We start from the raw sequence: 144,179 nt of genomic DNA, 5'->3' as shown, positions 1-144,179 counted from the left end.
AGCGGGGGGCGGCGGCGTACGGGCGGCGGCGGGCGACGACGGGGACGGGCGCGAGAGGCGGCGGCGCGACGGGCGCGGCGCTCGGGGGCGACGGCGGTGACGGCGACGACGGGTGGCGGGGGCGACGGCGGTGACGGCGACGACGGGTGGCGTGGGCGACGGCTGTGAAGGCGACGACGGGCGGCGGGGGCGGCGAGGGCGGAGCGCGATGGGCGACGGGCGCAGCGAAGAAGTTGGATCGAGAAGAAGTACTGGTGGTCGATGAAATATATATAGGAGGGGTCTTTAGTACCGGTTGGAGCCACTAACCGGTACTAAAGGCCAATTTTCGCCAAGTCAAGGGGCGGGAAACGACCCCTTTAGTACCGGTTCGTGCCATGAACCGGTATTAAAGACCCCCCCTTTAGTACCGGTTGGAGCCACCAACCGGTACTAATGGTTGTGCGCTGCCACCAGCGGTGCACAAATGTTTAGTCCCACCTCGCCGAGCGAAGGGCAGCCGCACTGGTTTATAAACCCAGCCGCGCCTGCTCCTTCGAGCTTCTCTATATAGCAGGCTTCTGGGCCTAACTAGGGCACGCTGCCCTGTGAGTCTGCTGGACCTTCTGGGCCTGCATTTGCACAACCTAGGTCTGGCAGGCCCACTGGGCAGCGCCAACAAATTTTTTTATATAGTTTTATCTTTTCTGCATTATTTATTTTCTTCTATTTATTTTTGAGTAATTTTTTATATTTTTTTTCTTTTCTGCATTATTTATTTTCTTCTATTTATTTTTGAGTATTTTTTGTATAGTTTTTTTCTTTTCTGCATTATTTCTTTTCTTCTATTTCTAGTTTGTACACGAAGTGCGTCCAGTTTTTGCCGTGACCCTCTCTACTCTTTCGCACATGCTATGCGGGTGAAATGATGATACCATGCCAAGTTTCAACATTTTCAGAATTCATTTTTGTAGTGATTTTCAATTTCACGGTCATTTAGCTCTCTAAACAATTAGGTAAATGACCGAAAAACAACAAATGATGTCAGAACATGTTGAAATTGATGACGTCGCTTTGAATGCTGCATACTGAACACGAAAGAAGTCCGGAGATCAAATAAGTTTAAAAAACATTGAAGTGCCCGTGTAACAGATGAGTTCTCGTCCGAAACCCTGATACTCCGAAAGAGTTTGTCCAGTTTGTACACGATGTGCGTCCAGTTTTTGCCGTGACCCTCTCTACTCTTTGACACATGCTATGCGGGTGAAATGATGATACCATGCCAAGTTTCAACATTTTCAGAATTCATTTTGTAGTGATTTTCAATTTCACGGTCATTTAGCTCTCTAAACAATTAGGGAACTGACCGAAAAACAACACATGATGTCGGAACATGTCGGAAATTGATGACGTCGCTTTGAATGCTGCATACTGAACACAAAAGAAGTCCGGAGTACAAATAAGTTTAAAAAACATTGAAGTGCCCGTGTAACAGATGAGTTCTTGTCCGAAACCGTGATACTCCGAAAGAGTTTGTCCAGTTTGTACACGAAGTGCGTCCATTTTTTGCCGTGACCCTCTCTACTCTTTCGCACATGCTATGCGGGTGAAATGATAATACCATGCCAAGTTTCAACATTTTCAGAATTCATTTTGTAGTGATTTTTTCAATTTCACGGTCATTTAGCTCTCTAAACAATTAGGTAAATGACCGAAAAACAACAAATGATGTCAGAACATGTTGGAAATTGATGACGTCGCTTTGAATGCTGCATACTGAACACAAAAGAAGTCCGGAGTTCAAATAAGTTTAAAAAACATGAAAGTGCCCGTGTAACAGATGAGTTCTCGTCCGAAACCCTGATACTCCGAAAGAGTTTGTACAGTTCGTACACAAACTGCGTCCAGTTTTTGCCGTGACCCTCTCTACTCTTTCGCACATGCTATGCGGGTGAAATGATGATACCATGCCAAGTTTCAACATTTTCAGAATTCATTTTTAGTGATTTTCAATTTCACGGTCATTTAGTTCTCTAAACAATTAGGGAAATGACCGAAAACCAACAAATGATGTCAGAACATGTCGGAAATTGATGACGTCGCTTTGAATGCTGCATACTGAACACAAAAGAAGTCCGGAGTTCAAATAAGTTTAAAAAACATTGAAGTGCCCTTGTAACAGATGAGTTCTCGTCCGAAACCCTGATACTCCGAAAGAGTTTGTCCAGTTTGTACACGAAGTGCGTCCAGTTTTTGCCGTGACCCTCTACTCTTTCGCACATGCTATGCGGGTGAAATGATGATACCACGCCAAGTTTCAACATTTTCAGAATTCATTTTGTAGTGATTTTCAATTTCACGGTCATTTAGCTCTCTAAACAATTAGGTAAATGACCGAAAAACAACAAATGATGTCAAAACATGTTGGAAATTGATGACGTCGCTTTGAATGCTGCATACTGAACACAAAAGAAGTCCGGAGTTCAAATAAGTTTAAAAAACATGAAAGTGCCCGTGTAACATATGAGTTCTCGTCCGAAACCCTGATACTCCGAAAGAGTTTGTACAGTTTGTACACGAAGTGCGTCCAGTTTTTGCCGTGACCCTCTCTACTCTTTTGCACATGCTATGCGGGTGAAATGATGATACCATGCCAAGTTTCAACATTTTCAGAATTCATTTTGTAGTGATTTTTTCAATTTCACGGTCATTTAGCTCTCTAAACAATTAGGTAAATGACCGAAAAACAACAAATGATGTGAGAACATGTTGGAAATTGATGACGTCGCTTTGAGTGCTGCATACTGAACACAAAAGAAGTCCGGAGTTCAAATAAGTTTAGAAAACATGAAAGTGCCCGTGTAACATATGAGTTCTCGTCCGAAACCCTGATACTCCGAAAGAGTTTGTACAGTTTGTACACAAAGTGCGTCCATTTTTTGCCGTGACCCTCTCTACTCTTTCGCACATGCTATGCGGGTGAAATGATGATACCATGCCAAGTTTCAACATTTTCAGAATTCATTTTGTAGTGTTTTTCAATTTTACGGTCATTTAGCTCTCTAAACAATTAGGGAAATGACCGAAAAACAACAAATGATGTCAGAACATGTTGGAAATTGATGACGTCGCTTTGGATGCTGCATACTGAACACAAAAGAAGTCCGGAGTTCAAATAAGTTTAAAAGGCATTGAAGTGCCCGTGTAACAGATGAGTTCTCGTCCGAAACCCTGATACTCCGAAAGAGTTTGTCCAGTTTGTACACGAAGTGCGTCCAGTTTTTGCCGTGACCCTCTCTACTGTTTCGCACATGCTATGCGGGTGAAATGATGATACCATGCCAAGTTTCAACATTTTCAGAATTCATTTTGTAGTGATTTTTTCAATTTCACGGTCATTTAGCTCTCTAAACAATTAGGTAAATGACCGAAAAACAACAAATGATGTCAGAACATGTTGGAAATTGATGACTTCGCTTTGAGTGCTGCATACTGAACACAAAAGAAGTCCGGAGTTCAAATAAGTTTAAAAAACATGAAAGTGCCCGTGTAACAGATGAGTTCTCGTCCGAAACCCTGATACTCCGAAGGAGTTTGTCCAGTTTGTACACGAAGTGCGTCCAGTTTTTGCCGTGACCCTTTCTACTCTTTCGCACATGCTATTCGGGTGAAATGATGATACCATGCCAAGTTTCAACATTTTCAGAATTTATTTTGTAGTGATTTTTTCAATTTCACGGTCATTTAGCTCTCTAAACAATTAGGTAAATGACCGAAAAACAACAAATGATGTGAGAACATGTTGGAAATTGATGACGTCGCTTTGAATGCTGCATACTGAACACAAAAGAAGTCCGGAGTTCCAATAAGTTTAAAAAACATGAAAGTGCCCTTGTAACTGATGAGTTCTCGTCCGAAACCTTGATACTCCGAAAGAGTTTGTACAGTTTGTACACAAAGTGCGTCTAGTTTTTGCCGTGACCCTCTCTACTCTTTCGCAGATGCTATGCGGGTGAAATGATGATACCATGCCAAGTTTCAACATTTTCAGAATTCATTTTTAGTGATTTTCAATTTCACGGTCATTTAGCTCTCTAAACAATTAGGGAAATGACCGAAAAACAACAAATGATGTCAGAACATGTTGGAAATTGATGACGTCGCTTTGAATGCTGCATACTGAACACAAAAGAAGTCCGGAGTTCAAATAAATTTAAAAAACATTGAAGTGCCCTTGTAACAGATGAGTTCTCGTCCGAAACCCTGATACTCCGAAAGAGTTTGTCTAGTTTGTACACGAAGTGCGTCCAGTTTTTGCCGTGACCCTCTACTCTTTCGCATATGCTATGCGGGTGAAATGATGATACCACGCCAAGTTTCAACATTTTCAGAATTCATTTTGTAGTGATTTTCAATTTCACGGTCATTTAGCTCTCTAAACAATTAGGTAAATGACCGAAAAACAACAAATGATGTCAAAACATGTTTGAAATTGATGACGTCGCTTTGAATGCTGCATACTGAACACAAAAGAAGGCCGGAGTTCAAATAAGTTTAAAAGGCATTGAAGTGCCCGTGTAACAGATGAGTTCTCGTCCGAAACCCTGATACTCCGAAAGAGTTTGTCTAGTTTGTACACGAAGTGCGTCCAGTTTTTGCCGTGAACCTCTCTACTGTTTCGCACATGCTATGCGGGTGAAATGATGATACCATGCCAAGTTTCAACATTTTCAGAATTCATTTTGTTGTGATTTTTCAATTTCACGGTCATTTAGCTCTCTAAACAATTAGGTAAATGACCGAAAAACAACAAATGATGTCAGAACATGTTGGAAATTGATGACATCGCTTTGAGTGCTGCATACTGAACACAAAAGAAGTCCGGAGTTCAAATAAGTTTAAAAAACATGAAAGTGCCCGTGTAACAGATGAGTTCTCGTCCGAAACCCTGATACTCCGAAAGAGTTTGTACAGTTTGTACACAAAGTGCGTCCAGTTTTTGCCGTGACCCTCTCTACTCTTTCGCACATGCTATTCGGGTGAAATGATCATACCATGCCAAGTATCAACATTTTTAGAATTCATTTTGTAGTGATTTTCAATTTCACGGTCATTTAGCTCTCTAAACAATTAGGAAATGACCGAAAAACAACAAATGATGTCAGAACATGTTGGAAATTGATGACGTCGCTTTGACTGCTGCATACTGAACACAAAAAAAGTCCGGAGTTCAAATAAGTTTAAAAAACATTGAAGTGCCCGTGTAACAGATGAGTTCTCGTCCAAAACCCTGATACTCCGAAAGAGTTTGTCCAGTTTGTACACGAAGTGCGTCCAGTTTTTGCCGTGACCCTCTCTACTCTTTCGCACATGCTATGCGGGTGATATGATGATACCATGCCAAGTTTCAACATTTTCAGAATTCATTTTGTAGTGATTTTTTCAATTTCACGGTCATTTAGCTCTCTAAACAATTAGGTAAATGACCGAAAAACAACAAATGATGTGAGAACATGTTGGAAATTGATGACGTCGCTTTGAATGCTGTATACTGAACACAAAAGAAGTCCGGAGTTCAAATAAGTTTAAAAAACATGAAAGTGCCCGTGTAACAGATGAGTTCTCGTCCGAAACCCTGATACTCCGAAAGAGTTTGTACAGTTTGTACACAAAGTGCGTCCAGTTTTTGCCGTGACCCTCTCTACTCTTTCGCACATGCTATGCGGGTGAAATGATGATACCATGCCAAGTTTCAACATTTTCAGAATTCATTTTATTGATTTTCAGTTTCACGGTCATTTAGCTCTCTAAACAATTAGGGAAATGACTAAAACACAACAAATGATGTGAGAACATGTTGGAAATTGATGACGTTGCTTTGAATGCTGCATACTGAACACAAAAGAAGTCCGGAGTTCAAATAAGTTTAAAAAACATTGAAGTGCCCGTGTAACAGATGAGTTCTCGTCCGAAACCCTGATACTCCGAAAGAGTTTGTCCAGTTTGTACACGAAGTGCGTCCAGTTTTTGCCGTGACCCTCTACTCTTTCGCACATGCTATGCGGGTGAAATGATGATACCACGCCAAGTTTCAACATTTTCAGAATTCATTTTGTAGTGATTTTCAATTTCACGGTCATTTAGCTCTCTAAACAATTAGGTAAATGACCGAAAAACAACAAATGAGGTCAAAACATGTTGGAAATTGATGACGTCGCTTTGAATGTTGCATACTGAACACAAAAGAAGTCCGGAGTTCAAATAAGTTTAAAAGGCATTGAAGTGCCCGTGTAACAGATGAGTTCTCGTCCGGAACCGTGATACTCCGAAAGAGTTTGTCCAGTTTGTACACGAAGCGCGTCCAGTTTTTGCCGTGACCCTCTCTACTCTTTCGCACATGCTATGCGGGTGAAATGATGATACCATGCCAAGTTTCAACATTTCAGAATTCATTTTGTAGTGATTTTCAATTTCACGGTCATTTAGTTCTCTAAACAATTAGGTAAATGACCGAAAAACAACAAATGATGTCAGAAAATGTTTGAAATTGATGACGTCGCTTTGAATGCTGCATACTGAACACAAAAGATGTCCGGAGTTCAAATAAGTTTAAAAAACATTGAAGTGCCCGTGTAACAGATGAGTTCTCGTCCGAAACCCTGATACTCCGAAAGAGTTTGTCCAGTTTGTACACGAAGTGCGTCCAGTTTTTGCCGTGACCCTGTACTCTTTCGCACATGCTATGCAGGTGAAATGATGATACCATGCCAAGTTTCAACATTTTCAGAATTCATTTTGTAGTGATTTTTAATTTCACGGTCATTTAGCTCTCTAAACAATTAGGTGAATAACCGAAAAACAACAAATGATGTCAGAACATGTTGGAAATTGATGACATCGCTTTGAGTGCTGCATACTGAACACAAAAGAAGTCCGGAGTTCAAATAAGTTTAAAAAACATGAAAGTGCCGTGTAACAGATGAGTTCTCGTCCGAAACCCTGATACTCCGAAAGAGTTTGTACAGTTTGTACACAAAGTGCGTCCAGTTTTTCCGTGACCCTCTCTACTCTTTCGCACATGCTATTCGGGTGAAATGATCATACCATGCCAAGTATCAACATTTTTAGAATTCATTTTGTAGTGATTTTCAATTTCACGGTCATTTAGCTCTCTAAACAATTAGGAAATGACCGAAAAACAACAAATGATGTCAGAACATGTTGGAAATTGATGACGTCGCTTTGACTGCTGCATACTGAACACAAAAAAAGTCCGGAGTTCAAATAAGTTTAAAAAACATTGAAGTGCCCGTGTAACAGATGAGTTCTCGTCCAAAACCCTGATACTCCGAAAGAGTTTGTCCAGTTTGTACACGAAGTGCGTCCAGTTTTTGCCGTGACCCTCTCTACTCTTTCGCACATGCTATGCGGGTGAAATGATGATACCATGCCAAGTTTCAACATTTTTAGAATTCATTTTGTAGTGATTTTCAATTTCACGGTCATTTAGCTCTCTAAACAATTAGGAAATGACCGAAAAACAACAAATGATGTCAGAACATGTTGGAAATTGATGACGTCGCTTTGACTGCTGCATACTGAACACAAAAAAAGTCCGGAGTTCAAATAAGTTTAAAAAACATTCAAGTGCCCGTGTAACAGATGAGTTCTTGTCCAAAACCCTGATACTCCGAAAGAGTTTGTACAGTTTGTACACGAAGTGCGTCCAGTTTTTGCCGTGACCCTCTCTACTCTTTCGCACATGCTATGCGGGTGAAATGATGATACCATGCCAAGTTTCAACATTTTCAGAATTCATTTTGTAGTGATTTTTTCAATTTCACGGTCATTTAGCTCTCTAAACAATTAGGTAAATGACCGAAAAACAACAAATGATGTCAGAACATGTTGGAAATTGATGGCGTCGCTTTGAATGCTGTATACTGAACACAAAAGAAGTCCGGAGTTCAAATAAGTTTAAAAGGCATTGAAGTGCCCGTGTAACAGATGAGTTCTCGTCCGAAACCCTGATACTCCGAAAGAGTTTGTACAGTTTGTACACAAAGTGCGTCCAGTTTTTGCCATGACCCTCTCTACTCTTTCGCACATGCTATCCGGGTGAAATGATGATACCATGCCAAGTTTCAACATTTTCAGAATTCATTTTATTGATTTTCAGTTTCACGGTCATTTAGCTCTCTAAACAATTAGGGAAATGACTAAAACACAACAAATGATGTCAGAACATGTTGGAAATTGATGACGTTGCTTTGAATGCTGCATACTGAACACAAAAGAAGTCCGGAGTTCAAATAAGTTTAAAAAACATTGAAGTGCCCGTGTAACAGATGAGTTCTCGTCCGAAACCCTGATACTCCGAAAGAGTTTGTCCAGTTTGTACACGAAGTGCGTCCAGTTTTTGCCGTGACCCTCTACTCTTTCGCACATGCTATGCGGGTGAAATGATGATACCACGCCAAGTTTCAACATTTTCAGAATTCATTTTGTAGTGATTTTCAATTTCACGGTCATTTAGCTCTCTAAACAATTAGGTAAATGACCGAAAAACAACAAATGATGTCAAAACATGTTGGAAATTGATGACGTCGCTTTGAATGCTGCATACTGAACACAAAAGAAGTCCGGAGTTCAAATAAGTTTAAAAGGCATTGAAGTGCCCGTGTAACAGATGAGTTCTCGTCCGGAACCGTGATACTCCGAAAGAGTTTGTCCAGTTTGTACACGAAGTGCGTCCAGTTTTTGCCGTGACCCTCTCTACTCTTTCGCACATGCTATGCGGGTGAAATGATGATACCATGCCAAGTTTCAACATTTCAGAATTCATTTTGTAGTGATTTTCAATTTCACGGTCATTTAGTTCTCTAAACAATTAGGTAAATGACCGAAAAACAACAAATGATGTCAGAAAATGTTTGAAATTGATGACGTCGCTTTGAATGCTGCATACTGAACACAAAAGATGTCCAGAGTTCAAATAAGTTTAAAAAACATTGAAGTGCCCGTGTAACAGATGAGTTCTCGTCCGAAACCCTGATACTCCGAAAGAGTTTGTCCAGTTTGTACACGAAGTGCGTCCAGTTTTTGCCGTGACCCTGTACTCTTTCGCACATGCTATGCAGGTGAAATGATGATACCATGCCAAGTTTCAACATTTTCAGAATTCATTTTGTAGTGATTTTTAATTTCACGGTCATTTAGCTCTCTAAACAATTAGGTAAATGACCGAAAAACAACAAATGATGTCAGAACATGTTGGAAATTGATGACATCGCTTTGAGTGCTGCATACTGAACACAAAAGAAGTCCGGAGTTCAAATAAGTTTAAAAAACATGAAAGTGCCCGTGTAACAGATGAGTTCTCGTCCGAAACCCTGATACTCCGAAAGAGTTTGTACAGTTTGTACACAAAGTGCGTCCAGTTTTTGCCGTGACCCTCTCTACTCTTTCGCACATGCTATTCGGGTGAAATGATCATACCATGCCAAGTATCAACATTTTTAGAATTCATTTTGTAGTGATTTTCAATTTCACGGTCATTTAGCTCTCTAAACAATTAGGAAATGACCGAAAAACAACAAATGATGTCAGAACATGTTGGAAATTGATGACGTCGCTTTGACTGCTGCATACTGAACACAAAAAAAGTCCGGAGTTCAAATAAGTTTAAAAAACATTGAAGTGCCCGTGTAACAGATGAGTTCTCGTCCAAAACCCTGATACTCCGAAAGAGTTTGTCCAGTTTGTACACGAAGTGCGTCCAGTTTTTGCCGTGACCCTCTCTACTCTTTCGCACATGCTATGCGGGTGATATGATGATACCATGCCAAGTTTCAACATTTTCAGAATTCATTTTGTAGTGATTTTTTCAATTTCACGGTCATTTAGCTCTCTAAACAATTAGGTAAATGACCGAAAAACAACAAATGATGTCAGAACATGTTGGAAATTGATGACGTCGCATTAAATGCTGAATACTGAACACAAAGGAAGTCCGGAGTTCAAATAAGTTTAAAAAACATTGAAGTGCCCGTGTAACAGATGAGTTCTCGTCCGAAACCCTGATACTCCGAAAGAGTTTGTCCAGTTTGTACACGAAGTGCGTCCATTTTTTGCCGTGACCCTCTCTACTCTTTCACACATGCTATGCGGGTGAAATGATGATACCATGCCGAGTTTCAACATTTTTAGAATTCATTTTGTAGTGATTTTCAATTTCACGGTCATTTAGCTCTCTAAACAATTAGGTAAATGACCGAAAAACAACAAATGATGTCAGAACATGTTGGAAATTGATGACGTCGCTTTGAATGCTGAATACTGAACACAAAGGAAGTCCGAAGTTCAAATAAGTTTAAAAAACATTGAAGTGCCCGTGTAACAGATGAGTTCTCGTCCGAAACCCTGATACTCCGAAAGAGTTTGTCCAATTTGTACACGAAGTGCGTCCAGTTTTTGCTGTGACCCTCTCTACTCTTTCACACATGCTATGCGGGTGAAATGATGATACCATGCCAAGTTTCAACATTTTTAGAATTCATTTTGTAGTGATTTTCAATTTCACGGTCATTTAGCTCTCTAAACAATTAGGTAAATGACCGAAAAACAACAAATGATGTCAGAACACGTTGGAAATTGATGACGTCGCTTTTAATGCTGCATACTGAACACAACAGAAGTCTGGAGTTCAAATAAGTTACTAAAAATAAAAAAGAGGTGCAATGCTGGTTAATTTGCTTCAAGCCATTCGAAATAGTGTAGACTTTACTGCACAAAGCTCAGTGCAATCTATGCTATTCCGCAAGGCTTGAAGCTAATCAACATGCAGGTGAGCATTGCAACTCTTTGTCATTGTCTGTGCACTCACGACTTATAAACCGCTCATACTGCCTCTCTCTTGGCGAGGTGGGACTAAAAATCAGCTTACCAAGAAACTCTAGTACCGGTTCAGGGCATGAACCGGTACTAAAGACTTCGTGGGGGGCCCAGCCTGACCATAGCCTGACACAGCCTCATTAGTACCGGTTCGTGGCATGAACCGGTTCTAAAGGTTGCCCACGAACTGGTACTAATGATGCCCGCCCGCCTAGCTGTTGGAACCGGCACTAATGGTCACATTAGTGCCGGCTCAAATTCAAACCGGCACTAATGTACTTCACATTTGACCCTTTTTCTACTAGTGTGATATCTTCCCGTGAGTCCGTGATCTTGATCATACACATTTGCGTGTATGATTAGTGTACGATTGAATCGGGGGTGTCACAAGTTGGTATCAGAGCCGACTGCCTGTAGGAATCCCCCTTCCACGCCCCTTGGCTGAAGTTGAGTCTAGACATTACAAAAACTTTTACTAACATGGCTGTGTGCCTTACGGGCCCACGTAGCCATCTGGGTGGTATTAGGATCTTTTACTCCTCGATCCTTACTCTGGGACTCTGAACTCTCTCCTACTCGGGTTAAACGATTTTACTAACTTTAACATTAGGATCCCGTGACCACGTTCACCCCAAAGTTGGATAAGCCCTAGCTATTCATTAGAGTAGTATATTGAATTATCCACACTGTCAGTTGACTCCTTTGAAACATCTTTGTTTTCAGATGGAACCCACGAGACAGGTCGTGCGCCACACGACGGGCATTGGTGCCTCAGGATCACCTGCTGTGTTGGTTGAGATGATGACCTATCTGGGTTATTGCTGGCACCCTGAGTACACCGTCTATGAGGAGTATCAGGACTTCAATCAGGAGCAGTACCGTGCCATCGTCCACCTCTACTCTCGGGAGTATGACTCCACTACCGTGTTGCACACTGTTCATGGTGTTGGAGTGACTATCTACATGGCGGTCCACGATGCCGCTTATGCTGCTCTGACACGTCTTCATGGAGAGTATTAGGAGTTGGATACCTCCCCCTTCAGGCACATTGCTATCGCATCCGATGTTGGTGCGGAGGGATACTACACTGCTGCCTACTCCACTGTCACCCGAGAGCCCTTCTACCATCAGAACCTGTTTCTGCATGCTAATGGGCTGGATAGAGCTAACCAAGCTCTTCGCCACAAGCTGTACACCACCCGTCAGCACCTGTATCGTGCTCTGACGCTGTTGCACCCCTCTGTCCGCTCTGGTGATCTGTCGCGTTCTGCGATCTACCCTGCCAGGACCGTGATGCCCAGGGCGTCGGCTGGCCAGAGGTGGGAGGCTACTCTCTTGCACTTGGTCCTCTCCTGCCACCCGCGTATCGAGTTCTGCACGAGAGTATCCGCGGACCCCAGGCTACTCGCGTGGAGGTCTTCCCTTCGCGTTACTACCAGTTGTCAGGCTACACCTACCTCCACAGTTCCTCCTGGGACTGATGTAGGCTTGCTTGTTAGTGTTAGATGCATTCGTTGTGAGCCTACGTGCCGCCTATGATGTATTATTCTATGTACTGAACTCTGTGTACCGAACTCTATGCATGATCCCTTTTGTAAGATATGCCGACTACTATGTAGTATCTATCGAGCTGCTTTCATTGTGCATGTTTCATCATGAATGATTCTTGTCTTTGCAAATTTCTCGATGCTGAACTACCCCTGTTATATATTAGTAGGATGGTTAGACCAGGTGGTCGTGGACGTGGTGGCAACCTCCCACCACCGCCTGAGTACATGGCTGGTATGATCCAACAACTTGAGATGAATCGCCAGTTCATGGAGAATATGATGGCTCAGTTTCCTCGCCCCAATATGAACCAGCAGCCAACCCCAGTAACTCTGCAGGATTTCATGCGCCTGAACCCAACTGTGTACCGCAGCTCAACTCAGCCTTTGGATGCTGATGACTGGCTCCGTGACATCACCTATGAGATGGAGTCTGCTGATGTAGCACCTGTTAGCTATGTCACCTTTGCTTCCTTCTTCCTGAAGGGACCCGCAACTCAATGGTGGGACAGCCACAGGCGTACTCTGCCAGTTGGAACAATCATCACCTGGCCAGACTTCCAAGCTGCCTTCCGTGCTCGCTTCATTCCTCAGGGAGTCATGGACCGTAAGAAGCGCGAGTTTCGCAACCTCACCCAAGGCAAAAAGATTGTTGAAGCTTATCAGCGGGAGTTTCTTGACTTGTCCCGCTATGCTGAAGAAGACATTGCAACTGATGCACGCAGACAGGAGAAGTTCTATGATGGCCTTCAAGCTGACATCAAGCTCGCACTTCTAGTGCACGACTTTACTGATTTTGCCACCTTGGTGAACAAGGCCATCAAGGTCGAAACTAGTCTGTAGGAATACCAGAGCTCTCACAGGCGCAACCGTGACATGGGCTCATCTTCGGGCCCGTCCTCGCAGAAGCGCATGATATGGATTCCCAACAGCATGTACCAGCCGAATGCACCTGCCCCAAGGCAGACCTATGCTGCACCTCGTCTGCCTGCTCCTCCAACCAGGCAGCCAAGACTTCCAGCTCCACCACCACAAGCTCCTCTTCCCACTCCCAATAATGGGTTGTGCTTCAGGTGTGGACAACCAGGGCACCGTGCTAGGGAATGCAACCAGAACCAGAATCAACTGGCCCTTCCAGCAACTGGCCGTGGAAGCAACCAGCCCCGTAGCAACAATGCCAAGTCTTATGGTCGTGTTCATGCCAACCACGTTGATCTGAACGAAGCTCAAGACCAGCCTACTACTATGATGGGTACACTCCTCAAAAATTCAGTACCAGCATCTGTTTTATTTGATACAGGTGCATCGCATTCATTCATGTCAGAAGATTTTGCATGCTTGCACGACATTAAATGTGAGGACATGAATGCTTCACTATTAGTACACACCCCTGCGGGCCAATGTCGAACCTCCATGATTTGCAACGACGTCCCTGTAGAAATCGAAGGACTGGAATTCCTTGTCTCTCCCATCGTACTGAAGTCCTGTAGCATTGATCTCATTCTGGGAATGAATTGGTTAAAAGCGCATACTGCTTCTATAGTTTGCGCCACTAAGATCGTCCATCTGCTACACCCTTCAGACGAAATAGTTACTTACCAAGCTCATCTGGTGCAAAACGCCGAGGCACGGCTTTATGCCTTGAATGCGTTGAACGCTGCACCACTCGAGGGCATTGAAAACATTCCCGTCGTTCGTGAATTCCAAGATGTCTTCCCAGAAGAACTTCCAGGGATTCCCCCTGCTAGAGTTGTCGAATTCATCATCGACTTGAAACCAGGCACCACCCCTATAGCTAAACGACCCTACAAGATGCTGCCGCATGAACTCATTGAGCTTAAGGAGGAAATCGACAAATCTCTTGTCAAAGGTTTCATTCGCCCAAGTTGCCCTCCTTGGGGAGCACCTTCTCTCTTTGTTAAGAAGAAGGATGGGACAAACCGATTAGTCCAAGACTACCGTCCTATAAACCAAGCTACCATTCAAAATAAATATCCTCTTCCTCGGATCAATGATCTTTATGATCAACTGGCTGGCTCATCAGTGTTCTCCAAACTCGACTTGAGGTTGGGTTACCACCAGATCCGTGTTTGTGAAGAGGATATCCCAAAAACGGCCTTCGTGACTTGGTATGGATCATACGAGTACACCTTCATGTCATTCGGCTTAACGAATGCCCCCGCCACCATCTCTCGTCTGATGAACTATATATTCATGGATTACCTCGACAAGTTTGTCGTGGTTTATCTGGACGATATCCTTGTATTTTCCAAGAACGAAGAAGAACATGCTGAACATCTTCGTCTTGTGCTGGAAAAGCTTCGAGAGCATCAACTATATGCTAAGTATTCCAAGTCTGAATTCTGGCTCCTCGAAGTAACCTATCTTGGGCATGTCATTTCCAAGGATGGTATTGCCATCAACCCTGAACGAGTTCAGGCTATTCTCGATTGGACTCCTCCGAAGAATGTGAAGCAAGTCCGAAGTTTTCTCGGTCTCGCCAGCTATTGCCGTCGATTCGTCGAGAACTTCTCCAAGATTGCCAGACCTCTGACTAATCATAAGGGTGTCAAGTTCAACTGTACATACAAGTGTCAGGAAAGTTTCCAGGCACTCAAAGACAAGTTGACTTCTGCCCCAGTGCTTGCTCCACCTGATACTAAGAAGGACTTCGTCATTTACTGCGACGCGTCAAGGGTTAGGCTGTGTCCTAATGCAAGAGCGCAGAGTGATTGCTTATGCCTCTCGTCAACTGCGCCCTCACGAAGAAAACTACCCAGTTCACGACCTCGAGCTTGCTGTTGTCATTCATGCATTGAAGCAGTGGCGACATTACCTTCTCGGTAATCGTTGCGAAATCTTCACCGACCACCAAAGTCTGAAGTATCTGTTTACTCAGCCAGATCTGAACCTCCGTCAGCAGAGATGGATGGAGACTGTTGCAGACTTTGACGTGGGTATATCCTATACCCCCAACAAGGCTAATGTAATGGCTGATGCCTTGAGCCGCAAGTCTTATGGCAACCACCTCCAGGTTCACAAAGTTTAGCCCTCACTTGTCGAAGAATTTAGAAAGCTGAACCTTCATATTGTTCCTCCTGGAGCACTCGCCCCCCTCCCCCGGAGTTCCGCAAGATGAATCTTCTTGTTGTCACTAAGGGTTCTCTAAATACCCTGGCTGTCGTACCAGATCTCGTAGCTGGTATAAAGACTATTCAAGGTTATGACTCTGAAGTCCATAAGATTAAACGCCATCTAGCAAAAGGAAAGCCCTCATTCTTCACTATCGCCGACGATGGCGCCTTGTACTTCAAAGGCCTCCTAGTGGTACCATGTTCGAAGAAAAACCTGGATAAGACTAAAAGGGTTATGCAAGAAGCTCATGATACGCCTCTGTCCATCCATCCTGGTAGTACAAAGATGTACCAGGATATTTGTTAAAGATTCTGGTGGTCTAATATGAAGCAGGACATTGCTCGTTATGTTGCTGAGTGTGACATTTGCCGCCGTATCAAAGCAGAGCATCAAAGGCCTGCTGGAACTCTGCAACCTTTCTCTATTCCTGAATGGAAATGGGACCATGTTGAAATGGACTTCGTCACTGGATTTCCCAAATCGCAGAAAGGTAATGATGCTATTCTTGTCGTCATTGAGCGGCTTTCTAAAGTTGCACATTTTCTAGTGGTCAAAGAGACAATCACTGCTAGTCAGCTTGCTACTCTCTACATGTACAGAATTGTTTCACTTCATGGTATTCCACTGGTTATCAGTTCATACCGTGGCAGTTTATTCACTTCAAGATTTTGGGCAAGTTTCCAAGAAGCTGTGGGAACGCACCTGTCGTTCAGTACTACGTTTCATCCTCAGTCGCAAGGACAGGTTGAACGTGTCAACCAAGTTCTCGAAGACATGCTTCGAGCTTGTGTAATTTCCTTCGGCAAGAAATGAGAGGAATCCCTTCCATATGCCGAGTTTTCTTATAATAATAGCTATCAAGCTAGTCTGAAGATGTCCCCCTTCCAAGTGCTATATGGACGAAAGTGTCGAACCCCTCTGAACTGGTCAGAAACTGGGGAACGTCCACTCTTCGGTCCGGATATTATCCAATAGGCCGAAGAACAAGTTCGCATTATTCGCGAGAATCTCAAGACTGCTCAGTCATGTCAGAAAAGTCAGTATGACCGTCATCACCAAGACATGGTCTATCAACCTGGCGAAAAGGCTTATCTTCGAGTTACACCAATGAAGGTTGCTCACCGCTTCAGGATCAAAGGAAAGCTAGCTCCCCGCTATATTGGTCCTTTCACTATTCTCAAAAGGCGTGGAAAAGTGGCATATCAACTGGAGCTTCCGTCGAACCTTTCTCAGGTTCACGATGTGTTTCATGTGTCACAACTCTGCCGTTGCTTCAAGGATCCAATCCGAGCAATGGATCATGAAGTGCTCGAATTGCAATAGGACCTCTCCTATAAAGAGCATCCGATTCACATTCCTGACCAAGCTGAACGCCGCACACGTCAGAAGGCGATCAAGTTCCTCAAAGTCCAGTGGTCGAATCACTCTGAAGACGAAGCCACTTGGGAACGCGAGGACCGCCTGCGTGATGAATACCCCACATTGTTTCCTTCTACCTCCTAAATCTCGGGACGAGATTTCTTGTAGTGGAGGAGATTTGTAACGCCCGGATAATTAGGCTACAGTAAAACTCTCCTAATGATGCCATGTCATCGGTGATTACTATTGCTAAACTTTCGTTAGTTCAAACCGATTCAAAAATCTATTCAGAAAAATGGCAAACAACAAAAGTTTTTAAAAGTTGAAACAAAAATGTTCGGTGGGTGCCAAATATTGCACTGGTAATTATGGTGTAGAGGACACAATTTTACAAAATACCTAAATGCCCTAAACTAAATAAAACAGAAAAGGAAAATAAAAAAAAAGAAAAGAAAAACTAAGACTAAAACTAGAAAAGGGGGGACAAAGCCCCCCGGCCCCTTGGGCTTCGGCCCACCAGGCCGCAACCCATCGGCCCAGCTGCGGCCACCCCAACTCCCCTTATCCCCAAACCACCGAAACCCTAACCTACCCCCACTCCCCACTCGCACCACTCTCCCCCCCCCCCCCCCGCTGGATCTGGATCGGGGTAAACCCCGATCCCATCGCCCGTCGCCGCGACAACCTCGCCGCCCGGAGCCCGCGCCATCTCGCCGGCCTGCCTGCTCTACCTCGCCGGCCTGCCTCCTCTTCCTCGCCGGCACCCTTCCCCACCGGCCTGCAACCGCTCCGCCGAAGTCGTCTCTGTCCTCCCCCCCGACACTCGCTGCCCTAGACCCTACGTCACCGGTGAGGCCACGGCCTCCGCGCCCCTCCTCTCTCTCCCCCTCGCTCGCTCACCGCGCGTGCACGCGCCCAGACCGCGCCCTGCTTCTCCCACGGCCGCCCGTGCCCTGGCCACGCACCGCGCCTGCACGCCGCGCGCTACACGCGCCCGAAGTGGTGCCAACGTGTGTTCGCGCCCGCACCCGAAACTTGCTGCTACTGCACCGGTCGCCGACCCGCCGAGCTCCCCGTGTCGACCTCCTCCCCCCCTGCGCTGCCGCGCCCACCTGCAGCTCGCCTCGCGCGGCCCGTCACTCCCTCGCCTCACACGCGCGTGCGCCGGCGCGCACCACGGCGCCCTGCGCGCCTTCCCACTGTTTATGGCTCCTGCCGAGCCACCCCGACTTCGCCCGTCGGCAGCCCTACTCGCCGCAACCGCCACGCTGCTTGCTACTGCCGCCACTCGCCCTCGGATCCCGTCGCTGCTGCTCTGCACAGCCGCAGCCGCCGCCCCCTTCCCCCTTGCTTGCCTCGCCATCGCCCTGCCTGGCCTGTGCCCGCCTACCAGGATGCTGCTCCCTGCGCTGCTCCCCACGCCAGGCCCGCGCCTTCCCGGTCCGGCGCCGTGGCGCCCGCCGGCCACGCCCTCCATGGCCCGACCACCTCTCGTCGTTGTCTCATCGGCGGTTTGCGTGCGCCCAGGTGAACGCTTGCTGGGCACCCGTTGCGCCCGCTGCCTGTAACCCGCCAGCGCCCATTAACCCCCCTGTACCAATGACAAGTGGGCCCCGCCCCTAAAATGTGTTAAAAAAAGAGAAATTAAATAAATAAATAATAAAAATATAATTAATTAATTAGTTAACTAAATTAATTAACACAATTAATCCTAATTAGAGTAACCTAATCACTGTTTAAACTAATTAATCTGTTTTAGATAAACTCAGTCAATGATAGTGGGACCCACGTGTCTGCTTGCCCGGTCAACGGTCAGAGTTGACTACTGATGACATGCTGACGTCATAAATGCAATTTTGAATTAAAATAATCTGTTAATCCTAGAAAATGATTTAAAACTTTAAAAATTAATATAAAATAATCCGTAGCTCGGATGGAAAAACTTTGTACATGAAAGTTGCTCAGAACGACGAGACGAACCCGGATACGCAACCCGTTAGTCCGCCACGCCTACCTAGCATATCGAACACGCAACTTTCCCCCTCCGGTTCATCTATCCGAAAACGCGAAACACCGGGAATACTTTCCCGGATGTTTTTCCCCCTTCACCGGTACCACCTCATACCGCGTTAGGGCACACCTAGCATCACGCTTTGTCATGTCATGCATCGTCATGCATTTGTTCGCATTATATTTATTGTTTCTTCCCCCTCTTCTCTCGCTAGACATCGAGACCGACGCCGCTGCTACCCAGTACGACTACGGTGTTGACGACCCCTCTCTCTTGCTAGAACAACCAGGCAAGCCCCCCCCCTTGATCACCAGATATTGCCTACTCTCCTCTATAGTGCTTGCATTAGAGTAGTGTAGCATGTTACTGCTTTCCGTTAATCCTATCCTGATGCATAGCCTGTCATTGTTGCTACAACTGTTGTAACCTTTACCTGCAATCCTAATGCTTAGTATAGGATGCTAGTTTATCATCAGTGGCCCTTCATTCTTATCCGTCTGCCATGCTATACTATCGGGCCGTGATCACTCGGGAGGTGATCACGGGTATATACTATATACTTTATATATGATACTTGTGGTGACTAAAGATGGGTCGGCTCGTAGGAGTACCCGCGAGTGATCCATGGATTGGGTCCGAAAGGACGTTTGTCCCGACGGCCCTCTGAGTGGATCTTTGTGGCGAAGCGACGGGGCAGGTTGAGACCACCTAGGAGAGAGGTGGGCCTGGCCGTGGTCGGCATTCGCGGTTATTTCAAAATAACACGTTTAACGAGATCTTGGTATTTGATCTGAGTCTGGCTACTGGCCTATACGCACTAACCATCTACGCGGGGACAATTACGGGCACTTGATGTCGTGGTATCAGCCGAAGCCTTCGTGACGTCAGCAAATGAGCGGCGCGCGCCGGATTGGACTGGAACGCCTGCTAGGCTAGGTCTGCTTCCGGCCGCCCACGCAACGTGCAGGTGTGCTAAGGGCGATGGGCCCAGACCCCTGGGCGCTTAGGTTTAGACCGGCGTGCGGATCTCTCTGTTGGTCTAGGTGGGGTTGCGACGTGTTGATCTTCCGAGGCCGGGCATGACCCAGGAAAGTGTGTCCGGCCAAATGGGATTGAGCGTGTTGGGTTATGTGGTGCACCCCTACAGGGAAGTTAATCTACTCGAATAGCCGTGATCTTCGGTAACAGGACGACTTGGAGTTGTACCTTGACCTTATGACAACTAGAACCGGATACTTAATAAAACACACCCTTCCAAGTGCCAGATACAACCGGTGATCGCTCTCTCACAGGGCGACGAGGGGAGGATCATCGGTTAGGATTATGCTATCCGATGTTACTTGGTGAACTTACCATCTACTCTCTTCTCCTGCTACAAGATTAAGGTTACCAGAAGCGTAGTCTTCGAAAGGACTAGCTATCCCCCTCTTATTCCGGCATATGATAGCCTTATTCCAGTTGATACCAATGCATACATATGTAGTGTAGCTCCTTGCTTGCGAGTACTTTGGATGAGTACTCACGGTTGCTTTCTCCCTCTTTTCCCCTTTCCCTTCTATCCGATTGCTGCTTCCAGACGTTGGAGTCTAGGAGCCAGAGGCCACCGTCGACGACGACTACTACTACTCGGGAGGTGCCTACTACTATGTGCAGCCCGCTGATGGCGACCGGGAGTAGTTAGGAGGATCCCAGGCAGGAGGCATGCGCCTCTTTCGATCTGTATCCCTGTTTGTGCTAGCCTTTTTAAGGCAAACTTGTTTAACTTATGTCTGTACTCATATATTGTTGCTTCCGCTGACTTGTCTATGATCGAGCGCTTATATTCGAGCCCTCGAGGCCCCTGGCTTGTAATATGATGCTTGTATGACTTATTTTATCTGTAGAGTTGTGTTGTGATATCTTCCCATGAGTCCCTGATCTTAATCGTACACATTTGCGTGTATGATTAGTGTACGATTGAATCGGGGGCGTCACACATATAAAACATTCTACCTATGTAGATCATTCTCTTCTTCCTAGTCCTCGTCCTCCTCCGGATCTTGGGACCCGACATCCCATGCCTCGGCATGCTATATATAGTCCTCGCCCTTCTTTCTAGTTCTTCTCCTCTTCCTTCTGCTAGTTGCACGAAGGCATGGTCCAAAATGCAATGAATTTTCATTGCAAACGGTGATGGCCGGCTGATAACCATGGTTCTATGTACAAACAAACTGTAGGTGAGTTTTGCTTTGTATGTGCCAAGAGTATTTGTAATCTCTGGTAGATTTCACGAATGGACATTCCAAGATTTTGCCAACTTCGGTTGTAGCCAGATATGATGGATTGACTTCATGTTTGCAGTGTCAATGTACATACTTTACTTGCACAAATGACTTTTCATGTCTGTTCTGTCACTGTAGACTTTAATCACACTACTATACTGTATCTTTACTTCAGCACATATTTAGTTATTTACCCATTGTTCTTACGTGTGGTGCTCACTTCCTGAATATCTTGTGAGAGACGAAGAAGCCAAGCGAGAAAGCAGTGATGGCGATGGCGACCACCTCCTTGTTGTTCCTTGCCTTTTCCACCACGCTGTCCACCCACTTCATGTCCGTCAGCTGCTCCAGCCCCCCTGCCACGCGCTGCTTCCAGCCGCTGCACGCCGTGGCCTTCTTCTCCAGCACCGCTTTGGCCTCCATGGCAGCGGCCGCAGCCTTGGCTTTCTCTTCCTCGATGCGCCGTCTCACTCCCGCCGTCAGGCTCTCCTGGTCAACCACCGCTTTGGCGTTCTCCGCGTTGGCAACCTCTGGCTTCGGTGCCGGCTTCTCGGGTGTGGCCGGAGCTGCCGCCTGGGGAGCCATAGGCTTCACTTCTGGTTCTTTCTTCACCGTTGGTGCAAGCTCTTGCTCCTCCTCCTTGTGTCTGCTGGGTTCCTCCGGTTGCTTCTGCTGCTGAGCATTCTTCGTGGCCTCGTCCATGGCCTTGTTGGACGCATTCGCCTCCTTGGCGATCTCTTCCTTGGGCTTCATGCTGTCGTCGCCGCAGGCCGCCTTCTTCCCCTCGCTGGCGACGTCTTTGCTTGGCGGCGGCCTGACGGTGGTGGTGGTCGCACCATCATCCTTGGCCACACCAGGTTTATCCCTCTTAATCTCCTCGATGCTCGTCGGCGCCGGGACACCAGAGTACGGGCGCTTGGGCACGGTGACCGTGAGCACGCTCGCCTCGAAGCGGCCGGCGATGTCATCGAGGCTGGCGTTGGAGGGCAGCTGGAAGACCTTGTGCAAGGATCCCGGGGTGGAGCCCGTCCTCGCCCCGCTCACGGTGAGCCTGCCGGCGCCGTCCACCTGCACCCTGAAGTCACCCTTCTTGAACCCCTGGAGACTGAGGCGCAGCACGTAGCTGCCGGCCTTGTCCGCCCATTCGAACTTGGGGTCCACAACCACCGGCACTCCTCCGGCGGCCGCCGGCTGCTGCTGCTTCTGCTTGGTGTTGGTGGCTGCCGCCATGAGGAAACGTAGGCAGGGAATCGTGGTGGACGTTGTGATGGATGGATGGATTGGCTGGTTGATGGTGGTTGTGAATTGTGACAGGGAGAGATCGATGAGATGAGATGGGAAGGTTGGCACGATGTGTCGTGTATATATGTACACTTATTATGTAGGTCGTGTTGGTATGGCATGGTTGATTCGAAACTTGTAAGAGAAGGAAATCGTTGGACGGAATTAACACGGCGTACGTCCTGCATGCATTCATGTACTGTGAGAAGAAGAGGCGTAGCCATAGCATACTCGTGGAGTCATGTGTGAAGAAAGGTTAAGGGATCTCCGTGCGGTAGGGTAAATGGACTTGGAGGGAAGCTAGCCATGGAGCGAGGCGAAGAAAGGAGGAAAGAATGATTGCTGTGCTGTGCATGGTAATCGTGGCAGCCAAGCTAACTCGGTCGATCGATCGCCGGCTGCACACAGCACCACCTCTTGTTCACATACTGTTCACATCGATCGCCATCTTACTTTTATCTCACCTCAAATATGCTGTACTAGCTTGTGAAAAATGGCACAACGTGAGAAAGTGCCGGATCAAGCATCCAACACATCAGTACACAGTATGCATGGCCGGTCCTGAGATTTTGGAGGCCCGGGGCAAAACCAAAACTCGGGGCCCTTAGTATAACCAATATTGTAATAATAATGACTATGCTTGTATATAAAATGATACCAATAAATGCTTAAATGCATGCAAAACAATATACATATAAAATAATTATACATGTTACCTTTTAAAACTTCTGTCATTCCTCAATGCAAAGTCACTTATGAAGGGGTCGGCTTCAATCTCTTTCAGTAAATTCGTGTTGATGCATAATGTTGGCAAACCATTTAAATTCTCTTGAGTCATTGTTGATCTCAAATTGTTCTCCAATAATTTTAACTTTGAAAAGCTTTCTTTCAACCGATGCGATAGTTACATGCACTATAAATAAGATGATAATTAAGCTATAGACTATAGAGGCATTAGGATAAAAATTGAATTCCCTCACGTGCTCAAAAATCAAAATAGTATACATCACACTATCTGAGAAAGCAAGTTTCATAATCTTTAGTTAAAAGAACGCAAAACAGGATGTTCATCTACACTAGCAGATTGTGTATGTGCACCTGCTGAAATAACTGTAATCCCAGGACAACTTACATTTTTATCACTGGTATTGATGTCAACATTTCCTCTTGTTCTGGTTCATCATCCCATCAATTTGTTCCTCTTCCTCCACAACAACTATCGTAATTCACCATCTAAGTTCAATCAGGCACCAGTATTACTCTTGAAAATTTTATCAAGAGCGCATCTCTGAATGTATCAAGTCATCCACACGCTACCTTTTTTCACTGTGTTGGAAATAAATAAATAATGGGAGCAAAGGTTGATCAGTGCCGGCTATGCATCATATATGCGAAGGATAAATTACGTAATAGTAAGTACTAAACATATAGGGAGTAGAGATTGGGGAGTACTACCTTGGATGGATCCATTCGGCTTTGGTTGTAGGGCCTTCAGCGATGAGCCGATGACGCGATGTGGACTCGCATCTGGCTGCAGCACTCGGCGAATCGGCGATGTGTGTCTCTGCATGTTCAGTGCTCGAAGGCGAGAGAGCAAAGCGGCTTCCCGTACAGAACCGGCCCCGGGAACAGAAATCGGCATCGGCGAGACGGCGGACTGGCGATCAGAATTACGAATGATATTACGAGAAAAGGAACATGATGCTGTTGCCATGTTTATTATCGCAAAAAAAAAAAGGAACGGCGTAGGATCTGGGATTGATTCGTCAAGGAATAGGAAGAATGGCTATGTTTGCCGAGAGGTCCTAACCGGCGCTCTCAGCGCCGGTTCCGCTTACTGGCGCCCGCATGCGATGGTACTGCGCCGGCCCAGCAAATTTCAATAGATCGCAGGTATCCTCGTGGGCATCGCGAAAATATCGGCAAAAACGAACAAGCTCCCTCACAAACACGTCTACGAAAGGCAAACCACCTGACCTAGGTACGTGCTAGTGACCAAGTACAGGGAGAACTGTTTAAGGACATTAATAGACGCACAATTTATTAGTACACATCTACCATTCACTGTAGCGTTTGATTTTTCAACTATTTGAAAACATTTCGAAAGAAAGTTCGTGAATTACAAAAAAAAATCATTGATTTTGAAAAAAAGTTCATCAATTTTGAAAAAAAGTTCACGGTTTTGAGAAAAAGTTCATCAATTTTCAAAAATAGTTCACAAAAAATGAGAAAAAAGTTCATCAATTTTCAGAAATAGTTCACAAAAATTGAGAAAAAAGTTCATGGATTTAAAAAAAGTTCATCAAATTTTAAAAAAGGTTCATCGATTTTGAAAAAAGTTCACCGATTTTGAAAAAGGTTCATCACCATTGAAAAAAGGTCACGCTTTTTGAAAAAAAGTTCATCGAATTAGGAAAAAAGTTCATTAAATTCGAAAAAACTTCATCGAAATTGATAAAAGTTCATCCAATTTCATTGATTTTGAAAAAAAGGTTTGTACAGTTGAAAAAACTTCATCAATTTTGAACAAGTTCATCGATGAAAAAAGTTCATGAATTTTGAAAACTTAACAGAAAAAGAAAAGGAAAAAAGACAGAAGAATCCCGGCCAAAACAAATAAAATATGGTAAAACACAACACAGTTTAGTTAAAGAAACGTAAAGGAAGACAATTAGCACCAAGGGGAATCACGGTCAGTTGGTTACTGCGCTGTGTTTTTGGGAGTTTTTACAGAAAAGGAAACATAACACTGGCCGGCCCAGCGCGGATCTGTAGTGTGCGTCTGTTTGCTGGAATCGAATAAACGGGCGCTAAAGGCGCCGTTTAGGAAATGCCATGTTTGCCATAGACTGCGTCCCACGCTTGGTTACTTCCCTGGGCCATGGCCCATAGTTTCCTTAGTACTAACCTGTAGGCTATTGCACACTTGGGGAGGGCCCCCTGAACTTTGGGGGCCCGGGGCGGCCGCCCCCCTGCCCCCCCTTAGGGCCGGGCCTGATAGTATGAACAAGTTACCAAGTCATGCTGGGGGCACAACAAAACAAAGCCCCAAAGAAAGCTAAAAAAGAACTAATCCGGCTCGGGGGGTGGCGGAGGTGGAGCGAAAGCCGATGCCACGGAACGAAGACCTGCCATGATGTTGTCGATGACGCCATGATTGCACTGCTTGCTAAGCGGTCTCCAGAGCTGTAAGAAGCCACACATTTTATAGATTACATCAGTCACATGGCACGGAATGACACTCTCGATGACTAGTTTATTGCGGGTACACCAAAGGGTCCAAGCAAGGGTACCCAAAGCCACCCAAATTGGGCGGCCGCTACGACCGGGGAGCCTAAGGACCTCCCCAAATAGGTCCGGGAGGTTGTTGTGGCACCAATTGCCGCCAACCACCTCCCGGAAGCAGCTCCATATGAACTACGCTACAGGGCATCAGAAGAAGATGTGGTTACAGTTTTTCAGGACCAAACAAATGGGACAGAGGCCATCCCTAGGGCCGTCACGTTTTCTGTCCTCCGTTCCCGGAGGGAGACGGCCTCGGACCCATTGCCAGAGAAAGATGCGTATCTTCAAGGGCAGTTTGATCTCCCAGAGCACCGATAGTTCCGTCGGGCCAGTGGTGGGAACAATCGCCTCTTAAAGGGATCTGGTCGAGAATCTGCCATTTGGCTCCAGGTGCCAAGATAGCGAGTCGGGCTCAAGGGAAGGGGGGTGGAGGGCAATACTCTCAATCATTTCGTCCCATTGCTCGAGCTCCACCGTCCCGAAGGTACGGCGGAAGGCAATGGCGCCCAAGTCAGCTAAAGCCACAGCTACAGAGAGCTGTGGGCGGGCACAGATCGAGAATAACGCGTAGAAGCGTTCCGAAAATGGGCGAGACCCTGCCCACCTATCAAGCCAGAATAATGTGCCGGACCCGGAACCCACTTTAATAGACGTTCCTATGCGCAAGACTGGCATCAGACAGATCACCGATTGCCAGAATTGGGATCCTCCAGATCTGGGAGCGAAGGCCAGTGGCTGACCGCGAAGATACTTCGCGCGGATAATCTCGAGCCACAGGCCTCCCACATCAGTCTGAATACGCCAGAGCCATTTGGAGAGTAGGGCAATATTCATCCGCTTGGACGAGATGACTCCCAGGCTGCCTTGGTCCTTAGGCTTGCAGATCTTGGACCATTCACCATGTGGTACTTCTGTTTATTATTTTCTCCCGCACAGAAGAATCTGGACAGGAGTTTGGTGACCTCATGATGGAGGGATTCATGTAAACTATATAATCCCATTATGTACATCAAAAGGCTAATAAGGGAGGAGTTTATCAAAATGACTCGAGTGGCTTTAGATGGCCATCTCCCCTGCCAAGGTTCCATCCTAGGTTGGAGCTTGGCGATTATTGGGCGGAAGTCCTTCTCCAGTAGACGCGTGTCACTAATTGGCATTCCAAGGTAAGTAGTCGGGAAGGATCCCAATCGATAATTCAAGCGATTGGCGATTCGCCGAGCTTCCGACTGGGAGTATCCCAGGACCATCACCTCACTCTTAGCGAAAATGATAGTGAGACCCGAGATCTCCTGAAAGCAGAGGAGGAGGAACTTGAGGTTCCGAATATCCTCGTCCGATCCTTCCACCATCATAATGGTATCATCCGCATGTTGGAGGTGGGTTAGACCTCCATTGGCCTCAAGATGGGGGCAAATCCCCCGGATGTGGCCGGCTCGTTTAGCCAAATCTAGGATCGAGGCCAGAGCATCAACCACAAGATTGAAAAGAAACGGGGAGATCGGATCCCCTTGCCGTACACCTTGGCCAGTCATGAAGTAACGCCTGATCTTCCCATTGATGTTCACAGCCATACGTCCACTCGTCACTAACTGCATTACCCTCGCAACCCAGTGGGGGTCAAATCCATGCTTGAGCAACACCTCCCGAAGGAAGGACCAACGGATGGTGTCGTATGCTTTATGGAAGTCAATCTTGAAGAACACCGCACGAAGGTGCTTGCTCTTGACCTCATGGATGACCTCGTGGAGAATGAGAATCCCATCCAGAATATACCTACCTTTCGTGAAGGCTGACTGGTTCGGGTGGTGGATCCGAGGGGCTATTAGGGCCGCCCTAGTGGCATACCCCTTGGCCAAAATCCAGAATATCACATTGAGGACTGTGATAGGCCAGAATTGCCTTATGTCAGCGGCACCCGGAACCTTGGGAATGAAAGAAATGATCCCGTAGTTAAGCCGGGACATATCTAATGTTCCCCTAGAGAAATCTCGGAACAAGTCAAGGATGATCGCCTTAACCGTCGGCCAGAATGCCTGGAAAAAGCGAACCGGAAGTCCATACGGGCCCGGGGCCGAGGCTGGGTTCATGGCTTTGACAAAAGTCTCTACTTCCGCGGCATCAAAAGGAGCGAGCGAGGTCGCGTTCTCATTCGGGGAGACTTGTTGGTCAGGAGACCAAATATGGTCGGCCAGGGCGATACCACCCCGAGGACGCCCCGCAAATAACAACTTTTAGAAGTCTGATACGTCCATTTTGCATCATGCTTTTATATCAATATTTATTGCATTATGGGATGTTATTACACATTTTGTCACAATACTTATGCCTATTCTCTCTTATTTTACAAGGTTTACATGAAGAGGGGGAATGCCAGCAGCTGGAATTCTAGGCTGGAAAAGGAGCAAATATTAGAGACCTATTCTGCACATCTCCAAAAGTCCTGAAACTTCACGGGGGCATGTTTCAGAATATATAAAAAATATTGGGCGAAAGAAGTACCAGAGGAGGGCCACCCACCGTCCATGAGGGTGGGGGCGCGCCCTACCCCACTGGGCGCGCACCCCTACCTCATGGGCCCCCTGGTGGCCCTCCGATGCCCATCTTTGGCTATATGGAGTCTTTCGTCGAGAAAAAAATCATAAGCAAGCTTTCGGGAAGAAACTCCGCTGCCACGAGGCGGAACCTTGGCGGAACCAATCTAGGGCTCCGGCAGAGCTGTTCTGCCGGGGAAACTTCCCTTCGGGAGGGGAAATCATCATCATCGTCATCACCAACGAGCCTCTCATCGGGAGGGGATCAATCTCCATCGACATCTTCACCAGCACCATCTCATCTCAAAGCCTAGTTCATCTCTTGTATCCAATCTTTGTATCCAAACCTCAGATTGGTACCTGTGGGTTGCTAGTACTGTTGATTACTCCTTGTAGTTGATGCTAGTTGGTTTACTTGGTGGAAGATCATATGTTCAGATCCATTATGCACATTAATACCCCTCTGATTATGAACATTAATATGCTTTGTGAGTAGTTTCGTTTGTTCCTGAGGACATGGGAGAAGTCTTGCTATAAGTAGTCATGTGAATTTGGTATTCGTTCGATATTTTGATAAGATGTATGTTGTCATCCCTCTAGTGGTGTCATGTGAACGTCGACTACATGGCACTTCACCATTGTTTGGGCCTAGAGGGAGGCATTGGGAAGTAATAAGTAGATGATGGGTTGCTAGAGTGACAGAAGCTTAAACCCTAGTTTACGCGTGATACGTCTCCAACGTATCTATAATTTTTGATTGTTCCATGCTATTATATTATATGTTTTGGATGTTAATGGGCTTTATTTTACACTTTTATATTATTTTTGGGACTAACCTATTAACCGGAGGCCCAACCCAAATTGTTGTTTTTTGCCTATTTCAGTGTTTCATAGAAAAGGAATATCAAACGGAGTCCAAACAGAATGAAACTTTCAGGAACATGATTTTTGGAAAAAACGTGATCCATAGGATTTAGAGTGGACGTCAAGCAATCAACGAGGCGGCCACGAGGCAGGGGGGCGCGCCTACCCCCCTAGGCGCGCCCTCCCCCCTCATGGGCCCCTCGTTGCTCCACCGACCTACTTCTTCCTCCTATATATATCCATATACCCCGCAAACATTCAGGAGCACCATGAAACCCTATTTCCACCGTCGGAACCTTCTGTACACAAGAGATCCCATCTTGGGGCCTTTTCTGGAGCTCCGCTAGAGGGGGCATTGATCACGGATGGCCTCTACATCAACTCCATGGCCCCTCTGATGATGTGTGAGTAGTTTACCTCAGACCTTCGGGTCCATAGCTAGTAGCTAGATGGCTTCTTCTCTCTCTCTTTGGATCTCAGTACAAAGTTCTCCTCGATTCTCTTGGAGATATATTTGATGCAATCTTCTTTTGCGGTGTGTTTGTCGAGATCCGATGAATTGTGGGTTTATGATCAAGTGTATCTATGAACAATATTTGAATCTTCTCTGAATTCTTTTATGTATGATTGGTTTATCTTTGCAACTCTCTTCAAATTATCAGTTTGGTTTGGCCTACTAGATTGATCTTTCTTGCAATGAGAGAAGTGCTTAGCTTTGGGTTCAATATTGCGATGCTCGGTCCCAGTGACAGAAAGGGAAATGAAACGTATTGTATTGTTGCTATGGAGGATAAAAAGATGGGGTTTACATCATATTGCATGAGTTTATCCCTCTACATCATGTCATTTTGCTTAAGGCATTACTCTGTTCTTATGAACTTAATACTCTAGATGCATGCTGGGTAGCGGTCGATGTGTGGAGTAATAGTAGTAGATGCAGAATCATTTTGGTCTACTTGTCACGGACGTGATGCCTATATACATGATCATGCCTAGATATTCTCATAATTATTCGCTTTTCTATCAATTGCTCGACAGTAATTTGTGCACCCACCGTAATAGTTATGCTATCTTGAGAGAAGCCACTAGTGAAACCTATGGACCCCGGGTCTATTTTCCATCATACAAGTTTCCAATCTATTTTATTTTGCAATCTTTACTTTCAATCTATATCATAAAAATACCAAAAATATTTGTCTTCTTATTATCATCTCTATCAGATCTCACTCTTGCAAGTGGCCGTGAAGGGATTGACAACCCCTTTATCGCGTTGGTTGCGAGGTTCTTATTTGTTTGTGTAGGTACGAGGTGACTCGTGCGTGGTCTCCTACTGGATTGATACCTTGGTTCTCAAAAACTGAGAGAAATACTTACACTGCTTTACTGCATCACCCTTTCCTCTTCAAGGGAAAACCAACACAGTGCTCAAGAGGTAGCAAGAAGGATTTCTTGCGCCGTTGCCGGGGAGATCTACGCCAAGTCAAGACATACCAGGTACCCATCACAACTCTTATCCTTCGCATTACATTATTTGCCATTTGCCTCTCGTTTTCCTCTCCCCCACTTCACCCTTGCCGTTTTAATCGCCCTCTTTTTCCGTTCGCCTCTTTTTCGCTTGCCTCGTCGTTATGGCTAGTCCTTTATCTACTCCTCTGTCTCCCAATTTTGAAGTTCTCCACTTCAAACAAAGAAAAGGAGAAAACTTAAAATATGCTTGGTATAGGATGATAAAATCGTATCATGATTGCACTATAGAGACAGACTCTAAGATTTTAATTTGTAATTTTTATATTGGGCTCACCATACCCCATAGGCAACTCCTTGATTTTGCCGCCAAGGGAAATTTTATTGATATTGATCCTAGTGTTGCTTATGAAATTATAGAAGGGATAGTAGGAATACTTCCCCCAAAAAAGGGACCATCTCCCGAGGGGACCCAAATCTTAGAGAAATTATGCGAATTGCAAAAATCTATTGAACCTCTTAAAAATGTTGGAGGGAACCTTCACCGCATGAATACATTGATTACACTTTGCAATAAGCGGTTGGATGCTCTAGATCTAAAAATCTCCGAGTATGAAGGGAAACGTAAGGAACCTCCTGGATTCGAGCATAACTCCATTAAAAAGATAAATACCAAAGATGATAATACCTAGATCTATCCTTGCTTTTATGCCTAGCTAGGGGCATTAAACGATAGCGCTTGATGGGAGGCAACCGAATTTTATTTTTATTCCTTGCTTTTTGCTCCTGTTTAGTAATAAATAATTTATCTATCCTCTGTTTTGGTTGTGTTTTTTGTGTTTAATTAGTCTTTGTGCCAAGTAGAACCGTTGGGAAGACTTGGGGAAAGTCTTTTTGATCCTGCTGTAAAAAACAGAAACTTTAGCGCTCACGAGAATTGCTACCATTTTTTATTGGAGAGTGATATTTAGTTAATTATTTTTGAAGATGATTAATAGATAAATTACTCACGTCCATAAATTTATTTTAGAATTTTTGGGGTTCCATAAGTGGTCGAAACCTACAGATTACTACAGAATGTTCTGTTTTTGACAGATTCTGTTTTTCGTGTGTTGTTTGCTTATTTTGATGAATCTATAGCTAGTAATAGAGTTTATGAACCATAGAAAAGTTGGAATACAGTAGGTTTAACACCAATATAAATTAATAATGACTTCATTACAGTACCTTGAAGTTGTGGTTTGTTTTCTTTTACTAACGGAGCTTACGAAGATTTTCTTTTAAGTTTTGTGTTGTGAAGTTTTCAAGTTTTGGGTAAGGATTTGATGGATTATGGAACAAGGAGTGGCAAGAGCCTAAGCTTGGGGATGACCAAGTCACCCCAAGGTAAAATCCAAGGACACCAAAAAGCCTAAGCTTGGGGATGCCCCGGAAGGCATCCCCTCTTTCCTCTTCGTCTATCGGTAACTTTACTTGGAGTTATATTTTTATTCACCACATGATATGTGTTTTGCTTGGAGCGTCTTGTATGCTTTGAGTCTTTGCTTTTTAGTTTACCACAATCATCCTTGTTGTACACACCTTTTGGGAGAGACACACATGAATTGGAATATATTAGAATACTCTATGTGCTTCACTTATATCTTTTGAGCTATATAGTTTTTTTTGCTCTAGTGCTTCGCTTACATCTTTTAGAGCACGACGGTGGTTCTATTTTATAGAAATAATTGTTCTCTCATGCTTCACTTATATCAATTTGAGAGTCCTTAGAACAGCATGGTAATTCACTTTGGTTATAAATTTTAAATGCTAAGAGAAGTTGGATGCTTGATAGATGGTTTTGAGATATAAAGGTGGTAATATTAGAAGTGTGCTAGTTGAGTAATTGTGAAATTGATGAATACTTGTGTTGAAGTTGGCAAGTCCCGTAGCATGCACGTATGGTGAACGTTATGTGACAAATTTGAAGCATGGGGTGTTCTTTGATTGCTTTCCTTATGAGTGGCGATCGGGGACGAGCGATGGTCTTTTACTACCAATCTATCCCCCTAGGAGCATGCGCGTAGTGCTTGGTTTTGATGACTTGTAGATGTTTGCAATAAGTATGTGGGTTCTTTATGACTAATGTTGAGTCCATGGATTATACGCACTCTCACCCTTCCATCATTGCTAGCCTCTTCAGTACCGTGCATTTCCCTTTCTCACCTCGAGAGTTGGTGCAAACTTCGCTGGTGCATCCGAACCCCGTGATATGATACGCTCTATCACACATAAGCCTCCTTATATCTTCCTCAAAACAGCCACCTTACCTACCTGTTATGGCATTTCCATAGCCATTCCGAGATATATTTCCATGCAACTTTCCACCGTTCCATTTATTATGACACGCATCATCATTGTCATATTGCTTTGCATGATTATGTAGTTGACATCGTATTTGTGGCAAAGCCACCGTTCATAATTTTTTTTCATACATGTCACTCTTGATTCATCGCAATCCCAGTACCCCACCGGAGGCATTCACATAGAGATTCATATTTTGTTCTAAGTATCGAGTTGTAATTCTTGAGTTGGAAGAAAATAAAAGTGTGATGATCATCATTAGAGAATTGTCCCATGTGAGGAAAGGATGATGGAGGATATGATTCCCCCACAAGTCGGGATGAGACTCCGGACGAAAAAAAAGAAAAAAAGGAAAGAAAAGAGGCCAAAAGAAAAAAAAGGAAAAGAAGGCCCAAATAAAAAAATGAGAGAAAAAGAGAGAAGGGACAATGTTACTATCCTTTTTCCACACTTATGCTTCAAAGTAGCACCATGATCTTCATGAGAGAGAGTCTCTTATTTTGTCACTTTCTTATACTAGTGGGAATTTTTCATTATAGAACTTGGCTTGTATATTCCAATGATGGGCTTCCTCAAATGCCCTAGGTCTTCGTGAGCAAACGAGTTGGATGCACACCCACTTAGTTTCTTTGATGTGCTTTCATATATTTATAGCTCTAGTGCATCCGTTGCATGGCAATCCCTACTCCTTGCATTGACATCAATCGGTGGGCATCTCCATAGCTCATTGATTATCCGCATCAATGTGAGACTTTCTCCCTTTTTGTCTTCTCATGCAACCTCAATCATCATATTCTATTCCACCCATAGTGCTATGTCCATGGATCGCGTTCATATATTGCGTAGAAGTTGAAAGAGTTTGAAAAAGCTAAGTATGAAACAATTGCTTGGCTTGTCATCGGGGTTGTGCATGATGAGAGCATTTTGTGTGACGAAAATGAAGCATGGCCAAACTATATGACTTTGTAGGGATAAGTTTTCTTTGGCTATGGTATTTTTATAAGACATAATTGCTTGATTAGCATACTTGGAGTATTACTATTTTTATGTCAACAATAAACTTTTATCTTGAATCTTTCGAATCTGAACATTCATGCCACAATAGAGAAATACATTGAAGAATATTCTAGAAAGCATTCCACATCAAAAATTCCATTTTTATCATTTACCTACTCGAGGACGAGCAGGCATTAAGCTTGGGGATGCTGATACGTCTCCAACGTATCTATAATTTTTTATTGTTCCATGCTATTATATTATCTGTTTTAGATGTTAATGGGCTTTATTTTATAATTTTATATTATTTTTGGGACTAACCTATTAACCGGAGGCCCAGCCCAAATTGCTGTTTTTGCCTATTTTAGTGTTTCGTAGAAAAGGAATATCAAATGGAGTCCAAACGGAATGAAACCTTCGGGAATGTGATTTTTGGAACAAACATGATCCAGAGGATTTGGAGTGGACGTCAAGCAATCAACGAGGCGGCCACGAGGCAGGGGGGCGCGCCTACCCCCTAGGCGCGCCCTCCCTCCTTGTGGGCCCCTTGTTGCTCCACCAACCTACTTCTTCATCATATATATACCCATATACCCTGCAAACATCTAGGAGCACCGCGAAACCCTATTTCCACTGCCGCAACCTTCTGTACCCAAGAGATCCCATCTTGGGGCCTTTTCCGGAGCTCCGTCGGAGGGGCATTGATCACGGAGGGCCTCCGATGATGTGTGAGTAGTTTACCTCAGATCTTCGGGTCCATAGCTAGTAGCTAGATGGATTCTTCTCTCTCTTTGGATCTCAATACAAAGTTCTCCTCGATTCTCTTGGAGATCTATTTGATGTAATCTTCTTTTGTGGTGTGTTTGTTGAGATTCGATGAATTGTGGGTTTATGATCAAGTTTATCTATGAACAATATTTGAATCTTATCTGAATTCTTTTATGTATGATTGGTTTATCTTTGCAACTCTCTTTGAATTATCAGTTTGGTTTGGCCTACTAGATTGATCTTTCTTGCAATGGGAGAAGTGCTTAGCTTTGGGTTCAATCTTGCAGTGCTCGATCCTAGTGACAGAAAGGGAAACGACACGTATTGTATTGTTGCCATCGAGGATAAAAAGATGGGGTTTCCATCATATTGCATGAGTTTATCCCTCTACATCATGTCATCTTCCTTAAGGCGTTACTCTGTTCTTATGAACTTAATACTCTAGATGCATGTTGGATAGCGGTCGATGTGTGGAGTAATAGTAGTAGATGCCGAATCGTTTCGGTCTATTTGTCACGGACGTGATGCCTATATACATGATCATGCCTAGATATTCTCATAATTATTCGCTTTTCTATCAATTGCTTGATAGTAATTTGTTCACCTACCATAATACTTATGCTATCTTGAGAGAAGCCACTAGTGAGACCTATGGCCCCCGGGTCTATTTTCCATCATACAAGTTTCCAATCTATTTTATTTTGCAATCTTTACTTTCAATCTATATCATAAAAATACCAAAAATATTTATCTTATTATTATCATTTCTATCAGATCTCACTATTGCAAGTGGCCGTGAAGGGATTGACAACCCCTTTATCGCGTTGGTTACGAGGTTCTTATTTGTTTGTGTAGGTACGAGGTGACTCGCGCGTGGTCTCCTACTGGATTGATACCTTGGTTCTCAAAAACTAAGGGAAATACTTACGCTGCTTTACTACATCACCCTTTCCTCTTCAAGGGAAAACCAATGCAGTGCTCAAGAGGTAGCAATGCGTTGCTTCGTAAGGGGCTGATTTAGATCCATATGTTTCATGCTATGGTTAGGTTTACCTTAATACTTCTGTTGTAGTTCCGGATGCTTGCAATGGGGGTTAATCATAAGTGGGATGCTTGTCCAAGTAAGGACAGTACCCAAGCACCGGTCCACCCACATATCAAATTATCAAAGTACCCAACGCGAATCATATGAACATGATGAAAACTAGCTTGACGATAATTCCCATTGTCCTCGGGAGCGCTTTACTTCATATAAGAGTTTTTCCAGGCTTGTCCTTTGCTACAAAAAGGATTGGGCCATCTTGCTGCACCTTATTTACTTTTATTACTTGTTACTCGTTACAAATTACCTTATCACAAAACTATCTGTTACCGATAATTTCAGTGCTTGCTTATCATTTCCTTCTGCTCCTCGTTGGGTTCGACACTCTTACTTATCAAAAAGGATACGATAGATCCCCTACACTTGTGGGTCATCAAGACTCTTTTCTGGCGCCGTTGCCGGGGAGTGAAGTGCCTTTGGTAGGTGGAATTTGGTAAGGAAAAATTTATATAGTGTGCTGAAATTTACTGTCACTTGTTACTATGGAACATAATCCTTTGAGGGGCTTGTTCGGGGTATCTTCACCCCGACCAGTAGAGAAAAGAGTTGCTCCTCAACCTACTGAACCTACTGAAAATGTTTACTTTGAAATTCCTTCGGATATGATAAAGAAACTGCTAGCTAATCCTTTCACAGGTGATGGAACATTGCATCCCGATTTACACTTAATCTACGCGGATGAAGTTTGTGGATTATTTAAGCTTGGAGGTATGCCCGATGATGTTATCAAGAAGGTCTTCCCTTTATCTTTGAAGGGAGAGGCATTGACATGGTATAGGCTATGTGATGATATGGGATCATGGGACTACAAGCGATTGAAATTGGAATTTCATTAGAAGTTTTATCCTATGCATCTTGTTCATCGTGATCGTAATTTTATATATATATATATAAGGAGAAAGCATCGCTCAAGCTTGGGGGAGGCTTAAGTCAATGTTATATTCATGCCCCAATCATGAGCTCTCAAAAGAAATGATTATTCAAAAAATTTATGCTCAGCTTTGTCTCAGTAATCGCTCCATGCTCGATACTTCTTGTACGGGATCTTTTATGATGAAGACTATTGAATTCGAATGGGATTTATTGTAAAGAATTAAACGCAACTATGAAGATTGGGACCTCGACGAAGGTAAGGAGTAAGGTATAGCAGCTAATTTTGATTGTGTTAAAACCTTTTATGGATACTGATGCTTTCCATGAATTTAGCACTAAATATGGACTTGATTCTGAGATAGTAGCTTCTTTCTGTGAATCCTTTGCTACTCATGTTGATCTCCCTAAGGAGAAGTGGTTTAAATATAATCCTCCCATTGAAGTAAAAGTAGTTGCACCTATTAAAGTTGAAGAAAAGACTATCACTTATAATGATCCTGTTGTTCCTACTGCTTATATTGAGAAACCACCTTTCCCTGTTAGAATAAAGGATCATGCTAAAACTTCAACTGTGGTTAACAAAACTAATATTAAGACACCTAAACCCCCTGAGAAAATTAAAGTTGAACCTAGTATTGCTATGGTTAAAGATCTCTTGGCCGATAATATTGTTGGGCATGTTATTTACTTCTGCAATGAAGCTGCTAGAATTGCTACAACTGATGCTAAAAATAAACATAGACCTGTTGTAGGCATGCCTGTTATTTCTGTTAAAACATGAGATCATTGTTATCATAACTTATGTGATGTGGGTGCTAGTGCAAGTGCAATACCTCATTCCTTATACCAAGAAATTATGCATGATATTGCACCTGCTGAGATAGAAGAAATTGATGTTGCAATTAAGCTTGCTAATAGAGATACTATTTCACCAGTTGGGATTGTTAGAGATGTTGAAGTCTTGTGCGGGAAAGTTAAATACCCTGCTGATTTTCTTGTTCTCGGTTCTCCACAAGATGACTTTTGTCCCATTATATTTGGTAGACCCTTCCTGAATATTGTTAATGCTAAGATAAACTGCAATAAGGATATTGTTTCTGTTGGTTTCGGGGATATGTCTCATGAGTTTAATTTTGCTAAATTTTGTAGAAAACCCCATGATAAAGAATTTCCTAGTAAAGATGAAATTATTGGTCTTGCCTCTATTGCTGTGCCTCCTACTGACCTTTAGAACAATATTTGCTAGACCATGAAAACGATATGTTTATGAATGAAAAAGGGAAATAGATGAAGTATTCCTTAAACATGGACCTATTCTGAAACACAACTTGCCTGTTGAAATCCTAGGGCATCCTCCTCCACCTAAGGGTGATCCCTTGTTTGAGCTTAAACCATTGCCTGATACTCTTAAATATGCTTATCTTCATGAAAAGAAGATATATCCTGTTATTATTAGTGCTAACCTTTCAGAGCATGAAGAAGAGAGATTGCTGAAAACTCTGAAGAAGCACCGTGCTGCTATTGGATATACTCTGGATGATCTTAAGGGCATTAGTCCCACTCCATGTCAACACAAAATAAATTTGGAGAAAGACGCCAAACCAGTTATTGATCACCAATGATGGCTAAATCCTAAGATGAAACATGTGGTAAGAAAGGAAATATTAAAGCTCCTTGAAGCAGTTATAATTGATCTCGTTGATGTCTACTGCACAACCTTCTTCTTGTAGACATTGTTGGGCCTCCAAGTGTAGAGGTTTGTAGGACAGTAGCAAATTTCCCTCAAGTGGATGACCTAAGGTTTATCAGTCTGTGGGAGGCATAGGATGAAGATGTTCTCTCTCAAACAACCCTGCAACCAAATAAGAGTCTCTTGTGTCCCCAACACACCCAATACAATGGTAAATTGTATAGGTGCACTAGTTCGGCGAAGAGATGGTGATACAAGTGCAATATAGATAGTAGATATAGGTTTTTGTAATCTGAAATTATAAAAACAGCAAGGTAACTAATGATAAAAGTGAGCACAAACGGTATTGCAATGTGTTGAAACAAGGCCTTGGGTTCATACTTTTACTAGTGCAAGTTCTCTCAACAATAGTAACATAATTGGATCATATAACTATCCCTCAACACGCAACAAAGAGTCACTCCAAAGTCACTAATAGCGGAGAACAAATGAACAGATTATGGTAGGGTACGAAACCACCTCAAAGTTATCCTTTCTGATCGATCTATTCAAGAGTCTGTAGTAAAATAACATGAAGCTATTCTTTCTGTTCAATCTATCATAGAGTTCGTACTAGAATAACACCTTAAGACACAAATCAACCAAAACCCTAATGTCACCTAGATACTCCAATGTCACCTCAAGTATCCGTGGGTATGATTATACGATATGCATCACACAATCTCAGATTCATCTATTCAACCAATACAAAGAACTTCAAAGAGTGCCCCAAAGTTTCTACCGGAGAGTCAAGACGAAAACGTGTGCCAACCCCTATGCATAAGTTCACGTGGTCACGGAACTCGCAAGTTGATCACTAAAACATACATCAAGTGGATCACATGATATCCCATTGTCACCATAGATAAGCACGTGCAAGACATACATCAAGTGTTCTCAAATCCTTAAAGACTCAATCCGATAAGACAACTTCAAAGGGAAAACTCAATTCATCACAAGAGAGTAGAGAGGGAGAAATATCATAACATCCAACTATAATAGCAAAGCTCGCTATCGGTGTCAAAACCGGCGGATCTCGGGTAGGGGGTCCCGAACTGTGCGTCTAGGATCGATGGTAACAGGAGGCAGGGGACACGATGTTTTACCCAGGTTCGGGCCCTCTTGATGGAGGTAAAACCCTACGTCCTGCTTGATTATTCTTGATAATATGAGTATTACAAGAGTTGATCTACCACAAGATCGTAGAGGCTAAACCCTAGAAGCTAGCCTATGGTATGATTGTTGTATATGTTGTCTATCGACTAGCCTGGCCTCGGTTTATATAATGCACCAAAGGCCTAGGATAACAAGAGTCCTAGCCGAATACGCCGGCGGGGAGGAGTCTTTGTCTTGATCACCAAGTCTTGTGGAATCTTCCATGTATGCGGCAGTTGTCCGAACTGGCCCTCGAGTATGCGACCATGGGGGTCCTCGGCCCAATCTAACAGATTGAGAGATGACGTGTTGAGTACCCCCCTAGTCCAGGACACCGTCAGTAGCCCCCTGAACCGGTCTTCAAGTTAGGGACACTCCTCGATTCTTCCGAACTGTTCTTCATCTTCGGTTGTCGGTGTTGAAAACTGGTTCAACAAATCTTCTCATCTTTGATCTTGAGGATCGCCAAAATGCATTCGACGACTTTATATGTCGGGTATCAGTCTAAAACCCGAGATGCACCTGAAGGATGACGTAAGACCGCTGATCCCATTAGCCGCTGAGACTGAGCTTGATTTGGAAAATCGGCCTGAGGATCAAGTCCTAGCTCTGCAGAATACTTCGGGACACTAAAAGCGACGTGCTCAGTCCTCTAGACTCAGGTTGGGTGCGGCCGACCAACCTGAGAATCAAAATCTCCTCGGAAACTATATTGCACTTAAATTTTTTGCACTGGATTGCCAATGCAGTAGCCCCCGAGACACTGGTCGGGTGGCAACACTAGATCAGGGGATCGATACACCCCTTTAATATTAGTAAATGATAAGCCCGAAGCCTAGTATCCCCCGAGCCTTAATGCGGGCACGGGTGGCCGAATTAAGGATCGATATCCAGAGTAAAATCACAAATTATGTGTAATGATTCTATGTATCCAAGTACTTTACATCATTAATGGTCGGATCCGCATTGTACAAAACTTTGTTGACCGACCATCGGCTTCCACCTCCTCGGCCAGTAGCCAAGGAGTGTTTGTCCTACTTTATAAAGCCTTTATGAGGGTAAAGCTTTACGACAAACAAGGCAATCTGGCCATACGGTTTTATAAACGAAGGTACGCAGAGAGATATGTTATATTACTGTTTGACATAATAAGTGTCTTCCAAAGAAAATAGTCCCGCTATCGGTTCCTTTCTTTGGGTTGTCATGCTAAGCATGATCATGAAACCTCAGCTCTAATGTAAGAGCAAAATATTGAGGATTTTGTTTGGGAGGCCAGTTACTAGCCCTCGGTAGTGTTCGGTGACAGTCGAGGTCACACTGGTAGGAAAAGGGCCTATAGTCCCGGTTCGTAAGGGCCTTTAGTCCCGGTTCCTGAACCAGGACTAAAGTGTCGGTACTAATGCCCTGTACCTTTAGTCCCGGTTCAATCCAGAACTGGGACTGATGGGCCTCCACGTGGGCAGTGCGCAGAGCCCAGGCAGGAGACCCTTTGGTCCCGGTTGGTGGCACCAACCGGGACCAATAGGCATCCACGCGTCAGCATTTCTGTGGCTGGGGTTTTTGTTTTTTTTAAAGGTGGGGGTTGGGGGTTTTGGGGGGTTAATTTAGGTGTTTCATATATTGTGTTAGCTAGCTATAATTAATAGAGAGAAGTGTCCTCTCTTACGTCCATGCTTGGTCGAAGCTATGTACTATATATACGTATAGAGAGGACTAGACACGCTAGTTAGCTAGTAAGCAAATGAAGGAAACAAAAGATCGTCATGAACATATATGCATACAGAGAGAAGTGATATCGACCACCTCTCCTTCTCTGAGAGATTGGTCGAACAACAAGTTCTCGTATATCTATCCGACACTACCGGCTACATATATACAATAATTATCTCTTACAAATATAATCATACGGACTCATGGTCCACATAGTATTCTCCGTCTTCAGCGATCACTTGGTTAAGAAAGAATGCCGCCAATTCGTCTTGAATTGCTCGCATGCGAGCTGGTGCTAGGAGTTCATCCCGCTTCCGAAACATCTAATTTGAAGAAGGGGGTCAATACATATATATATGAATGAATGAAAATCAATACAAATGATGGTAATAAAATAAAATTGTGAATGTTGTTATTTACGTACTTCATATTGTTCGTCAGAGTACCCACCCCGCTCACAGGTCGTGTGGCGGATGGACTCGCAGACGTAGTATCCACAGAAATCATTCCCTTTTTCCTGCCACAACCACTTTACAAGAAATAGAGGTCAATCAAACTGATAAGCAAGAATGCTAAATGGTATTGATGAAACTAGCGCTTGAATCACTAGGAGATGCGCGGAACATGCTACTATAGTACTTACTTTCGGGTGTCGAAATTCCAGCTCCTTCGGCAGTCCCGGAACTGTTTTGGTGAATTTTCTCCAAACCCTGCTGGACAAAGAAAACAATAACTTGATATGAGGAAATGAACAAAGTTGCTGATATGGTGGATAATGATCGATTTAACTTACTTCGTGAGGATTTCAGTCATGTCCGCATACTCCTGGGGATCTTTTCGTTTAGAGTCCAAGACGGTTACTACTCCCGTCAATTACATTACTATCACCTGGACTAATATATAAGGGAAACCGAATATGCACAAGACAGTAACACTCACTTGAAGTTGTAAGGAAAGAGTATTATATCTTTGTTTTCATTTTTTTGAATGATCGTAGCAAGTTGGCCTCGGTATCTCCGGGACGATGTTGGACCTCAGTTGCATCTATGAGATATGTGTTAATGAACCCAATATCACCGATTTGTCTTTTCTTCAATTCGGCGATCTTCATTCTACATAATATAGTGAGGATAATTATAAATACATGCAATGAAAGAGATGAGCTATATAGAGAGACTTAATGACAGAAGTAGTAGTACTTACAGACAGTAGCAGGTGATCGTTGTTTTATCAAGGGCCAATTGATTGAAAAACTGACAGAACTCCTCAAATGGAATAGGCAACAGTTCAATTCCAACGAGGTCATGCTCCGGTTTAACTCTCGCATACAAAGTACTCCTCCCCCAGACTCTCTGCAGATTTTCAAGTACCAATCATGTAATCTTCGCATCATCGTTGTTAAAGATTTTTCATCTTTGACGAGAGGCTTCCCGTACTCGTATCTGTGTATCTGCACCTCCATGGTATCATAATGTACATCGTCGGGCAGGTAATCGTCAACATTGCCATAACCGGGCACCATCCTCGGATCGACGATGTCGCTAGGCACCTTGAGGGGGGGGGCACGATTGCTTCGCTTGTTCGCCGAGCTGGGCAATTTGTTTCCCAGCTGCTCGTCGTTCTTTCAGCCTTTGATCACTGACTGTACTTCCTGACCGCTCCGCTTCGGCCCATGTCTTTGGAAGAATGCGCTCATAGTTGCCTTTCGGCGGAGACTTGGGTGCTTTTGCCAGGGCAGCCAGAGTGCGCTTCACTTTCACCGAATCTACCTACTCCTCCGGAGGTGGATGTCTCTTTGCTCTCAACCATTGAAACCAGTCATCCACTTCGGTTCGCGCGATCTCGGCGTTCTCCTCCGGGGTCCTCTCATATGGTAACTTCTCTGGAGTCTTCAGAGAAGGACCGAATCTGTATGTCCCCCCGCCTCTGGTTGTACTGCTAGACGCCGACCGAGCAGACGGAGCGGTTGTCTTCTTTACTTGCTTACGAGGCGGAGGAGAAGGACTACGACACACCAGAGCAGCTGGAGCGGCGGCAGGTCTCTTCCGCCCTTGCTGACAAGGCGAAGAAGGAGGAGGCTGGCTGCTAGGGCGCGTCGGCGCAGGCGGAGAAGGAGGCAGAGTGCCGCCACGCGCCAGAGAAGGAGCCGGCCGAGGACCCTGATCGTCACTCGCCAGAGGAGGAGGCAGTGGAGGAGGCGGAGTGCCCAGACTCGCCGGAGGAGGAGGAGGAGGCGGAGGCGTCCAGTTCGGAAGGTTGATGAGCTCCTTCCGCCATAGGCATGGAGTCTTCAGAGCAGACCCCAGCCGAGTCTCCCCTTCACCGGTAGGGTGGTCAGGCTGGAGGTCCTCAAATCCCTCCGTTATTTCATCCACCATCACCCTAGCATATCCTTCTGGAATCGGCCGGCAGTGAAAAGTTGCGCCGGGTTCAGTAGGATAAACAGAGCCAACAGCCGCCTTGACCTTCAAATTCATCCATTGCGTCATAAGGTGGCAATTTTGAGACTCCGTGATAGCATCCACGGGATAGCTGGCAGGAGCCATCAAGGCAAGATCCGGCTGAAGCAGCTCGGTGGAAGCCATGCTGCTTCTGCGCTGAGATGGCGGGGTAGCTTTGGGGGAGGCTTCGGCAGTACATTTGCTGTGATTTGCTTCTCGTTCCTCTATCGCGTCTACCCTTGCTTGCAGCGCCTGCATTTGGGTCTGCTGCACTTTTTTCCTCCTCTCATGGAATTTGTAACCGCCTGCGTCCGAAAACCCAACCTTCCACGGAATGGAGCCTGGCGTGCCTCGTGTCCGTCCATGGTGCTCAGGATTCCTGAGGGCCATTGTGAGCTCGTCGTTCTCTCTGTCTGGAAAGAACTTCCCTTGCTGCGCTGCTTTGATATACTGCTTAAGCTTCCTGACTGGTATGTCCATTTGATCGTTCGTCCAAATGCACTTCCCTATTACAGGGTCCAAGGTTCCGCCAGCCCCGAAGAACCAAGTCCGGCAACGGTCTGGCCAGCTAATTGTCTCTGGTTCGATCCCTTTATCAACCAGATCATTCTCAGTCTTGGCCCACTTAGGTCGGGCTATGAGGTAGCCACCTGACCCCGTGCGATGGTGAAGCATCTTCTTCGCAGAATTTTGCTTGTTTGTCGCTGACATCTTCTTACTCTTTTCCGATGTCTTGTGGGCCACAAATGCGGGCCAGTGATCTGTGATCTTCTCATATCTACCCTTGAATTCTAGTGTCTCATTATTTTCGACAAACTTATTCAGCTCTTTCTTCCACCTCCTAAATAGTTCTGCCATCCTCTAAAGAGCAAAAGACTTGATTAATTTCTCTTTAACTGGGTTCTCTGGATTATCCTCTGGCGGTAGGGTGAAATTTGACTTCAGCTCAGTCCAAAGATCATTTTTCTGCATATAATTGACATAAGACACCTCAGGGTCTTCTGTAGCCGGCTTAAACCATTGCTGGATGCTTATCGGGATCTTGTCCCTAACCAGAACCCTGCACTGAGCAACAAATGCGCTCTTTGTCCGGAGGGGTTCAATCGGTTGGCCGTCGGGCGCGATTGCTATGATCTCAAACTTTTCATCCGAGCTCAACTTTTACTTCGGGCCTCGTCTCTTTACCGAAGTTGTGCTCGATCCGGAGGGCTAGAAAAAAGAACAAATACTTAATTAATATGTGTACATACCAAAACAATGAATGCATCAATCAGCTAGTCAGCACAGGCTTAACTAATATATATACCTAGCCGGACTCGGTTCGGTCACCGGAGCCGTCATCACGGTCTCCTTCTTGCACCGCCATTGGGTCACCGGAGCCATCCTCATGTTCTTCTTCTTGCACCGGCATTAGGTCACCGTAGCCAGCTTTTTCACCCTCTCCTTCCAGACCATCGATTTCATTGAGAAACAACGAGACGGCATCACTTCCTTCTGCGATTATGTCCCTCAACAACGCTTCTTTTTCTTCGTCTAGGGCGGTGTCCATAGTTTCTACAAATATTTACAACATGGCAATTATTATTCAAACATGACAGATGGATATATTAGTGCCAAACGTAGAACTAGCTACCTAATCATAGTAAGCTATTGGGAGGGGGTATATATCGACAACGACGACACTACATCTATGTCCCTCGACGACCCTCGTTCCCGATAAAAAAAAGAGGAAGAAGAAGAAAAAAAAGAGGAGAAGAAAGAATAGAGGAGAAGAACTCCTCTATTCTTTCTTCTCTTTTTTTTCTTCTTCCTCTTCTTTTTTTATCCTCTTCTTCCTCTCATGCCTAGTGTCAAAGGATTCAACAAAACCATGTCTTCATCATAAGGCGAAAGTAACATGTGCATGATGGTACAAAGCTCTCCAAAGTTATTTTGGAATGGAGTCCTAGATAGGATAATTCGCTTTTTGATACAAAGTTCAGCAAGAACCTTCCAAATATCATTATTTGGAAGGCCTTTGCTGAAATTCATACAAGAAGGCAAATTATCCTATCCGGGACACCATTCCAAAATAATTTTGGAGGACTTCGTCATGCCCTGGTTACTTCCGGCTAATGATGAAGCCATGGATTTCTTCAATACTTTGACACTAGGAAACCTCTTTCGACCCCTCGGCGATCCTATACCCCTCGAACCCTCGACGACCCTGGAACCCTCGACCCCTCGGCGGTCCTCTTCTTCCTCTCATGTTCGAGAGGATTGCCGAGGGGTCGGCAGGTTGCGTAGTGTCAAAGGATTCAACAAACCCATGTCTTCATCATTAGGCGAAAGTAACATGTGCATGATGGTACGAAGCTCTCCAAAGTTATTTTGGAACGGAGTCCTAGATAGGATAATTCGCTTTTTGATACAAAGTTCAGCAAGAAGCTTCCAAATATCGTTATTTGGAAGGCCTTTTCTGAAATTCATACAAAAAGGCAAATTATCCTATCCGGGACACCATTCCAAAATAATTTTGGAGGACTTCGTCATGCGCTGGTTACTTCCGGCTAATGATGAAGCCATGGATTTCTTCAATACTTTGACACTAGGAAACCTCTCTCGACCCCTCGGCGATCCTCGACCCCTCGAACCCTCGACGACCCTGGAACCCTCGACCCCTAGAAGACCTAGGAACCCTCGACCCTCGACCTTATAGAACCCTCGAACCCTCGACCCTGAAACCCTCGACCCTTGACCCCTTAACGACCCTCGACCCTCTACCCTAGTTCCCGACCCTCGACCCCTCGGCGATCCTCGACACCCTCGTTCTCGATAAAAATTAAGAAGAAGAAGAAAAAAAGAGGAGAAAAAAAGGAGAAGAAGCTCCTCTATTCCTTCTTCTTCTCCTCTTTTTTTCTTCTTCTTGCTCTTCTTCCTCTTCTCGTCTTCTCCTTCTTCTTCTCCTTCTTTCTCTACTTATTTTCCTTTTCCTTATTTTACTTTTTCCTCTCCACTAACATGAAAAAAAAACATCATCATATCATCAACAGAAAAAAATAGTATTTTTTCTAAAAATCTATCTTTTGCATATATACATCAACATATATATACACTAACCTAAAATGCACAAAAAGGCTATCGGAGAGGGGGTATATCGACCCCCCTCATGTATCCACATACATACATCTATACATACATACATTTCTCATATATACATACATACATTTCTCATATATAAGTTTTTCTTCTTCTTCCTTTCTTCCTTCTTCCTAGCTAGATATATAAATTTTTGCATATATAAAATACATATATACTTTCATATATGTATAAATTTTTGCATATATAAAGTTTTTCTAAAATCTAACTTTTGCATATATGAACATATATACACAGAGAACATATACATATATGCACATTTTTATAATAATGAAAAAAATAAGAGGAAAGGGCGCCGGCGGCCGGACCGAATGTGGCGGCGTGTGGTCGGGGCGACGGCGACGGGGTTGGGGAAGGGGCGGCGCGCGCGGCGATGGCGACGGGGTCGGGGAAGGGGCAGCGCACGCGGCGATGACGACGGGGTCGGGGAACGGGTGGCGCGCGCGGCAACGATGACGGGGTCGGGGCAAGGGCGGCGCGCGCGGCGACGGCGATGGTGTCGGGGCCGGCAGGGGCGGCGGGCGCGGCGACGGTGTCGGGGCAGTGGCTCGGCGGGCGGCGACGGCAAGGTGGACCAGCCTGACGGCGTCGGGGCAGGGCTCGGCGGCGACGGCGACGAGGAGCAGAAGGCGTCGGGCGAGAAGAAACCGATGGATTTTGGCGAAAACTGCAAAGTGCTGTATATATAGCAAGAGCATTGGTCCCGGTTGGTGCTACGACCCGGGACTAATGCCCCCCTTTAGTCCCGGTTGGTGCCACCTACCGGGACCAAAGGCCTCTTTTCAGCAGCCCAAAGGGCGGGAAGCGGCGGCCTTTGGTCCCGGTTGGTGGCACCAACCGGGACTAAAGGGGGGCATTAGTCCCGGGTCGTAGCACCAACCGGGACCAAAGGCCCCCCTTTAGTCCCGGTTGGTGCCACCAACCGAGACCAAAGGCCTGTGCTGCCCCGAACCCAAATATTTAGTCCCACCTCGCTAGTTGAGAGGGAGGTGCACCGGTTTATAAGGTGCGGTGCGCCTTCCCTCTCGAGCTCCTCTCTAAAGCAGGCTTTCGGGCCTAACACTGCAATCTGTGCCTGTGGGCCTACTGGGCCTCCCGCGGGCCTAAATCCTGGCCCATGGTAGGGTATCTAGTCGTATTCAGGCCATGGGGGCCCAGTAGGTGGCATTTTTTTTTGTTTTTTTGTTTCTACTTAGAACTAAATACTTATAGTTTTGTAGTGATTTCTTTTTTATTTTAGGTCACAAAAATTATAAACTTTCTGTTAGTGCCATTAATTTTAAAATTTGAATAGTTTAAATTTGAGTTTTTTTAAATTTGTGTGAATCACTAGTTTAGGAATAACTTTACTATAAAAATTGATTTTTGAGTCAATCTTTTTCTTGGTATTTAATATTACTGTGTTTTATCATTATACTCAATTTGGTAATTTTAGTTAGTTGTATCAAATATTATAGGGGTGAGCCCTATTTTTTTCCAGTTTTTTTGTTTTGTTTTCTGCATTATTTATTTCCTTTTGTTTTTTGCTTTATTTTTTAATTCTTTTTGCTTTTAGTTTTAGAAAAATTATAAACTTTCTGTTAGTGCCATTAGTTTTCAAATTTGAAAACACTTTTTTAGTTTTTTTGTTTTCTTTGTTGCTTTATTTATTTTATTTTGTTTCTACTTACAACAAAATACTTATTGTTGCTATTTTTATTTTTTCTAGTTTTTTTGTTTTGTTTTCTGTATTATTTATTTTCTTTTGTTTTTTGCTTTATTTTTTAATTCTTTTTGCTTTTAGGTCAGCAAAATTATAAACTTTCTGTTAGTGCCATTAGTTTTAGAAAAAATATAAACTTTCTATTAGTGCCATTAGTTTTCAAATTTGAATAGTTAAAATTTGAACATAGATGCACCTATAGAGAAAATTCGACCTAAATTCACAGTTTTCAAATGAACTCTGAAAAAGTTGGCATAGCATACTCGTCTGTTACAAATTTGGCATGGTATCATCATAATAGTTGCGGGAGGCATGGTATCATCATAATAGTTGCGGGAGAAAGTCTTCACTTTTTCTTCGCTTGTGTCATTTGCTTATTGCGCCGTAACCATGGATAATCTTCATTGTTTATCAGGATGCTTGGGTTAGCCTTGACATTGAAGGGAGGAATTTCATGAAACTTTTCATAATCTTCAGACATGTCTGTCTTGCCGTCCACTCCCAGGATGTCCCTTTTTCCTGAAAGAACTATGTGGCGCTTTGGCTCATCGTATGATGTATTCGCTTCCTTATCTTTTCTTTTTCTCGGTTTGGTAGACATGTCCTTCACACAAATAACCTGTGCCACATCATTGGCTAGGACGAACGGTTCGTCAGTGTACCCAAGATTTTTCAGATCCACTGTTGTCATTCTGTACTGTGGGTCTACCTGTACCCCGCCGCCTAACAGATTGACCCATTTGCACTTAAACAAAGGGACCTTAAAATTAGGTCCGTAGTCAAGTTCCCATATGTCCACTATGTAACCATAATATGTATCATTTCCGCTCTCGGTTGCTGCATCAAAGCGGACACCGCTGTTTTGGTTGGTGCTCTTTTGATCTTGGGCGATCGTATAAAATGTATTCCCATTTATCTCGTATCCTTTGTAACTCAATATAGTCAAAGATGGTCCCATGGACAACAAGTACAACTCATCACAAACAGTGTTGTCACCTCTGAGACATGTTTCCAACCAACTGCTGAAAGTCCTGATGTGTTCACATGTAATCCAGTCGTCGCACTGCTCCGGGTGTTTGGAGCGTAGACTGTTCTTGTGTTCATCGACATACGGGGTCACCAAGGTAGAGTTCTGTAGAACTGTCTAGTGTGCTTGAGACCAAGAATATTCGTCCCTACATATTATTGAGTCTCTTCCAAGAGTACCTTTTCCAGTCAGTCTTCCCTCATACCGCGATTTAGGGAGACCTATCTTGTTAAGGCCAGGAATGAAGTCAACACAAAACCGATAACATCCTCTATTTGATAACCCGATAACCGGATAACATGTCCTGCATATTATAGGAGCATACCACATCACCTTCGCAGGAACTCTCTTCCTGGGGGGCTCGCTGTCAACATCACCAGGGTCATCTCGTCTGATCTTATACCGCAATGCACCGCATACCGGGCATTCGTTCAGATCCTTGTATGCACCGCGGTAGAGGATGCAGTCATTAGGGCATGCATGTATCTTCTCCACCTCCAATCCTAGAGGGCATACGACCTTCTTTGCTGCGTATGTACTGTCGGGCAATTCGTTATCCTTTGGAAGCTTCTTCTTCAATATTTTCAGTAGCTTCTCAAATCCTTTGTCAGCCACAGCATTCTCTGCCTTCCACTTCAGCAATTCCAGTACGGTACCGAGCTTTGTGTTGCCATCTTCGCAATTGGGGTATAACCCTTTTTTGTGATCCTCTAACATGCGATCGAACTTCAGCTTCTTCTTTTGACTAATGCATTGCGTCCTTGCATCGACAATGACCCGGCGGAGATCATCATCATCGGGGACATCGTCTGGTTCCTCTTGATCTTCAGCAGCTTCACCCGTTGCAGCATCATTGGGCACATCGTCTGGTTCCTCTTGATCTTCACCAGCTCCCCCCATTGCAGCATCACCGTATTCAGGGGGCACATAGTTGTCATCGTAGTCTTCTTCGCCGTCTTCCATCATTCGATAGACCTGTGTATAGGAACAAACCAGAGTAATAATTTCTTGGGAAAAATAAACTTCAACAAGCAAAAATTACTAGGATTAATAGCACCTGGTTTATTTGTTGTAGCAATTCGAAGAAAGGTGACTCCCAAAATTGGAACTCGATCCGTACACCCATTGCTTGATGGGCGATAAAGCGACGGCATGGCGATGCTGGCAAAGGTTGGCTTGCGGAGGCAAAGCCCTCGGTCCAGCTAACGTGACGAAGCTGGTCGGCTAGTGACGCTGAAGTCTCCGGAGTAGGTTGATGTATAGATGGCGAAGCCCCCGGTCCATCCGAGATGTCGAAACCTCGATGTCAGCCGATGAGTCGAAGTAGGTCGGCATGATGGACATCGGCTTTGAAGAAACAATAGTGCGGGCCTGCCGATGCCGGTCGTGATGTGGTCGATGCCGGCTTGATGAAGTGACCGTGCGGCGATGCCGGTGTGCCCGCTCTATGTAATCTGTGGGGCGGCGATGTTGGTGATGATTTATCCTTCGCGATGCCGGACTCTTGTTTGGCTTGCCGAGATGATGATCCGAAGAAGTTGAGCTCGGCTCAACAAAGTGACGACGTGTCTAGCGTAGGTCGGCAACCTTGGAGCAATATTGCCGGACTGATGACCTCAGGGGAGGCTTAAAAATTTACGGACACGTGTTTAAAAGCAACGCACAATACCCTAGAAGAGAATTCCTCTAAAAATGTTGTCCAATATCACGTTAATAAAGAAACATGAATTCGGGCCGGATCCGTATTTACGCAGAAAACGAATCCAAAAATTGGTCCACTCATCGGAAGGTTCCCGGAGTTTGAACTGTCGGATCGAGCTGAAATTTGGAGGGGTGATAGATATGGGAATTCCGCAGTAGATGAACGGTTGGATCTTCCAAAGGACCTCAGAGCTGGGCTCTGGAGACCACGCCCTAAACTCATCCAAATTCCCTTCCAGATTTGACAGGGCTCCGGTATATCGTAGATTGTCGAAAATTCCTCCATCGGAACTCGACGAAATTTTGCACGGATGTTGTAGACTCAATTCCGCACAATTCCACCAAAGGGATCGTCAAAGCGATGCTCTAAGAGGTGGTGGCAGTGGATACAAGTTTGCTGTTCAGAAAAACAACACGGTCGCCCGGGGGCAATGTTGACGTTGAGCCCCCGAGCTCCATGGATGATTCCTCCATGATCTTGATAGAGATCAGAGTTGATGTTGATGAAGGATCTCGTCCGGACATGACGATCGGAGATGGAGCATGGTCCTCGGTCGAGCCAAGATGACCAGTCGAGCCGGCGACGAAGATGCCGGCATCACAGTTGATCTGCAGACGAGCCATCGATCCTTTTGCCGATCACACAGCAGAACTCTAAATGAAAGCACCAATGTCGGTATCAAAACCGGCGGATCTCGGTAGGGGGTCCCGAACTGTGCGTCTAGGATCGATGGTAACAGGAGGCAGGGGACACGATGTTTTACCCAGTTGCAGGCCCTCTTGATGGAGGTAAAACCCAACGTCCTGCTTGATTATTCTTGATAATATGAGTATTACAAGAGTTGATCTACCACGAGATCGTAGAGGCTAAACCCTAGAATCTAGCCTATGGTATGATTGTTGTATATGTTGTCTATCGACTAGCCTGGCCTCGGTTTATATAATGCACCAAAGGCCTAGGATAACAAGAGTTCTAGCCGAATACGCCGGTGGGGAGGAGTCCTTGTCTTGATCACCAAGTCTTGTGGAATCTTCCATGTATGCGGCAACTGTCCGAACTGGCCCACCAGTATACGGCCATGGGGGTCCTCGGCCCAATCTAACAGATCGGGAGATGACGTGTTGAGTACCCCCCTAGTCCGGGACACCGTCAGTAGCCCCCTGAACCGGTCTTCAAGTTAGGTATGCTCCTCGATTCTTCCAAACTGTTCTTCATCTTCGGTTGTCGGTCTTGAAAACTGGTTCAACAAATCTTCTCATCTTCGATCTTGAGGATCGCCGAAATGCATTCGATGAGTTTATACGTCGGGTATCCGAGGACCCCCTTTAAGTTTCCAGCCTTTATCAATGCCTTGTTATTTTTATGCCACACCTCGGGTTTGAAGTTGTTCCCGGGAGACAGTGTCCTCTTGCGTCCGAGCTCCAACGCCGGACTGCATTCGAGGTATCTTTTGCAGACGAGCACCAACGTCGGACCGCTTCCGAGCATCAACGCCGGACCACTTCCAAGCTCCAACGCCGGAATGTATCTGAGCTCCAACGCCGGACTATGTCCAAGCTCCAACGCCAGACTGTCATAAATCACCTTGGTTCAAAAAAGTTGAAGGAGTTTAGCCGAGCTTAACGCTGGAAATGCCCTCTATGGAGCCAGCCACTAGCGCCCGAGCTTTATGCCGGACTTCTTCCGAGGTGGTGCACCACCCCGACTGTGGGCCGATTTTTTGTCAATATTTTTGATTGGTGCAATTTATTCTCTGCCGAGATATATAGTCAGTAGCCGTCAAGGTGTGTATCGGTCTAAAACCCGAGATGCACCTGAAGGATGACGTAAGACCGCTGACCCCAGTAGCCACTGAGACTGAGGTTGATTTGCAAAATCGGCCTGAGGATCAAGTCCTAGCTCGGCAGAATACTTCAGGACACTAAAAGCGGCATGCTCAGTCCTCGAGACTCAGGTTGGGTGCTGTCGACCAACCTGAGGATCAAAATCTCCTCGGAAACTATATTGCACTTAAATTTTCTGCACTGGATTGCCAATGCAGTAGCCCCCGAGACACTGGTCGGGTGGCAACACCAGATCAGGGGATCGATACGCCCCTTTAATATTAGTAAATGATAAGCCCGAAGCCTAGTAGCCCCCGAGCCTTAATGCAGGCACGGGTGACCGAATTAAGGATCGATATCCAGAGTAAAATCACAAATTATGTGTAATGATTCTATGTATCCAAGTACTTTACATCATTAATGCCCGGATCCGCATTGTACAAAACTTTGTTGACCGACCATCGGCTTCCACCTCCTCGGCCAGTAGCCGAGGAGTGTTTGTCCTACTTTATAAAGCCTTTATGAGGGCAAAGATTTACGACAAACAAGGCAATCTAGTCCAGGACACCGTCACTCGCGATACATCAAGATCGTATCACCTTAAGAACACGAGAGAGAGAGAGATCAAACACATAGCTACTAGTACATACCCTCAGCCCCGAGGGAGAACTACTCCCTCCTCGTCACGGAGAGCACCGGGATGATGAAGATGGCCACCGGAGAGGGATTACCCCTCCGACAGGGTGCTGGAACGGGTCTAGATTGGTTTTCGGTGGCTACGGAGGCTTCTGGCAATGGAACTCCCGATCTATTCTGCTCCCCGATGTTTTAGGGTATATGGATACATAGGCGAAAGAAGTCGGTCAGGGGAGCCACGAGAGGCCCACGAGGGTGGGGGGCGCGCCTCCCTGCCTCGTGGCCACCTCGAAGCTTCCTTGACTTCAACTCCAGGTCTCCTGGATCACGTTCGTTCCAAAAATCATGCTCCCGAGGTCATTTCGTTTGGACTCCGTTTGATATTCCTTTTTGCGAAACACTAAAACAAGGGAAAAAACAGAAAATGGCACTGGGCTCTGGGTTAATAGGTTAGTCCCAAAAATAATATAAAAGTGTTTAATAAAGCCCATAAACATTCAAAACTGATAATATAATAGCATGGAACAATAAAAAATTATAGATACTAGTCGCCAACCCGTGCATTCGCGCGGCCTAGTTCATTGTTACTGCATTTGAACCATATTATTAATTAACATATGGCAATCCATTTTGTACAATTACATTTGGACGTGCTATCTATTGAAACCTAAAGACACTGCAGAATAGGGATTCATAGGAGATTGTATTTTCACAAATGACACTACAAGAATCTTGTTAATCCATGACGGATACAGTCTGTCATGGAACAGTGCAAAACCGTCAAGGAGGGTTGTCCGTGACGGATTTATAATCCGTCATGTATATCGCGTCATAATTTGACAACTGTACCACCATGACGGATCCTGGCCGTCACCAATCAGTCCCTAGGCCCGCCCAGGCCCGGTCCTCTATGACAGACTAGTCCGTCATGGATTTGGAGACGCTGTACAAAAATGGGCTTGACGTGGCATCTACATGGCACCAGCGTGAATGTGACGTGGCATCCACTTTTTTTGTTGTGGTAGTTTAGACCATTTATTTTAGTCTGGCATGATTTCCATCCAACCAGTTACAGCGCCACCCATTACACATAATCAAACAAGCTTTCACAACACAATTAATTCTATTGAACAGGCCCATAATTTAAAGCATTTCACAAATTTCTATTCAATTATTTCACTGAGTAAAGCCCTTTTAAAACGTGGCCAATAAAACATCCAACATCAGATAACAGACCCTTAGTAATAATTACACCAGATTACATCAACAAATATACAAGATTGTACAGACCCTCTTAATCATCAAGTTCATGCCTACACCTCGAACTTCCTTTTTGGCTCTGACCACCAAGTAAACTTGTAACAGACAATATGCTTCTGCTACAAAATGGCAACTTGATTACAACAACATAAATAGTAGTTATTATCATCTGAACCATCATTTTTATTTCACGTGGTTTGAACCTCACTCATGAGGCCTATATACTTAAGAGTTATGCCAGGATTGCTTGTCTCTCATTAATCAACAATATTGTTTCATTGCAGCAACACAACATCGATGACTAATCATGAGTAATCTAGTGCCAAATAGTTCAAATCATCCTGAAGGGCATAGGAGCTTACCCATGCCAAAGCGCTGAGGAGCTCCACCTTGTTGTGTAACTGTAGGTACCTTTGAAAAATTATCATCTCAAAGATCAGAGGGGTGTTGACAAATAATAAAGGGATAGGGGAACAAGATAAGTTATCGTTTCTGGAAAACTACTTGCAACAAAACTGTACTTCTTTTTACCATAGTGCACACCTTTTTTTTTCTAAACCATGATCATGAACTAACTTGGTGTCATTTTTCTTATGTAAACAAATACACCTATCTACGTGTCAAGAACAGCCAAGTGACCTCTTTTTTACTTATAAACTTGATCAAATTCAATTATTTCGGAATTGAGGAAGCATATTATAAATAATACCTATTAATGGTAGAGAAAATAAGAATAAATGAAATGTTCAAGGTGGAGACACTTTCAAAGTTACACAACCAAAGATGGTTCACATAACATTTCAAGGAAGTATATCTAAACTATTATAAAGTAGTTATGATTGACTATGTATTGTAGTGTGAGGTCCTAAAGAATTGACACACCAAGTTCTTTTGTCTGCAGCATAGTTCTTCAACTATATTTAATTCTACCAGTGGACTGATTCAGTCATTCAGTTGTAATCATCAACCTTCGTCACTGGTCAAGTGGAGACCTGAGCCAGGAACAGTGCTTAAGATATCATAACAAGCATAATAATACTGCATTAATATATACACTTTACATTAGTAGAGAAATATGTCAGACAAGGAACACTGATTCCACAATACAGAAAGACAAAAAGGAGGCTACTGTAGAATGTAAAGCAACATCCAGTAATTCATAAAGTGGATAACTCGCTTTCCTGATATATCAACAAGCATTCTGGAAGTGATTGAACTAGTAATACACTCCCTTTTATTAGGCAGTAAGAAGAGGTTCAATTCTCCATATCTTTTTGTTCTCGAAAGATACAAAAATGTACAAAACATACAGTTTTGCACATTGCCTTTTATTAGGAGCTAGAAGAGGTTCAATTCATCTCTTTTTGTTCTGAAAAGATACAAAAATGCACAACAAATACAATTTTGCACTCTGGAGTTTACTTTCACAGAATACAGCTAAAAAAGTACACTCAAATAAAACTACAACCACCTGATTGCAACAGTCATTTTAATCAAATCAGGGAAGCAACAAACAGTTTACTGACTATGAGCCTAACTTGCTACTAGACTATAAATTCTATAACAGAGGGATTAATGTTTGTAAATATTAAATCATCAATTCTTGAGAGGAAAGATACAAAATCAAGCTAAATCAAGGAGAAGAGGGAGGTAGAGGTCGCAGTGCTCACTGGAGACCTTTGTAAGCAATGCAATGGTCGTAGTGCAGGTCAGACGCCGTCTCGCGTGACAGAGGAGGTTGCCATGGGACGCGCCGTTGCGCCGGAGACACGGAAGAGGGGGTCGGGGTCACCGCCGTCCAGCCCAACGCAGGCGAGCGCACTGAGCTAGGGGGAGGCGGAGAGGCGCGAGGGGGCGCGATGCACGACGAAGTGGTGCTGTTGGAGACGCGCCAGTGACAGACGCGCCGCCGTAGCTGAAACCCTAGACATTGGCTAGGGGTTGAGTGCGAGTGCAGGGGGCTGGGAGCGGCGGATCCAGCCGGGCTGGAGGGCGGAGGGGTCGGAGATGAGCTCGTGAGTGTGCTGCACGGTGGCGGACATCACCGGAATCGGCGGATCTTGGTGGCGGCGCGATGATTCGCGGGAGAGGGAGAGATGGGTGGCACGAGAGATGGATTGGTGGGGGTTGCGGCGGATCTAGCAGCCGCCGTAGCAGCGAGGTGAGAGGAGGGGAAGGGCTGGCGACGAGTAGTGGGAGGAGGCGATGTGGTGGTGGGTGGCGGCGATGTGTGTGAGGAGATGGGGAATCGGGAGGGGGGCTGCGACGAAGGGAGAGACGGAGAGAGGAGAGGCACTTAGGGTTTGGGTTTTATACGTGAATGGTTAGGCGGGCTTTGGCGGGCTTTAGCGGGCTTGCGGGGCTATACCGGGCCATTCATGACAGATTTCGAAAACGTCATGCGAAATCCGTCATGGATCAACATATTTCTTGTAGTGTGAGTAAGTCAGATGTAACCACATGAAATAATAAGATGACAGCAAAATATAATTTGTTCTTAGATAAGTTATCGAAGTTCAATATATGGTTTTAGTAGCCCATATATATATGACAACAGATGTTTGATATTATTTTTTTTCCCATTTCCGCAGTTTGTAAAGTCAACTAATTATTGCTTACTTGGTTACACTAATTCTTATGCGTCTAGGGTTGAAACTATTTATATGTTGCTATCTCAATAATTAACATGGTTACCAATAATATTCCTCTATGAAAATATTAAATTGTTTTACTTATGGTGTCCTTAACAAATCTTATACTTTTATTAATGATGGAAGTTTGCTACTCTTGTAAACTATCTCAATCTTGGAAACAGAAACAGAAGAAAATTATAACATATACACTTCATATATCCTTCAAATTACTTGAGAGAGGAAAAACAGTTGGTAAATAAAGAAGACGTCGATCTTGGTTTAGTGAGTTATAAAAATCAAGCAATGTTATAACAAATAAGTTTGAATTACACAAAAGAAAGAAATTTATTGATTTTGAATTTGAAAAACGCCGCAACTTCACGCTTTCCTTGAACATGATGGTCCTTAATCTTAAATGCATATATTGATTTTTTGTTAGATACGCTGTGACCACATATACGAATATATGTACAATTTAATTTTGGATCATAGATAAGCATAGATGATGGCCTCAGGTGACAAATTTACTTCCTTGTTTAGTTATAGACTACATGGATCTACTTTGCATTGGCATTAAACAAATGGCCCCAGTTGATTGGTTCGTATTTTTCCTTTTGTGTAAATTCTTCTTGGTTGCTTGGTCACAGGGGATTCTTCAAGGGGGGTTGGCCATTCACATAAAGAGTTTTGGAGCATTTCATAATAAATTTGAATAATGTTTCATCATTGGCCTTGTACATCTAATGATAGTCATAGGAATATATTTTTCAAAGACAGGTGCAAATCAGAGAAACTATTCTATTGTTTATTTAGTACAGAGACAACAAATTTATAAATAGTTGGAATTTAATTTCCCAATCTAACATTACATATATATGAACCTGACCTTATTAAGCATGGACCCTCACAAGTCACTAAGTCCTTGGCCACGACAGAGAGCAAGCACAGCCTAGTGCGGGCAGCATCATACATATTTGCGAACTTGCATTAGAAGGGGAGGAGAGAAATTAAGGAGAAATTAGAGAGACATGGATTAGCTGCACATAAGGGTTAGTTGTAATTATGAACCAATAAGAGCAAGTACTTGTATGGCTTGAATGACCACAACACATACGGCCCCTCACCTGTGAAGGCTAATGTGTCTTCATATGCATAGCATTGTGGAACATAAAACTACTAACATGTCATTACGTACCTAGAGTTCTACACATGGGTTTTGAGTATTGACCGACATACATGGTGTGCGTGTAGTTGTTTATTAATTAACGCTGGTGACTCCAGCTAGCAACCAAATAATGTAGATCGCTGGTTGATTTGTTGTAGGGCAAACCATACATACAGGAAAGAAAATATGGGAAAGATTGTATTAAGAGGAGATGTCTTTACGGAGAACACAACAGACTGAAAGTGCAGGATGATAACATATCAAAGAAGAGAGCTAGATAGCACGATATATGCTTCACGTGGGGTAAATAATGATCTAAGAAGAGTGCTAGCTAACATGATATATCCTTCACATGTTGTTGAGGACCATCAGATTGATGTGTAATCCGGCAATGTCAGCAGGTACCGGCGATATTACTTGAGACGCTAGTCTCTGTCTCCATGAAACCTCTGTTATTTGTAGGAGCCGGATGACAAAGCCTCAAAAAATTGCATCAAGTTGGTACTTCCATAATTATACCTGCAAGGGCAATAACGAAACAAAATCCAGAACTTAACTATTGAATTCTAACACATGAAGCCATCATCTCAACATGTCGCTGCTGGCTCTTTTGTCATGTGCAACGACAGCTGTAGGCTCTTGGTTTACACGTCCAGACAAAGGAGGGCCTAGTGCCCGGCAGCACCGCAGCGAAATAAGACCATTGTGCGAACCCGAGCTCGCGTGCACCGGACATCGGAAGAGAGTAGTTGTGGCTGCTAAATCGGATCTCATGCAATTGCCGTGAGGAAACACATGCTCCAATCTCGATTGAAGAAACAGGGTCATGGCTTCGACAGACAGATTGGTTTACGAAAGGAGTTTTTATTATTTGTTCTTACTTTAAACTGGTCCACGGGAGGATTTTTTAGGACGGAGCTTTCTTTTTACATAGACGTGCGGAGGTAGGATTGTTGCAGGATATAGAGATAGACTATAAGGCAGGTTTACGGAAGGACTTCTTTTTTCTTCTTTGTATGGGAGAATTTTTTTATGGAGACGTTAGGAGTTAGGATTATTGCATTATATAGAGATAGACTATAAGAGGTTAACGTGAGATCAATTGCTTGTATTTACTTCAATGATGTGAAGTTTTTTTTTGCTGGAAACGCCACGAAGCTTTAGATAGATGAGATGGGATTTTCAAAATTATGTTTTAATGATTGAGAAAAGCCTGAAAACTGTTTTTTTCTAAGAATCGTCTGATTTAATCTACACCGTAATAATTCGGTCCCACCAGATGAACGGCTCGTAAAATCTAATTAACGTAGGAATTTCTAGGAAGTCTGTAATTAGTAGAGGTATAGAGGTATAGATAGATAGATAGATAGATAGATAGATAGATAGATGTTGGAGACGTATCAAGCATCCCCAAACTTAATTCCTGCTCGTCCTCGACTAGGTAAATGATAAAAACAGAATTTTTGATGTGGAATGCTACCTGTTGGAAATATGCCCTAGAGGCAATAATAAATTAGTTATTATTATATATTTCATTGTTCATGACAATCGTTTATTATCCATGCTAGAATTGTATTGATAGGAAACTCAGATACATGTGTGGATACATAGACAACACCATGTCCCTAGTAAGCCTCTAGTTGACTAGCTTGTTGATCAATAGATGGTTACGGTTTCCTGACCATGGACATTGGATGTCGTCGATAACGGGATCACATCATTAGGAGAATGATGTGATGGACAAGACCCAATCCTAAGCCTAGCACAAAGATCGTGTAGTTCGTATGCTAAAGCTTTTCTAATGTCAAGTATCATTTCCTTAGACCATGAGATTGTGCAACTCCCGGATACCGTAGGAGTGCTTTGCGTGTGCCAAACGTCACAACGTAACTGGGTGGCTGTAAAGGTACACTACAGGTATCTCCGAAAGTATCTGTTGGGTTGGCACGAATCGAGACTGGGATTTGTCACTCCGTGTAACGGAGAGGTATCTCTGGGCCCACTTGGTAGGACATCATCATAATGTGCACAATGTGACCAAGGAGTTGATCACGGGATGATGTGTTACAGAACGAGTAAAGAGACTTGCCGGTAACGAGATTGAACAAGGTATCGGGATACCGACGATCGAATCTCGGGCAAGTATCGTACCGCTAGACAAAGGGAATTGTATACGGGATTGATTGAATCCTTGACATCGTGGTTCATCCGATGAGATCATCGTGGAACATGTGGGAGCCAACATGGGTATGCAGATCCCGCTGTTGGTTATTGGCCGGAGAGTTGTCTCGGTCATGTCTGCATGGTTCCCGAACCCGTAGGGTCTACACACTTAAGATTCGATAACGCTAGGGTTATAGGGAATAGATATACGTGGTTACCGAATGTTGTTCAGAGTCCCGGATGAGATCGCGGACGTCACGAGGAGTTCCGGAATGGTCCGGAGGTAAAGATTTATATATGGGAAGTCCTGTTTTGGTCGCCGGAAAAGTTTCGGGTTTTATCGGTAATGTACCAGGACCACCAGGAGGGTCCCGGTGGTCCACCAAGTGGGGCCACCAGCCCCGGAGGGGTGCATGGGCCATGTGTGGGAGGGGACCAGCCCCAGGTGGGCTGGTGCGCCCCCCCCACAAGGGCCCAAGGCACCTAGGGTTTGGGGATGGAGCACCTCCACCTCGCTTGGGGGGCAAGTTTCCCCTCTCACCCCCCTTGGCCGCCACCCAAGATGGGTTTGGGGCTGCCGCACCCCTTGGGGTGGAAACCCTAAAGGGGGCGCACCCCCTCCATCTCCCCTATATATACTTGAGGACTTTGGGGCTGCCAACACATGAGTTTTGACCTCTCCATGGCGCAGCCCTGCCTCTCTCCCTCCTCCTCTCCCGCGGTGCTTGGCGAAGCCCTGCAGGATTGCCACGCTCCTCCACCACCACCACGCCGTCGTGCTGCTGCTGGATGGAGTCTTCCCCAACCGCTCCTTCTCCCGTTGCTGGATCAAGACGTAGGGGACGTCACCGGGCTGCATGTGTGTTGAACGCGGAGGTGCCGTCCGTTCGGCACTAGTATCTCCGGTGATTTGAATCACGACGAGTACGACTCCATCAACCCCGTTTACTTGAACGCTTCCGCTTAGCGATCTACAAGGATATGTAGATGCACTCCCCTTTCCTTGTTGCTAGATTGCTCTAGAGATTGATCTTGGTGTTGCGTAGAAAATTTTGAATTTCTGCTACGTTCCCCAACACTACCTAACATAATCATCAATGCAATCTTCTTTATTGTGGCATGAATGTCAAGACAAAATTTCTCTTTTAATATTGACATAAAAATAATAATTCTTCAAGCATATTAACTAAGCAATCATGTCTTCTCAAAATAACATGGCCAAAGAAAGGTCACCCCTACAAAATCATATAGTTTGGTCATGCTCCATTTTCGTCACACAAGAATACTCTCATCATGCAAAACCCTGATGACAAGCCAAGAAATTGTTTCATAGTTTATTAATCTCAAACTTTTTTCTACTTTCACGCAATACATGAGCGTGAGCCATGGATCTAACACTATGGGTGGAATAGAATATAATGAGGGGGTTATGTGGAGAAGACAGAAAGGAGAAAGTATCACATCGATGCGGCTAATCAATGGGCGAGCGATATGCCCATCAATTGATGTCAATGCAAGGAGTAGGGATTGCCATACAACGGATGCACTAGAGCTATAAATGTATGAAAGCTCAACAAAAGAAACTGAGTGGGCGTGCATCCAACTTGCTTGCTCACGAAGACCTAGGGCACTTGAGGAGGCCCATTGTTGGAATATACAAGCCAAGTTCTATAATGAAAAATTCCCACTAGTATATGAAAGTGACAAAACAAGAGACTCTCTATCATAAAGATCATGGTGCTACTTTGAAGCACAAGTGTGGAAAAAGGATAGTAGCATGGCCCCCTTTTTTCTTTTCTTTTTTCTTTTTATTTTTTTATTTTTTTTGGGCCTTCCTTTTTTTACTGGCCTTTTTTTGGGACAATGCTCTATTAATGATGATCATCACACTTCTATTTATTTACAACTCAATGATTACAACTCAATACTAGAACAAGATATGACTCTATATGAATGCCTCCGGCGGAGTACCGGGATGGGCAATGAATCAAGAGTGACATGTCTGATAAATTATGCATGGTGGCTTTGCCACAAATACGATGTCAACTACATGATCATGCAAGGCAATATGACAATGATGAAGTGTGTCATAATAAACGGAACGGTGGAAAGTTGCATGGAAATATATCTCGGAATGGCTATGGAAATGCCATAATAGGTAGGTATGGTGGCTGTTTTGAGGAAGATATAAGGAGGTTTATGTGTGATAGAGCGTATCATATCACGGGGTTTGGATGCACCGGCGAAGTTTGCACCAACTCTCAAGGTGAGAAAGGGCAATGCATGGTACCGAAGAGGCTAGAAATGATGGAAGGGCGAGAGTGCGTATAATCCATGGACTCAACATCAGCCATAAAGAACTCACATACTTATTGCAAAATTCTAAAAGTCATCGAAAACCAAGCATTACGCGCATGTTCCTAGGGGGATAGATTGGTAGGAAAAGACCATCGCTCGTCGCCGACCGCCACTCATAAGGAAGACAATCAAATAACACCTCATGTTTCAAATTTTTTACACAACGGTCACCATACGTGCATGCTACGGGACTTGCAAACTTCAACACAAGTATTTATCAAATTCAAAATTAATCAACTAGCACAACTCTAATATCACTATCTTCATATCTCAAAACAATTATCAAGCATCAAACTTCTCTTAGTATTCAATGCACTTATATGAAAGTTTTTATTATACCCCTCTTGGATGCCTATCATATTAGGACTAGTTTCATAACCAAAGAAAACTACCATAATGTTTAGAGACTCTCAAAATGATATAAGTGAAGCATGAGAGTTCATCTATTTCTTCAAAATAAAACCACCCCGTGCTCTAAAAGGATATAAGTGAAGCACTAGAGCAAATGACAAACTACTCCAAAAGATATAAGTGAAGATCAATGAGTAGTTGAATAATTATGCATCTATGTGGAGACTCTATAACATTTAAGAATTTCATATCTTGGCATTTTATTCAAACAGCAAACAAAACAAAAGAAAATAAAACGACGCCCAAGCAAAACACATATCATGTGGTGAATAAAAATATAGGTCCAAGTAAAGTTACCGATGAACGAAGACGGAAGAGGGGATGCCTTCCGGGGCATCCCCAAGCTTAGGCTCTTGGTTGTCCTTGAATATTACCTTGGGGTTCCTTGGGCATACCCAAGCTTAGGCTCTTGCCACTCCTTATTCCATAGTCCATCGGATCTTCACCCAAAACTTGAAAACTTCACAACACAAAACTTAACAGAAAACTCGTAAGCTCCGTTAGTATAAGAAAATAAACCACCACTTAGGTACTGTTGTGAACTCATTCTAAATTCATATTGGTGTAATATCTACTGTATTACAACTTCTCTATGGTTCATACCCTCCGATACTACTCATAGATTTATCAAAATAAGCAAACAACACATAGAAAACAGAATCTGTCAAAAAACAGAACAGTCTGTAGTAATCTGTAGGTTCCGAGTACTTATGTAACTCCAACACTCCTGAGAAATTAGGAAATCCTAGGAAATTTGCTTATTTATCTACTACAGGTGGAATTGGTATTTTGTCGCTCTCTGGTAAAAAATGAAAATTATTCTCGTGAGCGCATACTTTCTGTGTTTTTACAGCAAGATCAAATAACAATCATCCAAGAAGATCCTAAAGGCTTTACTTGGCACAAACACTAAATAAAACATAAAACCACATCTAACCAGAGGCTATATGAATTATTTATTACTAAACAGGAGCAAAAAGCAAGGAACAAGAATAAAATTGGGTTGCCTCCCAACAAGCGCTAATGTTTAAGGCCCGTAGCTAGGCATGATGGTTTCAATGATGCTCACATAAAAGATAAGAATTGAAACATAAAGAGAGCATCAAGAAGAATATTACTAGCACATTTAAGTCTAACCCACTTCCTATGCATAGGGATTTTGTGAGCAAACAACTTGTGGGAACAAGAATCAACTTGCATAGGAAGGTAAAACAAGCATAACTTCAAAATTTTAAGCACATAGAGAGGAAACTTGATATTATTGCAATTCCTACAAGCATATATTCTTACCTCATAATAATTTTCAATAGCATCATGAATTAATTCAACAATATAACCATCACATAGATCATTCTTTTCATGATCTACAAGCATAGAAAATTACTACTCTCCACATAAGCAAAATTCTTCTCATTCGGAATAGTGGGAGTATCATAAGAGAGTTGAATACTATAAATTGTTTCCACATTAAAAGAGTAATGTTCAGAAAAGGGGTAATCATAATCATGACAGGTTTTATAAATATAATCATCACTAGTTTTTATAGCATACGTGTCATCACAATAATCATCATAAGTAGCAACTTTGTTCTCATCATAATCAATTGAAACCTCTTCCAAGATAATGGAATCATTACTAAATAAAGTCATGACCTCTCCAAATCCACTTTCATTATTATCACAATAAGTTTCAACATCCTCCAAAATAGTGGGATCATTGCTTCCTAAAGTTGACACTCTTACAAACCCACTTTCATCAATATAATCATGATAAGTAGGAGGCATGCTATCATCATAATGAACTTGCATATGAAAACTTGGGAGACTAAAAATATAATCTTCATTAAACATAGCATCCCCAAGCTTGGGACAAACATTAATTGCAGAAAATATATTTTCAAACTTGTCATTCTCATCAAACATAGCATCCCCAAGCTTGGGCCTTTTCATATCATAAGCATAATCACTCTCATCATTAATAGTATGGATAGCACCAATAGTATAGCAATTATCATCATCACAATGAGTAATAAGAGCAACATCATTTGGGAGGGATACCTTTTTACCTTTGCTTCTGCGTCTTTTCTTTTTCTTCTTCACATCATGTGTGGGTTTAACCCTCATTTTGGAGCTCCTTATTAATGAGATTGGTTGAATAGAAAGCTCTTCCTCGTTACCCGACTCATCATAAGAAATAATAGGAGGATATTGGGAAGTCTCTTCTCTTTCATTAGTATTCTCTTCATCTTCTATTTATTTTCTTTTCTTTATATACTTGGCAATATAAGGATTTTTAATGCAATTCACCGCACAATACATATAAATTTCCTCTAGATCAAAATCAAGAACCCTATCAAGGGCAAATTCTGGAATAACCTTAGTTATACGTTTCATTTCTTCGTAACCCAAGAGGAAACTAAGTTCATTATGATGTGCAAGGGAAATCAAGTCATCGCAATTTTTAGACATGATACGATCATGAAACAATTTGCATTGGGTACTGAAATGATCACGTTCACTGCAAAGTTCACAAGTACGGCTAAGAAAGTTTAAATTTTCAGCACAAACATCTAGCCTTTCTTGCAACCATTTAGTTTACAAATACTTATGCCTCTTGCAAAATCTATCTTCCCTGTTTGGTATGTACTTGCAAACTCTATGCACTCCACAAAAATCGACATGCTTATAAGAGATATTTTCATCATGACTAGTGCAATCATCATTAGTACTATGGATATTCAAAGAGTTAATACTAACAACATTGCAATCATGCTCATCATTCAAAGATTTAGTGCCAAACATTTTATAGACTTCTTCTTCTAGCATTTGAGCACAATTTTCCTTTCCATCGTTCTCACGAAAGATATTAAAAAGATGAAGCGTATGAGGCAAGCTCAATTCCATTTTTTGATAGTTTTCTTTCATAAACTAAACTAGTGATAAAACAAGAAACTAAACGATTCGATTGCAAGATCTAAAGATATACCTTCAAGTGCTAACCTCCTCGGCAACGGCGCCATAAAAGAGCTTGATGTCAACTACACAACCTTCTTCTTGTAGACGTTGTTGGGCCTCCAAGTGCAGAGGTTTGTAGGACAGTAGCAAATTTCGCTCAAGTGGATGACCTAAGGTTTATCAATCCGTGGGAGGCATAGGATGAAGATGGTCTCTCTCAAACAACCCTGCAACCAAATAACAAAGAGTCTCTTGTGTCCCCAACACACCCAATACAATGGTAAATTGTATAGGTGCACTAGTTCGGCGAAGAGATGGTGATACAAGTGCAATATGGATAGTAGATATAGGTTTTTGTAATCTGAAAGTATAAAAACAACAAGGTAACTAATGATAAAATTGAGCACAAACGGTATTGCAATGTGTTGAAACAAGTCCTAGGGTTCATACTTTCACTAGTGCAAGTTCTCTCAACAATAATAACATAATTGGATCATATAACTATCCCTCAACATGCAACAAAGAGTCACTCCAAAGTCACTAATAGCGGAGAACAAACAAAGAGATTATGGTAGGGTACGAAACCACCTCAAAGTTATCCTTTCTGATCGATCTATTCAAGAGTCCATAGTAAAATAACATGAAGCTATTCTTTCCGTTCAATCTATCATAGAGTTCGTACTAGAATAACACCTTAAGACACAAATCAACCAAAACCCTAATGTCACCTAGATACTCCAATGTCACCTCAAGTATCCGAGGGTATGATTATATGATATGCATCACACAATCTTGCTACCTCTTGAGCACTGCGTTGGATTTCCCCGAAGAGGAAGGGATGATGCAGCAAAGTAGCGTAAGTATTTCCCTCAGTTTTTGAGAACCAAGGTATCAATCCAGTAGGAGGCTACGCTCGAGTCCCTCGTACCTACACAAAAACAATAGCTCAACGCAACCAACGCGCTTAGGGGTTGTCAATCCCTTTACGGTCACTTACGAAAGTGAGATCTGATAGAGATAATAAATAATATTTTTTTGGTATTTTTGGTATAAAGATGCAAAGTAAATAAAGTAAAAGCAAAGTAAAAGCAAAGCAATAATAAAGTGATGGAGATTGATATGATGAGAAAAAGACCCGGGGCCATAGGTTTCACTAGTGGCTTCTCTCAAGAGCATAAGTATTCTATGGTGGGTGAACAAATTACTATTGAGCAATTGACAGAATTGAGCATAGTTATGAGAATATCTAGGTATGATCATGTATATAGGCATCACGTCCGAGACAAGTAGACCGAAACGATTCTGCATCTACTACTATTACTCCACTCATCGACCGCTGTCCAGCATGCATCTAGAGTATTAAGTTAAAAACAGAGTAACACCTTAAGCACGATGACATGATGTAGAGGGATAGTTTCATGCAATATGATAAAAAAACCCATCTTGTTATCCTCGATGGCAACAATACAATACGTGCCTTGCTGCCCCTTCCGTCATTGGGAAAGGACTCCGCAAGATTGAACCCAAAGCTAAGCACTTCTCCCATGGCAGGAACAACCAATCTAGTAGGCCAAACCAAACTGATAATTCGAAGAGACTTGCAAAGATAACCAATCATACATAAAAGAATCCAGAAAAGATTCAAATATTATTCATAGATAGACTTGATCATAAACCCACAATTCATCGGTCTCAACAAACACACCGCAAAAAGAAGATTACATCGAATAGATCTCCACGAGAGAGGGGGAGAACATTGTATTGAGATCCAAAAAAAGAGAAGAAGCCATCTAGCTACTAGCCATGGAGCCGTAGGTCTGAAGTAAACTACTCACACTTCATCGGAGGGGCTTGTCTGATGATGTAGAAGCCCTCCGTGATCGATGCCCCCTCCGGCGGAGCTCCGGAACAGGCCCCAAGATGGGATCTCATGGATACAGAAAGTTGCGGCGGTGGAATTAGGTTTTTCGCTCCGTTCCCAATCGTTTGGGGGTATGTGGATATATATAGGAGGAAGATGTATGTCGGTGGAGCTTCGAGGGGCCCACGAGGCAGGGGGGCGCACCCTAGGGGGGGCCTTACCCTCGTGAGCACCTCGTGGCTTTCTTGAAGGAGGGTCCAAGTCTCCTGGATCTTGTCTGATGAGAAAATCACGTTTCCGAAGGTTTCATTCCGTTTGGACTCCGTTTGATATTCCTTTTCTTCGAAACCCTAAAACAGGCAAAAAACAACAATTTTGGGCTGGGCCTCCGGTTAATAGGTTAGTCCCAAAAAATAATATAAAAGTGGAAAATAAAGCCCAATAATGTCTAAAACAGTAGATAATATAGCATGGAGCTATCAAAAATTATGGATACGTTGGAGACGTATCAAGCATCCCCAAGCTTAATTCCTGCTCGTCCTCGAGTAGGTAAATGATAAAAACAAATTTTTTGATGCGGAGTGCTAGTTGGCATAATTTTAATGTAATTCTTCTTAATTGTGGTATGAATATTCAGATCCGAAAGATTCAAGACAAAAGTTCATATTGACATAAAAATGATAATACTTCAAGCATACTAACTAAGCAATTATGTATTCTCAAAATAAGATGGCCAAAGAAAGTTCATCCCTACAAAATCATATAGTTTAGTCATGTTTCATTTTCGTCACACAAGAATGCTGTCATCATGCACAACCCCGATGACAAGCCAAGCAATTGTTTCATACTTTAGTAATCTCAAACCTATAAACTTTCACGCAATATATGAGCGCGAGCCATGGACATAGCACTATGGGTGGAATAGAATATAATGAAGGAGGGTTATGTGGAGAAGACCAAAAAGGAGAAAGTCTCACATCAACAAGGCTAATCAATGGGCTATGGAGATGCCCACCGATTGATGTTAATGCAAGGAGTAGGGATTGCCATGCAACAGATGCACTAGAGCTATAAATGTATGAAAGCTCAAAAAAAGGAACTAGTGGGTGTGCAATCCAACTTGCTTGCTCACGAAGACCTAGGGCACTTGGGGAGGCCCATTGTTGGAATATACAAGCCAAGTTTTATAATGAAAAATTCCCACTAGTATATGAAAGTAATAACATGAGAGACTCTCTACTATGAAGATCATGGTGCTACTTTGAAGCACAAGTGTGGTAAAAGGATAGTAACATTGTCCCTTCTCTCTTTTTCTCTCATTTTTTGGGGCCTTCTCTTTTTTATGGCCTTTCTCTTTTTTCGGCCTTCTCTTTTTTATGGCCTTATTTATTTATTTATTTATTTATTTATTTATTCCTCACTTGGGACAATGCTCTAATAATTATGATCATCACACTTCTATTTATTTACAACTCAATGATTACAACTCGAGACTAGAACAAAGATGACTCTATGTGAATGCCTCGGGCGGTGTACCGGGATATGCAGTGAACCAGGAGTGACATGTATGAAAGAATTATGAACGGTGGCTTTGACACAAATACTATGTCAACTACATGATCATGCTAAGCAATATAACAATGATGAATGTGTCATGATGAGCAGAATGATGGAAAGTTGCATGGCAATATATCTCGGAATGGCTATGGAAATGCCATAATAGGTAGGTATGGTAGCTATTTTGAGGAAGATATAAGGAGGTTTATGTGTGAAAGAGCGTATCATATCATGGGGTTTGGATGCACCGACGAAGTTTGCACCAACTCTGAATGTGAGAAAGGGCAATGCACGGTACCAAAGAGGCTAGCAAGGGTGGAAGGGTGAGAGTGCGTATAATCCATGGACTCAACATTAGTCATAAAGAACTCACATACTTATTGCAAAAATCTACAAGTCATCAAAAACCTCGGCACTACGTGCATGCTCCTAGGGGGATAGATTGGTAGGAAAAGACCATCGCTCGTCCCTGACCGCCACTCATAAGGAAGACAATCAAATAACACCTCATGTTTCAAATTTGTTGCATAACTTTTACCATACGTGCATGCTACAGGACTTGCAAACCTCAAAACAAGTATTTCTCAATTTCACAACTACTCAACTAGCATGACTTTGATATTATTACCTCCATATCTCAAAACAGTCATCAAGCATCAAACTTTTCTTAGTATTCAACACACTCATAAGAAAGTTTTATTATTAATCTTGCATACCAAGCATATTAGGATTTTAAGCAAATTACCATGCTATTAAGGATCTCAAAATAATCTAAGTGAAGCATGAGAGAACAATTGTTTCTATAAAACAAATCCACCACCATGCTCTAAAAGATATAAGTGAAGCACTAGAGCAAAATTATAAAGCTCAAAAGATATAAGTGAAGCACATAGAGTATTCTATCAAATTCCAAATCATGTATGGCTCTCTCAAAAGGTGTGTACAACAAGGATGATTGTGGTAAACTAATAAGCAAAGACTCAAATCATAAAAGACGCTCCAAGCAAAACACATATCATGTGGTGAATAAAAATATAGCTCCAAGTAAAGTTACCGATAGAAGTAGACGAAAAAGGGGATGCCTTCCGGGGCATCCCCAAGCTTTGGCTTTTAGGTGTCCTAAGATTATCCTGGGGGTTCCATGGGCATCCCCAAGCTTAGGCTCTTGCCAATCCTTGTTCCATAATCCATCAAATCTTTACCCAAAACTTGAAAACTTCACAACACAAAACTTAAAGTAGAAAACTCGTGAGCTCCGTTAGCGAATGAAAACAAAAGACCACTTCAAGGTACTGTAATGAACTCATTCTTTATTTATATTGGTGTTATACCTACTGTATTCCAACTTCTCTATGGATTATAAACTATTTTACTAGCCATAGATTCATCAAAAGAAGCAAACAACACACGAAAAACAGAATCTGTCAAAAACAGAACAGTCTGTAGTAATCTGTAGCTAGCGCAAGATCTGGAACCCCCAAAATTCTAAAATAACTTGAAGGACGTGAGCAATATATCTATTAATAATCTGCTAAAATAATTAACTAAATAGAACTTTCCAATTAAAAATGACAGCAGTTCTCGTGAGCGCTAAAGTTTCTATTTTTTACAGCAAGTTCAATCAAGACTTTCCCCATGTCTTCCCAACGGTTCTACTTGGCACAAACACTAGTTAAATACAAAAAACACAACCAAAACAGAGGCTAAATAATTTATTTATTGCTAAATAGTAGAAAAAAGCATGGAATAAAAATAAAATTGGGTTGCCTCCCAACAAGTGCTATCGTTTAACGCCCCTAGCTAGGCATAACAAGCAAGAATAGATCTAGGTATTGCCATCTTTGGTAGGCAATCCATAAGTGGCTCTCATGATAGATTAATATGGTAATTTTATTTTCTTTCTAGGAAAGTGTTCCATGCCCCTTTTTAATGGAAATTGAAATCTAATATTCCCTTCCTTCATATCAATAATTGCACCAACCGTTCTAAGGAAAGGTTTACCAAGAATAATAGGGCAAGAAGGATTGAAATCTATATCAAGAACGATAAAATCTACGGGCAAATAATTCCTATTTGCAAAAATAAGAACATCATTAATTCTTCCCATAGGTTTCTTAATAGTGCAATCCGCAAGATGCAAGTTTAGAGAGCAATCATCAAAATCACGGAAATCTAGTAAATCACACAAAGTTTTGGGAATAGTAGAGACACTAGCACCCAAATCACACAAAGCATAAAACTCATAATTTTTGATTTTAATCTTAATAGTTGGTTCCCACTCATCATAAAGTTTTCTAGTGATAGAAACTTCCAATCCAAGTTTTTCTTCATAAGATTGCATCAAGGCATCAACGATATGTTTAGTAAACACTTTATTTTGACTATAAGCGCGAGGAGATGTTAGCCCAGATTGCAACAAGGAAATACAATAAATTAAAGAGCAATTTTCATAGTTAAATTCCTTGAAATCCATAATAGTGGGTTTAGCAACATCTAGGGTTTTAATTTCTTCAATCCCACTTTTATCAAATTTAGCATCAAGATCAACAAATTCCGAATTCTTAGAACGCCTTCTAGGTAAAGGTGGATCATATTCAGTCCCATCATTATCAAGATTCATATTTTAAAACAAAGATTTAGTAGGGGACACATCAATAACTTTTAGATCTTCATCATTATTTTCATAGGAACTAGAAGAACACGCTTTTATAAAGGCATCTTTCTTAGCACGCATCCTAGCGATTCTTTCTTTACATTCGTCAATGGAAATTCTCATGGCTTTGAGAGACTAATTGATATCATGCTTAGGTGGAATAGATCTAAGTTTCAAAGAATCAACATCAAGAGCAATTCTATCAACGTTCCTAGCCAAATCAGCAATCTTAAGCAATTTTTCTTCAATCATAGCATTAAAATTCTTTTGCGAAGAAGTAAATTCTTTAATATTAGATTCAAAATCAGAGGGAATCTTATTATAATTTCCATAAGAATTGTTGTAGGAATTACCATAATTATTAGAGTGATTACTAGGATAAGGCCTAGGATTGAAATTTCCTCTATACGCGTTGTTACAAAAATTGTTGCTACCAACAAAATTCACATCCATAGATTCATTATTATTCTCAATAAAAGTAGACAAGGGCACATCATTAGGATCAGAAGAAACACTCTTATTAGCAAATAATTTCATAAGTTCATCCATCTTTCCACTCGAAACATTAATTTCTTCTATCGCATGCACCTTTTTAGTAGATCTTTCAATATGCCATTGAGAATAATTAACCATAATATTATCTAGGAGTTTAGTAGCTTATCCTAAAGTGATTTCCATAAAAGTGCCTCCCGCGGCCGAATCTAAAAGATTTCTAGAAGCAAAATTCAATCCAACATAAAAATTCTGAACAATCATCCATAAATTTAAACCATGAGTAGTGCAATTACGTATCATTAATTTCATTCTCTCCCAAGCTTGGCAACATGTTCATGATCAAGTTGTTTAAAATTCATAATATCGTTTCTAAGAGAGATGATCTTAGCAGGAGGAAAATACTTAGAGATAAAAGCATCTTTGCACTTGTTCCATGAATCAATACTATTTTTAGGCAAAGACAAAAACCAAGCTTTAGCACGATCTCTAAGAGAAAAAGGAAATAGCTTCAATTTAACAATATCATTATCGACATCTTTCTTCTTTTGCATGTCACACAAATCAACGAAGCTATTAAGATGGGTAGCAGCATCTTCACTAGGAAGGCCGGAGAAATAATCTTTCATGACAAGATTCAACAAAGCAGTATTAATTTCACAAGATTCAGCATCAGTAAGAGGAGCAATCGAAGTGCTAAGGAAATCATTATTATTGGTATTGGTGAAGTCACACAATTTAGTATTATCTTGAGCCATCGCGACAAACAAGCAAACTAACACACGAGCAAACAAAAAGCAAACGGGAAAAAAGGCAAACGGAGAAAGATAGGGAGGATAGAGAGAGAGGGCGAATAAAACAACAAGGGTGAATTGAGGGGAGAGTAAAACTAGAGGCAAATGGAAAATAATGTAATGCAGGAGATAGGGATTGTGATGGGTAGTTGGTATGTTGACTTTTGCGTAGACTCCCCGGCAACGGCACCAGAAATTCTTCTTGCTACCTCTTGAGCACTACGTTGGATTTCCCCGAAGAGGAAGGGATGATGCAGCAAAGTAGCGTAAGTATTTCCCTTAGTTTTTGAGAACCAAGGTATCAATCCAGTAGGAGGCCACGCTCGAGTCTCTTGTACCTACACAAAAACAATAGCTCAACGCAACCAACGCGCTTAGGGGTTGTCAATCCCTTCATGGTCACTTACGAAAGTGAGATCTTGTAGAGATGATAAATAATATTTTTTGGTATTTTTGGTATAAAGATGCAAAGTAAATAAAGTAAAAGCAAAGCAATAATAAAGTGATGGAGATTGATATGATGAGAAAGAGACCCGAGGGCCATAGGTTTCACTAGTGGCTTCTCTCAACAGCATAAGTATTCTACGGTGGGTGAACAAATTACTGTTGAGAAATTGATAGAATTGAGCATAGTTATGAGAATATCTAGGTATGATCATGTATATAGGCATCACGTCCGAGACAAGTAGACCGAAACGATTCTGCATCTGCTACTATTACTCCACTCATTGACCGCTATCCAGCATGCATCTAGAGTATTAAGTTAAAAATAGAGTAATGCCTTAAGCAAGATGACATGATGTAGAGGGATAGTTTCATGCAATATGATAAAAAAACCCATCTTGTTATCCTTGATGGCAAAAATACAATACGTGCCTTGCTGCCCCTTCTGTCACTGGGAAAGGACACCGCAAGACTGAACCCAAAGCTAAGCACTTCTCCCATGGCAAGAACAACCAATCTAGTAGGCCAAACCAAACTAATAATTCAAAGAGACTTGCAAAGATAACCAATCATACATAAAAGAATTCAGAGAAGATTCAAATATTATTCATAGATAGACTTGATCATAAACCCACAATTCATCGGTCACAACAAACACACCGCAAAAAGAAGATTGCATCGAATAGATCTCCACGAGAGAGGGGGAGAACATTGTATTGAGATCCAAAAAGAGAGAAGAAGCCATCTAGCTACTAGCTATGGACCCGTAGGTCTGAAGTAAACTACTCACACTTCATCGGAGGGGCTTGGATGATGATGTAGAAGCCCTCCGTGATCGATGCCCCCTCCGGTGGAGCTCCGGAACAGGCCCCAAGATGGGATCTCGTGGATACAGAAAGTTGCATCGGTGGAATTAGGTTTTGGCTCCGTCCCTGATCGTTTGGGGGTACGTGGATATATATAGGAGGAAGAAGTATGTCCGTGGAGCTTCGAGGGGCCCACCTCGTGAGCACCTCGTGGCTTTCTTGAAAGTGGGTCCAAGTCTCCTGGATCTTATCTGATGAGAAAATCACGTTTCCGAAGGTTTCATTCCGTTTGGACTCCGTTTGATATTCCTTTTCTTTGAAACCCTAAAACAGGCAAAAACAAAAATTCTGGGCCGGGCCTCCGGTTAATAGGTTAGTCCCAAAAAATAATGTAAAAGTGGAAAATAAATCCCAATAATGTCTAAAACAGTAGATAATATAGCATGGAGCAATAAAAATTTTTAGATACGTTGGAGACGTATCAAATCTCAGATTCATCTATTCAACCAACACAAAGAACTTCAAAGAGTGCCCCAAAGTTTCTACCGGAGAGTCAAGGCGAAAATGTGTGCCAACCCCTATGCATAAGTTCATGTGGTCACAGAACTCGCAAGTTGATCACCAAAACATACATCAAGTGGATCACATGATATCCCATTGTCACCACACATAAGCACGTGCAAGACATACATGAAGTGTTCTCAAATCCTTAAAGACTCAATCCGATAAGACAACTTCAAAGGGAAAACTCAATTCATCACAAGAGAGAAGAGGGGGAGAAACATCATAACATCCAACTATAATAGAAAAGCTCACGATACATCAAGATCGTATCACCTCAAAAACACGAGAAAGAGAGATCAAACACATAGCTACTGGTACATACCCTCAGCCCGAGGGAGAACTACTCCCTCCTCATCATGGAGAGCACCGGGATGATGAAGATGGCCACCGGAGAGGGATTACCCCTCCGGCTGGGTGCTGGAACGGGTCTAGATTGGTTTTCGGTGGCTATGGAGGCTTCTGGCGACGGAACTCCTGATCTATTCTTCTCCCCGATATTTTTAGGGTATATGGATATATATAGGCGAAAGAAGTCGGTCAGGGGAGCCACGAGGGGCCCACGAGGGTGGGGGGCGTGTCCAGGAGCGCCAGGTGCGCCTCCCTGCCTCGTGGCCACCTCGAAGCTTCCTTGACTTCAACTCCAAGTCTCTTGGATCACGTTTGTTCCAAAAATCACGCTCCCGAAGGTCATTCCGTTTGGACTCCGTTTGATATTCCTTTTTGCGAAACACTAAAACAAGGGAAAAAACAGAAACTGGCACTGGGCTCTGGGTTAATAGGTTAGTCCCAAAAATAATATGTAAGTGTTTAATAAAGCCCATAAACATCCAAAACAGATAATATAATAGCATGGAACAATAAAAAATTATAGATACGTTGGAGACGTATCACCCGTTGCTGATAGTCAGTGGGTAAGCCCTGTCCATTGTGTCCCTAAAAAGGGAGGTATTACTATCGTTCCTAATGATAAAGATGAATTGATTCCGTAAAGAATTATTACAGGTTATAGGATGGTGATTGATTTCCGCAAATTAAAAAAAGCTACTACAATAGATCATTACCCTTTGCCTTTCATTGATCAAATGCTAGAAAGATTATCCAAACATACACATTTTTGCTTTCTAGATGGTTACTCTGGTTTCTCTCAAATACCTGTGTCAGCTGATGATCAAGAAAAGACTACTTTTACTTGCCCTTTCGGTACCTTTGCTTATAGATGTATGCCTTTTGGTTTATGTAATGCACCTGCTACCTTTCAAAGATGTATGATGGTATATTCTCTGACTTTTGTGAAAGGATTTGTGAAGTTTTCATGGATGATTTCTCTATTTATGGATCCTCTTTTGATGATTGCTTGAGCAACCTTGATCGAGTTTTGCAGAGATGTGAAGAAACTAACCTTGTCTTGAATTGGGAGAAGTGCCACTTTATGGTTAATGAAGGTATTGTCTTGGGGCATAAAATTTCTGAAAGAGGTATTGAAGTTGACAAAGCTAAAGTTGATGCTATTGAAAAGATGCCGTGTCCCAAGGACATCAAAGGTATAAGAAGTTTCCAAAGGACTTCTAAAAAATTTCCCGGCCTCTGACTAACCAATTACAAAAAGATATTCCTTTTGTCCTCGATGATGATTGTGTAGAAGCATTTGAAATACTTAAGAAAGCCTTGATTTCTGCACCTATTGTTCAACCACCCGATTGGAATTTACCCTTTGAAATCATGTGTGATGCTAGTGACTATGCTGTAGGTGCTGTTCTAGGACAAAGAGTTGATAAGAAATTAAATGTTATCCAATATGCTAGTAAAACTCTAGACAATGCCCAGAGAAATTATGCTACCACTGAAAAGGAATTCTTAGCAGTTGTATTTGCTTGTGATAAGTTCAGATCTTATATTGTTGACTCTAAAGTAACTATTCACACTGATCATGCTGCTATTAAATATCTTATGGAAAAGAAAGATGCTAAACCTAGACTTTTTAGATGGGTTCTCCTGCTACAAGAATTTGATTTGCATATTATTGATAGAAAGGGAGCTGAGAATCCCGTTGCAGACAACTTGTCTAGGTTAGAGAATGTTCTTGATGACCCACTACCTATTGATGATAGCTTTCTTGATGAACAGTTAGCTGTCATAAATGCTTCTCGCACTGCTCCATGGTGTGCTGATTATGCTAATTACATTGTTGCTAAATTTATACCACCTAGTTTCACATACCAGCAAAAGAAAAAGTTCTTCTATGATTTAAGACATTACTTCTGGGAAGAACCACACGTTTATAAAGAAGGAGTAGATGGTGTTATTAGACGTTGTGTACCTGAGCATGAACATGAATAGATCCTACGTAAGTGTCACTCTGAAGCTTATGGAGGACACCATGCTAGAGATAGAATTGAACATAAGGTATTGCAATCCAGTTTTTATTAGCCTACTCTCTTCGACGATGCCCGTAAGTTTGTTTTGTCTTGTGATGAATGTAAAAGAATTGGTAATATTAGTAGACGTCAAGAAATGCCTATGAATTATTCACTTGTTATTGAACCATTTGATGTTTGGGGCTTCGATTATATGGGACCGTTTCCTTCCTCTAATGGATACACACGTATCTTAGTTGCTGTTGATTATGTTACTAAGTGGGTAGAAGCTATTCCAACTAGTAGTTCTGATCATAACACCTCTATTAGGATGCTTAAAGAAATTATTTTCCCGAGGTTTGGAGTCCCTAGATACTTGATGACTGATGGTGGTTCACATTTTATTCATGGTGCCTTTCGTAAAATGCTTGTTAAGTATGATGTTAATCATAGAATTGCATCTCCTTATCACCCACAGTCTAGTGTCCAAGTAGAATTAAGTAATAGAGAACTTAAATTAATTTTGCAAAAGACTGTCAATAGATCTAGAAAGAATTGGTCCAAGAAACTTGACGATGCATTATGGGCCTATAGAACTGCATATAAAAATCCTATGGGCATGTCTCCGTATAAAATGGTTTATGGTAAAGCATGTCACTTACCTCTCGAATTAGAATATAAGGCATATTGGGCTATTAAAGAGCTCAATTATGATTTCAAACTTGCTGGTGAGAAGAGGTTATTTGACATTAGCTCACTTGATGAATGGAGAACCCAAGCCTATGAGAATGCCAAATTGTTTAAAGAAAAAGTTAATAGATGGCATGATAAAAGGATACAAAAACGTGAGTTTAATGTAGGTGATTATGTATTGTTATACAAGTCTCGTTTAATATTTTTTGCAGGCAACCTTCTCTCTAAATGGGAAGGTCCTTACATCATCGAGGAGGTCTATCGTTCTGGTGCCATAAAAATCAACAACTTCGAAGGCACAAATCCGAAGGTGGTGAACGGTCAAAGAATCAAACATTATATCTCAGGTAATCCCATAAATGTTGAGACTAATATTATTGAAACCGTTACCCCGGAGGAATACATAAGGGATACTTTCCGGAATGTTTCAGACTCCAAAAAGGAATAGGTACGTGGTACGATAAGTAAACCGACTCCAAAACAGTTCTAATGGCAATTTTTCGCCATTTTGGAATATTTAAGAAAATAGGAAAATAAGAAGCAGAACGGAAAGGCCACGAGGCTTCCACGAGGGTGGAGGGCGTGCCCTACCCCCTGGGCGCGCCCCCTGCCTCGTTTGCACCTCGTGTGCTCTCCAGACTCCGTTTTCTTGCACGATACTTATTTTGGTCGGTAAAAATTCACTATATAATCTCCTGAAGGTTTTGATCACCGTATCACGCAAATATCTCCTGTCTTTGTTTCGAGCTGTTTTTTGGCAAATCTAGGTCGCCATGTCGTCTTGAAGTGCCCGCAAGGACAAGTTCTTCGAGAAGGTCATCAACCCCTACCTCCCGGAGGTGCTGCAACACCCTCAAACCATTGAGATGCGTGAGGGGTTGTTGCACATCCGCGATGTTGAGGGACCAAGGAGGACCGGAAGCGTGGAGACAAGGCTCGAGGCATTGGAGCAACAAGTTTTCAAGTGCCAGGAGATGGTGGAATGTGGACTCGACTCCAACCATATAATGATCATGGAGTTCACCAACAACCACAAGATGGATGACAAGAACATTGGGGAGGCCATCTTCAAGCTTCACGAGAAAATCGAGCGCCTCCAAGCCCAGATCTATGACCTGCAAAACCAAAACTGTGAGTATGAATATAGATTCAAGAGGATGAGTTTGGCTGCAGATTTGAGGATCCCGAAGACTCGACCATCCTTTTATGATGGTGAGCCTATGCGTTGGAAGAGGGACGGCAAGCCTACATCATCAACAACTCCTTCATCACCATCTCCGAGGAAGGAAGCATAAACACATGGATATGGGCACTCCCCTTGGCAACTGCCAAGCTTGGGGGAGTGCCCCGGTATCATATCACCATCACTTTTATCTTTACCGTTTTTCTTAGTTCGATCCTTTTGATAATATCTTGATCTAGTAGAATAAAGTTTTAGTATGATCTAGTTGTCAGTTTTGCTTTATGATATTCCTATGTAATCGAGTTCGTGAGCTATATATAATAAAGATTAGTTGAGTCAAGGGCTTGATTATTTTGCTATGATCTTGAGGGAACAAAATAAAAGAGAAGAAATAAAAAGAAATAAAGAGATCATATGGATCTTATGGAGAGTATTGAGCTCACATATAAAGAGTATGATGAATAAAAGTTGTTGAGAGTTGACAAACATAGTTTTGGTCATCGTTGCAATTAATAGGAAGTAATAAAGAAAGAGAGGTTTTCACATATAAATATACTATGTTGGACATCTTTTATAATTGTGAGCACTCATTAAAGTATGATATGCTAAAGAGTTGACCTTGGACAAGGAAGACAGCGTAATGGGTTATGTTTTCTTACATCTAAGATAAATTATATTGTCATGGATCATCCAACATGTTGAGCTTGCCTTTCCCTCTCTTGCTAGCCAAATTCTTTGCACCAAGTAGAGATACTACTTGTGCTTCCAAATATCCCTAAACCCAGTTTTGCCATGAGAGTCCACCATATCTACCTATGGATTGAGTAAGATCCATCAAGTAAGTTGTCATCGGTGCATGCAATAAAAATTGCCCTCTAAATATGTATGACTTATTAGTGTGGAGAAAATAAGCTTTATACGATCTTGTGATATGGAAGAAATAAAAGCGACGAACTGCATAATAAAGGTCCATATCACAAGTGGCAATATAATGTGACGTTCTTTTGCATTAAGATTTCGTGCATCCAACCATAAAAGCGCATGACAACCTCTGCTTCCCTCTGCGAAGGGCCTATCTTTTATTCTTGTCTTATACTTCATGCAAAGAGTCATGGTGATATTCACCTTTCCTTTTTACATTTTATCCTTTGGCAAGCACAATGTGTTGGAAAGATCCTGATATATATAGCTAATTGGATGTGAGTTTTCATGAACTATTATTGTTGACATTACCCTTGACGTAAAACGTTGGGAGGCAAAACTATAAGTCCTTATCTTTCTTTGTGTCCGATTAAAACATCATACCCATAAATATTGCGTGAGTGTTAGCAATTGTGAAATACTAAATGATAGTTGAGTATGTGGACTTGCTGAAAAGCTCTTATATTGAATCTTTCCTATGTTATGATAAATTGCAATTGCCTCAATGACTGAGATTAGAGTTTGTTGGTTCTCAATGAAGTTTATGATTCATAATTGAAATTGTGGTTGAATTGTTACTTTATCATAAGATTTCATATGACAATATATATATATATATATTGCTGTTCTAAGAATGATCATGATGCCCTCATGTCCGTATTTTATTTTTATCGACACCTCTATCTCCAAACAGGTGAACATATTTTTCGATTTTGGCTTTCGCTTGAGGACAAGCGAGGTATAAGCTTGGGGGAGTTGATACGTCCATTTTGCATCATGCTTTTATATCGATATTTATTGCATTATGGTCTGTTATTACACATTTTGTCACAATACTTATGCATATTCTCTCTTATTTTACAAGGTTTACATGAAGAGGGGGAATGCCGGCAGCTGGAATTCTGGGCTGGAAAAGGAGCAAATATTAGAGACCTATTTTGCACATCTCCAAAAGTCCTAAAACTTCACCGGAGCACGTTTCAGAATATATAAAAATATTGGGCAAAAGAAGTACCGGAGGGGGGCCACCCACCATCCACGATGGTGGGGGGGGCGCCCTACCCCCACGGGCAAGCCCCCCTGCCTCGTGGCCCCCCTGATGGCCCTTCGATTCCCATCTTTGGCTATATGGAGTCTTTCATCGAGAAAAAAAATCATAAGCAAGATTTCGGGAAGAAACTCCGCCGCCACGAGGCGAAACCTTGGCGGAACCAATCTAGGGCTCCGGCAGAGCTGTTCTGCCGGGGAAACTTCCCTCCGGGAGGGGGGAAAATCATCATCACCAACGATCCTCTCATCGGGAGTGGGTCAATCTCCATCAACATCTTCACCAACACCATCTCACCTCAAACCCTAATTCATCTCTTGTATCCAATCTTTGTATCAAAACCTCAGATTGGTACCTGTGGGTTGCTACTAGTGTTGATTACTCCTTGTAGTTGGTGCTAGTTGGTTTACTTGGTGGAAGATCATATGTTCAGATCCAATATGCATATTAATACGCCTCTGATTATGAACATGAATATGCTCTGTGAGTAGTTATGTTTGTTCCTGAGGACATGGGAGAAGTCTTGCTATAAGTAGTCAAGTGAATTTGGTATTTGTTCGATATTTTGATAAGATTTATGTTGTCATCCCTCTAGTGGTGTCATGTGAACGTCGACTACATGACACTTCACCATTGTTTGGTCCTAGAGGGAGGCATTGGGAAGTAATAAGTAGATGATGGGTTGCTAGAGTGACACAAGCTTAAACCCTAGTTTGTGCATTGCTTCATAAGGGGCTGATTTGGATCCATATGTTTCATGCTATGGTTAGGTTTACCTTAATACTTCTGTTGTAGTTGCGGATGCTTGCAATGGGTGTTAATCATAAGTGTGATGCTCGTCCAAGTAAGGACATTACCCAAGCACCGGTCCACCCACATATCAAATTATCAAAGTACCGAATGCGAATCATATGAACGTGATGAAAACTAGCTTGACGATAATTCCTATGTGTCCTCGGGAGCGCTTTACTTCATATAAGAGTTTGTCCAGGCTTGTCCTTTGCTACAAAAAGGATTGGGCCATCTTGCTGCACCTTATTTACTTTTATTACTGGTTACTCGTTACAAATTACCTTATCGCAAAACTATCTGTTACCGATAATTTCAGTGCTTGCAGAAAATACCTTACTAAAAACTGCTTATCATTTCCTTCTGCTCCTCGTTGGGTTCGACACTCTTACTTATCGAAAAGGCTACGATATATCCCTTACACTTGTGGGTCATCAAAGTCGTCAACCAGCGAGCGGATAGCTGTAGGGTCTTGAAATAGTTGACCCCTCTCCCATAAGAGGGGAATGGAGCATCGCAGCCTACGGCCATTAGTGATGGCCTGAAAGTAGGTAGTGTTGGCGTCACCAAACAGCACCTAATTAATAGAGCCTCGCTACTGCCAAAATTCCTCCTCCTTGGAATAGATCTCCAAGAGAGAATCTTTCAGGTTATATCTATGGGCCCATTCTTCAGTGGATATCCCCGAGATATCCGTGCGGAGGTCAAGGGCGCAGATCTCCTTGAGACGAGAGGCCTTCTGGAGACGAAGGTCCCTCCCAATATTGGCACCCCACCCTTTCATGAACTGCCTGGACCATTTGGAAAGGTGGTGCCATTCGTCCAGAAAGGACATCTTCCTATGGGGTTCGGCTAAAGCCGAGACCCAATGTGCCTGGACGGCAGCCATAAAGCCTGGTTGCCGGAGCCAGAAAGCCTCAAAATGAAACCGCGTCGGGGGCCGTGGTCTCTCATCCCTACAGGATAAGAGAAGGGGAACGTGGTCGGACCCGATGTGAGTAATCGCATGGAGAGAGGCCAAAGGGAACCGGAGCTCCCAGTCGGGGGAGACAGACAAGTGGTCGAGTACACCAAGGGTTGGGGAAACCAGTCTATTTGTCCAGGTAAATCGCATCCCGACCCTATCTAGTTCTAGGAGTCCTAGATCCGCAACCTAGTCGTTAAACTGACTCATCTCCGCATAATCAACACGAGAGTTGATCTTTTCATCGGCAGAGCGGAGTAGGTTGAAATCTCCTTCTACAACTACCGGTAGGGTCGTGGATGATACCTTGGCGTGGAGTTCGCCCAAGAAAGCGGCAGAGCGGCTATGGTCGGCAGGGCCATAGACCACGATGACCTCCCACTTGAAGTTGCTACCTCTTGAGCATTGCGTTGGTTTTCCCTTGAAGAGGAAAGGGTGATGCAGCAAAGTAGCGTAAGTATTTGCCTCAGCTTTTGAGAACCAAGGTATCAATCCAGTAGGAGGCTACGTGCGAGTCCCTCGCACCTACACAAGACAAATAAATCCTCGCAACCAATGCGATAAGGGGTTGTCAATCCCTACACGGTCACTTACGAGAGTGAGATCTGATAGATATGATAATATAATATTTTTGATATTTTTATGATAAATATGCAAACTAAAATAAAAGGTAATGAAAAAGTTAAGTATTGGAAGATTAATATGATGGAAGATAGACCCGGGGGCCATAGGATTCACTAGTGGCTTCTCTCAAGAGCATAAGTATTTTACGGTGGGTGAACAAATTACTGTTGTGTAATTGACAGAGTTGAGCATAGTTATGAGAATATCTAGGTATGATCATGTATATAGGCATCACGTCCAAAACAAGTAGACCGGCTCATGCCTGCATCTACTACTATTACTCCACAAATCGACCACTATCCAGCATGCATCTAGAGTATTAAGTTCATAAGAACAGAGTAACGCTTTAAGCAAGATGACATGATGTAGAGGGATAAATTCATGCAATATGATAAAAACCCCATCTTGTTATCCGCGACGGCGACAATACAATACGTGCCTTGCTGCCCCTACTGTCATTGGGAAAGGACACCGCAAGATTGAACCCAAAGCTAAGCACTTCTCCCATTGCAAGAAAGATCAATCTAGTAGGCCAAACCAAACTGATAATTCGAAGAGACTTGCAAAGATAACCAATCATACATAAAAGAATTCAGAGAAGATTCAAATATTGTTCATAGACAAACTTGATCATAAACCCACAATTCATCGATCTCAACAAACACACCGCAAAAGAAGATTACATCGAATAGATCTCCACAAGAGAGGGGGAGAACTTTGTATTGAGATCCAAAAAGAGAGAAGAAGCCATCTAGCTAATAACTATGGACCCGAAGGTCTGAGGTAAACTACTCACACTTCATCGGAAGGGCTATGGTGTTGATGTAGAAGCCCTGTGTGATCGATGCCCCTCTGGTGGAGCTCCAAAACAGGCCCCAAGATGGGATCTCGTGGATACAGAAAGTTACGGTGGTGGAATTAGGGTTTTGGATCCGTTTTTGATCGTTTGGGGGTACGTAGGTATATATAGGAGGAAGAAGTACGTCGGTGGAGCAATAGGGGGCCCACGAGGGTGGAGAGCGCGCCTGGGGGGGGGGGGGGGGTAGGCGCGCCCCTACCTTGTGGCTTCCCTGTTGGTTGCTTGATGTAGGGTCCAAGTCTCCTGGATCATGTTCGTTCCGAAAATCACGTTCCCGTAGGTTTCATTCCGTTTGGAGTCTGTTTGATATATTTTTTCTATGAAACTCTAAAATAGGCAAAAACAACAATTCTGGGCTGGGCCTCTGGTTAATTGGTTAGTCCCAAAAATAATATAAAAGTGAATAATAAAGCCCAATAATGTCCAAAACAGAAGATAATATAGCATGGAGCAATCAAAATTTATAGATACGTTGGAGACGTATCAAGCATCCCCAAGCTTAATTCCTGCTCGTCCTCGAGTAGGTAAATGATAAAATCAGAATTTTTGATGTGGAATGCTATTAGGTATAATTTCAATGTAATTCTTCTTAATTGTGGCATGAATATTCAGATTCGAAAGATTTAAGAAACAATTTTAATATTGACATAGAAATAATAATACTTCAATCATACTAACTAAGAAATTATGTCTTCTCAAAATAACATGGCCAAATAAACTTCATCCCTACAAAATCATATAGTTTAGTCATGCTCAATTTTGTCACACAAAAATGCTCTCATCATGCACAACCCCGATGACAAGCCAAGCAATTGTTTCATACTTTAGTAATCTCAAACTTTATAAACCTTCACGCAATACATGAGCGTGAGCCATGGATATAACACTATGGGTGGAATTGAGTATAATGATGGGGGTTATGTGGACAAGACAAAAAAGCAGAAAGTATCACATCAACGAGGCTAATCAATGAGCTATGGAGATGCCCATTGATTGATGTTAATGCAAGGAGTAGGGATTTCCATGCAATGGATGCACTAGAGCTATAAATGTATGAAAGCTCAACAAAAGAAACTAGTGGGTGTGCATCCAACTTGCTTGCTCACGAAGACCTTGGGCAGTTGAGGAGGCCCATTGTTGGAATAAACAAGCCAAGTTCTATAATGAAAAATTCCCACTAGTATATGTAAGTGACAAGAGACTCTCTATCATGAAGATCATGGTGCTACTTTGAAGCACAAGTGTGGAAAAAAAGATAGTAGCATTGTCCCTTTTCATTTCTCTTTTTTGGGCCTTTTTTATTTGGCCTTTCTCTCTTTTTAGATTGGGACAATGCTCTATTAAATGATGATCATCACACTTCTATTTATTTACAACTCAATGATTACAACTCGATACTAGAACAAGGTATGACTCTATATGAATGCCTCCGGCGGTGTACCGGGATATGCAATGAACCAAGAGTGACATGTATGAAAGAATTATGAACGGTGGCTTTGCCACAAATACTATGTCAACTACATGATCATGCTAAACAATATGACAATGATGAGCGTATCATGATAAACGGGATGGTGGAAAGTTGCATGTCAATATATCTCGGAATAGCTATGGAAATGCCATAATAGGTAGGTATGGTGGCTGTTTTGAGGAAGATATAAGGAGGTTTATGTGTGAAAGAGCGTATCATATCACGGGGTTTGGATGCACCGGCGAAGTTTGCACGAACTCTCAATGTGAGAAAGGGCAATGCACGGTACCGAAGAGGCTAGCAATGATGGAAAGGTGAGAGTGCGTATATCCATGGACTCAACATTAGTCATAAATAACTCACATACTTATTGCAAAAATTTGCAAGTCATCAGAAAACAAGCACTATGCGCATGCTCCTAGGGGGATAGATTGGTAGGAAAAGACCATCGCTCATCCCCGACCGCCACTCATAAGGAGGACAATCAATGAACACCTCATGTTTCAAATTTGTTACATAATGTTTACCATACGTGCATGCTACGGGACTTGGAAACTTTAACACAAGTATTTCTCAAATTCACAACTACTCAACTAGCACAACTTTAATATCACTGCCTCCATATCTCAAAACAATCATCAAGCATCAAACTTCTCTTAGTATTCAAAACACACCTAGCATATTAGGTTTATTTAAGCAAATTACTATGCTATTTAAAACTCTCAAAATAATCTAAGTGAATCATGAGATATCAATAGTTTCTATAAAGCAAATCCACCACCATGCTCTAAAAGATATAAGTGAAGTACTAGAGCAAAACTATATAACTCAAAAGATATAAGTGAAGCACATAGAGTATTCTAATAATTTCCGAATCATGTGTGTCTCTCCCAAAATGTGTCTACAGCAAAGATGATTGTGGTACGCTCCAAGCAAAACACATATCACGTGGTGAATAAAAATATAGCTCCAAGTAAAGTTACCGATAGAGGTAGACGAAAGAGGGGATGCCTTCCGGGGCATCCCCAAGCTTTGACTTTTTGGTGTCATTAGATTATGTTGGGGGTGCCATGGGCATCCCCAAGATTAGGCTCTTTCCACTCCTTGTTCCATAATCCATCAAATCTTTACCCAAAACTTGAAAACTTCACAACACAAAACTTAAAGTAGAAAATTTCGTGAGCTCCGATAGAGAAAGAAAACAAAAGACCACTTCAAGGTACTGTAATGAACTCATTCTTTATTTATATTGGTGTTAAACCTACTGTATTACAACTTCTCTATGGTTTATAAACTATTTTACTAGCCATAAATTTATCAAAATAAGCGAACAACACACGTAAAACAGAATCTGTCATAAACAGAACAGTATGTAGTAATCTGTAGCTAGCACAAGATCTAGACCCCAAAAATTATAAAAGAAATTTCTGGACGTGAGGAATTTATCTATTAATCATCTTCAAAAAGAATTAACTAAATAGCACTTTCGAAATAAAAATGGCAGCAGTTCTCGTGAGCGCTAAAGTTTCTGTTTTTTACAGCAAGATTAACAAGACTTTCCCCAAGTCTTCCCAACGGTTCTACTTGGCACAAACACTAATTAAACACAAAAAACACAAAAAACAGAGGCTAGATAAATTATTTATTACTAAACAGGAGCAAAAAGCAAGGAAAAATAAAATTGGGTTGCCTCCCAACAAGCGCTATCGTTTACGCCCCTAGCTAGGCATAACAAACAAGGATAGATCTATGTATTGCCATCTTTGGTAGACAGTCCATAAGTGGCTCTCATAATAGATTCATAAGGTAATTTAACTTTCTTTCTAGGAAAGTGTTCCATGCCTTTCCTTAACGGAAAGTGGAATCTAATATTTCTTTCCTTCATATCAATAATTGCACCATTCGTTCTAAGGAAAGGTCTACCAAGAATAATAGGACATGAAGGATTGCAATCAATGTCAAGAACAATAAAATCTACGGGCACATAGTTCCTATTTGCAACAATAAGAACATCATTAATTCTTCCCATAGGTTTCTTAATAGTGGAATCTGCAAGGTGCAAGTTTAGAGAGCAATCATCAAAATCACGGAAACCTAGCAAATCACACTAGCACCCAAATCACACAAAGCATAGCAGTCATGATCTTTAATTTTAATTTTAATAGTTGGTTCCCACTCATAATAAAGTTTTCTAGGCATAGAAACTTCCAACTCAAGTTTTTCTTCATAATATTTCATCAAATCATCAACGATATGTTTAGTAAAAGCTTTATTTTGACTATAAGGATGAGTAGAATTTAGCACGGATTGCAACAAGGAAATACAATCTATCAAAGAGCAGCTATCATAATTAAATTCCTTGAAATCCAAAATTGTGGGTTCATAAATATTTGAAGTTTTGACTTCTTCAATCCCACTTTTATCAAATTTAGCATCAAGATCTAAAAACCCCGAAATTTTTGAACACCTTCTAGGTAAAGGTGGATCATATTCAGTCCCATCATTATCAAGATTCATATTGCAAAAAAAGATTTAATAGGGAACACATCAATAACTTTTAGATCTTCATCTTTATTTTCAAAGTTTTCCGGCTTAACAGCCATCTTATTAACTAAGGTAGCCTGCTTATCCAAAATTTCAGCTATTAACTTCTCAAGAAAAGCAATTTGGGATCTCAAACCATCAAATTCTTTAGACATATCATTGAGGTATTTATTCATATAACTCATAAAGCTTTTTTGTTCCTTAAGCTCGTTTCTAAAGAAATTATTATGCTCTAATTGTAAGACCATAAAACTCATAGCGTTGCTTTCGATTTCTTATAACCTTTTAAGGTGAAGATCACCAAATTGGGGAAGAGCCATCATGACAAGCAAGAAATCCAACACACAAGCAAACGAGTAATGGGCAAAAAAGAGGCAAATAGAGAAAGAGAGGGAGGATAGAGAGAGAGGGCGAATAAAATGGCAAGGGTGAAGTGGGGGAGAGGAAAATGAGAGGCAAATGGCAAATAATGTAATGCGGGAGATAAGGGTTTGTGATGGGTACTTGGTATGTTGACTTTTGCGTAGACCTCCTTGGCAACGGTGCCAGGAATCCTTCTTGCTACCTGTCGGTGTCAAAACTGGTGGATCTCGGGTAGGGGGTCCCGAACTGTACGTCTAGGCCGGATGGTAACAGGAGGCAAGGGACACGAAGTTTTACCCAGGTTCGGGCCCTCTCGATGGAGGTTAAACCCTACGTCCTGCTTGATTAATATTGATGATATGGGTAGTACAAGAGTAGATCTACCACGAGATCAGAGAGGCTAAACCCTAGAAGCTAGCCTATGGTATGATTGTTGATGTGTATGTTGTTCTACGGACTAAAACCCCCTGGTTTATATAGACACCGGAGAGGGTTAGGGTTACATAGAGTCGGTTACAATGGTAGAAGATCTGAACATCCGTACTGCCAAGATTGCCTCCCATGCCAAGGAAAGTCCCTTCCGGCCATGGGACGGAGTCTTCAATCTTGTATCTTCATAGTCCAGGAGTCCGGCTGAAGGTATAGTTCGGCTATCCGAACACCCCCTAATCCAGGACTCCCTCAGTAGCCCCTGAACCAGGCTTCAATGACGACGAGTCCGCCGCGCAGATTGTCTTCGGCATTGCAAGGCGGGTTCCTCCTCCAAGTACTTTATAGAAGATTTTAAACACAAAGATAGCGTCCGGCTCTGCAAAATAAGTTTTCCACATATTGCCATAGAGAGAATAATATTTACACAAATCTAATCTGCTGACGTATTCTGTAGTGCGACACACCACGGCCAAGCTTTTATCCGAGTCGTTTCATTATCCCACCTTAGCGCTTCATGCGAGGCGGCTTCCTTGGCACGTCTTGTCAAAGCAGAGATCGTGTCCCCTTATTCCGGGATTGTCATCAATATGGGCATGGGTAACCCAACCGTTTTTAGGACTCCTAGATTATAGGCAAGTCCAAACAGACACGGAGAGGACACTTAATGTTCGCCTCTTTATAAAGGGACGAGGCTTTTTATTTTTCCCTCCCGTGCTCAATCAAATCTTTCCCCCACCTCAAGCTCAAACGCCTAAAGTTCAGGTAGGGAGCTCCGAACCTTCAGTCATGTCTGGATCTAGCCTTCAAGGCCAATGGGTGCCCTCCTCCGTTACAAAAGAAGACGTCAAAAAGTTGAGGGAGGCCAGATATCTGACCGCCGAGATTCTGCATCGGCTGCCTCCCCGGGGGCAGGCCGTCCCCTCCCCCGAACCCAACGAGAGCGTCGTGTTCGTCTCCCACTTCCTCCGAGGTCTAGGCCTTGCATTGGATCCTTTTGTCAGGGGCTTGATGTTTTACTACGGGCTAGATTTCCATGATCTAGCTTCGGACTCCTTTCTTCATATCAATATGTTTATTGTTGTGTGCGAGGCCTTCCTCTGGGTTACGCCTCACTTTGCCCTATGGCTCAAGACTTTTGAAATAAAGCTGAAGATGATCTAGGGGCAACATGCAGCGTGTGGAGGTGCCTCAATACGCAAGATGACGGGAGCTGCATGGCCCAAAGGTTCCATTCAAGAGGTGCCTGAATTGAGGCAATAGGAGTGGTTCTACATCACGGCTCCTAGAAGTGCCAAGTTGGCGGCCGCCCCCGTTTTCCGCCCGGGCCCTCCTCCACAACAGATGTCATGGATTAGCAGAGGATTGAGCTGGGGTCCGGCCAAGGACGTGCCTATACTGCAAAGCCGCATTCAAGATCTCTTTAATGGAGATTTCAGTTTGGTCGCGGTAACACAAGTTATGCTGGTTCATCAAGTCCAGCCTTGGAAACGCCGGCCTCTTCGCTTGTGGGAGTTCAATCCCGAGGGAACACGTGCCATTCGAAATTTCCTCGGCCTGGCACATGAGGAGATGTACAAGTTGTTCTTCGGACCTCAAGTGGAGTGTCCGGAAATTACCGAGGACGTGGGCCTGAGTAGCAACCGTGCCGCCAAATAGGTAAGGCATCTTCGGACCGAGCGTACTACCTCTCCTTTGATGCGAAGTTATTTCTAAGAGTTTGCTTTTTGACCAGGACTAGCTAATGAAGGCGAAGTTGATTCGGTGCTCGGCCCCCCTCCCTGAGGGTTTGGAAAATCCGATATTGGAAAAGATGCTCCAGACCGCACCTTACCCGGAGCCCTTGAAGGAAAATGCGGGTTGTCGCGGGCCCCAAACGCTGGCCGCTCTAGCCGAGGGAGTGAGCGTCTCCATGAAGGAACACGACTAGAAGAGGAAAACTATTGCGTCGGGGGATTCGGAAGCCGAAGCTTCCAAATGGGAGAAGAAGTCTCCCACAGAGGGTCCTACCCCGGGGGGTGCGGTTGCCGCACAAAGTCCGCGGGGGGATCAATTCTCCCACGAATCGTAAGTGACCCAAAATACCTTAATAGTACAGATATGTCGTCTTTTCTTCTGAGAAGATAACCACTTCATGTATCTTTGCTGTTCGGGCCTTAGCCCCTCTCTAATGAGCTCGTCTTCTGGGGATCTTCTTCCAGAGATGATTGAGAGCAAAATGCCTCCTCCGGACTCCTCCGCTCCGGAAGCGGGCGACCCTGAAGTGTCGTCGCGGACGGCCTCTCCGAGTCCGGTGAGGCCAGAAGATAATCCCGTCGGCCCCCGAAGTTCCCAGTGTCCGGCTCCTGAAGAGAGCAGACAAATGAGTCCGGTACCGCCTAGTGTGCGGTCGGATGTTCTGAGGGAGTTGGTGGGGCGAGCGGCCATCTTAGATGAACACCGTGTGCTGATGAATACGGTGATGGATAGAATCTTGTCCGCCGAAAGCGGATTGCATAAAGCTTTCATGAGTCTACTGACAGGTTTTGAGGTACGTAAAATAATGTATGATAACCCTGCACATGCTAAGTGTGCCCTGTGTAGATAGTAGCCCCTGAGACTCTGGTTGTCGTTGGGAACGACAACGATCAGAGGATCATAATCCCAGGTAGTAACCATAATGCCTCTATGAGCAGGTGATGGAAGCTCCGGTGGCTAGCCGGACTAGCGAGTTTGCCCATTTAAGACGGCAATTGGATGCGGCAGACGCCGACATCGAGCTTGTTAACAAAAGGCTTGACGAGGCGCAGGGTAAGTGTTATTATCTGGTAAACGCCGCATAGTGAGAGCAGCATGAAGCCAGTATGTTTAACATGTTCTGACTGTAGATGGAGCTGCCACTGTTGAAGCATTGCGGGCGGAACTTGCCCGAGCTAAAGAACAAGCGAAATTGGATAATGCCGAAGAGTTGCGAGCCGAGAAGGCCGCACATGGCGAGAGCCGAGATAAGATGGCCAATATGGCCATAGAATTAAAAGCCGCCGTCGACCGTTGCCGGGTTCTTGAAAAGGAAAACTAGGCGAAGGCATCGGACCTCGAGAAGGCTGCTGCAATGGGAAAAGACCTCCGCTCTGCTATGAGGGCAAAGAAGGAGGAGCTGCGGGAAGCCGGGGATATTGTAGGTGGGAAACCCTTTATGTTGCAGAGGAAGTTCGGAGATCCAAGGTATTCCCCTCTGGATCGGCTGTGGAGTTCAGAGGATGCGTGTATGGATTTGGCGGCGAGCGCTGCTGATGCGGCCAAGTACTTCAAGGGTCAGACGGACCGTGAAGTGGACAAGATGTTTTGGACACAATTCCATTCTCCCGAGCGTCCACCTTCGTTGTCTGACCAACTAGCCGAATGGGCCAAACTAAATAGGTTGTCCGGACTCGCCATGAGGTCTATTGTGGATTAGCTATGGCCGGAAAGGCTAAAACCGAACAACTATTTTGGCTTGGTGCAGCAGTTCCTTGACATGGTGCCGCGCATTAATGCGATGAAGAGGTCGGCGTGTATAGAAGGCGCACGAATGGCCTTTGCCCGTGTTAAAGCAAACTGGGCGGAGATGGATGCTACCACTGTTGCAGCGCGGGATTCAGCCATAGGTCGAAGGGCTGCTGAGCACTACTTTGAGGAAGTTCTTGAGGGTGCTCGTTTCATAGAGACCCAGTGCTCAAAAAATATTATGTTTGAGTTATATGTAATCTTATTGTAAGCGAAATGCTTTTATAAATTTTCATAAGGCTACTTTTATACTTTTGCCTGAAAGTAATATCATGCCTCCTGGGCGGCCGTTTATGTATACATGTATATAACCTGAAAGATTGTAGTCGTCGGCTTCAACCCCCACGCATATAATGCGGGGGTGTTCGCAAAGACACGCGTTCACACTTAACCCAACGTCTTGGTCCTATAAAGGAGGTGATAGCGGAGCAAGCGAGGCAACCGGACTGTAATGCTTTAACACTTTCACTTAGCCATAGGAGTTTGACAGTGGGGCTACTAGATAGCCCCTGGTGGCTCCGCACTCTCCCGATCCCGTGGTCCGTACATGCCTGGCCGGGAAACGGCCCTTCGTTAAGGCGGGGGAATTCTAACATTCCCATAGGTTGTCGAGTGGTTGACCAGTCTCACGCTATATCATGACAATCAGTTTTCGGCTTTCTCTACTGAGGTGCTCGTCTGGATGAACCAGGGCACAATCGCAGTAGTTCTCCTGGTGCTACCTTAGCCGGTAAAGCGGAACGTAAGGCACCAAAAGACAAGAGCCGGGCAAACCCAACATTTGACCAAAGACAATGATTTGGAGCTGATGCATATAGGGCCAAACTCGAGCCGCCGAACACTCCCTAAGGTATTCGGTCTTTGTGGTATAAACCGGGCCTAAAAATGGCCTTTGAAAGAAGCCCCTTGTGTCCAGGTACGTGCATTGTTCTGGCGTGGCCACATGCCAAGACGTCAGCATCCTTCTCAATGGTGGATATGTATCAACAAGAGACAGTAAAAAAGGTTTATGCAGGGTCTTAATCTAAAAAGAATCCTTGGGGTGGGTCCCTGCTGCACGTCTGCACCTGTGTCTCCGTTGTGCCGTATCCTGGACAGGTGTAGCACGATGATCGTCTGTAAAAGAGAGGAATTTGGGTGAAAAGGTGGTCGTGCAAAAAAGATAGTTTTCTAAAGAAACCATGTGTAATTCAAGAGGAGGAGAAATCACCACTTGTCTGCGTGCGTGGAGCCCCTTGTATTGAAAAATAGGGGTGTGACCGTTTATGCGGTATAAGTAGTGGCGCCGGACTCGATTAGTTGTGTCTGAGGTCTTGACAACCTATTGGATGCTTTCGTTGGTCCGGGTGCCTTTAGTGTGCGGCTGCCAAGGCAGCCTCACTCTCTTCGGCGCGCAGAGATCGCTTGATACTTCCGTGCACTGAAATGATGCCTCGTGGACCGGGCATATTGAGTGTAAGGGAGGCGTAGTGTGGTATTGCATTAAAGCGAGCGAAAGCTTCGCGTCCGAGCAGTGCTTGATAGCCACTTTGGAACGGAGCGATGTGGAAAGTTAAATGCTCGTGACGGAAGTTATCGGGGGAGCCGAATATGACTTTTAATAGGAGGGAGCCCGTGCAACGAGCCCCTGGGCCTGGCGTTACTCCGTTAAAGGTAGTGTTGCTATGGAGAATTTGTGTTGGGTCTAACCCCATCCCATGGATTGTATCCTAATATATTAGGTTTAGGCTGCTGCCGTTGTCCATCAATAATCGTGTGAAGTGATATCCGCCAATTACTGGGTTTAACACCAGGGCGGCCCATCCTGCGTGTCGGATACTTGCTGAGTAATCGCGATGGTCGAAAATGATCGGTTGAGATGACCAGTGGCAGGACTTCGCGGTGATAGGCGCTTTTGTAACTTTTCTGGGAGTGCCGCATTGCTTTTTCCCTTGATCACGTGTAACACGTTTACTGTTTTGACTTCGGGTGGATATTTCTTTTGTTCCCCCGTGTCTCGCTTGGGAGGTTCGTCCTCGTCTTCACTTGGTGTATCCTCCCCCTTGTGTACGGCGTTGAGCTTGCCGGACTGCTTGAAGACCCAACATTCTCCGTGGGTATGATTGGCAGGTTTGCCAGGGGTACTATGGATCTGACATACTTGGTCCAGAATTTTGTTGAGGCTGGACCGTTCATCCCTGGTGCCTTTAGGGGGCGGCTTTTGGCCTGGCCGAGTGACTTTGAATCCGGCGTTTACTGTCGTGCCCTTCATGCTGTCTTCTTTATTCCGGCGTTTGTTATTGTTGTTGCGCCGTGATTTCCCGTTTCCATCTCTAACTTCAGATGTGTTGGGATCGCTAGTGCTGCATCTGGCTATCCAGCTGTCCTCGCCCGCGCAAAAGCGGGTCATGAGGTTTGTTAATGCGGCCATTGTTCTCGGCTTATTTTGGCCGAGGTGTCTAGCGAGCCATTCGTCATGGACGCTATGCTTGAAAGCCGCTAAGGCTTCGGCGTCCGGACAATTGACAATCTGGTTCTTTTTAGTAAGAAACCTATTCCAAAGCTTTTAGGCTGACTCTCCGGGCTGCTGAGTTATATGACTCAGATCATTCGCATCCAGAGGTCGGACATAAGTCCCTTGAAAATTTGCTCGAAAGGCATCTTCGAGCTCTTCCCAACTTCCAATGGAGCTTTCGGGGAGGCCTTTGAGCCAGTGACGCACTGGCCCTTTGAGCTTGAGGGGTAAGTACTTGATGGCGTGGAGATCATCTCCTCGAGACATATGGATATGAAGGATATAGTCCTCAATCCAGACCCCTGGGTCTATTGTTCCGTCGTATGCCTCTATGTTTACGGGCTTGAATCCCTCTGGAAATTCATGGTCTAGCACCTCATCGGTGAAACACAAGGGATGTGCGGCACCCATGTAGCTAGGAGTGCCATGTTGTTCGGACGTTTGTTGTGTTGCATTGTATGCTGGGGCGTGCCTGCGTGGTCCATAAATGGATCTTGTTGCGCCATCCTTTGGGTGCGAGCCCTCGCATGGGTCGCGTGTTGTATTGTGAGCGGCGGTGTATGCCGTTCTGTGTTGATAGAGGGGTCGTCTATCCGACCGGGTGGCTGCTTTGATATTTAGTAGTGGGGGGTCGGAGGCCTCCTTATCGAATTCAGATAGTAGCTTCCGCTTTGGGTAGCTCTTTGAGGGGCGATTGTCGCCGTACATTGCTGCTATATTGAGTATTTTACTCCATCTGAATTGGAGTGTGTTTTGCGCGGCCTTGAGCCTTCGCTTCTGCTTTTTAAGGCTCCTCATGGTGGCAACGAGCCTTTTGCGGGCATCCTGATGCTCCGGGTGCCTGTCCGGCGTTATGTCGTCCGGGCCATTATCCTTGATAGGATTTTTTTGTTCAGTTTGAACATCCGGATTGCCGTTGTCCGACAGTGGTTCGCCCTGCTCCAGCGCTGGGTCTGTGCGATCGCTATTTCTGTCGAGGCGGGATTTGGGGCGACGCTTGCGTCGTCGTTTTGACTACTTTCCGAGGGAACAAGCCTTCGGTGCGTCCTTCCGCTCCTCATCGTCATCTTTTGGTGCGTTCATCGTGTATACATCGTATGACGAGGTGGCATTCCAGGGCCCAACAGGCGCTAGTTCTTCATCGTCTCCTTCATCGGCGTCCATACCGTCGATGTCTTCGGAGTCGACTTCGAGCATGTCGGTTAGGTCGTCGACAGTGGCTGCAAAGTGGGTGGTGGGTGGGCTTTGAATTTCTTCATCGTCCGTACCCCAACCTTGCTGACCGTAGTCCGGCCAGGGCTCTCCTGATAAAGAGAGAGACTTCAGTGACTTCAGGATATCGCCAAAAGGCGAGTGCTGAAAGACGTCCGCGGCCGTGAACTCCATGATCGGCGCCCAATCGGATTTGATCGGCAGGGGCGCGGAGAGTTCGGAGTCCGGAGAAGAATCCGGCTCCGTGGACTCACGAGTCTCGCAGAGTACGGGGCTGGTGTTCGGCTCAACCGCCGTTGGGATCACAACCCCGGAGGTGGCGTCCAACCGCCCATCCTCGATCGGCGCAGTTGGCTCCGAACTAAGGGTCGGAGCCGATGCAGGTGCGGCCTCCAGGGCACTGTTCGGCGGCAGAGCTAGATCATGCTCGTCGTGACAGTGCGGCACGCTTGGCGGTGGTTCGAATCCGCCGAAGATCAAGTCCCCGCGGATGTCAGCCGTGTAGTTTAAATTTCCGAATCTGACCTGATGGCCAGGGGCGTAGCTTTCGATCTGCTCTAGATGGCCAAGTGAATTGGCCCACAGTGTGAAGCCACCAAAGATGAAGATCTGTCCGGGGAGGAAGGTCTCACCCTGGACTGCATCGTCATTGATGATCGTAGGAGCCATCGATCCTGACGGCGACGACACAGAGGAACACTCAATGAAAGCACCAATGTCGGTGTCAAAACCGGCGGATCTCGGGTAGGGGGTCCTGAACTGTGCGTCTAGGCCGGATGGTAACAGGAGGCAAGGGACACGAAGTTTTACCCAGGTTCGGGCCCTCTCAATGGAGGTAAAACCCTATGTCCTGCTTGATTAATATTGATGATATGGGTAGTACAAGAGTAGATCTACCACGAGATCAGAGAGGCTAAACCCTAGAAGCTAGCCTATGGTATGATTGTTGATCTGTATGTTGTTGTATGGACTAAAACCCCCCTGTTTATATAGACACCGGAGAGGGTTAGGGTTACATAGAGTCGGTAACAATGGTAGGAGATCTGAACATCCGTATCGCCAAGCTTGCCTCCCATGCCAAGGAAAGTCCCTTCCGGACACGGGACGGAGTCTTCAATCTTGTATCTTCATAGTCCAGGAGTCCGGCTGAAGGTATAGTTCGGCTATCCGAACACCCCCTAATCCAGGACTCCCTCACTACCTCTTGAGCATTGCATTGGTTTTCCCTTGAAGAGGAAAGGGTGATGCAGCAAAGTAGCGTAAGTATTTCCCTCAGTTTTTGAGAACCAAGGTATCAATCCAGTAGGAGGCTACACACGAGTGCCTCGCACCTACACAAAACAAATAAATCATCGCAACCAACGCGATAAGGGGTTGTCAATCCCTACACGGTCACTTACGATAGTGAGATCTGATAGATATGATAAGATAATATTTTTGGTATTTTTATGATAAATATGCAAAGTAAAATAACAGGCAATGAAAATAGCTAAGTATTGGAAGATTAATATGATGGAAGATAGACCCGGGAGCCATAGGTTTCACTAGTGGCTTCTCTCAAGAGCATAAGTATTTTATGGTGGTGAACAAATTACTGTTGAGCAATTGACAGAATTGAGCATAGTTATGAGAATATCTAGGTATGATTATGTATATAGGCATCACATCCAAAACAAGTAGACCGACTCCTGCCTGCATCTACTACTATTACTCCACACATCGACCGCTATCCAGCATGCATCTAGAGTATTAAGTTCATAAGAACAGAGTAACACTTTAAGCAAGATGACATGATGTAGAGGGATAAATTCATGCAATATGATAAAAACCCCATCTTGTTATCCTCGATGGCAACAATACAATACGTGCCTTGCTGCCCTTACTGTCACTGGGAAAGGACAGCGCAAGATTCAACCCAAAGCTAAGCACTTCTCCCATTGCAAGAAAGATCGATCTAGTAGGCCAAACCAAACTAATAATTCGAAGAGACTTGCAAAGATAACCAATCATACATAAAAGAATTCAGAGAAGATTCAAATATTGTTCATAGATAAACTTGATCATAAACCCACAATTCATCGGTCTCATCAAACACACGCAAAAGAAGATTACATCGAATAGATCTCCACAAGAGAGGGGAAGAACTTTTTATTGAGATCCAAAAAGAGAGAAGAAGCCATCTAGCTAATAACTGTGGACCCGAAGGTCTGAGGAAAACTACTCACACTTCATTGGAAGGGCTATGGTGTTGATGTAGAAGCCCTCCGTGAATGATGCCCCTCCGGCGGAGCTCCGGAACAGGCCCCAAGATGGGATCTCGTGGCTACAGAAAGTTACGACGGTGGAATTAGGGTTTTGGCTCCGTTTTTGATCGTTTGGGGGTACGTAGGTATATATAGGAGGAAGAAGTAGGTCGGTAGAGCAACAGGGGGCCCACGAGGGTGGAGGGCGTGCCTGGGGGGGGGTAGGCGTGCCCCCTACCTCGTGGCTTGCCTGTTGGTTGCTTGACGTAGGGTCCAAGTCTGCTAGACCATGTTCGTTCCGAAAATCACGCTCCCGAAGGTTTCATTCCGTTTGGACTCCGTTTGATATTCTTTTTCTATGAAACTCTGAAATAGGCAAAAAACAACAATTCTGGGCTGGGCCTCTGGTTAATAGGTTAGTTCCAAAAATAATATAAAAGTGAATAATAAAGCCCAATAATGTCCAGAACAGAAGATAATATAGCATGGAGCAATCAAAAATTATAGATACGTTGGAGACGTATCAGAAGTTCATATCGCTTTCCCAGACCTCCATGCTGACAAAGTGGGATCCACGATCCATGGATCCCACCCCAAAGGTGGCATCCTTCACACCTAGAAGGATATCACCGGAGTGGCCCGTCACTCCACTAGATGGAAACCAGTGCCATGCGAATAGATGTTTGCTAAGGCGCTCAAGTTCTGCAAGAGAGAACTCTGTGCGCATTGTTTCCTATCTATGGACTCATCGTGCATGTACTCAATGAGCTGCCTGCGGCGGCCATCATGGTCAAAGCCCCGTAGGTTCCAAAACAAAGCGCGTACACTTAGCAAGCCCGTGCATGCATGGACGGATCCTCAAAGTTTTGAATTCTGATATAAATTGTTAAGAGTGCCTAGAACTCATTTAGACGAGATATAGTTTGGTTTCATTTACCTAACATCAGATGACATCACATGTTTGTTGTGTCAGCCTGTTTTGGATGTAGGCCAAACTTGGATTTTTTTTATTTTTGAGGGGAATGTCCTTGGACGCACTTCATTAACATCAAAAAACAGTTACATCAAAAATAATATCTTTTTTTGAGACAAACTCACAAGCTTTATTATGTCGTCACAATGTTTCCAGGGACGGAGGGAAGATCCCTGGGGTGGCCTAACCAGACACTGCGCCCCCTCCTAAAGAAAGTGCATGCTTCGCGAGGTTGTGAGCTTCAAAATTTGAGCTACTAAATTCATGGCTAAATTTACAAAAATCAAAAGAGGAAGAGTGATCTATGATTTCATGTATAATTGCTCCATAGTAGGGAGCATTCTCCTTCTGGATGTATTCAATGACAACTTTGCAATCTGATGCCACATGAATACGCCTTAGGCAGAGGTCATCGGATAGGGCTAGTGCCTCCCGCACCGCAAGAGCTTCGAGGACTTGGGGATCGGCAATGCGCAGAAAAGCTAGCACTGAGGCTCCCAGAAACCTGCCCGTTGCATCTCTGCTGATTGCTCCTACCGCACCATAACCACCATGACGAGAGACTGCAGCGTTGATGTTTATTTTCACAAAGTTGGCCGCTGGTGGCTGTCACTGCTTTGGCCTTGGCTCCCTGACTGGTGCATTCCTCGTGTTCGGTATGGGGATCTCGAGCTCAAATAACATTCTTGTGATGAAGCCGTTTATTGTCACGGGTGACTGGAAGATTTCCTCATGAATTGCTTTTCTCCGCGCACTCCAGATTGCCCAGACCGTGACAATTGTCCTCACAAAATCAGTTTTGCTCATTATTTCATGTATATGAAACAACCAATCCTTAGAACATTCGCTCAAGCATTCCTCCTGGACTAGCGCTTCGACTAGATGTTCTGGCGCCAAAGCCCAAACGCTACTAGACATCGGGCATGTAAAGAGAGCATGCCACCAAGTGTCCGTAGCCCCACACAAATTGCAAGTATCCTATGGCGACATATTTCGATGCTTCAGAAGCTCGCCAGTGGGATGGACTGTCGTGCTAACCTCCATACGAACATTCTTGTCTTGGATGGAACTTGAATGTGCCAAATGCTGCTCCATTGCTTACTCTCTTGCTGGGTGTGCGAGGACCCTTCTGATTCATGTAACCAGGCCTCCCAGTGTGTTTTGGTCCTCAAGATCATGCGGTATGCCGACCTAACACTGAAAATTCCATTGGTCTCTTCATGCCAGCCCCAAAAAGCTGCAACTTTACGCGTACATAGGGGTATTTTGAGGATCTCCTGAGCGTCAAACGGGGTGAAAACCGTATTGATCAGACCCTCATTCCAAGTAGTTGTGGTAGCGTCAATGAGGTGTTTGACAAGCATAGGCGGGTTCTGAACAAGAGAGGCGATGGGGCGCTTGAAGTTATCCCTCGGGATCCAGCTATGGTCCCATATGCTCGTTGTTTCTCCATCCCTCACCCTTCTTACTAGACCCTGAACCAAAACGTCCCGGCCTTCTAGAATGGCTCTGCATATCTGAGAAGGTTGCGAACCCAACTATGCATCAAGTAATGAGCCTTGTGGGAAATACACTGGTTTGAGGATTTTCGAACTAAGAGATGATTCATCAGTTAAGGTTCTCCAAGCCTGACATGCCAGTAACGCGAGGTTGAACATCTCCAAGTCACGGAAACCGAGGCCACCCATGTGTTTTGGCATAGTCATAATGTCCCATGCAACCCAGCTGGGTTTCCGTTTACCCCGTTTGCTCCCCGCCAAAATTGTCTGATGATCGATGTGATGCTGTCACATAGCCCCCTTGGCAGTCTGAAACAAGACATAGAAAAGACGGGAATGGCCTGCGCTACAGATTTGATCAACACCTCTTTGCCCACAGCAGATAACAACTTCTCGATCAAACCCTTTATCTTTTCCCACACCCTGTCCCTCAGATATTTGAAGGTTCCGTTCTTTGAGGGACCTACATTAGTTGGCATCCCCATGTAACGCTCTAACAAAGATTCATTATGAACATTCAAAGAATTCTTCACATCCTCTCCAACTGGTACTGGGCAACCTTTTCTGAAAAGTATTGATGACTTGTCATGATTTATCCTCTGTCTAGAAGCTTCACAGTAAGTGTTCAGTAGGTTTGACACTACAACTGAGCCCTCTACACTAGCCTTGAATAGCAACAGGCTGTCATCTTCAAATAAAAGGTGGTCAATGGATGGGGCCGAGGGGGCCACCTTAATACCTGTCAAAGACGATGACTGATAACTGGATTTCAGGAGGCACGAAAGGCCCTCTGCTGCAATCAAAAATAATATCTGATAAATTGTAACTAGCCGGATCCCCTATGGGCCAAGCATGCTCCTTTTCCCTATGGGCCAAGATGTGGATATGTCTGTCTATTTGTGGGCTTGCATCTGTTGTACAAAACAACACAGAGCAATAATAAAGTTTGCCCCCAGCACATACGTTTCTTCTAACGAAGCCAACACACTCGCGTGCGTGCACACACACAGAGACGAGAGCAACAAGTTGAGGAGCCCTCCTTCGGGAGCATCCCCAATGATCACATGGGGTGGGGTGAGAGCACGCCATTTGATGCGTTCTCAACCGCCGCCATGTGTCGTGCTCTGGGTGCTTTTTCCGGATTTTGTTTTAATTTTGATTTTTCCGCATACATTTTTGGCTTTTTATATGGTTTTTCCAAGTGTTTTTTGAATTTTTTGGTTTTCATCGGTATTTCTTAGTTTCCCGAAAAAAAATTCAAAACAAATTGCATGAAAAGACACTTTTTTCACGTGAGAGCCATGGTGTTGCTTCCGCAAGAGGCACGGTTTTACTTCCACAAGAGGCACGACCATGTCTCTTGGAAAAAACGCATTTTTTCTTTTCTTTTTCTTCCGTGAGAGGCACAATTTTGCTTCTGCGAGAGGCACGGTTTTGCTTTGGTGAGAGGTAGGGCCGTGGCTTTCGAAAATGAAAAAACACATTTTCTCTCTTCTTTTTTTCTTCCGTGAGAGGCACGGTTTTGCTTCCGCGAGAGGCACGGCCGTGCCTCTCGGAACCGGGAAAAACATGTTTTTTTCTTCCACGAGAGGCATGATTTTGCTTCCGCGGGAGGCATGGTCGTGCCTCTCGGAAATGAAAAAAACACTTCTCTTTTTTTTCTTTCTTGAGAGGCACGGCTGTGCCTCCATGCCTCTCAGAAACGGCTTCCGGAAAGGAGAAAAAAGTGCTCTCGTTTTAGTTTTTTCTTCCTTTTTTTTGTGGAAAATGTGTCACAACCCTAGAATTGCTTGTAATTTGTTGTATGTGTGAGCATCCATGAATCATGTTTAAATTCAAAGGGATTTGAAATGGGGATGACCAAACCCCAGCACCAAATGAATTCAACTAGGTTCAAATTCAAATATTCTCAATGAACCCAAAATGCCCTTAAAAAATGTTCATAATTTATGGAACAAGGTGAAAACCTAAACCAAAATGGTGGACATTTTCCAGGACATAAATGGGCTTTGAATTAATCCAATATGTATTTGAATTTGAGCTTTAAAATTCTATAAATATTTTTACTAGCTCCAATAATTTTGAAACTTGGTGAGGGCCTCTGAAATAATTTAGTAAGTGCCCATAAAAAAGTTTTAGGATTATATCAAATGGTTTAGTGCCTAAACTAAATCAAAACAAATGTCAGAAATAGAAAAACAGAAACAAAATTAGAAAAGAGAGGAAACTCACCTGGCCTCACTCACCTGGCTTACCTGGCGACCCACAGGCCGGCCCAGCCCACCACCGCCATCGTCCTCCTGGCGCTAGTCAACCAGGCGTGTGGCCGACGCGCGCGCGCGGGTAGAGCGCCACGCCACTAGCTCGCCTGCCTGTCTCCCTTGCCAGCGCGACGCCGCGTTATTTCTCCTCAGCGCCACCCTGACCCCTCTGGCCTATCCACTCCTCCTCTCCCCTCCTATGCTCCCTCGTCGCAGCGCACCCAAGCATGCTTGTCGCTGCCGCTCGCTGCTGCCACAGCCACGGTCACCGCCTCGCCTCACCATCGTGTCCCAGAGCTCTGCCGTCGTCTGCTTCATCGAGAAGACCCAGCCCCGAGCGCTCGCACGCTCTGCACTGCCTTCACCGAGCTCCTCCCCGACCGCCATCGCCGGAGATCTACTCTGCCGCCCCGTTTGCTCCGGTCCTCCTTCGTGCTCGCCGTCTGCACTGCTGAAACCGCCGTGAGCCTCTCCCTCGAACCACACTCTTTGTTTTCTCGTTTGCACACCGAAGCTACCGCTTCACCGACGACCGAAACCCGCCGCCGCCCGTGCTTGCCGCCAACGATGCTCCGGTGACCATTTGGTCCCAGGCGTACGTCCACCTTGCTCGCCGCATCAAGTAGACAGCTTAGGTGTTGCGCACACATCGCCTAGGCCATCGCAGCCGCGTTCCCGCGCATGCCCGAACGCCGACCGCCGCTGCCGAGCTCGTAGTCGTCACCTCCGGCCACCACAGGCCCGGCTAGCACTCCAACGCGCCCAACCGCGGCTCGAACCGTGCCCCGTAGCGCAATCCCGAGCCCCACCGCCGCCTCTGGCCTCGCCGACGATTAGGCGCCGACCTAATCTCGGTTTAATTAGTGATAATGACCCTACTAAACACCCCTAGAGCCACTGCCATGTGGGCCCCTGTGCATGTTTAGGTTAGACTTATTTTTTGTTTAGATTAGTGATAACCCCCACATGTCGGCTTTGACTTTGACCTAGTCAGCGCTGACTGGGCCCACCTATCTCTGACTCTAGCCAGCGCTGTGTCACTGACCTACGGGTCCCACCTGTCAGGTTTGACCCGGGGCAGTCCTATTGACTTGCTTACGTCACCCTGACGTAATGCTGATGCAGTAATCACTTTTCTGGATTTTAAATAAATCTGAAGGATTTATATATTTTCAGAAAATGTCCTAAACTTCTAAAAATCATAGAAATTCAACCATAACTCCAAATGAAATAGTTTATATATGAAAAATTATCAGAAAAATCCAATCTATGCATCCGTACCATTTTCATGCATGTTTGAGCAACTTATGCCTGCTGATAAGGTCAAATCAATTAAATGGCATTTGAATAATCACATATGGAGTTTGAATTTGAATCTTGTATTCAAACCAACTTCATTTAAATCGCTGTTAGTTGCATTAGCTCAAATCACAGCATATTTCCATGTCATGATCATGCATCATATTGTTGCATTGTATTGATTGTGTTTCCTCTCTGTTGCCGGTATTTGTTCCCCCTCAGTAGACGTGGTACCAATGATGAGATCGATGACACCGATGAAGAGCCATACTATCTTCAAAAGTGCCAAGCAAGCAGAGCCCCCTTGTTCATTCTGATACAATCCCATTCTCTTTTGCTTCTACTCTCTTTTACTGCATTAGGACAACAAAGATTCAACTATTACATGCTGTAGTTGTTGAACCCCTTTCCTCTGCATGACCTGTCATTGCCACAGTAAATAGATGAAACCCACTAGTATGAGCAGGAGTTGTTTGAGCCCTGATGTGCCTACTCATTCCTGCTTGTTGTCATGCCTGCTACTTCTTAGAGCTGAGTCAGGTTTGATTCATCGAGGATGAATTGAAATGTGGTGAACATGTCTTACTGTTGAGAGCTAAGGGTGTGAATACGATTTGGTAAAGGTTGCGGTGAGAAGCCATGTAGGAGTACATGGTGGGTTGTCTTATTGAAACCGTCCTCAGGAACTGAGTTCTGTGTTTTTGATCCATGAACAACTACGACCACACATTGGGCTCCGGGCACTCCAAGCTCTCTCGACTTATTAACCGCCTCGATCTCTGTCCAGGAGTTGCAACTAGTTTCTGGTGTTTATAGGTAGTGTTAGTTCTCTAACAAGTGGCACCCGGTACAGGTGGGCTTGGGACAGACTAGGCACCATGGCCGGGTTGTTGGGGAACATAGTAATTTCATAAAATTTCCTACGCACACGCAAGATCATGGTGATGCATAGCTATGAGAGGGGAGAGTATCGTCCACGTACCCTCGTAGACCGTAAGTGGAAGCGTTATGAGAACATGGTTGATGTAGTCGAACGTCTTCACGATCCGACTGATCCAAGTACCGAACGCACGACACCTCCGACTTTAGCACACGTTCTGTCAGGACCCCGATTCTAAGTCACACCGATCTAGCCTGTAACACCTCATATCACTTTGCGGCCTCACGCACGGTATTCCCACAGGTGTCGCCTTACCTTGGCCCAGGACCGTTTGCGCCTTTTGGCTCACGTATATGATAGTGTCGCTAGCATCCATATGATAGAGAACCCAGGGCGACATGACTAGTCGTGAACCCAAAGTGGCACTAACTTACGGGGACATGCATACATGAATCAACATCGAGCATGTCGGTCAGCAGCGTGCGAATCCGGGCTGTAGCACTGGGCTAACAGGACTCCGGGAACCCGGGCTGTAGCAGGCTAGGTAGGACTCCGGATGTCACCGCGTGACATTTCCCCGAAGGGACAGACACAGGAACAAAGTGAAACACATGCCGGTCAGTCAAGTGTTCCGGAGTAGTAGTGCGGGGCTAGCAGGATTCCGGTGAACTGGGATGTAGCGGACTACTATGGCTCATGGAAGCACTAGACTACATTTCCCCATAAGAGAGGCTACCAAGGATAAACAACTAGGTTGTCGGATCCCACACATACCAAGCATTTAAATCATACACACAATATGCTCGATATGTGTAAATACAACATGGTATCACAACAAAACTCTACGACTCAAAGTATTTATTCATTAGGCTCTGAGGAGCGAGATATTACAAACATGGGTCTCATGACCCAACATACAGAGCATACAAGCAACAAGCATATGCGGAAGCTTAACTTGTCTGAGTACAGACAACTACAAATGAAGAAGGCTCAGAAGCCTGACTATCTACAAGACCCTCCCAAGGGTACAAGATCGTAGCTGAGGTAACAAGCTAAATGTCGAAGTCCAAGCGGAACTACTAGCGAGACTGACGTCTCTCTGCAAAACATAAATTAAGCAAACGTGAGTACAAATGTACCCAGCAAGACTTACATCAGAACTAGCTACATATGCATCATTATCAACAAAAGGGGTGGTGGAGTTTAACTACAGCAAGCCAGCTTTGACTCAGTGGCTAACCTCAACTACTTCAACGTTTAGCTTGTTACCTCAGCTACGATCTTGTGCCCTCGGCAGGGTCTTGTAGATAGTCAGGCTTCTCAGCCTTTTCTTTTGTAGTTGTCTGTACTCAGACAAGTTAAGCTTCCGCACGTGCTTGTTGCTTGTATACTCTGTATGTTGGGTAATGAGACCCATCTATCTATCTATACCTATACTAATTACAGACTCCCAAGAAATTACCACGTTAATTAGTAATTAGGAGCCATAAAAAAACTAAAACTCAAACCACTCTTTCTTCTATCTATCTTCTATTAGTTGTTTTTCTTAACGCTAGAGATTTGTTTATTGTAACACTAGAGATTTTTTCAACATGGACAACAAGTCCAATAGGCTCACGTAAGGCTAGGGCAGGCCAATTATAACTGTACCTAAACAACCCATCTCCGTATGTATCTTCATATGCCTTATCCTCCCAATCCTCTTCGATCTGTCAATGTCGATCTGGCGATTGAATCTAACTATCTAATTTAGATGGCATTGCACGACAATTAGATCCACTAATTTAGTGGATCTAACTATCTAATTTGTTTATTGAATCTAACTATCTGTCAATTAGATAGTTACATCTCCGAAGTCACCAAGTTTATCCTCGGTTGTCTAGATCCACTAAATTCGGTGGATATCCTGCTTGATTTTTCTGTAGCACTAACACCAAAGATCTCTTATTTTTCTTATAGTACACCACAGTACCGCAAGCAAAGCCAAGACGCTGATTGCAAGGACGCTGGAACATAGAGGTAGCTTAACAGGTTTGATTTTTTGTTCTTAACGGAATATGTTTGCATGCTGAATTGGTTTGTTTTGGTGCTGGTAGATGATTCTCAGGTGGTGGTTTGGACAACCTGCCGGTGTAGAAGGTGTGAAGAGCTAGGATATGTTGTCTTTCCAAGTCCCAACGGCGACCCAGGCCTGTTCTGCCATGCCAAGTTGGCCGGATCAAGCTTGCCATGTCTCTCGTGTCAGCTAACCGGTTATGCGCACTGACACAACATAACGGCCATCAGCGGCAACACATGCAGATTGAAGAGGGGAAGCCGGACTTCAGGATATGGAAATTGCAAGTATGTTGTAGATGAAGGAGAGAGGGACAACGGACGGGACTACAGAATTTGCAAGCATGTTGTACATGGAGAGGGGGACAACTGATGGATGAGAACGTACAAAGCAATAGATGCTTACGCCAGTACGTGCTCTTGAGATTGGATCTTAATTAATTAATCCTATGCAACTAACATGTTGCTTCAGGCTTAATTCCTTTCACGGCTGGGACTGAATCATGCATTTGTTGCAGTTAAGCTATACGTTCATCTTTCCCAAAGGAACCAATGATTTCCTTAATATTTTTCTTACCAAACGTTTTGATTCTCTTTGAGAAGAAACAATCAGTGTTTAAACCCACTTTAGTTGCTGTTTGGTGGATGTCTTAATGTATTTTGATTATATTTTGTTTCATCTCTTATATTATATAAACATGAGTAACAATAGCTACCAACACGATGCTCTATGATTCTTGGAACAGAAACAAATAAATAAATATATTCTATTGAAAAAGGTGTGTTATGCAAAATTCAAATCTATACGATGTTTCGTTTAGAACAAACCTTTAACGTGTTTTTTGGGTCACATATTGTTTTCAAACAAAAATTCTAGAAACACGCATATATTAAGGGAACTGAAAACTACAGTTTTGAACACCTATTTTGTTTTGTATACGTAGAAATAATAATAAATATAAAATAATGTTCCACACAGTTTGAAATCGCTTTGATCTAGGGGCACATTTGGACATGAACAAACATAACAGTGGAGGTTATTAGCAAGCAACGATACTGGCTAATTGATCCTTCTACATTAATTATTGAGGCTGTAAAACTTAATCATGGTCACTCTCTATATAAAAACAATACTACAATATATCTAAATAGATGGTACATAATGGACAAAAGGCTTGACTCCATCATGTTGACACTTAAAAAAGAGATAGTAGTTCACATCTTATTTTCTAGCCCCATATTAAGTTGATGGCTTTTTCTACGATGGTATCTGATGAAATTCTTCTATGCATTTTTTAAAACGGTGCATATGGTAGCAAGTAAGATGCCTTACGAAAGGAGCAGTTGGGGCCGGTAAAAACATGATTATGATCCATGAGCAAAGCACAAGTTTAGGGATGTCTTGCCAGTTGTATCAATGTTTTACGTTGCCTTTGAAATCAAAGGGAATTTCGACCGTGACATATTGTTTATAAAGCTACTTTACGGCGTCACACATGGAGAAGACAAGGTTTGGTATATTTCTTCCAAACATTTACGAAGTCACGGATAGTTAATTACCTTTTTGTAACTCTTATGTGAATTTACACTTTCAAGGAAGTACGCGAACAAAAATGACTGCATATTAAAACATGCACAATGATGCACTTGAGATATAAATGCAACAAAAATCTAAATTTATAATAAAACTAAAAATAAAAATCAATGGAAATTATGTTGATTTAATTTTAAATATAAAATACAGCACTGTAGAATAATCATTATGGAAAAAGGAAGAATTTTGAAGCATGCAACATTCAAATAACAACAATGAACCAAAATCATAGAAAATCATCAATATTCTATGGACTAGCCCATGCGAATGCACGGGTGCACGAGTAGTGTTTGTAATACTTGGCTCTTCGAAGCCGAATGAATAAATACTTTGAGTTGTAGAGTTTTGTTGTGATGCCATGTTGTATTTGCACATATCGAGCATATTGTGTGTATGATTTGAAATGCTTGGTATGTGTGGGATCCGACAACCTAGTTGTTTATCCTTGGTAGCCTCTCTTACCGGAAAATGTCTCCTAGTGTTTCCACTGAGCCATGGTAGCTTGCTACTGCTCCAGAACACTCAGGCTGGCTGGCATGTGTCCTTCTTCGTTCCTGTGTCTGTCCCTTAGAGGAAATGTCACGTGTTGTTACTTTAAGTCCTTGTAGCTTGCTACGACTTGGGTTCATACATTGATGACCAACACGTTCGTTGTTGGGTCATGTATGCCCGTCCCTGTAAGTTAGTGCCACTTTGGGTTTACGACTAGTCATGTCGGCCTGGGTTCTCTATCATATGGATGCTAGCGACACTATCATATATGTGAGCCCAAAGGCACAAACGGTCCTGGGCCAGGTAAGGTGGCACCCGTGGGAATACCGTGTGTGAGGCCGCAAAGTGATATGATGTGTTACATGCTAGATCGTTGTGACTTAGGATCGGGGTCCTAATAAGATGTTCGTCGAAACCTATCAACATGGATTTAGTTTTGAAGATCTCAACGCGAGGAATCCAACGATGAAAATGGTTGAGATCTGTACACATAGTTTAAGAGATAAAACCTTTTAAATAAACAGATATATGAATAAATGGAAAACTTTCAGGTTGTGACAAGTGGCGTAGTTGCAACGCGCCACTTGTCACAACCTAAAGAGGCGGGAGTGATATTTGCAAAAAATACTCTTCAATTATTGATTTTGCATAGATACCTCTTTATGGTTCGTACGTTTTGGGCTGGGTTGAGGTTATTTCTCTTTTCTTTTGTGGGAAGTAGCCATCGCCACCAGCACCGTCCAGCCCAACGTTTTCTCATGCCTACGATTGTTTTTAAGTTGTAGGTCTTCAGCGACTTTCTTTTCTGTTTCTATGCTTTATTTATTTATTTATTTGTCCTATTCAAGTTCTTTTTTTCATGTTCATTAAATTTTTTTATAAACAAGATCTTTACCTTTTTCATGATATTTCACAAAAAGAAATTCACACATTTCTAAAATGCTATCATGTATTAAAAAATATCCTCCATTCGGAATATTTTTTAATATTATTTACAACAATCATTGTGTGTTCAGAAAATCTTTGAAATGTAGTTGGAAAAATTATTCAATGTGTATTTGCAAAATAAATTCAACGTCTATTTAGAAAAAAAATTCAAAGTTAAAAAGAGTTCAACGTGTGTTCAAAAAAATTCAGGATGTATTTAAAAAAAATGCCAACCATGTTGAGGCCACGACAATTGTATCATATGTGTTTCGTGTGGAGTTGTGTGTCGAGGGGTGGGCATATAACTAGCATGCGGTAGTTTTTTTAAGTGAAAAGCACGAATGAAACAAGACATTCCCTTTCTCAAGAAAATAAAGCACGAATGAAACAAGATGGGGATCGTCTTATAATATTGTTTCTCAAGAAAATAAAGAAACATAAAAATAAATGCAGCACTGCCCTAATTGTAGTTGCGTTTTCCTCTTTCAGTTGCATGATACATGTGTCGTGTGTAGTTACATCTCTTGTGCTAGGATGCAACTTTCCAATATCCCTACCCTAGCTAAGAACGTGTGTGTACCTCTGGAGTTACAGTCATGGTTACAATACTTGTAGTTGTATATCAAGTGAACGACATGTAACTAGCTGACCCCCTCCACCCCCACCCCACCGCCTCGCGCGCACACAATGTAGTCGAATTGGGGATCGCGGATTTGTACAAACATGTCTGGACCTTCGATTTAAGTGGTGGACTTGCAAACTGGCCCGAAAAAGCCCCTCCCGACCCTAGTCGAAGTCGCTGTGTGCCCGTGCAGTTGCAGTCGGGTTACAAAGCTTGCAACTGCATATCTAGTGGTGGACATGCAAGTGGTCCCAACAACTCCCCACCCGACCTTAGTTGCAATTGTTTTTGTGCACCTGCAATTGCACTCGGGTTACAACAATTGTAGTTTCATGTCTAGAGATGGACATGCAATTGGCCAATAAACCCTCTACCGGCCCCAGTTACAGTCCTTTTATGCACATGCAGTCGCAGTTGGGTTACAACGTTTGCAGTTGCATGTTATCACTAGACATGCAACTGGCCCTAACAACTCCCTTTTCGACTTTAGTTGCAGTCATTTTATGCTCATATAGTTGTAGTCGGTTCGTAACACTTGCAGTTGCATGAATATTGGTGGACATGCAACTGGACCCTACAAACTCCCCTCACCTCCCCCAATTGTAGTCACATTGTGGGTCCTGCATTTGCAGTCGCGTTTGAAAATTTTGGTGGCTAGAAATTTGTAGCTATTACATTAGAAAAATACTAAAAAGAAATAAGAAATAAATAAACAAAGGACAAAATAAAAATAAAAGAAGAAAAATAAAAGCAGGAAGCTATGTAGGAAAAAGGTGAAATAAACATATACAATTCAAGAAAATGGAAATAAATAATAATAATATGTAGCAAAAAGAGTAACCCCAAAATAGAGGTTGCAGCTACGTCGCAGGTCATGCAGTTGCAATCATGTTGGGGACATCCAGTTGCATGTCTAGCGGTTACATGCGAATGGCCAACAACCCCCTACTAATCCAGTTGCAGTCGCGTTTGGAGCCATGCAATTGCAGTCGGGTTGCAACACTTGCAGTTGCAACTCTAGTGGTGGACATGCAACTAGCTCATAACCCTCCTCTCGCCACGAGTTCTAGTTGTGTTAGGGGCCATGCAGTTGCAGTCAGGTTACAAGCCATTGCACTTAGCCGACAACCCCTACCAATCCAATTGCAGTCATGTTGATGAGCATGCGGTTGTTTTATAGTAGTGGAGATGCAAATGGGCAAACAACCGCCCTACCCACCCATATTTACTCGCGTTGGGAGCCATGCAATTGCAGTCAGATTGTAATACTTGGAGTTTCAACTCTTGTGATGGACATGTAAATAGCCAACACATATTCTTAGAAGGTATAAGAAACATGTGTGGTGGCTCATGCAGTTGCATGCATGTTGTTATTTTGGTAGTCTCATTTTTAGTGAAACTAGCTAATACCCCGCACGTTGCAACGGAAAAATAGCTAATAAACTTTTTAGATATAAAAGACAAACAAATGATACTTGAAAAAGTTTTGTAGAATTTTTTTATCTACAAATGAAAGCTAGAGTAGTAAAAAATATCAACCATTGATGATTTGTTCTGTATAACACTCTTAATGATGGTTATAACATATAGTGTGCAAATGCGGTTGTCTAAATAGAACTCCTAAATTTCTTCCGATCAACTAAGCTACACATTAAGACAAACATCATTTACTTGTTTATTCCGCTGTAGGCTGACGCCGTTAAAATTCATTCATGTCACAACTCAAAAAAGTTATGCATTATGCAGCTGTAAAAAGATCAGTGTATATTATTGACATGTGAAACTGTAAAAAATCATTTAAAGCTGGATCTTTCTTAGGCACGCAATAGTAAGTTACTAAGTAGGATGTTAGTATAACAATATTTTTGTTTGTTATTCCGCTTTCCATTGCATGGTAAAACAAATCGGATAAAGCAAACATGGTATCACAATATTTTTGTTTGCTATCAAACTACTCCGTTACTTACAATTTTAGCACTTGCAGACATTACCTTACTGAAAACTACTTGCCATTTCCTTCTGCTCCTCATTGGGTTCGACACTCTTACTTATAGAAAAGTGCTACAATTGATCCCCTATACTTGTGGGTCATCAAGACTATTTTCTGGCTCCATTTCTGGGGAGTGAAGCACCTTTGGTAAGTGGAATTTGGTAAGGAAACATTTATATAATGTTCTAGAATTTATTGTCACTTGTTACTATGGAAAACAATCCTTTGAGGGGTTTGTCCGGGGTATCTTCACCTTGTCTGGAACCACAATTAGCAACCCTCAACCTACTTCAGCTATTGAAAATATTGAATATGAAATTCCTTCAGGTATGATAGAACAACTGCTAGCTAATCCTTATGCAGGAGATGGAATCGAACATCCTGATATGCACTTGATATATGTGGAACAAATTTGTGGATTGTTTAAGCTTGCAGGTTTACCTAGGGATGAAGTGATGAAAAAGGTTTTCCCTTTATGTTTGAAGGGAAAAAGCATTGGCATGGTATAGGGTATGTGATGATATTGGATCATGGAATTGGAATCGTTTGAAATTGGAGTTCCACCAAAAAAATTATCCTATGCATCTAGTTCATCGTGATCAGAATTATATATATATATATAAGTTTTGGCCTGATGAAGGAGAAAGTATCGCTCTAGCTTGGGGGAGTCTTAGGTTAATGTTATATTCATGCCCCAATCATGAGCTCTCAAGAGAAATTATTATCCAGAATTTTTATGCTCGGCTTTCTCGTAATGATCAAACCATGCTTGATACTTCTTGTGTTGGTTCATTTGTGAAGAAGACTATTGAAATCCAGTGGGATCTTTTAGAAATAATTAAATGCAACTTTGAATATTGGGAACTCGACGAAGGTAAAGAGTCAGGTATCAAACTTAAATATGATTGTGTTAAATCTTTTATGGATACTGATGCTTTTCAAAAGTTTAGCACTAAATATGGACTTGACTCTGAGATAGTAGCCTCCTTTTGTGAATCATTTGCTACTCATGTTGAACTCCCTAAGGAGAAGTGGTTTAAATATCACCCACCTATTAAAGAAGAAATTAAAGAACCAGTACGAGTTAAAGAAGAAACTATACTTTATAATGTTGATCCAGTTGTCCCTTCTGCTTATATTGAGAAACCACCTCTCCCTGTTAGGATTAAGGAACATGCTAAAGTTTCAACTGTGGTTAACAAAAGCTATATTAGAACACCTAAACCTGATGAACAAATTAAAGTTGAACCTAGTATTGCTATGGTTAAAATCTCCTCGAAGAAGATATTGATGGGCATGTTATTTACTTCTGTGAAGAAGCTGCTAGAATTGCTAAACCTGATAAAAGAGATAAACATAGACCTATTGTTGGCATGCCTGTTATTTCAGTTAAAATAGGAGATCATTGTTATCATGATTTATGTGACATGAGTGCTAGTGTGAGTGCTATTCCTTACACTTTATATGAAGAAATCATGAAAGACATAGTACCTAATGAGATAGAAGAAATAGATGTTACTATTAAACTTGCTAATAGAGATGTTGAAGTCTTGTGTGGGAAAATAAATTGCCCTACTGATTTTCTTCTTCTTGGTTCCCCACAAGATGACTTTTGTCCCATTATCTTTGGTACACCTTTCTTGAATACATTTAATGCTAAGATAGATTGTAAGAAACAAACTGTTGGTGTTAGCTTTGGTGATGAGTCTCATGAGTTTAATTTTTCCAAGTTTAGTAGAAATCATCATGAAAAAGAATTGCCTAGTAAGGATGAATTAATTGGTCTTGCTTCTATTGCTGTTCCACCTACTAATTCTTTAGAACAATATTTGCTAGACCATGAAAATGATTTACATATGCATTAAAGAAATGAAATAGATAAGGTTTTCTTTGAACAACGTCCTCTGCTTAAACACGATCTGCCTATTGAAAATCTAGGAGGTCCTCCTCCACCTAAAGGTGATCCTGTGTTTGAATTAAAACAATTGCCAAACACTTTGAAATATACTTATCTCGATGAAAAGAAGATATATCCTATTATTATTAGTGCTAACCTTTCAGAACATGAAGAAGAAAGATTATTGAAAGTTCTAAGGAAGCACCGGGCTGCTATTGGATATACTCTTGATGATTTAAACGGCATTAGTCTCACTCTATGTCAGCACAAAATTAATATGGAACCTGATGCTAAACCCATTGTTGATCACCAAATGTCGGTTGAATCCAAAAATGAAGGAAGTGGTAAGAACGAGAATCTTAAAACTTTTGGAAGCACGTATAATCTATCCTATAGCTGATAGTAGATGGGTAAGTCTTGTTTATTGTGTCCCTAAGAAAGGAGGTATTACTGTTGTTCCTAACTAGCAAAGTGGCCCGCCCGATGTGCGGGCTAGAATTTTATAAATCTGAATCATGAAACAAATCTGATCAAATTCATAAATATTAGCCTTTTGAGAACATAGTTTTGTCGCAAGTGTAATACATAGATGTATATGTTATGCGGTAATCATGTACACTGTTGTTATGCATATTTTTGTGATGATTTGTTTTGTACCATTTTCTCTTGCGCAGGCAACATCATTTTTTGCAGATATGTTGTTAACATATTGAAAATAAATGTTTATCTTGTAATCAATCAAAATTTTCTACCTCCCTTAATTAATTAACTTTGAATACCATCGGAATAAAAAATATATTTCCAACTTAATTACTGTGCCACTTTGACTTTATGAAGAAAACTATAAATGGATATATTAGTATAGTAGAATTTGGAAATGCGCACACTTCTGTATAAGAGAACCAAATTGCCGGATCTGCTCAAATACCTAAGCAAATAGCAATACACCATTTTTTATTGAATAGTAGTTATTCCTTCAGTAGTATGTTGGATGTAAACACAATTTGATCGTGATAGAAAAAAGAACTTGACAATAAATACATTCTTGGTATTGTTTCGTGCATGATGGTCAAATATATTTTATTTATGCGCTGTCAAATTAACATTTATTAACTATCAACAATCAGCCAAATTAGAATCAACCTAAGATAATAGAAACTATTGTGGGTCTGTAGGCATATCTCTAGTGAACATATCTATTACATGTTGGTTCTTCACCCTTGATGCTATTGCCGGTAACATTATAATCATGTGACCTTTTCCGTTCTGCTAAGTCAATAACAATACTCCTTGTATCACTGCATAACCTGTCACTTTGGTTAATATTACATAGGATGATCACTGGTTTTGCATTCCACAAAATATAAATGGTTTAAGAATTATGTTGTAGTTCCATTTTTATTTCACCATTTAAGGTTGTTGATTTGCATACTATGTCAGAAGTTCCATAACTATTCCCTTCACCTTGTAGGTAATCCATTAGATATTAATTTATCTCATGGATTGTTTATTTCCTTGGACATAATATTACACTTTCTTATAATAATTCTTGACGGTGTTCACTCCCCTACAAATCAACATAGATGATATCTGTAATTGCTCTTTTCTAGTGAGTCAAAAAATAAGTAAAATAAATTTATGATTACTTCAATATTAGTAAGAGGATTAAAAATTCCATAGCAACTGCAAATAGCATGGTATTTAAAACATAATCACATATTATTTTTAATGCACTTTGGCCTTTGGAGTAATGGTCATTTTTCTATTGCATGGAACACGATACTATGACCACATGTATCATTTGTACATATTATTCAAATTTTTCGTGTGATGATGGAAAAAAACATGACGTCAAGGTTTAGACCATGCGGCTTGTGTGATCTTTCCGATTGACCACTTATTCTTTTGGTTACGAAAATGAGTGTTTAAAAAAAAACGGTGTCTTCAATATACAATATATATGAATGTCATGAGTTATGACTATATATTTTTGTGCTAAATAATTCCATGGTTTGTATTTAGTTTTGGACTCAAATATAAATGTTTGACGCCACATAGTATACGACACTAGTCATCACATATATAGCTTCAACCTATTTTCATGAAAATTAGTTTGTAGCGTTTTAAAATACAAAAATAAAGTTTCTATTACTAATCTGTGGTACCAAGTAGGGAAAATTTTGTATTCACCTATGAAACCAAGGCCCACTTGTGAGCCACTAAAGCTCAAATAATAGATGGGCGCCGTAAATGGACGAGATATTTGGAAGATTGACTACATGCATTCGGATGGAAATTTGATGGCTTGAAGGGGCGTAGGTAGTAAGAAGTAATCTAGTGCATGCACATCCACCTATATTCATGCATGCATATACCAAGCTATGCAGGAGCGCACATACTTTTTCTTGAACTGAGAAGCGCATGTCCGCTTATGTATCGGTGCTAGTACTTTTTTTCTGAACTGAGCATCGCATGTCCTTTTTTCACGTAAGAGCAGCCCACGTCTTTTTCTTTAGCGTCCTTTTTTTAGGTGCAGCCCACGTCTTAACTTCGGTTGCCGGTAGCGAAACGTTTTCTTTCAATATAATAACAATGACATTGGCTGGTAATTTTGACTTAAATGTATCTTATCTAATGGCTATAAAATTTTTGTTTATTAAATTGACGGCCAAATATTTGTAACTATTGTGGTAATATCTAGCCTAGTTCTATTTTTTATGGTAATATCTAGTTTATAATATGTAATTGACTAAAATTGCACTGGAGGTATAAAGGCCAGACAGTGGATTGTGTCGTAGATAGACAATAAAGAGAGGTATTTGTTTTGGAACACCTCACTTAATGTTTTGAACAGCGAAAATCCAATAATCATGATAAAAGTAATGTAGCAGTGTAACCTTACTTGACGATGAAAGATCTCGACCAATCATAACACTGATATGCTGGTCATGTCAACATTAGCCACACAAAGCTCCAGCGATAGACACATAAATCTCATTATAATATGGATCAAAGGATTAAGCTCGCTTATACACGAACGTACAGATCAGGCAGCGGAAGTGATTGATTCCTCCTACACAAAGCTAGCTAGGCTAGCTTATTGATTCGGTGCGGCCTAACACGCAGGTATAGTGCATTCAGGAGGAAGTAAGATCAATTCTTTTCTTTAATGCAAAGCTAATTGATTCACTGCCAGCCGGCCGGAAACATAATGCACACGAAACTTTATCTCTCATATACAAATTCTTTCAGAGTAAGTGCAGGCAACGTATAGAGCAACCCTCTGCACGCCGACTACTTCCGTCTAGATACGCAAGCAACGAATGGACAAAGCTAGCTACCAAAGCAATTAATCTTGACATGGCTAATAACGTGGAGGAGTAAGAAATTGTACAGAAAAAATTATCTTGTTAGAAAAAGGAGCACCATTAGCTGGCTATCGCAACTACCGGGCAGGGCGTCGCACGGGCGGCCGTGGCCAAGCAGTGGATAGCGCATTAGGGCACCTGTGAAGAGAACAACAGGGAGATTGATGTTGCCGCATTAGGGCAGGAGCGCCTGACGGATGAGTAAAGATATTGAATTTTGTTTCCTAACGTGGGGAAGGATCAGATTAGATCAATGGATTCATTCCAAAAAAAATAAAGATTAGATCCATGGAGGTACGACACGTTAAACACTCATGGTTAAAAAAAAATAAAAGTGCGGATTTGCTATTTTACAGTCGAGTGTTTTTCAATTCGTTATCACTCAAATCTTTGTCCATCCGTTCTCACGCGGAGATTCGTGCTAGCACATCTGTTTTTCGGGTTGGTTTTCTTTGTCGGGCACGGTTTTGTTTTTGTCCCAGCCCGTTACTGCCGCGCCGGCCCGGCACCGCTTGGTTTTCTTTGTCGGGCGCGGTGTCGTTTCCCCTTTTCATATGGGAGCAGAGAGCGAGAGGGAGGAACAGGCGCTCGTGCGGCAGAGTAGAGGACGCGATTTTGTCTGTTCATGTCGATTCCGAGTTTCCCCACCGCTCGAGCTTGATTTCCCCTCCCTTTCTCTTCGATCCACGGCTGCCGCGGTTGGTTATTCTCGTCTTTCTCCCTCCCCCATCTCATTTTTGCTTGTTTATACCCGTGTAGCTTCGAGATCTGGGTGAGTCTTTTGTTAGGATTCATCGTAGGTGTATGTTGCTGCCGTTTTGTTTGTGTTTTTCTTTGCTCTTTGTAGTTTTAGCGGTTGGTTTTGATTCGTGGCATGAGTAGTCTGGCATTTCTCCCCCTGTACTCGCCTGTGATGTATGATTTCTTCTGTTAGTACTAGTCAACTGGTGTAGGCGCTGGTGGGTGGCTCAATTTTGTAGGTTGGTTTAGATCTAGGTCATGAGATGGGTGTTTTTGTGGTTAGGGTTGGTTATTTGCGCTAGTAGGTGGTCTCTATATTGGTCTTTTTGCTCTTGTTGTTCCTGAACCCTTTTGAGTTTTTGTTGTAGATGTATGGCTTTTGGTAGGTTAGATGTAGGTGTTAGTTTCCCTTGTTTAGGGTCTTCTTAGTGCATCATATTTAGTGAGTTAGCTCTGCTTTCCATGGTTAGTATGTTGTTCTGGTGCATTTCCATGGTTTTATTTCACGTTAATCCCCATGTGTTCTAGCCGTGTAGGTGTTCCCCTGTGTATTAGCATTGTAGTTTTCATTATTTTGTCAGTGTTAGATCATCTCACTGAATTTCTGTGTGCTAGCTCTATAGTGCTGATGTATTAGAGTGTAAGCACAGGAATTACAGTGTAATTTAGCCCATAATTATAGTGTATTATACCCTCAAAATTATAGGGTAATTTAGCCCACAATTTCAGTGTAATGTCCATGTTTCTTTTTTGTAATTGCAGTGTAGTTAAACCTAGAATTGCAGTGTAATTTATCCTAGAATTTTTTTGGTATAATCCCGGTGCTTCACTTTTGTATTTACAGTGTAACTTTTACCAGAATTACAGTGTAACCCTCATGCTTCATTATGTAAGTGCAGTGTAATCTTCCCCCAGAATTATAGTGTAATTTTTCCTAGAATTTCAGTGTAATTTCCATGTTTAGCCTCTGTATTTCTTGATATTTGAGCTTCATTCTTGTTCAGATTTGCTTGAATAATTACAGTGGATTTTATCTCTGACTAGTGTGATTATTTTGTGTAGTTCCTAGGTTATTTTCATTGTAATTCCCTAGTGTGATCATTCATTCTTTCAGTGCCCCGTGTGTACTAGCACTGTAACAAGCTCTGGTTTGAATTGTTTCTATGCATGCCTTCTTCTGATAGGACTTGTGTTCTTTTATGCTGATAGGTTCGTCTCTGTATTCATGACTTCATCTGAGTTTGCTTGTATTTTCTGTACTTATTCTTTTCAGCTTTTGCTTGAATTACTGTGGATTAATTCTTTGAATTACAATGTAATACCTCTTAATTTATCTGTAATATTCCCAAGACTTGCAGTGTAATATATCACTGAATTAAATTGTAATATACTCCAGATTTATGCTATAATATCCCTCAAAATTACATTGTAATTTAGCTCTGAATTGTACACTGTAAATTTCTGCGCTTTTTACACTGTAATTTCTGTGATTTTTCTTTGTTTGCCTCAGAGTTTCACTGTATTATGACTGATTTTTACACTGTAATTCGTCTAATTCTCACACTATAGTCCGTCTGATTCTCTCACTGTAATTCTACCCCAGAGTTACAATTTATTCCCTTTGGTTTTGCCCTGTAATTTTCAGCTTTCATTTTGCACTGTATTATGATTGAGATGCAAGTTGAACGAGGGTCCTGGGAATCGCCAGCTGTTTCCTGATTCTGTTCTTTTTCTTTGTCAGGTGCTTTGTGGTCCAGGAAAGGGAAAAGGAGCGTGGGCGACGGGTTCAAGAGGGTTTTGTGATAGTTGCATGGTTTTGTTTTGGTTAAGTTAGAACTGGGTTAGATTTTTAGCTGCCTGATCCATTTTTTTAGAAATGCAAACACACAATTGTTGATGGTATTGGGATATACAGACGTCAACACTTATTTATGATCTTCCCATTACCGTCTCCCCCGTGTGTGTCGTTTCCTTTTCCTTTTCTTCCTTTTGACACTTTCTCAATTCATTTGGGTGGTACGTACTATTTCGAAAGGGCAGAGGGGCAGAGGAGGTGCTCAAGCGGTGGAGGAGTCGAGGCGATTCCTGAAGGAAATATGCCCTAGAGGCAATAATAAAGTTATTATTTATTTCCTATATCATGATAAATGTTTATTATTCATGCTAGAATTGTGTTAACCAGAAACATAATACATGTGTGAATACATAGACAAACAGAGTGTCACTAGTATGCCTCTACTAGACTAGCTCGTTAATCAAAGATGGTTATGTTTCCTAACCATGAACAAAAGAGTTGTTATTTGATTAACGAGATCACATCATTAGTTGAATGATCTAATTGACATGACCCATTCCATTAGCTTAGCACCCGATCGTTTAGTATGTTGCTATTGCTTTCTTCATGACTTATACATGTTCCTATGACTATGAGATTATGCAACTCCCGAATACCGGAGGAACACTTTGTGTGCTACCAAACGTCACAACGTAACTGGGTGATTATAAAGGTGCTCTATAGGTGTCTCCGATGGTACTTGTTGAGTTGGCATAGATCGAGATTAGGATTTGTCACTCCGATTGTTGGAGAGGTATCTCTGGGCCCTCTCGATAATGCACATCACTATAAGCCTTGCAAGCAATGTGACTAATGAGTTACCTGCGGGATGATGCATTACGGAACGAGTAAAGAGACTTGCCTATAACGAGATTGAACTAGGTATTGAAATACCGACGATCGAATCTCGGGGCCCTCTCGGTAATGCACATCACATAAGCCTTGCAAGCATTACAACTACTATGTTAGTTGTGAGATGATGTATTATGGAACGAGTAAAGAGACTTGCCGGTAACGAGATTGAACTAGGTATTGGATACCGACGATCGAATCTCCGATTGTCGGAGAGGTATCTCTGGGCCCTCTCGGTAATGCACATCACATAAGCCATGCAAGCATTGCAACTAATGAGTTAGTTGCGGGATGATGTATTACAAAACGAGTAAAGAGACTTGCCGGTAACGAGATTGAACTAGGTATTTGATACCGACGATCGAATCTCGGGAAAGTAACATACCGATGACAAAGGGAACAACGTATGTTGTTATGCGGTCTGACCGATAAAGATCTTCGCAGAATATGTAGGAGCCAATATGGGCATCCAGGTCCCGCTATTGGTTATTGATCGGAGACGTGTCTCAGTCATGTCTACATTGTTCTCGAACCGTAGGGTCCGCACGCTTAACGTTACGATGACAGTTATTGTGAGTTTATGCATTTTGATGTACCGAAGATTGTTCGGAGTCCCGGATGTGATCATGGACATGACGAGGAGTCTTGGAATGGTCGAGACATAAATATTGATATATTGGAAGCCTATATTTGGATATCGGAAGTGTTCCGGGTGAAATCGGGATTTTACCGGAGTACCGGGAGGTTACCGGAACCCCCCGGGAGCTATATGGGCCTTAGTGGGCTTTAGTGGAAAGGAGAAAGGGGCAGCCCAAGGTGGGCCGCGCGCCTCCCCCCTCCCCTAGTCCTATTAGGACAAGGAGAGGTGGCCGGCCCCCTCTCTCTCTTTCCCCCCTCGAGGAATCCTATTCCAACTAGGATTGGGGGGGGGGGAATCCTACTCCCAGAGGGAGTAGGACTCCTTTGGCGCGCCCTCCTTGGCCGGCCGCCCCCTCCCCCTTGGCTCCTTTATATACGAAGGCAGGGGGCACCCTAGGACACACAAGTTGATCCTCGTGATCGTTCCTTAGCCGTGTGCGGTGCCCCTTGCCACCATATTCCACCTCGGTCATATCGTTGTAGTGCTTAGGCGAAGCCCTGCATCGGTAGAACATCATCATCATCACCATGCCGTTGTGCTGACGGAACTCATCCCCGAAGCTTTGCTGGATCGGAGCCCGGGGAGCGTCATCGAGCTGTACGTGTGCTAAGAACTCGGAGGTACCGGAGTAACGGTGCTTGGATCGGTCAGATCGGGAAGAAGACGTACGACTACTTCCTGTACATTGTGTAAACGCTTCGGTTGCGATCAACAAGGGTACGTAGATCATACTCTCCTCTCTCGTTGCTATGCATCACCATGATCTTGCGTGTGCGTAGGAAATTTTTTGAAATTACTGCGTTCCCCAACAGTGGCATCCGAGCCTAGGTTTTTATGGTTTGATGTTATATGCACGAGTAGAACACGAGTGAGTCGTGGGCGATATAAGTCATACTGCCCACCAGCATGTCATACTTTCGTTCGGCGGTATTGTTGGACGAGACGACCCAGACCGACATTACGCGTACGCTTTCGCGAGACCGGTTCTCCCGACGTGCTTTGCACATAGGTGGCTTGCGGGCGACAGTCTCTCCAACTTTAGTTGAACCGAGTGTGGCTACGCCCGGTCCTTGCGAAGGTTAAAACGGAGTCAAATTGACAAACTATCGTTGTGGTTTTGATGCGTAGGGTGAGATTGGTTCTTACTTAAGCCCGTAGCAGCCACGTAAAACTTGCAACAACAAAGTAGAGGACGTCTAACTTGTTTTTGCAGGGCATGTTGTGATGTGATATGGTCAGGGCATGATGCTAAATATTATTGTATGAAATGATCATGTTTTGTAACCGAGTTATCGGCAACTGGCAGGAGCCATATGGTTGTCGCTTTATTGTATGCAATGAGATCGCGATGTAATGCTTTACTTTATCACTAAACGGTAGCGATAGTCGTAGAAGCATAAGATTGGCGAGGCGACAACGATGCTATGATGGAGATCAAGGTGTCGCGCCGGTGACGATGGTGATCATGATGGTGCTTCGGAGATGGAGATCACAGGCACAAGAAGATGATGACCATATCATATCACTTATATTGATTGCATGTGATGTTTATCCTTTATGCATCTTATCTTGCTTTGATTGACGGTAGCATTATAAGATGATCTCTCACTAAATTATCAAGAAGTGTTCTCCCCGAGTATGCACCGTTTCCAAAGTTCGTCGTGCCCAGACACCACGTGATGATCGGGTGTGATAAGCTCTACGTCCATCTACAACGGGTGCAAGCCAGTTTTGCACACGCGGAATACTCAGGTTAAACTTGACGAGCCTAGCATATGCAGATATGGCCTCGGAACACGGAGACTGAAAGGTCGAGCGTGAATCATATAGTAGATATGATCAACATAATGATGTTCACCATTGAAGACTAATCCATTTCACGTGATGATCGGTTATGGTTTAGTTGATTTGGATCACGTGATCACTTAGAAGATTAGAGGGATGTCTATCTAAGTGGGAGTTCTTAAGTAATATGATTAATTGAACTTAAATTTATCATGGACCTAGTCCCTGATAGTATCTTGCTTGTTTATGTTGATTGTAGATAGATGGCTCGTGCTATTGTACCCTTGAATTTTAATGCGTTCCTTGAGAAAGAAAAGTTGAAAGATGTTGGTAGCAATTACACGGACTGGGTCCGTAACTTGAGGATTATCCTCATTGCTGCATAGAAGAATTACGTCCTGGAAGCACCGCTGGGTGCCAGGCCTGCTGCTGGAGCAACACCAGATGTTATGAACGTCTGGCAGAGCAAAGCTGATGACTACTCGATAGTTCAGTGTGCCATGCTTTACGGCTTAGAATCGGGACTTCAACGACGTTTTGAACGTCATGGAGCATATGAGATGTTTCAGGAGTTGAAGTTAATATTTCAAGCAAATGCCCGAATTGAGAGATATGAAGTCTCTAATAAGTTCTACAGCTGCAAGATGGAGGAGAACAGTTCTGTCAGTGAGCATATACTCAAAATGTCTGGGTATAATAATCACTTGATTCAATTGGGAGTTAATCTTCCAGATGATTGCGTCATTGACAGAATTCTCCAATCACTGCCACCAAGCTACAAGAGCTTCGTGATGAACTATAATATGCAAGGGATGAACAAGACTATTCCCGAGCTCTTCGCAATGCTGAAAGCTGCGGAGGTAGAAATCAAGAAGGAGCATCATGTGTTGATGGTCAACAAGACCACTGGTTTCAAGAAAAAGGGCAAAGGGAAGAAGAAGGGGAACTTCAAGAAGAACGGCAAACAAGCTGCTGCTCAAGAGAAGAAACCCAAGTCTAGACCTAAGCCTGAAACCGAGTGCTTCTACTGCAAGCAGACTGGTCACTGGAAGCGGAACTGCCCCAAGTATTTGGCGGATAAGAAGGATGGCAAGGTGAACAAAGGTATATGTGATATACATGTAATTGATGTGTACCTTACTAGAGCTCGCCGTAGCACCTCGGTATTTGATACTGGTTCTGTTGCTAATATTTGCAACTCGAAACAGGGACTACGGATTAAGCGAACACTAGCAAAGGATGAGGTGACGATGCGCGTGGGAAACGGTTCCAAAGTCGATGTGATCGCGGTCGGCACGCTACCTCTACATCTACCTTCGGGATTAGTATTAGACCTAAATAATCGTTATTTGGTGCCAGCGTTGAGCATGAACATTATATCTGGATCTTGTTTGATGCGAGACGGTTATTCATTTAAATCAGAGAATAATGGTTGTTCTATTTATATGAGTAATATCTTTTATGGTCATGCACCCTTGAAGAGTGGTCTATTCTTGTTGAATCTCGATAGTAGTAACACACATATTCATAATGTTGAAGCCAAAAGATGCAGAGTTGATAATGATGGTGCAAATTATTTGTGGCACTGCCGTTTGGGTCATATCGGTGTAAAGCGCATGAAGAAACTCCATACTGATGGACTTTTGGAACCACTTGATTATGAATCACTTGCTACTTGCGAACCGTGCCTCATGGGCAAGATGACTAAAATGCCGTTCTCCGGTACTATGGAGAGAGCAACAGATTTGTTGGAAATCATACATACAGATGTATGTGGTCCAATGAATGTTGAAGCTCGTGGCGGATATCGTTATTTTCTCACCTTCACAGATGATTTAAGCAGATATGGGTATATCTACTTAATGAAAAATATGTCTGAAACATTTGAAAAGTTCAAAGAATTTCAGAGTGAAGTTGAAAATCATCGTAACAAGAAAATAAAGTTTCTATGATCTGATCGTGGAGGAGAATATTTGAGTTACGAGTTTGGTTTACATTTGAAACAATGCGGAATAGTTTCGCAACTCACGCCACCCGGAACACCACAGCATAATGGTGTGTCCGAATGTCGTAATCGTACTTTACTTGATATGGTGCGATCTATGATGTCTCTTACAGATTTACCGCTATCGTTTTGGGGTTATGCTTTAGAGACGGCCGCATTCACGTTAAATAGGGCACCATCAAAATCCGTTGAGACGACGCCTTATGAACTATGGTTTGGCAAGAAACCAAAGTTGTCGTTTCTTAAAGTTTGGGGCTGCGATGCTTATGTGAAAAAGCTTCAACCTGATAAGCTCGAACCCAAATCGGAGAAATGTGTCTTCATAGGATACCCAAAGGAGACTGTTGGGTACACCTTCTATCACAGATCCGAAGGCAAGACATTCGTTGCTAAGAATGGATCCTTTCTAGAGAAGGAGTTTCTCTCGAAAGAAGTGAGTGGGAGGAAAGTAGAACTTGACGAGGTAACTGTACCTGCTCCCTTATTGGAAAGTAGTACATCACAGAAAACTGTTTCAGTGACACCTACACCAGTTAGTGAGGAAGCTAATGATGATGATCATGAAACTTTAGATCAAGATACTACTGAACCTCGTAGATCAACCAGAGTAAGATCCGCACCAGAGTGGTACGGTAATCCTATTCTGGAAGTCATGCTACTAGATCACGATGAACCTACGAACTATGAAGAAGCGATGGTGAGCCCAGATTCCGCAAAATGGCTTGAAGCCATGAAATCTGAGATGGGATCCATGTATGAGAACAAAGTATGGACTTTGGTTGACTTGCCCGCTGATCGGCAAGCAATTGAGAATAAATGGATCTTCAAGAAGAAGACTGACGCTGACGGTAATATTACTGTCTACAAAGCTCAACTTGTCGCAAAAGGTTTTCGGCAAGTTCAAGGGATTGACTACGATGAGACCTTCTCACCCGTAGCGATGCTTAAGTCTGTCCGAATCATGTTAGCAATTGCCGCATTTTATGATTATGAAATTTGGCAGATGGATGTCAAAACTGCATTCCTGAATGGATTTCTGGAAGAATAGTTGTATATGATGCAACCAGAAGGTTTTGTCGATCCAAAGGGAGCTAACAAAGTGTGCAAGCTCCAGCGATCCATTTATGGACTGGTGCAAGCCTCTCGGAGTTGGAATAAACGCTTTGATAGTGTGATCAAAGCATTTGGTTTTATACAGACTTTTGGAGAAGCCTGTATTTACAAGAAAGTGAGTGGGAGCTCTGTAGCATTTCTGATATTATATGTGGATGACATATTACTGATTGGAAATGATATAGAATTTCTGGATAGCATAAAGGGATACTTGAATAAGAGTTTTTCAATGAAAGACCTTGGTGAAGCTGCTTACATATGAGGCATTAAGATCTATAGAGATAGATCAAGACGCTTAATTGGACTTTCACAAAGCACATACCTTGACAAAGTTTTGAAGAAATTCAAAATGGATCAAGCAAAGAAAGGGTTCTTGCCTGTGTTACAAGGTGTGAAGTTGAGTAAGACTCAATGCCCGACCACTGTAGAAGATAGAGAGAATATGAAAGATGTTCCCTATGCTTCAGCCATAGGCTCTATCATGTATGCAATGCTGTGTACCAGACCTGATGTGTGCCTTGCTATAAGTTTAGCAGGGAGGTACCAAAGTAATCCAGGAGTGGATCACTGGACGGCGGTCAAGAACATCCTGAAATACCTGAAAAGGACTAAGGATATGTTTCTCATATATGGAGGTGACAAAGAGCTCATCGTAAATGGTTACATTGATGCAAGCTTTGACACTGATCCGGACGATTCTAAATCGCAAATCGGATATGTGTTTACATTAAACGGTGGAGCTGTCAGTTGGTGCAGTTCTAAACAAAGTGTCGTAGCAGGATCTACATGTGAAGCAGAGTCCATAGCTGCTTCGGAAGCAGCAAACGAAGGAGTCTGGATGAAGGAGTTCATATCCGATCTAGGTGTCATACCTAGTGCATCGGGTCCAATGAAAATCTTTTGTGACAATACTGGTGCAATTGCCTTGGCAAAGGAATCCAGATTTCACAAGAGAACCAAACACATCAAGAGACGCTTCAATTCCATCCGGGATCTAGTCCAGGTGGGAGACATAGAGATTTGCAAGATACATATGGATCTGAATGTTGCAGACCCGTTGACTAAGCCTCTTCCACGAGAAAAACATGATCAGCACCAAGGCTCCATGGGTGTTAGAATCATTACTGTGTAATCTAGATTATTGACTCTAGTGCAAGTGGGAGACTGAAGGAAATATGCCCTAGAGGCAATAATAAAGTTATTATTTATTTCCTTATATCATGATAAATGTTTATTATTCATGCTAGAATTGTATTAACCGGAAACATAATACATGTGTGAATACATAGAGAAACAGAGTGTCACTAGTATGCCTCTACTAGACTAGCTTGTTAGTCAAAGATGGTTATGTTTCCTAACCATGAACAAAAGAGTTGTTATTTGATTAACGAGATCACATCATTAGTTGAATGATCTAATTGACATGACCCATTCCATTAGCTTAGCACCCGATCGTTTAGTATGTTGCTATTGCTTTCTTCATGACTTATACATGTTCCTATGACTATGAGATTATGCAACTCCCGTTTGCCGGAGGAACACTTTGTGTGCTACCAAACGTCACAATGTAACTGGGTGATTATAAAGGATCTCTACAGGTGTCTCCAATGGTAGATGTTGGGTTGGCGTATTTCGAGAATAGGATTTGTCACTCCGATTGTCGGAGAGGTATCTCTGGGCCCTCTCGGTAATGCACATCACATAAGCCATGCAAGCATTGCAACTAATGAGTTAGTTGGGGGATGATGTATTACGAAACGAGTAAAGAGACTTGCCGGTAACGAGATTGAACTAGGTATTTGATACCGACGATCGAATCTCGGGCAAGTAACATACCGATGACAAAGGGAACAACGTATGTTGTTATGCGGTCTGACCGATTAAGATCTTCGCAGAATATGTAGGAGCCAATATGGGCATCCAGGTCCCGCTATTGGTTATTGACCAGAGACGTGTCTCAGTCATGTCTACATTGTTCTCGAACCGTAGGGTCCGCACGCTTAACGTTACGATGACAGTTATTGTGAGTTTGTGCATTTTGATGTACCAAAGATTGTTCGGAGTCCCGGATGTGATCATGGACATGACGAGGAGTCTCGAAATGGTCGAGACATAAAGATTGATATATTTGGATATCGGAAGTGTTTCGGGTGAAATCAGGATTTTACCGGAGTACCGGGAGGTTACCGGAACCCCCCGGGAGCTATATGGGCCTTAGTGGGCTTTAGTGGAAAGGAGAAAGGGGCAGCCCAAGGTGGGCCGCGCGCCTCCCCCCTCTCCTAGTCCTATTAGGACAAGGAGAGGTGGCCGACCCCCTCTCTCTCTTTCCCCCCTCGAGGAATCCTATTCCAACTAGGATTGGGGGGGGGAATCCTACTCCCAGAGGGAGTAGGACTCCTTTGGCGCGCCCTCCTTGGCCGGCCGCCCCCTCCCCCTTGGCTCCTTTATATACGGAGGCAGGGGGGCACCCTAGGACACACAAGTTGATCCTCGTGATCATTCCTTAGCCGTGTGCGGTGCCCCCTGCCACCATATTCCACCTCGGTCATATCGTTGTAGTGCTTAGGCGAAGCCCTGCGTCCGTAGAACATCATCATCGTCACCATGCCGTTGTGCTGACGGAACTCATCCCCGAAGCTTTGCTGGATCGGAGCCCGGGGAGCGTCATCGAGCTGTACGTGTGCTAAGAACTCGGAGGTACCGGAGTAACGGTGCTTGGATCGGTCGGATCGGGAAGAAGACGTACGACTACTTCCTCTACGTTGTGTCAACGCTTCCATTGCGATCTACAAGGGTACGTAGATCATACTCTCCCCTCTCGTTGCTATGCATCACCATGATCTTGCGTGTGCGTAGGAAATTTTTTGAAATTACTGCGTTCCCCAACAATTCCATCGGGTTCCTGGTGTTTCCGAGGTCCCTCTCTGCTGGAGCTTGTTTGATCTTCGATTCCCTGCCTTCCTGGTTAGTTCTTGTCTCTCTATCTTCTCGCGTGCGATTTGCCATGGTTGTGGTCGTGTAACTTCCAGATCTAGGTCTGGGGATTGTTTGTAGTAGTGTGTTTGTGGGTTTGTGTTGGAGATTTTGTTGCTGTTTGAGTATTTAGCGGTTGGTTCTGCTTCATGGCTCGTGTAGTTTCATGTGGATCCCATGTGCTCACGTCAGTTGTTAGTATTTGTGGATCCCGTGTGCTCGCGCTGGAAGGTTTTGGGTGTTCTCGTTTTGATCCTCACGTTGTAACCGTTATTTGGTTACTCATTTATGATTTTTTTTCGATTGATGTGTTGGTCCTCTGGTAGGGTTAGAGTTTGTGTTTTTTCCCGAGATAGGCGTGTCTCTGTGTTGAGTCTTCTTGCACATCCCTACGGTTGCAGCTACCATCTGGTAGGGTCAGGTTTTAGGTAGCAGTGCTAATTTGGGGTTATAATTGTTTAGACCTAGGCTTGCACTATAATTGTCTAGCTTTGCTTTGTAATTCATGCCTTTTGACTGTAGTAGCTTTACTCTATAATTTTCCTCAGTTTTGCACTGTACTCTGCAATAACCATGGCAATTATAGTGTAGTCATACTGTACTTTTCATTGTAATTTCACCGAAAGTAGTCTGTAAGTAAGTACAATGTAATTTCCCTCAATGTACTCTGTAATATTCATGGTAATTGCACTGTAATTTCCCTCAATGTACTCTGTAATCCATGGTAATTACGCTGTAATTTCTCTGAATGTGCACTGTAATATCCATGGCAATTACACTCTAATTTCCCTCTATGTACACTGTAATTTCCATATAGTATTTACACTGTAATTTCCCTGAATGCACACTGTAATATGCATGGTATTTACACTGTGATTTTCCTCAGATTTTTCTGTGATTTCCCTATAGTATTTACACTGTTTTTTGATAGAAATATAGTATTTACAATGTAATTTCCCTCAATGTGCAATGTAATATGCATGATATTTTCACTATAATATGACAGTGTAATTTCCCTAAAGTAAACTGTATAATTGCTCTGTAATTCATGTGCTTTTTGCACTGTAATCTCCCATTTTCACTGTAATTCCTGTGCTTTCTTGATTGTATACCTTGATTACTCTGTAATTTATGTGAGGTTTGCACTGTAATTTCTTATGTTTTTAGTGTAATTTGCATTAGTTTACACTGTAATGTGCCCTATTTGCATCAGTTTTACTTGCATTGTAACCCCGCCCCCCTGTTTGCTCTATAATTTCCTCTGTATATACCCAAGAGTTTAATTGTAATTTTGACTGGTTATTTGCACTGTAATTTGAGTGATATTTATACTGCAATCTCCCCTATTTGCCCTCCAGTTTTGCACTGTAATTCCCCCAGTTTTAGTTCAAGGGCAGCTGTTTACTGCATTTTCTTCTTCTTTTAGTTGTCAGGTGTTCTGTGATCTGGGGTACGTGCTGGGGAGTTCTTGTTAGCCACGTAGTTGAGTTTCTGTTTCGGTTAGTTGAGAACCGGGTCACAATTTTAGCCCGACCCATTTTTTGGAAATACAAACATACAAAGATAGGTGGTAATTGGACATACATGTGTCAACAGGACATTGGTCAGGAAATTTGAATGATATCCAATTGGAAATCAGTCAAATGTTAAATAGACAGTCCCTAAAAGTATGGCACGTAAAGGACTCATGGTCGGTTTCCACAATGTTATATATAAGTTACGCATATCTAATGGTACACGATATTAATTTTAAAAGACCCACCCAATCAAGGGCCAATATTTTCTGATTAACGTGGAATTTTTTAGACTAATTCTCTAGCTTTCAATTAACAATCATTTACTTTTTATATATAAATAGATGATAAAAAAATGAACTAATTCCATAAAGATTTATTACATGCTATAGAATGGTAATTGATTACAGAAAATTAAACAAAGCAACTAGAAAAGATCATTACCCCTTGCCTTTTATTGATCAAATGCTTGAAAGATTATCTAAGCACACACACTTTTGCTTCCTAGATGGATACTCTGGCTTTTCACAAATACCTGTTTCTCAACCTGATCAAGAAAAGACTAATTTTACTTGTCCCTTTGGAACTTATGCTTATATATGTATGCCTTTTGGTTTATGTAATGCACCTGCCACCTTTCAAAGATGTATGACTGCTATATTCTCTGACTTTTGTGAAAAGATTGTTGGAGTTTTCATGGATGACTTTTCTGTTTATGGGAAGTCTTTTGATGATTGTTTAAGCAATCTTGAGCGAGTTTTGCAGAGATGTGAACAAACAAATCTTGTCTTGAATTGGGAGAAGTACCACTTCATGGTTAATGAAGGCATTGTCTTGGGTCATGTTGGGAATATAGCTACCAGGTAAAACCCGCCCAGGAAGGGGCTGGGTCAACCCCAACAGCGGGTTACAAAAGGAGCCCAGTAAGATTCAAGATGATAGTTTGTTAAGGCTTGTAGAAGGCCTAAGCCCAGAGGCGACTTAAGGCCCGATAATGTAAACCGCCGTATGTAAGGAAAGACTTGTAAAGAAAGGCATGTAAAAGAAGTCACTGAGTCGGACACGTTGATGAGCCGGCCGGGACTCTGTACGCCGCTAGGCGTCAACCCATGTATATAAGGGGACGACCCAGCGGTGGCTTAGGGCAAGAATCAACAAATCGATAACCAAGCCGGCGGATTCGCTCGTTGGTCATCGAAACCCCAGCAATTCCAACACAACTTGACATAGGCTTTTACCTTCATCGTAAGGGGCCGAACTAGTATAAACCTCTCGTGTCCTTTGTCCCGATTAACCACTTTAAGCTTCCTAGTTGCGACTAGGATGGCATGCTTGGGGGCTATTCCGATGGCAGCAGTATTCCGGACCCTTTTGAGCCGCCGAATTGAGCCGGAGTCTTCATGGCTGGCAGTCAGCCCGGGCAGAACTCCACGGCTGCAGCAGAAACAACCACCAGGTCGGCAGCGGCCGGGTCAGGAGACCCCGGGCGCCCCCCGACTCAGACGCTAATGGACCTCATGGATAAATTGACGGCTCTATTGACTGCCGTTCTGGAGCCGGCGGATAAGGCTCAGCATGATGCGGAGGTGGCACGGGTCCGCGAAGAGATGGCACAGGCCAAGGAAAATTTAGCAGCAGAAGAGGTCGGGATGGCCGCGGATCGGGCGGCTTTGGATGCTTGTGCTCAGCAGCTTCAAGCGGAGACTTTCTGGCTCTTGGTGGATCTGAACGCGTCAAACGAGGTCATGAGGAGAAGATACTAGCAAACTTAGTCACGTCTGCCTCTGACGTTCGATCCTAGGAACCTTTTCCACACACCCGGGGCCGGTCCAAGTAACCTGCCGGAGGTAAATCGGATCACGAAACTCGGAGCACCGATTCAGCCACGGGCCATGGAACCACCTCGTATGAATACCACTCCGCCTCATTATACACCAACACCACCGGGTCACTTCTCCAATCCTTTGGAGAACCTCATTGCTGCGTCGGCTCGTCTAGCGGCTCTCCCGATGGAAGGCGACTCTCCAACAGCATTCGAAACACGAAGTGTGAGAGAACTTCTTCAGACGGCTCTGGCACAACAGAATGCATACTCTTACAGTCGAGACAGAATCCATTCAACCCCTTGGCCAAGCCGGAGCCCGAGCTATAGCAGGCATATGGACTCAGCTGATATGTCGAGCAACGCTCAACGCCGTAACCATCCACGCACGCATGAGCCAGCACAGGGTGGAGCTCCTAACTTGGCGGATTAGGAGAAGATTCGTCAAGAGGCTGAGCGGGTGGTTCAACTGGCAGCTGAGCAGGCGGCTCATCAGGCTTTTCTGGCTTATCCGACGACCTCTGTTGAGGCAGGAGTAACCACACGAACCAGAGGTGTCCCTTGCCTGGTGCCGGCTATACGTAATGAGCGCTTGCTAAAAGACTTTAAGGGGCCTCGTAAGGTGCCTAACTACACGGCTGACTTGCAGCCTGGGGCATGGATTGAAAGTTATGAGATGGCCGGGGAACTGTTGGAGGTCAGTGATGCAGCAATGGCTAAGTATTTCACCATGATGTTGGATGGAATGGCTCGCACTTGGTTGAAAGGGTTGCCGCCTAATTCCATCGGCTCGTGGGCGGAGTTGAAGGCCCGGTTCATTCAGAACTTCAAGGACACCTGTAAACAACCTATGTCAATCGTGGACCTGACTAATTGTAAGCAAGAGGAAGGTGAGTCTACGACCCATTGGGTGCGCCGGCTCAAGGAAATAATACATTCATCTGATAAGATGGATGCCGGCTCGGCAGTCTTAATGTTGGAGAAAAAATGCCGTTTTGAACCTCTGAAGTAGAAGCTGGGGCGGCTCAAGCGGGACTGTAGTGACGTGGGCCAGTTGATGGCGGCGCTGGTCAAATATGCTGATTCTGACAGTACCAAGGATCCCGTGTCCGATGATGAAAAAATAGGGAAGGGATAGAAGAACGGCAATGGCAAGGGTCACCAGCATTACCCGTCAAATCAAGGAGGTAATAAATGTAAGGCTGACGAGTTTGTGGCTAACACCAATGCACAGGGAAACAACCGATGGCACAAGGGTAGGCAACCCCCTCCGTCAGGCGGGTAAGGTCCCACCCTCGAGCAACTACTGAATGAACCTTGACCAAGACACAACACCCGGGAGAACCAGCTACCCATCTTTGGAAAGACTGTACGATAATGAAGGCATTTAAGAATTCCAACATGTTTGATGGTAGCCACGGACCTGACGGCGGTTCAGGTGGGGGCGGCTTTCAGGCCCGGGCGCCGGGTCAGGCGGAGGCGGTTTTCACGGTCAGGGCCATCCGGGTAACCAGGGCGGATATAATCAGCAACCTGGCCAAAATAATCAGCAGCAACAATCCGGATATCAGAGTAACCCAAAACAGTTGAATAGCGGGTAGTACCACGTGTTAACCATTAGTTTATGCAAGAGGGATCAGAAGCTTCATAAGAGGGCTGTCAATGCCATTTTGCCGGCGATCCCAAGTTATTTGAGGTGGTCAGAACAGCCTATTGTGTGGAGAAGAGAAGATCACCCTCCTCGGGTTGATAATCCGGGTCACTTGGCCTTGGTGGTGGCACCCCAGGTGGGTGGATATAAGTTCACTAAGGTGCTCATGGACGGGGGCAGTAGCATCAACATCCTCTATTATGAGACGTTTCGTCGGATGGGGTTGACTGATAAGAGTCTTAAACAATCAAACATTGTTTTTCATGGTGTTGTCCCTGGTGAGTCGGCATACCCAGTTGGTAAGATTGAACTGGAAGTGGCCTTTGGGGATGAATATGACTCCAGGGCCGAGAAGTTAACTTTTGAAGTGGTTAAGATCAAAAGCCCGTATCATGCTCTGTTTGGACGGCCGGCTTACGCCAAGTTCATGGCTCGACCGTGTTATGTATATCTGCAGCTCAAGATGCCGGGTTATAAAGGCACCATTACAGTTCATGAAAGCAGGAAAATAGCCCTGGAATGTGAAGAAGGTGATGCTGCTTATGCTGAGTCTATTTGTGCGATAGAGGAATTGAAGTTTTATAAAGACAACGTTGACCCAGCAGACATGACGTCTTTAAATAAGCCAACTACGGAGCATGAACCAGTGTTGAAATTCAAGTCAGCCGACGACACCAAAATGGTTGATTTTGTGCCTGGCGACTCATCCAAGCAGTTCATTATCAGTGCCAGCTTGGATCCAAAATAGGAAAGCGCGCTCATTGAGTTCATCCGTGAGAATCAAGACATCTTTGCATGGAAACCTTCTGACATGCCGGCTGTCCCGAGAGAACTCGCTGAGCACAAGCTTAATATTGATCCGAAATTTAAGCTGGTCAGGCAATTTCTTCGACGGTTTAAGAAGGAACGGCGCAAGGCCATCGGAGAAGAGGTGGCCCGGCTCTTGGCGGCCGGGTTCATTGTGGAAGTTTTTCACCCAGAGAGGTTGGCTAACCCGGTGCTTGTACTCAAGAAGAATGGCACCTGGCGTATGTGTGTGGATTACACCGATTTGAACAAGGCTTGTCCGGCTGACCCTTTTGCTCTCCCTCGTATTGAACAGATCATTGATGCTACAGCGGGTTGCGAGCGTTTGAGTTTTTTGGATGCATACTCAGGTTATCATCATATCAAGATGGCAGTTAAGGACCAGGAGAAAACAACTTTCATCACTCCGTTTGGAGCCTTCTGCTATGTGTCTATGCCTTTTGGTCTTAAAAGTGCCCAGGCGACTTATCAACGGTGTGTACAGAATTGCCTTCACAATCAGATTGAGCGTAATGTTCATGCTTATGTGGATGATATAGTGGTGAAATCCATAGAAGAGGAAACCTTGGTAACAGATCTGAAGGAGACCTTTGATAACCTCCGGGTCTACAAGATGATGTTAACCCGGCCAAGTGTGTTTTTGGAGTCCCAGCTGGCAAACTCTTGGGTTTTTTGGTGTCTAACAGAGGTATTGAAGCTAACCCGGAGAAAATTAAGGCAATCACATCCTTGGCCAAACCGGTGTGCATCAATGACGTTCAACGACTGGCGGGCCGCGTTGCTGCTTTGAGCCGGTTAGGGGAGAAGGTGATGCCTTAGTATTAGATGATGAAAAAGACAGAGGCTTTGTTTGGAGTGTTGCTGCAAACTCTGCCTTTGAGGATTTGAAGAAACAGCTTGCTCAGCCGCCAGTTCTTGCTGCTCCGGTTGAGAAAGAACCGTTGTTATTATATGTAGCTGCTAACTCACGTGTTGTCAGCGTGGTCATTGTGGTGGAGCGCAAGGAGGCTGACAAGGAATATCTGGTCCAACGGCCGGTTTGCTACATTAGTGAGGTGCTGATTGAATCTAAACAAAGATATCCACATCGACAGAAGCTCGTGTATGGGGTGTTCATGGCAAGCCGGAAGCTCAAACATTACTTTCAGGGTCACCCAATCACTATGGTTAGCTCTGCTCCTTTGGGAGACATCATTCAAAATAGAGAAGCTACTGGGCGAGTTGCCAAGTGGGCCATTGAACTTGGGTCTCATGGGTTGAAGTATGTGCCACGTACTGCGATCAAATCTCAAGCACTGGTTGACTTTATTAATGACTGGATAGAGTTGCAGATGCCAGAGGAGAAACCAGACAACACATATTGGACGATTCACTTTGATGGGTCCAGACAGTTGGAAGGCTCGGGGGCTGGAGTTGTTTTAACTTCCCCTCGAGGTGACAAGTTTTGTTATGTGTTGCGATTGATGTTTCCTTGTACTAACAACGCAGCAGAATATGAAGCCTTGCTCCATGGTCTTCGAATGGCTAAAGAAATGAGTCTGAGCCAGGTTCGGTACCTTGGCGATTCAGATTTGGTGGCTCAACAGGTGTTAGGCAAGTGGTATTCCGAGGATCCTCTCATGGCGGCTTATTGCCGTGAAGTCGACACTATTGCAAGACATTTTAAGGGTCATCAAGTGGAACACATCGACCGTAGAAATAATGAAGCGGCCGATGCCTTAAGCCGGTTGGGATCTCAGCGTAAGCCGGTGCCACCTAACACCTTTTTTTAGATGTTTTGCATAACCCGTCTGTTAAGTTACCTACAGAGGAAGATTTGGTTGTTCCTGACTCGGAGGCACAATTGGTAGCGGCTGTTCACGTCATTCCAGATTGGACAGTACCGTTCTTGGCTTACATGACCCGGGGTGAGTTGCCAGAGGACGAGACCCTGGCCCGACAGATAACCCGACGGTCCAAGTCAATGACAATTTATGATGGAGAGTTGTATCATCGCAGCGTCACTGGAGCGTTTCAGCGTTGTGTTTCTCCTAAAGAAGGTCAAGAAATACTTCATGAGATCCATGAAGGGGACTGTGGTCATCACGCCAGATCAAAGTCTCTTGTGGACAAAGCTTTTCATCATGGTTTTTACTAGTTAACGGCTCATGCTGATGCAGAGGATCTGGTCAGTAGGTGTGATGGATGTCAAAAATTTGCACGGCGAGCGCATGTGCCGGCTCAAGAGTTGCAGATGATTCCAATCACTTGGCCGTTTGTAGTCTGGGTGCTTGACATGGTTCGACCTTTCAAAAGGTCTAAGGACAAAAGGACACATCTTTTAGTGGCAGTTGACAAATTCACAAAGTGGGTTGAGGCAGAGCCAGTGAGTAAGTGTGATGCAGCCACGGCGGTTCAGTTCATGAAAAAGGTGATATTTCACTTTGGTTTTCCACATAGCATTATCACTGACAATGGCACCAATTTGTCCCAAGGTGCTATGGAGGAGTTTTGTCAATGTGAGCATATCTGGCTTGATGTTTCTTCCGTAGCTCACCCTCAATCCAATGGTCAGGCTGAGAGAGCAAATCAGGAAATCCTAAAAGGTCTCAAGCCCCGGCTTATGGTTCCCTTACAGCGAACGCCGGGTTGTTGGGTAGAGGAATTACCCTCGGTGCTATGGAGTATCAACACCACTCCTAACAGGTCTACAGATTATACACCTTTCTTCATGGTTTATGGACAGAAGTGGTGCTGCCTAGTGACATCCGTCATGACTTGCCTCGCATGGTGGCTTACATGGAAGCTCATAATGAAGAAGCCCGACAGGATGCACTTGACTTGTTAGATGAGGAGAGAGACTTGGCAGCGGCTCGATCAGCAATTTATCAACAGGACCTGCGCCGTTATCACAGCCGCTGGGTTAAGTCCAGGACCTTTCAAGAAGGTGACCTGGTGCTCCGGCTCATCCAGGATCGATGAGATGCACACAAACTATCCCTACCTTGTGAAGGACCCTTTCTGGTCAGCAAGAATTTAAACAACGGGTCATATTACCTCATCGATGTTCGAGAGCACAAAGACTCACGTAAGTCGGAGGAGGAGACCCGCCGGCCATGGAACATTGCTCAGCTTCGGCCATACTACACCTGAGCTACCAGCTCTCGTCATGTACATACTTTGATGTTGTATATATTATGATAAGTAATAAAGTAGGACCTCTGTGCTTTTCCTCTTCAAAGATCATATATCTTTACTATTTTTACTATTTACATGCTATTTACATGACTATTAAGGAGTTGATCATATCTGAATCTAGTTTAACCTTCTTGGTCTGGCTTATGATCATATTCGAATCTAGCTGTAAATCTCATGATCACTTGGGGCTTCCTGTTCAAACATAGGTCATATTCGAACCAAAGAGAACATAGTTGCTGTAACCCTTTTGATCGGCTCAAAGCCAAACTCACTAGGGGGCTTCTTGATCGTATCCGAATCATAGCTTAACCCCTTTTGGGTCCGACTTGGATCGTATTCGAATCAGGGTCGTTAAAAACCTCTCAAGGTCATTTGGGGGCTTCCTGTTCAAAGATAGGTCATATTCGAACCAAAGAAAACATAGCTGCCGGCACCCCCTTGATCGGTGCAACGCCAAAGCCACTGGGGGCTATATGATCGTATTCGAAACTTAGCTTAAACCCCTTTGGTCCGGTTACTGATCGTATTCGAATCAGAAACCCCCTACTTTCGGTTACAAAGTTAACTTATGTTGTTTGAAATCTGCTATTTGTCTTGTTGGTCTTTGTTATCTCAAATTTAAACGATCAGCACCGGCTTGATTATTTGACAATAAGCCGCCAAGGCATGATAATCATCAGGTATAGAGAAGCATTGACTTCTCAACAAAAAAGGGGGGACTGGATCATCAAACTCATTACCCGGGTCATGTAAACCGGTGGTCCATATGCAAAAGATACATGTATGACTGCTATTTATGAACAGTTATTTCTGTGTTAATCAAAGGTTGTTTCAACCTTGTTTATTTTCACGTCTGTTTCTGTTTTTTCTATTATGATAAAACCATTGGTCATGTACCGGGTGTTCTGACCCATTCGGTGCTAAACCGCCAAAGCCAGTTTTTCCTTTTGTTATAGGAACAGAGCCAAAATATTACAAGATATAATCATAGATGTGACGCATATATTGACATTAGGAAGCAAAGAGTCACACACGGCATCTTATGCGCGATGGCATAGGCAAAATATGCAGCAGTTTCAAGCTAAATCTATTACAAGGCTTTAAAAAGCCCACAAGATGGTTATCACTCTTCCCTCGCCGGTTCACCTCCTTCTGCTAATTGGAAGCTAGGATTGGACCAGTCAAAGCCATTCACGGCAATGAATTCTGCGTCATCATCAATCAGGCCAGCCGGATCAACTTCTGGAGCAAACGTATGTTGACGAACCGGCGGGATAAGATGTGTCACCTTGTAGGAGGGAGTCGCCATCTTCTTATTATCCAAATCAAAACCTGGCTGATATTTGTCAATGTTGGTCTCATCTCCAAGAACAGTAGCTTGAGGTCGAACTCCCCTCACACAGGCAATGAAGTCATCCTGCTCAAATAGAGACCTGTCTTCCTTCACAATAGGGTACCCCCTAGCTACATCTGCCGGGTCTAGATCTGGCACCCAGGCTTTGGAGCGGCTCAGGGCAGTCAAGGCTCCGGCTCTGGCACATGATCGTTTGACCTCTTGAAACCTAGCGGGTAAGATGGAGAATTTTTTTAAAACATCGCTCAGCCGATTGGGTCCTTGGTTGGCAGGAGAGATAGTAGCAAGGCAAGTGGTCATTGAGCGCTAGTATACAACTACTCTACTAAGGTGTAAACTGCTTTCAGTTTGGTCACATTATCTTAGCTCAGATTTTTGCTTTGCAGACCTGCACATATTTTTTAAACAAGGGGTCAGCAGGCGGTTTATATTCCGGGTCAAAAGAAGGTATAAAGGACCAGTACAGATGGCTTACCAAAGATGGCAGAAACCATTTGAGACACCCGGTTCTTTGAGCCGGTAAGCTCCATGGTAACCTCCTCAAGAGCTGCTTCAGCTTTTTCAGCGTTTTGTGTCAGCAGCATCTTTTCTTCGGCCTAGGACTTCTTTTTGGCAGTCAAGCTGGTTTTCAATTTCTCCGTCTTAGCAAGAATCAATTGAAGTTTAGAATCAGCAGACTTGATTTCTGCCTCTTGATCCGCCAACGGGTCTTTGCATCAGTTAATTGGGAGCCAAGTTCAGATAGGGCGTTCTACAAAACATACACAGGTGTGTCAAGGTTTAGAGTAAATGTTATAAAGATTCAAATCTCAAGTACTTTTGCACAGTAATACTACTTGACACTTGGGGGCTAATGTCTGCCAAAACAATCTTTTATGTCTCTTATCTGTTTCAAGTCCCAAGTGTTTTACAAAGTAATAACACTTGACACTTGGGGGCTAATATCTGCCAAAACAATTTCTTATGACTCTTATATATTTCAAGTCCCAAGTGCCTTACAAAGTAACATCACTTGGCACTTGGGGGCTAATGCATGATGTTCAGAAAGTCTCTCAAGATTAAACCGGATGACAATATTTATTAGGACTGGCAAATGACAGTTATGAAATTAAGTATCAGCTCATTTATGATCAATTGAACCGACCCTTGGGGACTACATGTGAAGTTTGCACTATTCTGTTGGACTTTTGAAAGACTTAAAGAGAAAGTATCCATCTATATCATAAAGTCTCCAGATAATTCAGGATCATCATCTGAAGACTTGGGGGCTGGCAGAGTATAAGTAAACCGGAGAACATACCACATATTTCAGCTGAAGTTGCTTGGCCATCTCAATCTCTGACTCACGGCTGGGATGAACATGGCTGAGATAGCCGGACAATATGTCATTAGCATTCAGATGATTGTAGTGAGAGATATCAGAACGCACTTTCTGTCTCTCCACGACTTCTTGTTTAGCGGTGTGTCGAGCTAACACGGTGGGAGTCCTCGGCTCAACAAAACGGCTTCCAGTGATCAGAACGTCATGGTCAGAAGATGATGGTGGGTTAGCCGAGCTGGATGGTCTGGCGGTAGAGGGGTTAACAACGGTATTATCAGCTGACGACTCAGGAGGGTCCAATTGAGTGTCAACAGCTGGGTCTTCTGGTGCTTCAGTTCGAGGGGGAGAAATTGGTATGACTGGTTCAGATGCAAGAACTGACGGGTCTTCTACTGGTTTAGTCACCTTGGCCTTCTTGGACTTGGCTTGACCACTAAGAAAGATGTTATGAGACAGTTAGTACAATGATGCAGTTTGAAAGACACAGAGGAAAGATATTTTTCCTTATCCAGGGGCAGTCTTGAAGGCCGGAAATTGAGTCTGAGACGAATCGCCAGAAGAGCGAGACACCTCCTGCAAAGATAAAATAAAGTGAGTAATGCAAGGGAGCAGATCCATTAATGGAAAGTAAAAGATGAAGATAAAAGAGACGTCATTCTGGTGTTTTTGAGGAGTTTGTTGAAGAATGGAAGGCGGTTCATCATTGTTCCGGGCCTGACGACGGCTTTCATGTTGCTGCTTTTTCAAAAGAAAATGAGGGTCCAAATAAGCCAAAGGGTGTGAAAACCTTACTTTTCGGGTTACCAGTCGAAGTTTCTGTCTTGGCAAATGGGCTGAGTGATACGTCTTCAACGTATCTATAATTTTTGATTGCTCCATGCTATATTATCTACTGTTTTGGACTATATTGGGCTTTATTTTCCACTTTTGTATTATTTTTGGGACTAACCTATTAACCGGAGGCCCAACCCAGAATTGTTGTTTTTTGCCTATTTCAGTGTTTCGGATAAACGGAATATCAAACGGAGTGCAAACGAAATAAAATCTTCGGGAACATGATTTTCTCACCGAACGTGATCCAGGAGAGTTGGACCCTGCTCCAAGGAACAAAAGAGGCGGTCACGAGGGTGGGGGAGCCCCCCCTAGG

At 43.3% G+C, this 144,179-nt stretch overlaps 1 protein-coding gene across 1 annotated transcript; it reads right to left on the bottom strand.

Annotated features, from left to right (window-relative positions):
* Positions 1-21,226: 21,226 nt before the first annotated feature.
* LOC125529473 (uncharacterized) lies at positions 21,227-24,190 on the bottom strand. Its single transcript, XM_087535107.1, has one exon. The coding sequence runs from the start codon at positions 22,413-22,415 to the stop codon at positions 21,402-21,404; it is 1,014 nt and encodes a 337-aa protein (XP_087391233.1). The 5' UTR covers positions 22,416-24,190; the 3' UTR covers positions 21,227-21,401.
* Positions 24,191-144,179: the final 119,989 nt, after the last annotated feature.

This window comes from Triticum urartu, chromosome 7A (assembly GCF_056163025.1).
Source record: "Triticum urartu cultivar PI428250 chromosome 7A, HENAU_Tu73, whole genome shotgun sequence".
Classification (NCBI taxonomy): Eukaryota; Viridiplantae; Streptophyta; class Magnoliopsida; order Poales; family Poaceae; genus Triticum; species Triticum urartu.
The sequence above is the reverse complement of the archived record's forward strand: the minus strand, read 5'-3'. Positions and strand labels throughout refer to the sequence as shown.

Coding starts and splice junctions, on each gene's coding strand:
- LOC125529473 (XM_087535107.1), bottom strand. CDS start 22,415: ATGGCGGCAGCCACCAACACCAAGCAGAAGCAGCAGCAGCCGGCGGCC.